General features: G+C 33.1%; 5 protein-coding genes, 1 long non-coding RNA gene, 1 other non-coding gene and 1 pseudogene across 18 annotated transcripts; 7 read left to right on the top strand and 1 right to left on the bottom strand.

Moving 5' to 3' along the window:
• Window positions 1-15,629: 15,629 nt before the first annotated feature.
• Window positions 15,630-19,254, top strand: LOC100241901 (trihelix transcription factor DF1). Its single transcript, XM_002266159.4, has 2 exons — window positions 15,630-16,763; window positions 17,319-19,254. The coding sequence occupies exons 1-2, from the start codon at window positions 16,480-16,482 to the stop codon at window positions 18,763-18,765; spliced, it is 1,731 nt and encodes a 576-aa protein (XP_002266195.1). The 5' UTR covers window positions 15,630-16,479; the 3' UTR covers window positions 18,766-19,254.
• Window positions 19,255-27,734: 8,480 nt separating this feature from the next.
• LOC100247036 (auxin-induced protein 5NG4-like) lies at window positions 27,735-30,592 on the top strand. 2 transcript variants are annotated; one of them, XM_002266112.4, is made up of 7 exons: window positions 27,735-28,251; window positions 28,370-28,432; window positions 28,590-28,706; window positions 28,798-29,047; window positions 29,138-29,296; window positions 29,830-29,981; window positions 30,225-30,592. In XM_002266112.4, the coding sequence occupies exons 1-7, from the start codon at window positions 28,049-28,051 to the stop codon at window positions 30,364-30,366; spliced, it is 1,086 nt and encodes a 361-aa protein (XP_002266148.1). In that variant the 5' UTR covers window positions 27,735-28,048; the 3' UTR covers window positions 30,367-30,592. The 2 variants fall into 2 exon arrangements, with proteins under 2 accessions (XP_002266148.1, XP_010665126.1); XM_010666824.3 differs by lacking the exon at window positions 29,830-29,981 and having other exon boundaries at window positions 27,981-28,251.
• LOC104882677 (uncharacterized) lies at window positions 28,467-35,722 on the bottom strand. Its single transcript, XR_788367.3, has 2 exons — window positions 35,361-35,722; window positions 28,467-29,330 (listed from the first exon to the last, which is right to left on the bottom strand). It is a non-coding gene; the product is annotated as an uncharacterized LOC104882677 (long non-coding RNA).
• Window positions 35,723-43,596: 7,874 nt separating this feature from the next.
• Window positions 43,597-49,590, top strand: LOC100246937 (tubby-like F-box protein 8). Of its 11 annotated transcripts, none has more exons than XM_010666825.3 (7): window positions 43,597-43,750; window positions 44,235-44,358; window positions 44,848-44,886; window positions 45,041-45,485; window positions 45,707-45,794; window positions 46,962-47,094; window positions 48,584-49,590. In XM_010666825.3, the coding sequence occupies exons 4-7, from the start codon at window positions 45,138-45,140 to the stop codon at window positions 49,290-49,292; spliced, it is 1,278 nt and encodes a 425-aa protein (XP_010665127.1). In that variant the 5' UTR covers window positions 43,597-43,750; window positions 44,235-44,358; window positions 44,848-44,886; window positions 45,041-45,137; the 3' UTR covers window positions 49,293-49,590. The 11 variants fall into 11 exon arrangements, with proteins under 11 accessions (XP_010665127.1, XP_010665129.1, XP_059591039.1 ...); XM_059735056.1 differs by having other exon boundaries at window positions 43,601-43,750; window positions 45,041-45,489; window positions 45,711-45,794; XM_019216712.2 differs by having other exon boundaries at window positions 43,623-43,750; window positions 45,086-45,485.
• Window positions 49,591-52,823: 3,233 nt separating this feature from the next.
• Window positions 52,824-52,895, top strand: LOC132253316 (small nucleolar RNA snoR118). Its single transcript, XR_009465191.1, has one exon. It is a non-coding gene; the product is annotated as a small nucleolar RNA snoR118 (small nucleolar RNA).
• A 54,937-nt stretch (window positions 52,896-107,832) lies between these two features.
• LOC104882691 (uncharacterized) lies at window positions 107,833-108,651 on the top strand. The gene has a single exon (XM_010666878.3). It carries the CDS (start codon window positions 107,924-107,926, stop codon window positions 108,635-108,637), a length of 714 nt encoding a protein of 237 aa, XP_010665180.1. The 5' UTR covers window positions 107,833-107,923; the 3' UTR covers window positions 108,638-108,651.
• LOC109121621 (uncharacterized) lies at window positions 108,641-109,357 on the top strand (annotated as a pseudogene).
• Window positions 109,358-114,992: 5,635 nt separating this feature from the next.
• Window positions 114,993-119,109, top strand: LOC100262400 (beta-amyrin 28-monooxygenase). Its single transcript, XM_002265988.5, has 3 exons — window positions 114,993-116,165; window positions 118,226-118,413; window positions 118,526-119,109. Exons 1-3 carry the CDS (start codon window positions 115,106-115,108, stop codon window positions 118,823-118,825), a joined length of 1,548 nt encoding a protein of 515 aa, XP_002266024.2. The 5' UTR covers window positions 114,993-115,105; the 3' UTR covers window positions 118,826-119,109.
• Window positions 119,110-124,895: the final 5,786 nt, after the last annotated feature.

The following is a 124,895-nucleotide window of genomic DNA, read 5'->3' as shown; positions in this document are numbered from 1 at the left end:
CTCAGGCCAATTCTTTTACACACACGCACCTCACTTTCTCTCTCTCTTTCTCACACTCATCTCACAAGTGCAGCTCTCCGGGTCACAGAGCAGATTTCAGTTGGGACTGACCCAGCTCATTTGGTGTTGGTTTGTCAGCCAACTACCAGATGGAGGTGGCAATGGGTGGCGGCATTTCGCAACCCAGGATCAGACACCCATTATTGTCCACTCTATACCTAGCGGTGCCTATCAAACAGAGCCAACAGCCTAGCTGCTTGCTTGAATGCATTGGATCCTAGGCGGATCTCATTGAAGCCCACTGCTCTGATCCAGGTTCTCCACTGAACTATTGTTTTGGGCATCAATTCAGTGACCTAGTCCAGGATAACTCGGTCATTGTGGTTGGCTACTTGCTCCACAATCATAAATATGTCCAGATACTTGCTCCAAGACATGCTTCAATCATATCCTACTTGCTCCATGTCCTCCAAGACATGCTTCAACCATGTCTTGGAGTTGAAGCATGGAAGCATCAAGATCCACCAAGCTGTTGGCCACAAGATCCTACTGTAGATGATCAATGTTGTCTGTGGATGGAACGCAAATTCCAGTTAAACGAAACAATGGTGGGCCACCAACCTGGAGAGCTAGGGTTGCATCAGCCAGTCACAGCATCCCCTTTTCATGCTGAAATCAATGCCATGAACATGCTTCTTGGCGTGGGCTGCTTGAAGGATGGCTTGATTGGCGATGAAGTGTGGGAATTTTAGGTGGGTGGAGTAGTGGCCGAAGGAATCCATAGGGTTTTCTGGGTGTGATCTCAGAAAACAGAATGAGTAGCTAAAAGGCGAAGCGGTAATATGGTATTGCCACTTGAAATGAAAAAGGATATTATAGCTTTGATGTAACACTAATGGGATCCACAGCGCTACATTTTCCATTACAGGCCTAAATTAATGCCCCAAAGCTTGACTAGCCCTTTTTGTTTTATCCTTTTTTGGGAGCTTTTGAGTGAAATGGAATCTGGGAAAAATGTATCACGAGTGTGGGACATCCACTCTTGTAGCAGGACTTTTCTAGTGATATAGATTGAAAGTCTTCTGTGGCTGCACTGGAATCTGGAGTTGTGAACAACCATCTAATGCATCCATCTTTGAATAAAATTGTTGAATTTTGTCCATGGAGACTGATTGTTCAAGGAAGGAGTTGATGAAAATGGAACCAAAACCCATGCAGCTTGGCCAATTCATTCAAACTGCTAATGTGGGCAGCCTTTGCTAAGTGATCTCACAATACTCAGGGACTGCAACACACAAGTTCCAATCCATAAACTGCCCATGTCGATTTGAATCAAGTGTAGCCTCAAGGCACAAGAGAAGCAGTGGATGAGGTCTTGCTCTCTTCATCAGTAAGAAGAAAGAAGCAGCGGTTCTGTTGGACTTGGAGCAGTTGGAGTAGACGACAAGAATAAGTTAATGGATGGTGTCGTCCAATTTGATTTCTCAAAGTAACAAAACTTGCCTGTAACGAACAACCTTTTTCTGTTCTGGGTAAGCTGCCAGTAATCTTAGTTGGAGTTTTGAATGATTGATGGGGAAACTTTGTTGAAATGATATATGGCCTGTCCCTTGCTGCATATATTGGGTAATTAAGCAGGGGTTTTGTTTGTTTTGCCTAGCACCAAATGGTATAGTGCCTGAGTGAAGACTAATGGCCAGAAAGGTTTTCTCCCTAGCTCCATCACTGGTTTTCATCCTTTCAAAAAGTTATTTTTTGATATTCAACAAAAAGTTAAATATTTTTATTTTTCCTATTCAATAAAAAAAATTAAAAAATAAGTAATAAATAAAAAAAAATTAAAAATAAATAATTCAAAGTCTGAAAACAAATTACATTCAAAATTAAGTTAAAAAGACAAACACCACCCACCCATGAGTGTTTGATTAAGTGGATGGAAACTATTAGATAGTAATTGCTTTTAACTCTTTCTATGGACAAAAGCGAGAAATGAAAAGACAGGATTTAGAACAAAGTTTTCAGGCCTATTTTCCTCTCAACCTTAGTGTGTATATTGATGAGTATTGTTGGTAGCCTATTTTGAGAAATAAAACCCTATTACCCTTCCAATGAGTGGTTTAAAGATGACATCTAACAATGTATTTCAGCCCTATCTTACTCGTTTCAATGGATCTAATTACACTGACTGGACAAGCAAATGAAGGTACCATTTGGTTTTCAAGATCTTTGGGAAGTTGCTGAGATTGGATATTTCAAGCCAAAGAATCAAGCGACCCTCACGTTGCAACATTCCAATGAATCCAAGAAGCTCTCCAACAACAATAGCCAAAGAAGCCCGGGACATTCTTGAGGCATCTCACAAGGGAGAAAAGAAAGTAAAAATAGTGAAACTTTAAGGTGTGGATGCTAAATTTGACAAATGAAGAATCAAAGATTTTAGAAAGTGTCTTAAATTCCATGTTCAATATAGATTCCTTAGGTAAAAGAATATTGTATAAAATATTTTATATATTCATATTTTTCTTGTAAAATTAAGGAAAGTAGTTAAAAAGATTTTATAAATATTATAGGTTATATAACTAATAAGGTGAAAAAATTTATGAGAAGGAGATTAGTATATAAAGCCTATACTATATAAATAGAAATGTAAGGAAGAATAGTAGACACTTTATGAAGTCAAATTTAGATTATGAAGAATAAAAAAACATGAGAAATTTTAGGATTCCATAGTTATATATATATATATATATTGGGAATGTCTGGATTAGTCCAATACCAACCCTGCCTCACTTAGGGTGTATGAATTCTATTCTTTGAGCTCTTTAAATCTAACTCATGGATGCATACAAGTATAAAAACCTTAAATTTTAAGGTTTAATGTATTATACCTAAGATCTAGATGTTCCCCAATTAAATTAAGTTGGTGAAGATGTGTTATACACATCATAAATTTCACAAACCTAAAAATCTTCCGCTACAATAACTCTTCCTCGAGTCCAAGCACTTGGAAAGAAGAAGGTCTCAAGAGGGGTAGTGGCTATGACTTTTTTTTCTCTAAAATGAATAGGAAGACTAGAGTGTTAAGAGTGAAGTTCTAAACACACTTAAGGGGTTTATATAGGCTTCCCAATAAGCTTATGTGACTTGAACTCATCTTGAACTTAGGTCACTTAATTTAGCCTACTTGGGTTTTAATTTATTAATTAGTCCAATCCAAAAAGATCATTCACAACACAATGTCTTTAAATCTCTCAAAAGCAAACTAGTTTTTCAATCAACCACACTTACCAGGCATCATTGAAACATCGTACTGGATGGTACAAACGGTAACGACTACTTGGGTTGCTTTTAGCTTCTCACTAGCTACATTAGAAACTAAATCCTTTGCCCTTGATTCAACTTAAAAGGTAGCTCTTGATTCATTTGATGCTTCAAAAGTTTTAAATATTTAAAAGCTTTCCTTCCTAACCAAGTTAAAAGACTCTCACCAAGGAACCCTCTTTCCGTGCACACTCTGTTGTTTCCAAAAACCATCCCATAGGAGATAAAGAAAGGGTGGTAAGCCATGAAAGTTCTAGCTAAAGTGCAATATTCGTTTTTTCTTTTGCGCTAAAGCAAGAGAAGTTTAAGTAGGAGTACATTAATTACTTCTTTTTTTAAGTGCTCTTGGGTGTAGTGGGCTATCATTCGCTAGATCTTTAAGTGTCTGTCGTACCACGTGGTTGGTGCACTAAGCTAATTGAGGCTCAACTTTTTAGATTTGGCACTTATGCCTAGCCTGGTCTACTAACTCTTAGTAACTTAACGTTCAATCATGCATGGTATATTCACCATTTGTACAAATGGAATGTGTCGCCAAGGAATACAAGCTCAAGTGAAGGCCATTAGGACCCGCAACAAAATACCAACTCCCTCAAAATCTAATTTTGAAATTAATTTAACATCCTATTACAGAAAGTCAACTATATTTCAGTATCCTATAATATTATAATAAGATACAAGAACTTGATTATGTGACCTACTATCTACTGTATGCAAACTTCTTCTAAATTGGCTATTAACCTATCAATATTACCTCTACAATCCATGAGCCTTAAATTCTCATCTTATGTGATAAGTTGACACACTCCAACACACTAAGAGCATGTGTCAAATTCGCTAAAGGAATTATCGCAACCACTAAATTACAGCATTGAAGTTTCCGCTTGTATAACAAGCAGCATAGCTTCCAATGGCACCAAAAAGAACTTAGTGGATGTTTGATGAAATTTAAAACTTATTACTTAGTGACTTAAGTTAACTTTAAGTTAAATCATTTTTAAGTTGTTAACTTAAAACTTATTACTTATTTTTTTACCTTAATATTAAAGTTCTTTGGTAAAGTTGATTCTAAATCATCAAATTAACATATTTACCCTAATTAATTTAATTAATATTTATATTTTCACTAATCTTAAATAATAAATTAATCTATGAAGTATTCATATTTAAAGTATTTTAAATATATAAGATAATTAAAAAATATATTTATTGTAAAAGATGAGTTATGAATATAGAGTCATAATTATAAAATATATTCTTTCTAAATTAAAGATGGGTAAATGAAATAAAAGATATTAGAGATTAAGAATAATTAAACTATTTTAATGGATGTTTGATAAATCAATTTAATAACTTAAAGTAACTTAATAACATAATTTAAGTCATTAAGTAAATTAAGTATGTTTAGTAAAATAACTTAATAGTGTAACTTAAAGTCAAAAACAATTTTAAATAACAAATAAAAATAATTAACTTATTCTTAACTCAATATTTTCATTTTACCTTTTTACTCTCATTTGCCCTAATTACCTCCCCAATTTCTTTTGCTACTCTTCTACCTCCATTTTTACTCAACCTTCTTTACCCAAATTGTAATTTATTAAGATAAATATGTTAATTTGTTAATTTAGAATCAATTTTAAGTTAATTTTATCAAATAACCTTAATTTTTAAAGTAAGAATTAAGTAATAAGTTTTAAGTCAACAACTTAACTCATTAAGTAATAAGTATTAAGTTTTACCAAGCATCCTCTTAATTTAAAGTTATTTTTTACTTTAAATTATGAAACTAAGTTATTTTACTATTCATATTGAAGGGGAAGCATTGGGAATTAGAATTGACAACAAATTCTTATCAATGCTAGAATGGAAACATTGGAAGTTGGCTTCTTGATTTTAGCATTATATCAGTCAAGAAAAACTATTCTCCATTGGTAAAAACTTTTCTATCAAAAAATCACTAGACATGCTTTTCACTCTGAAAAAATCTTTCCCAACAGGTTCTTAGAATCTTTGACGGGTCTGCAAAAATAAAAAGGAAAAACACACACACACAAACAAAATCTCAAGCACATGATCATACATCTAAAGAGACTAAATAAATTCCTACTCATTTTAAAGGTGCATTACAGAGAATTAATTATAGGGGATGGAGCACTGAGTCTAGGTTGATTAGTATGCAAGTCTTTAGAGCTCGGATATGATGTCCATGATATGCCTTATTGTCTGTTTCCACACCTAAAAAACTTGTTTCAAATTATCATGATAGCTTTTCTGATTCAATCTACTTCCAGAATTATGAATCCATCAGCCATATATCAGTTTCAACCACACTGCAATGCTGAATTCAACAAACAAATCATAGAAAATCACATTAGAAAAACAAAAACAAAAAAAACAAAGAGTTTACCGGATTGTGATGAGGAAGGATCACAGTCTACCAAAGTTTCACCAAAATTCTCACAACAATGACCCCGAAATTCTTGCGATGGCTCGAAGCCGAAAGACTGACTAAGCAAGTCCAACTTTAAGGGTGTTTTGTAAATTATTGATTATGAGTTGATTTGAAAAAGTATCAATTCCTTCAACCTCATGAACACACCTCTCTAAATCCAGCCCAATTATACTTTGGCCTTCTATAGCATAATTGGGTTCCATACAGCATCTGATTGTACAAGACTACTAGAAGGCTCTGGTAGTTCCTTCAATTACGATCACTTGTAGAAGTTAGAACAGGTAAGTACCAGAATTTTGTTTTCATGTCCATCTACTCTCTCTCAAAACAACTTAACTCAAGGAATGACTACCCTAAGACAACTTGAATATGACTGGGAAGGGTTAGTCCTTTGGCTTCTCTGATTCAAAGACAACTGAAGGTTTAGTTGTTTTTAATGATATGTAAGCTCTCTCATACACACCATTAATCTTCATCCATCAAGTCTTGCAGAGTACTTTCCCCATCATATATATGCACTTGGCCCTTAAATTGCAATTACTTCAATTAATTGATATTCAGGTGGGTTTGTACTCACATGTTGCAAAAACTATAGGAAACCTTCAACAGCCTTTTAAATTCTTACACATGCAGACACCTACATAAAGGACATGTAAATGAATTGTGGGCTGTAGTTACCCTTCAAGTGGATATGGCAATAATTAGCTTCATGCCCTTATTGAGCTTCCTGTATATCCAGTTCCATAAACTTTAGCCTTCTGTCAGTACTCTAAAGCCTGATTAATGGAGGATTAGTGTAAAATATTCCACTGTATGTGTTCCTTCAAACCTTGCTTTTCCACCCTCCTACTCTAGGTCAGTAGTACTCATGAATTGATCTGATGGTAATGTTACTAGATATTTACCCCCATAAAATAAAGTGTAAGTTGACTATAGTGTTTTTGGGGTTTAATATATTGACAAATACGACATTTTTGTTGATATGGCATCAGATGATTGGTGGCTGAAAAGCAAAGTCTTGCTGGTGGCTCATATATATGGAATTTATTCTGATTTGGAAAGGAGGTGATAGATAATAAGTATCAGTGGAATTAATATCTAGATATGTGGCTCATACACTCTCCATATACACTGTCACAAGCAGGATAACCCACTGTTCATTGGGTTCCACGAGGCCTGTTCACATTTATCTTCAAATCTCTGTGGCTCAACATGACACATACAGGTGAATAATTGTATGAAACAACTGGGTATGAGGTCAATGATAGTCCTTTACTGATAAAATTGCCTCCAATGATAAATATATGCAACCACATAAATGTTAATGTCTGTTTCTGTAGAAAATAATAACTGTTAAACATTTATTTCATGGATATCTAGCGGTCTAGGGGGGGGAGAATAGCCATGCAGTAAGGCCTTTAGACTTTCACTTCAAAACTAGCTTTGAGCTGTATGTCTATAGGTCTTAGGAGGTTGTATGGACTGAGTTTAAATGGAAATTAAGTTGTTGCTTTAAGTGAAACTGACTTCTTGAATTTTCTTCCCTTTGTTGGAATATTATCACCCGGGACTCTAATTTACCAGTAGCTATCATCGTTTAGTCTAATTAAATGGGGTCCTGACCCACCATTTATTTGGTTAACACTAGTGGTTTACTGTGTTTTCATGCCTTTATAAGGTTTGATTGATGCTGACCTTGGATTTTTTTCCTTTTTCTCATGCACCCAGATCATAACAGATTCTGATCATCCTTTGAAGTTGATCCGAATACCGCCTTTCATTAAGTATATTAATTCAGTTATGAGGAAACTACTAGTATTTGAATCCTCAATTCTTGTAAAAGTTGTTTCAGAATCCCCATCTTTGTCCAAGTCTTGGCTCTGATAAAACTGTTTCTAAATCCTCTTTTCAGCCATTCACACTTTAAAAAAGAAACAGTTGCCCAGAATTTCAGTGAGAGGGCTTAATTGTACAACTACCATTCTTAAAAAGATGATGGTACAACCACATGACCTTAAAAGCCCTTTTTGTTTGTTGTCTCTGCAATAACTCCACCAGCATGTAATTATCTGGGAGCCAATGATCAGCTGCTGCCATGTACAGTTTCAGAAAATAACTATTATTTCATCTGGGTCAACCACACAAATTTGATGCTGTGTCTTCCCTCAGATTTGTTTATCTACTTACATATATATATATAGCCATCGGGGAATAGTTGAAACAAGCCCCTGGTGACTACTGTGGAACTCTCTCTAGGTCTTCTGCATGTATTTATCCTGTGGTACTGACTGCATTCACTCTGAATTGGTTGCATGTGACTGCTATTTTTTACCTTTTTTTTTTTTTTTTTTTTTGTCTTGGAAGTTTGAGTTCTGAAGTCACTATTAAGGCATATTTGAAGGTGAGAGGTAGGGGGGGTCTCTCCATACTCATTGGGGGTGTATCCTGAAAAGCTTATGAGCTAATAATTTGAAGCTTTTAGGCCTTACATATTTTCAGCATTATCAGTTACCTGGGAACAAGGGCTTTAGCATGTCGGAATGGCAATGCAGGAGCTGTACATGTCGCTGACTCCAAATAGTATGGGGCCGGGAAGATCAACCAGTTGGATATCTAGGGCCATTGGTGGGTTCCACACGGAGATTATCATCAACCAAGTTCAGCTAATGATCCTGGAGAAAACTGAAAAAGCCCATGGAAATTAAGGGTGAACTCAAGGCAATCCTACTTGTATGATGAAGGGTGAAGCCAGAAACCTCCTGGATAAGTACTAGTTAAGAGACTGTTTGGGGGTGAAGGTGAGTTAGGATCATCTGATCAACCAGTTATGGGGCAACGTGGGCCAATGTCTTTGTGGCCCTGACTTCATGGGAATCTGATACTAGAACATAATCATATACTGGGGTATGGGGTTGCTTTGTTGCCTTTGGACCCATTAGCCTACAAAATGTGTTGCCAAACATAGCCTAATTAGAAGTGTTTTAAAGAAAGACTTATCTATTTGAATCTCAGTGTCATGGAAGTGGACAGGAGTAACAAAGGAAAAAACAGGAAAGTGGACGTGAGAGGAACCCCTTTTTTTGTTACTACTCTCTTTTTTTTCCTTCTCTTTCTCTCTCTCTCTCTCCCACCCACCATTGTAGGTTGTCATTTGTGGCACATGGGGGCCTCCACCCTCTTCTTGGACACTGTTCAATTTGGGCTTTTGAGTGCTTCTTTGGGCCACTATGACCCCCCTCCCCATCAATAGTGACAGCCCCTTGTACACTTGCCCCCTTTGGGTTGTCATGGTTCAGGTAGGGTTTCTGAAAAAAATAATAAATTACTTTAAATAAAAAAAATAAAAAAAAAAAGCCGACATACAAATAGTTCAAAAACTATTTCCCAACAGTGGCTCCATAAGGGAATGACTATTTAGGGATAATCAAGTCTATCAGTCAAAGAACGAAGTTCATACTCCATTCCTTTCGAAATAGTAACCTTCAAGGTAACAAGAAAAAAGTCTTTACCTTATTTTTTTCAAAATAGCGGATTTTGAGGAATGATGGGAAAGTTGTAGCAAATCAATAAAAAAATATTTTTTTAAAAATTAATTTGATTTTAAATACTGAAACAATTTGTTGCTTTGATTCCTCTTGAAAATATTTTTAAAATTGTCCCATTTTAAAATCTCCGATTATCTCCTTGGTAATCACATACGATAACAAAAACTTTTACAAAAAGCAATATAATCTAATAAATTATTTTAATAAAATTAATGAATAAAAACGTTTGAGAAAGGGGGATCACATGCTTTGGAATTTTCAATTTCAAAGAAGCATCTGAGATGCATTTTACCAAGGCAGCCCCCAGGTGAGATCCGTAATGATAATCATGGGATCTGGGCACATGGCTATGACAACTTGTGGCTTACGCTCCTCCAAGTTTTACCATTTTAACCTCATAATTTTAATTAGGAATCCATGAATGCAAGGACATTTAAGGAAAGTCATGGAGAACATGGTGAGACGTTATAGACTAGAATGTGGGGAGAGAATAACGGCTGGTGCCTTGAAAAATTTAAATTAAATTAATTAAATATAATAATGGGGATTTTAATCATTTTGATGATTATTAAATTGCTTCCTCCTACTGTCAGTGTCTGTCATTGGGATTAGTTTAGAGATAAAAACATTACAGCTATAAGCAAAAGTAGTAATAATAATAATTATTGTAATGAATAATCAAAGCGTACGGGTTCAATTTAAGCTTATTTTAAACCTTGTTGATGGGTCACTTTCAAGACTTTCATCTGCACCAAAAATCAATTCAATTGATCCCCCATCCCCCTATCTATGATCGTTGTTGTTGAATTTAAGAGTAATTCAATCATTGATTCGATTAACTTCTATAACAAATTTTCTCACCCGATTTGGGAGTGATGCCGTTAAAATGTTTTTAACATGAAGTGCTTTTGTCGAAAATAATTTTACAATGAGTAAATTATTTTTTGGATATAATTCAAATAAATATCTTAATATTTTCTTTTTTTAAGAAACATGGTCGCAACGATAATTCAAACGGTTACTTTTAATAATTTTTAGATTTTTAAAGATGATTTTTAAAATTTTATCAAATATTTAATTTTTATGATGCAAGTGCTTTCGAGGAGGCAAAAACGATTTTTCTAAGGTTGAATAAAAAATTTGTACTTATTTTTTAGCTATTTCTATAACGTTTCACATCAAATAAGGAATAAAATTTCTAACATTATATATATATATATCATTTTTAATCTCGTAAATGCGTTTTAAAATCATAAGGGTCCATTTATATATAGAGTGGACAATAATCACATAATTAAGTATAGGTTATTACAAATTGTATCAGAACTAATCTCGATCTTGATGTCCCATATAATTAAATTTGGCCCCAACATCCCATATGGTTGAGTTTGGTCCCGACCTTGATGTCCTAAATGGTTGAGTTTGGCCTCGCAATCCATGGAAGACAACAAAGATGTTTAAATGGGAGATGATTGTAATATCTCATATTAAATAAAGGTGAAAATTTCTAATTCTATATATATTAATAATTTTATGGACGCTTTTTAAAGTTTTGAAAAACTAAAAGATTCATAGTGAAAATACCTACATAGTAAATTTGAGTAATATTTTCATTAAAACTTTTATAATATTAATGTTATTTTTTTAAACTCATCAATTAAAGTGAAAAATAAAAAATTATTTAAAACGTGACGTAACTCATTAAGTATTTGAACAAAATATATATATATATATATATATACAAAAGGAAAAGCAAAAGAGGAGAAAGTAGAAAGAAGAACGTAATCTCCAATTATCAAGATGTTGAGACAATAAAGTTGCCTATCATCTCCTAATCCTCTACTAATCTGATTAAAAAACAAAAAGCCAAAGAAAATAAAAAATAAAAAATAAATATTCAAGAAAAAAAGAAAGGTGGGGAAAAAGAAGGGAGGGGGATGAGTTGGTCAGCAAGTGCGAGATAAAGAAAGGGATTAAACCACATGGAAGACACATGATGTAAGTGTAGATTCACATGGCAGCCATGTTGAGTAAACCTTTTGTCTACTTATAACTTTTTTCAACAAATACTTGTCATAACATTATAACCTTAATCACCATGCATGCATGCATCATCATCATCATCAATCATCATCATCATCATCCCTTCACTCTTTAGTGTGCCCATGTGTTTTTCCCTTTTCCATCTAACCATTTTCTTAATCCCTCTCTCTTTTCCTATTTTTAGAAACTTTTGTCCCTTCTCCCCTTTGACATTAATTTATTAGTTTATTACATCCCCTAAATTTATTTTTGGCACAATGGGTATACACTAGAAGATGAATAATAATAATAGCTCTTCACCCTTTTTTTTTCTTTTTCAATAATAAGTAAAATAATTATTTTATAATATAGAAATTTTTTACGGCCCGTTTGGTAATCATTTTCAAAAACAATTTTGAAAAACAGTTTTTAAATACTGTTTTCTAATTTTTGTAAAACAAAAGTTTATTTGAAAACGTAAAATGTTTTTAATATGTTTTTAATATATTTTAATTATTTTACATGTTTATGTAATTATTTTTTAAAACAACCTTCATAAAATAAATGAAAATGATATAGAATAATTAAAAAATATTATCTAAAAACAGAAAATAATTATTTGTTGTCAAACGTGTTTTTTTTTCTTTTTATTTTAAAGAATAGAAAACTGTTTTCGAAAACAGTTATAAAATAAATCCTTATACTTTATTTCTTTATAGGAAGTGTATCAGAACCCGAAAAAAGAACAACAAAAACAAAAACAAAATAACGATATGAATTCTAATGAATAAATCTACTATCAATCAAAAGAAATGGAATACGCATCAAATATTTTTCCTAAAATTCAAAGATGTCTAGACAATTACTTTATCAAAATAAATACAAATGAGAACCTCTAAATTAAGTCCATGCTATAAAAGGAAATAAAATTTGAAAATTTTAATTATTAATTTCAAAACAAATTGTTGACTTGAAATCCCTAAAATCAATCAAAACCATTTTTCTAAATCTATGAATTTTGTAATCAAACACAAAGATGAAAGAAAAAATTCCATCATTTGGATCTAATTGGAAGAATCATTAAAGAAGTTTGATTATTTTTTGTAAATGCATCATGGGACAATGATGAAGCCCATATATCACCACATTTTTCTTTGGAGTGGAATCTGCACTCTGCTCGTATCCTTTTTGATAAAGGGAATCTGCATGATTTGATGGTGGTTATGACTTATATCATATGACAAGGTGAATAGAAAATATTCACATTTCATTCACAAGTGGCTTGGCATATGCGATCACTTTCTTCCACACCTAGTAAATCTCTTTCCCCCACCCTTTGATTTTTTTATTTTTTTATTTTTTTATTTTTGTTTTAAGTATGTAATAAGTCTTAATTATTAGAAAATTGACAATACTGATCTCGATAATGATTTGGAAGCGGTTTAATATTTAATTATTTAAGTGTTAGTCTAGACATATTTCCTTCTATATAAAATATAATAATTCTTATATTAAAAGTATTCGATGAATCATATTAAAATTTATTTTTTAAATTTAACAAAGTAAATTTTTTTAATATTTTAAGTTTTCATAACTTTAAAGAGTTATTTTATTTTATATAAGAGTTATGGAATATTTGATAATTATTTTCGAAAACAATTTTGAAAAATAGTTTTAAAAATTTTTTTTTTATATGTATAGAGCAAAAGTCTGTTTAGAAAGTAAAATATTTTGAACTTGTTTTTAATGTTTTTAAATCTAATATTTTATTTTTAATCATTCTATATATTTATATAATTATTTATTAAAACAATCCTTAAAAAAATGAAAACGATATAAAACAACTAAAAAATGGTCTCTCTCGAAACATTCTATTTTTTATTTTTAAGAATATAAAATAGAAAATAGTTTTTATTTATCGTGTTTTCTATTCTGTGTTTTTTTTTTAATATAAAAAATTATTCTTAAAAATAGTTTCTAAACAAGTACTTACTATTATTTTTTATTTTTATATTAAAAAATCTTAGGTTTAAATTTGTGTTTTTTACTAATTATACGTAATAATTCTTATTATTATTGGATTTCATCCATATAATTGTTCTAATTTTATGAAATAACTTTTATCTTATCATTATTTCTTTTAATAAACGAGGACTTGCATGTAATAAAAAGCAATTAATAATTATCAATTATTTAGAAAAATTAAAATCCCATCATCATTTTTCCAAGTGAGAAAGTGATAAAAATGACCCCAAAAAAATTAATATTGCAATTAATAATTGAAAATAAATGATAAATTGCTAAATGCTTATCATGTTTAAAATGCTAAATTCATTTTTTTTTAATATTGGTGAAGGGGTACCCAAAAAAAAAAAAATTATCATCACTGCCACTAATTACAAATTTACGACCCAATAATGGGGGTAATGACTTGCCCTGTACCGCAGGCCACCGGATCAAAACTCATATTTAAGAGAGAGAGAGAGAGAGAGAGAGAGAGAGAGAGAGAGAGAGAGAGAGAGAGAGAGAGAGAGAGAGAGAGAGAGAGAGAGAGAGAGAGAGAGAGAGAGAGAGAGAGAGAGAGAGAGAGTTCTACGGTTCTACCCATGAGTGGTGGTGGGCATAGTGGCAAGGCATCTATCTCTCCAGCGAAGCACACACATTTTTGTAGACATAAAACCAATTCTATTCTTACTTTTGTTTTTTTTTTTTTTTCTAATTTTTTTTTTAATTTCTTAGTTCTTTGTATGACAAGCAAAATAACATATACAAAATGTGACTAGTCTTATCATCATCAATTACGTACCATTCACCTCTTCATAATAAAAAATTAAAAAAAATTAAAATTAAAAATTAAAAAACTTATGCCCCTTTGATGGTTGCCTAACTTACATATTACCTCTCTCTCCCCCTCTCCCCTTCTTCCCTCATTCCTAATATTCCCAACATACCCTTTTTCTTTTCTTGGCAAATTCCACTCCCCCTTTTTCTTCTCTTCTTCTTCCTTTACCAAAACACCCTTGTGCCTGCATGATTCTTCATGTTCTCTTGTTTTTTTATTTTTAGTTTTCCCCACCTAATGATGCAATACTTTCATATATATATATATATATATATATATATATATATATATATATATATATATATAATAAAGTTAATTTTGGATGATTTGTGCATTTAATGTCTTATTGATTGATGGGTCCCCATGTGTTACTAATTTTTTATTGTCAATAATTGAGTTCATTTCTCCCTTCTTTTCTTTTCTTTTTTTTTTTTAATGGCTGAAGCTCTTATCCATCTCCCTAGTCTCCTTAGTCTCCTTCCCCACACTTTGCGTTTGACCTAAGATACCTCCCTCTACCTCAAGGTTATCATATATATAAATATTGCAAGTAACTACCATATGTTTCTTTTTCTTTTTTCTTTATCAAAAACTATTAAAAATTTCAAATAAAAGATGGCAACCGACTAACTTTGGTTCAATGATAAGTATAATTTCTTATATCATATATAGAAAAAAAGTTTTTATCACTATATATGTATGGACTCGTTTTAATATTGTAAATACGCGTTTTAGAATCGTAAAAACCCTTTAAATTAACAACGAATAATATCTATATAATTAGATGACGATCGGATGCAAACCATTACAAATGATATCAGAATTGAGAAAAATGATGTTAAAGTCAACTATTACAAATGGTATTAAAGTTATGGATTATGGTATTAGAGCTTATCCCCAAACCCGACATGGAGGTTTGTTTCATCTCATGAAGGAGTGTCTATATGAAGGGTATGAAAGTTTGTTTAACCCTATGAAAAGGCGTCTACAAGGGGGTTTATACAATTGTAAATTTCTTTTAACCTTATAAACACATTTTAAAATCGAAAAATAATATTTACATGATTGGATACGAGTTATTATAATAAGAATCGATCATTATAATAAAAGTCATATCAATCAGACTCGATAAAATAAATGTATAGACAATATCTACGTGGTTTGATATGAATCGTTACAATAAAAGTTATATCAATTGAACTTAACAAAATAAATGTTACATTTGGCATATGGAGGTGTTGAAAATAAAATCAACAAAATTTGAGAGGCACACGATAACCCAAGAAGCCACCACGGCGAATGGTCCCCAGAGCCCAAATTTTTTATGGCCGGAAATAAGATCATAGCCATGGAAATATGAATAACATTTATGAGGGTAGGTCACAACCTAACTATATTGGACACTATTTATTTCAATTCATAAATAGCTTTGCCTAATAACATGACCTTCATCCAACAGGGTTTAATTGGAGAAAGGGGGGCATGGATCCCACACTTTCTACGGTCATTTTACGGCGAATTTTCTTTCACAATTATGATAACCTTGTCAAACTAGCAAACCAATCGTCGCCATCCATGAGCCATCCCCGTAGGCCCGTCTGGCCCGTCGTGGCGGTGCCACCACCACATTTCACCAGCAAGTTGCAGCAAAAACCCAAAACCAAAATCAATCTCATTAATATTTATTTTTATACCATGGGTATTTTGGGCACACAAAAAATGAAGAATCTGATATAATAATTAAGCCAATCTAACAAAAATAGTGGCAGGGGTGGAAGAGTAAATTCGCAGGCAAGGCAACGGCCACAGAAATCCAAAACGCACCCAAAAGCAAAGCTGACCTACATGGGCCGGCCTTTAACTATATTTAGCTGGACAGACAAAAACCAACTTATTATCACCATCGTCGCTATCTGCAGCTGTTCTTGCTCATCTTCGATTTCCAATTACTACATTTTAAAAAAAAAAAATTATTTTATTTTTTTCTTATGCTATTTTTATTATTACTGTGACAGCCCAAGTGACGCTTATTGTTGTTGAAAAAGTACTACTCAAGATTCCACAGCTAAAAGAGAAGAATTTTTTTTGAGGGGTTGATGGTTTATTTATTTTTATTTTTATTTTTATTTTTTATTTTTTATTTTTTTATTTTTGAGATTGACAGGCAGATCCCACCGAAATAAATTAATAAATTCACCATACAAACATCCTCATAAAACCCTCAGAATTCACCATCTTTTGTTGTTGTTGGTGTATATTTTTTTTTTCAGCTGTAATTGGGCTAAAGGAGTCCTATGCTGGGGGTCTCAGGCCTGTTGGGAAGCTCGGGCGATGGCGCGGCTGCTGCCGTAGAGCATGAAGGTGGTGGCGGAGGGGGTGGTGGGGGTGGGGGAGGTGGATCAAATTCAGGTGGTTACGGGGAGGAGGATAGGGGGAGAGGAGAAGAGGGTGACCGGGGTTCCGCCGGTAACCGGTGGCCGAGACAGGAGACGTTGGCCTTGTTGAAGATAAGGTCTGATATGGATGTTACTTTTCGTGACTCAAGTCTCAAAGGCCCATTATGGGAAGAGGTTTCCAGGTACTGAATTTTGCCTCTTTTTTTTTTTCTATGTTTTTTTTGTTTGGTTGGATGGGAATTTCAGCTGTTTGGGTTGTTGGGTGGAGATCTGTGAATCAGTTTTCAGTGAATTTTGTGTCTCTGATTCGAGGGGTAGTGTTTTGTTGTTCATCTCGAGGGAATTCAGCTTCAAGTGAGTGTTGGATTCCTGGCTTTTGGCTTCTTTTCTAGCATTTCTTTCCAGAGTTGGAAGAAAGCTGAATTGATCTCCTGGGAATTGGGTTTCCATAATTCCATCTTCAATTATCAGTTCCCAATCCATCTTGTAAATTCCAAATCAACAGAAAATGAATTCACATGAGGTGGTGTTCTTCCATCCATGTAAAAGCTGTCTGCATATTCTGATTTTCTGGGCCTCCTGCCTCGTCTTTCCCTGGTTTTCTTAGGTTTTCTTGTGGGAATTCTTGATACAGTTGAATTATATTTTATGTATCAATGGTTTTAGCTTTTGTTTTATTGGTTGATTTGAGATGAGATAGAAACGAAAACGGAGTGTTCTTCAACTGTTATTATCAGGAAACTGGCGGAGCTTGGCTATCATCGAAGCGCCAAGAAATGCAAGGAAAAATTCGAGAACGTCTTCAAGTACCACAGGAGAACCAAAGAAGGCCGAGCCTCCAAGGCCGACGGCAAAACTTATCGGTTTTTCGATCAGTTGGAAGCTTTGGAAACTCAACCCTCACTTGCCTCCCTCCCCCACTCTAAACCTCCAGCTCCGGCAGTGCTTGCCGCCACAATGCCGCTGGCTAACCTTCCAACCACTCTCCCTGAAATCACTGTTCCATCAACATTACCCAACCCTACAAATTCCACAGCAAACCCTACAATTCCCACCATCCCTTCCCCGACGCCACCCACGAGCCGGCATCCTCCACACAACAATGTTCCCACCGCCCATCCAGCCATGGCCGCCAATTTCCTCTCCAATTCCACCTCTTCCTCAACCTCCTCCGACGAAGAATTGGAGAGACGGGGTAAGAGAAAGAGGAAGTGGAAGGCCTTCTTCCAGAGGCTAATGAAGGATGTGATCGAGAGGCAAGAGGAGCTGCAGAAGAGATTCTTGGAAGCCATAGAGAAGCGAGAGCACGACCGAATGGTCCGTGAAGAAGCTTGGAAAATGCAGGAAATGGCGAGAATGAATAGAGAGCACGAGCTTTTAGTCCAGGAGAGATCAATAGCCGCCGCCAAAGACGCAGCGGTCATTGCATTCCTGCAGAAAATATCCGAGCAGCAAAACCCGGTGCAACTGCAAGACAGTACCCCGCCACTGCCGCAGCCCCAGGCGGGACCGCCACAACCGCCGCCACCGCAGCCTCAGCTGCAGCTGGTGAAGGTTTTGGAACCGAGGAAGATGGACAACGGAGGAGGAGCCGAGAATTTAGTTCCAACAAGCTCATCCCGATGGCCGAAAGCCGAAGTCCAAGCCCTGATTCGGCTCCGAACCAGCTTGGATGTCAAGTATCAGGAAAACGGACCCAAAGGGCCCTTATGGGAGGAGATCTCGGCGGGCATGAGAAAGCTGGGATACAACCGGAACGCCAAAAGATGCAAAGAGAAATGGGAGAACATCAACAAGTACTTCAAGAAAGTGAAGGAAAGCAACAAGAAAAGACCAGAAGATTCCAAGACGTGTCCATATTTCCACCAGCTTGAAGCGCTGTACAAAGAGAAGAACAAGATGGAGATAAACTCATTCAATCCCAGTTACCCCCTCTTGAAACCCGAAAACCCTATGGTCCCCATAATGGTGCAGCCAGAGCAACAATGGCCTCTACACCCCGAGATGAACAGATCGGAATCGGGAATGGAGGACATGGAAAGCGAAAACAACATGGAGCAGAACCAGGAGGACGACGAAGACGACGGAGAAGAAGAGCAAGAAGGAGATGAGGACGACGAAGATGATGGAGGTGGCTATGAGATAGTAACAAACAAAACATCTTCGATGGGCACGGCTGAGTGAGACAATACAGAGAAACCTTTTTTTTTTCTTTTTTTTTTCTTTATTTCTTTCTCTTTTTTTTAACTTATTTTTGTTGATGAGAGAGTTTGGCACTTGACTGGGAGAGCTGTGGCAAATGGCAATGGAAGTGGGTCAGATCGCAGAAGTTGTCGGAGAGAGGATGAGTGGGTCAGATTCCGGCTGGCAAGATGGGGTTGCAGCAAAAACTTCAAAAAAAAAAATTTATACTTCAGGGAGGAGGATGGAAAAAAAAACAAACACATGGGTTGTAGCCTATAGTGGGATTATATGTTTTTTTTTATAATTTATTTATTATTTTCTAAATAAATAATCTGAGAGGGGGAGGGCTGAAGGGGGTGGTTCCACAGAATAAAATATAGAGATCAGTGTTGTATTTTTCTGCATTTGATGGGGTGTAAATGTGAGCAATGGTTCAGTTCTGGGTCAATGATAACAATTAAGAAACTAGTTTCAGTACTTTTTCATCAATTTTGAGATTTTTTTTTTTTTTTTTTTTTTTTTTTTTTTTTTTGGTGTGTGTTATAGTAATGGCCTAATGGGTGAGGGGGCTGAAATGGGGGAGATGAAAGAACCATAACAGCTTAAAATGAAGGGGACAATGAGCAAAGCTCACTGGAACACCCACAACATGCCAACTTCACATGAATGAAAGCCTCCACATTGGACCCCACCCTCAAGGAATCTTCTTGGGTTTTTTAATTGAATTCACTTCCCTTCCCATTCAGTCTTCTCATTCTACCTCACTTTATAGATATAATTTTTTATTTTTTTTATTGTGTTATAAAAAATAATTTTAAAATATTTTGTGTCGTATATAAGTATAATAATTTGTGAATTAAAAGTTATTCTCAAAAACCGTTTTCAAAAATATTGTCAATCAGAAGCTAACATGTTGTCTTAATTTTCTCCGGGTCCATGTTATTATTATATTCATTGTGTAATAATATTTTCAAATGTCAAAATCTAGTAATAAAATTCAAAATTAACTTCATTTGAGAAAATTAAATTGTGGGCTTCTTTACATAAATGAAAAAAAAAATATGGTTAGAGTGAGAAAAGAAAATGGGGGTAGCTTTTAGGAGTCCAATCCCATAATAATAGCATATATTGATTATGTAATCTAATGTTTCCCAATGTGTTGACTTTCCACATAACCATGGTATTGATTGTAGTAGATCAATCATTCCATCATTGATTAAAAAGTTATAGAAGACACCTTATGGGTGTTGGGCACGGCATTAGAATTCAATCTCAAAGTGAGCATTTCTCCATCACCATGGTCCATTTTCTTTGACTTGTGCATGCTCTATGATTTTGTCCAGTTTGTGGGAAGTCTCCAAATATTGTCCATTAAACATGGGGTCCACATATTGAGTGGTCATGATCTGTTGATGGAGAATAGATATTCTGTTACACAGTTACAGTATAAGACATTAGAAACCTCCTGTTCACGTCATCTTCACTCCCAAAATTCTATCCATCCATCCATCTTCATATCTCTCTCCTCTTTGCTTGAACTTATCACCTTCTGGGAATGGTGAAATTCTATTTTCACTTCCTGGGTCTTGCTGCTTTCATTCTGACTGAGTTCATGGGTTGGATGGGAGAGTTTGGAGTCTTTGGACCCCATTGCCCACACCACAAGACATAAATTAGATTTATATTATATAATCTTTTGAGTTTAAGCTTATGGATGGGACTCACATATGGAGGCCTGAGACCAGGCTTTAAGGGGAGGAGTGGGACAAATCAGGAAAGTCAAAGGAGGGAGAGAACTCCAAAGAGAGGCCTTTTGAGCTATAAATCTTTTAATTTAATGCTCAAAACAAATACCAATTTAAGATCTTTTAGCAAGTTTGAAGATGATGGGTTTGTTTGGACTGAAGGGGTTCAAGTACTGTTGAAGATGAGTTAATGTACAGAATGATGAAAAGGCCAAAATTTATGAATGACAATGGAAGATTTTATTGGATGAATTTATCGTAGGTGTGAGATGGATAATGTTGGCCAAATTCTAGGGTAGTTATTGATGCATTTAACTGTTATTTACTTGTTTTTAGCATATTATATTTTCACTATTATTTCCTTTTTAAAGGAATATTTAAGAAGGGTAATGTGTAAATAAATTAGGTTAAATAGTTTTTGCATGCGGATGTTCAGCCTTTTGCATTTTGCCACTTTCAAATTCAAAATTCAATAATTTGCCCTTTAAATTCATTGCAGAATGTTTAAAGGTGGTTTTTTTTTTAACTTTTTTTTATTCAAAGTAATTTGTTTCCAAATTTTAAATTGTTTATTTTTCTATCTTTTTATGATTTGTTATAAATTTTTTACTAAATAAAAAAAAATCAATTTAATACTTAACACTATTAAACATTATTTAATTTGAAATTCTATTTACAATTAAGTAAAAAAAAAAACACTACCTTACTATTTTCTTTTTCTTTTTTTTTTCTAGAATATGATGATATTATAACTATAAAATGAAGATTAAAACCTAAAATATGAAGGTATAACAATCATTTACATATAAAGCATATGAATATCTTGTAATGAAAATAATTAAATAAATATTATAAAAATTGTGAAATGATGGTTTTTTTTTAATCAATTTGGATAGGCAAATTCTTGACTTTAAATAAAAAATAAATAGTGTTGTAATAATCATCCATACAACATTTGGAGTGATGTATACCCTACCTCACACTCTATTGAAAAAACTATTTCACGGTCTCACCAAATAAGAATTCTCTTTCGTCCAGGAGCACAATCATAGGCATCACCCGAAAAGTGAGCTTCAGACAGGAAAGCCATGGTCATGGCCTAAAATTGGAATCCCTAAAACAAAAATCGGAGTTGGGACTTGATCTGTTGTAGGCGTTGCTGAAGCCCGAGCTACAAATATCATGTTGCTAATCTTTCTTGGATTTTCTTGTTCACAAAAATTAGGTATTTGACAAAATTTAAGAAACACTTTTAAAAATATAAAAAATCATTTATAGTGTTGGTAATTCCTAAAAATACTTTTGAGTAAAAAAGCTCTTAAACACGCACGTAATCATCATAGATTTTATTACCCATTTTAATTATGATATTTATAATAAGAATAGTTGTATTGATTTTCTTTTTTTTAAAAAAAGCTATTTTTAAAATCATGTCCAAACTTTGTCACGAGGATCATAAAAATATCATTTAGAAATACTTTTTTTATTTAACCAAACCCAAAATAAATAAATAAAACAAAGAATACAAATCCTATTACCTCCACACACAAATCCAAGAGTCAAGACATGCTAGGTCATATTTTTATCATACAAAATCAGGTAGCAAACCTTTTTGGAACTAAAAATATTGCCTACTTTTGATAACCTGATTAATTTACATGATAATTCGTTAAATAATTATGGTGATGAGGACCTTATGCAAAATTTTATATCATTAGAGGATGTGGGGCAATACTCCAAAGATATTCCTAGTGTCCAAGTTTCAACTAGAAAAATGTATTTATTTATTAGGAGAGGAGTGTCATGTTCATTCACAAATTTAAATTCCCATTACCATTCTCGTAGGAAAAAAATTTGGGTTACTTCTAAAGATGGTCAAAAATCCCGATTTGATTGTTTTATTGGTAATTTTTTGTCTCAAATCATGAATAAAACTACAAATATGAAAACTCTGCTAGTTTTCAATGATTTTTCGTAATATAAGAGTTTTGACTTTTATTTTCATACAAAGAAAATCAAAAACTTAAAAAAAAAAAAAAAAAAAAAAAAAACCTTTTTCCATAAAACTTTTTTCCCAAAAAAAACTATTTTATAAAAAAAATATATTTAGAGTAGGAGAGATATAGTTTTTAAGAGACCGTTTAACAATGATTTTAAAAAGTGTTTTTAATTTTTTTAAACACTTGAAAATTTGTATCATTGAAATATTTGAAAGATTAAAAATGTTTTTTAAAATCATTGTGAAACACACTCTCAGTAGTTATAAAACTCAAATTGATCCTTACTTTTTAAATTATTGGGTTAGCCGAGTCGAGTCAAGTTAGGTTAGGTCAATCCATCTAGCCACGCAAGCCCATTTTCAACAATAATATTCAAGATTTTTTTTAATTATTTTTCGGTGAATTTATTAATAGTAAAAATAAGATAATACCAGGGTTGATGAGGTTCAAAGGTTTGAATGGAACCAAGAAATGGTGTCCAAGCAAGGGAAAGATGTGTCTACAAGTTAGGTTGAGATTCTATTGTTTGTCAAAATCTTCCACATCTTCTATAATAATAATAATAAAACCTCTCCAATGAAAACAACTACTTCCCTTTGGAACCTCACCAAATCATTGGCATCTCCATGGATTAAAAATATATCACCATTTTTAATTTAACAATCTCAATCAAATCTTTGAATGGTACAATATCTATTAGAAAAAAAAATTACTCTAATTAGATGACCAAAAATCATACTCAATTTCGTGCACTCAACGAATCCCTTGACTTAAAGGCAAATGCATATGTTTGACTAAATACTATTCTTTAAGCTAATTCTATCTTATTAATAAACCACCACAAATTACTTGTGACCCATATTTTAATTTTTCTTCCTTTTATTTTATTTTTGTTTTCTTGTCTTCGATTGCAAATTACAAGGCATTCTATTTACGACGTATTTATGAGCTTATAAATGAGGATGATTAGATCGACTCGACATACATTATCAGCGTATAGGGAAAAGAATAGTTTTACATTCCATTCCCTTTTTCTTTTCTTCTAAATTGATCACATGGTTGCTATCTTTGGATCGAGGATATGCTCATTGTTTCACGAGGACAAACAAACTTTTCTGGGTAAATTTTCCAATCACTTCCCTCTATTGGGAGTGACGTGATCTGAAATCGACTAGGGAGGGAGAAAAAAGATGAGGGGAAGAAGGCATTTTTCGTTACGTATAACTTATGTGCTAGAATAGCTTTTGGATGTGTGCTACATCTACCATTCTTTATAGGCCTTTCTTCGGCTTTTATGAAAGAAACTACAAGTGGGCTTGTGTACTATCAACCCAGCGCAAGCCCATGAAATTGGCAGTCATGAATTTTCCAATTTTGTGGTCCATGAAGTGGGCATTCCTCATTCAATTGAGTCCGCCGTGTATGAATGGCTTTTAAGTTTTAAGAACTGGAATTCAGCGTTGTCTTGGTGGGTCTTGTCGATCAACGCCCTAACCAATCAGGCCCTATTCATTGCTGATTCACTATGAAGTAAATGATCTTCTTAAAGGAGCAGCAGGACCGGACCACGGCAAGGGTAGGGGCTGGGAACTAGGGGCAAAATAAACTATTGGCCAGCCAACAACATTTATGTAGGTCCAGGTGCATGCACATGTATCAAACTCAAATTTGCCGTAAATCATGCTGCAGCAGTTGATCATCTAAGCATTGAACTACTCGGGTGTTGGGACTACAGCGTCACTGGGACCTGTTAGAATGTGTAAATTTTTCTGGGATTTTGCTGAGAAAAAGCTTGACGATAAGGCAATGATGGTGCAGGGGAAAGAAAGTCAAGATCGATATACGCCTTTTTGGAGTGGCTGCAAACATATCAAGACATCCACAATACTGAAAAGAGACATGAGATTATTCATCTACAGTTTTCATGATTCATTCTTGAAATTTTGGGTACCTAATTATTAATAAGAGTGATGAATGCTAGATTTCAACCAAAAAGAATACCATTTGCGACTCTTGTCAGCTTATGTGATGACGTAACAATCAACTTTTAGATATTATCTACTTTGAATCCGATAAATCTTCACGATTTTAAAACATGTTTACATGGTTAAGAGAAACTCATATCACAATCATGATTGTGATATTCCACATCAGATAAGGAAAAAAGTTTTTGACACTACATATGCATGTGTGAGTGCCCATCAAACCTAAAAACGTAGAAGGAATGAACCATAGAAATAAATGGGTCATTGCAAATTATATCAAAGTCAATTTCCAACCCCTGTGAACCTTTATTTGTTTGGCCCTTCAAAGGGTGTCATGTATTTGACCGACAATCCTGTAGAACACAATGAGAATGTCATGTTTGCATGTTCCTTTCCCTTACGATATGATAATGACACCCTTGTAGATTTTCATTTGGTTAAAACATGAAGTATCTCTTCCCCAAAAGCATACAAATGACTGAGGTTTTTATAACCAACCACAGGCTACAGTATAAGGTAACACTATGCATGGTGATCCCACAAATAAGCTGACAGCCACATTTCACAGCAATGTGACACTCTTGCAAAACACTCTATGAGGTCGTTATAAAACTCCTGTGGTTTTCCAGGAACACGTGCTCATTTCCAGGAAAAAGATCCTTGACAGAGACAGGACCTTGATCAAGCTCAGGCAAAAGAGAAAAGGCTGAGTAAACATACATGTGTAGATATTTGAATTCATGTAAACAGCAGAGGAGCATTACCAGTGTGACTTCATACTCATTAATAGGAATGCCAAAGGTGAGTGGTGAGTTGAACATGTGTGTATATATCATTGTAAGTTGCATGATTGCAAATGGAGTGATGGGTCAAGTGTGACTTCCATAACGGCGAAAAGAAGGATTGCACATGGAGTGATGGATCAAGAGTTACTTCCATAACAGTGAAAGAAAAGGAGCATATGTGAGTTCTGGTTTCACTTCTACAGTGCCAACCACAACAGGAGCAAAACAAGGGGAAAGGACAACAAACCAGCAACACAATGTATAGTATTAACTAAGATTGGCACCCTAAAAGCTTGACACATGGGTCCTGCATGGAGGACCATACAGATCCTCTGCTCTCTTCAACCCCCCCACCCCCCGCCCCGGCCACTTCTTCTTCCTCTTAATTCATGCTAATTGAAGTTTGGAACATCCTGATGTATTTTCAGCTTAATTGAATGGTTCCAAAGACTCAACCCAAAGCTGATCTAAAGAATCGTTTATCATGTTCAGCTTGGCCTAATTCTTATTTCTCTGTTCTTTCTCCTACATGGACAGTATGATTAGTTGACCTAGTTATAAACAAACAAAGATCCCCTTGCAATTTCTGATCCCATTTAGGGTATTTCATTCAGTTTTCTTAATAATTTTTTTCAGTTTATTAAATATTAAAACAAATACAAATATTTATAATAATGCATATCAAACTTGAGAATTAGGTTGGTATGTATTCAAACCTAATCCTAACTCAACCTTGATGCTGGTTCACACAGGCTCAAACTTGACTCAAACTCAAGTTTGAGATATCTTAGAAGGGTGATGTTACATCATTCAAACAGACTACACCAATAGACAATTTATAGAACCAACCTTTGATTCTGCAAAAATAATTTCATTTACAACTGAGGAAGATGATTCCTATGATCAAATAAAAAAATTAATCATATTTTCACACGAGACTTTTGAAAAACAAAAGTGAAAATAGAGCAGCCCAATTCCAGTGTCCTCTCGAACAGAGGAAATGTGAAGAAATGGTAGGACCCAAGTGGGTGTATGATTGGAAAGTAAGGGAGACACCGCATGGCTTAGCATTTAAAGCTAAGCTTGTACTGGTCAGGTTCAATATTGGCCCCCATGTGGTTGTTCTTATGAAGCTGCTCTGTTGCATCCAAGCAAGCACATGTTAATTTTGCAAAGATAGCCCAAAAATAGAAAGCTCCAAAGCCCCATTTTCACTCATGATCTGTTTCATTGACAAGATGCAGTGCTGCAACAGTATCCTGAACCACCAAGAAGATGTAGAACTGATGACTAAGACTGGGATAGTATGTATACTTATGGGACATGAGGATTACTAGTAACTTAATCAACTAACAAGGTTGCCTTATGGTTTTGGTCACCTTACATATTATGAATCACACTGTGTCACCAGAAAAGAATTCTCATTACAAGTACAACTAAGAAAAATCATGGCAGACTCTTACAATGCATATCGCATCAATTCTTCAAGTGTAGAAGCAGACAAAACAGATGAATAGGTACCCGATTAAAGATAATAAAAACCCAAAATTCTAATATCATGCTAGACTAGAAAGATAAAAAAACAACAGAAGACACTAAAAATCAGAGCTCTTATACTATGTTAAACCATGACAAATAATATTACTCATCCTAAATGCTTAACTTAGTATTGTAAAACATGTTAGTATTTTCAAGCTTGAAGGGGGATGCTAAGATTGCTTTTTCACTTCTTTACCTAAAGTTAATATTTCGTTATCCCTATAAACTTGAAGCTGATCCTAAGCATGCTTTAAGAGATATCCTTTTTGACAAATTTCCCTTTCACTCTGAACTTTTTCTTAAGGGGGGGAAGCATGCCCTACAACTATGGCCATAAAGCAAAGTTTGATCACCATGACTGTGTTAGCAAACTCCAAAAATTTTTTGTTCAAATTGACATATCCTTGCCACAAAAGTATCAAGCACAGAGATCTGTACCAAATGAATCCATCTCCATCTCACTTTCAACTATGATGGAATGTTTTACCACAAGTGATTCCATTCAGCTGACATCTCATATTAGTGCACACCCACTCAACCATATACCTTAGTGGTTTTCACTAGAACCAGAAATCATGCAAATATAAATTACGGATTCAATCATTTCATCCTCAGAGAAGTTGCACTTTTGACAATGTCTTCAACATTGCTCTCAGTTAGCCATGTTACAAAACAGTCTCACATTGGATTTAAAATGCTAACCAAATGCCCCTCTTAGTGCTTCAAGGTATTTCTAATTGGTGGTGATCCAAATTATCATGCGTGTATTAGTGCTCATGACCGAATTAGTGCTCATGGCTTATAGCCCCTATGCTGATAATGACATCTTTGGTTGCGATAAATGCAGGTTCGAAGTTGGTATGAGGGGATGGTCTATATTAGCACAGTTAATTGAAGCACTTGTTTCAATACCAAACTGAACATTGCCAGAAGACTATTTCCACCTTGTTGCCTTTAAGCTGTACAAAGTAGGGAAGAATCTGAAACTATTGGTCCTTTATGCCTTTTTTGAGGGACATGGTACAAGTGGTTGATATTACTGGATTTTCCATTGAGGAAGGGAGCTAAAAGGAATTCACCCCAGGACCACATTCCAGGCTAAATCAATAGGAAAAAGACACCATAAGTGTCCATGCAGGGGAGTGTTGAGTAGAACCCTAGGCTTCTCTATAAATTGAAGAGCTTCTCAATCTCAATATACTCTCAAAAGAGGCCAAAGATAGTGCAACATGAAGGGTTTAGTTGGCCATGTGATGGCTATGGAGAACCATAGGCCTTATGTTGCAATGCTCTTCATACAGTTTGTGTATGCAGGCATGGCCTTGTTCTCTAAGGCTGCAATTGCAAAAGGAATGAACCCTTATGTGTTTGTGGTTTATCGACAAGCTTGTGCCTCACTTGCCTTAGCTCCATTTGCTTTCTTCTTGGAGAGGTTGACTCAAACTCACTATATATACCTGACTCTGTTTTTCTCTGTCTTTCCTGCCCATATGCTCAAATAATGTTTTCTCTTTTTAAATTTTTGGATTTTTTTTCCCTTGAATCTGCAGGAAGAAAGATGCTCCCCTGTCTTACAGTACACTCTGCAAGATCTTCTTGGTTTCACTATGTGGGTGAGTAATTGGCTTAATTTTGATGCTATTTCCATGACTCAATTTCATATAAACCATTTCATAGATAAGTGAACAAATAATAAAAAAAATTAACAAACTTAATCTCTAAATATAAAATCCATACTAACAATCCCTCATATATATGAAAAATCTGCAGGCTGACCCTGAGTTTAAATCTCTATTATGTGGCAATTGGTTTCACCTCTGCAACATTTGCTGCGGCCACCACCAACACAATCCCTGCCATTACCTTTATCATGGCTGTTTTCATAGGGTAAATGAGAAGCTTTCCAAGTAAATATCAGTGTAAGGATTGATTTGCTATTACCTTCATTTTAAATAAAAAAGGGCTCTGAATATTTCAGGATGGAGAGCATTCCCATGAAACATTTCCATGGAATAGCCAAGGTGCTTGGTTCTGTTGTGGGTGTTTCTGGGGCTATGGTGTTTGCTTTTGTCAAGGGTCCTCCTCTGAAGTTCATGGACTGGTATCCAGAAATCAAGAAGGGAATTTCAGACTCGTCTGTAGAGCAAAACTCCAAAGGAGAGTGGATAAAAGGCTCCCTGATGATGCTTGCAGCCAACACAGCCTGGTCTCTCTGGCTTATTTTACAGGTTAATTCCTAGAACTTCTCCATTATTTCAGAAATTCTTGCTCGATCTGTTACACACAAAATGGATTTTTAGCTATTCTTGTTTCTATAGGGTCCAATTATCAAGCAGTATCCAGCAAAACTACGCCTCACTACTCTTCAGTGCTTCTTTAGCTGCATACAGTCAGTGGTTCTGGCTGCTGTGGTGGAGAGGAACCCATCATCATGGAAGCTAGCATGGGATCTTAATCTTCTTTCCATCGCCTATTGTGTACGTGTCTTCATCCATTAAGTAAAGCTGATATCTGCATATAACATAGAAACAAAATCAAAATGGATCATAAGATTCAGAAATTCCATTTCCTTGAGTTCAATCCAAAATAAACTGCATCTTCTTCCTAGAATTGTAAACCTTCATGTAGCTACTTTTACAATCCTTTATCCCCGACCCCAACAAAAAAGAAAATAAAAAATAAAAATAGAATAAAATCAACTTATCCCAATGGCCATGTGATCATTAGCTAAAGAAGATAATTTTACCCCCACTAGTGGAAGATCACTCCCTCCATATATCGATGCATTTCACTCCCAAGTGATTGGAGAAATGACTAGTCTAAATCCATCATTGTCATGCTAATCATGTTCCATAATACATAGATGAATATGCTGCTCCTGTTACATCAGAATCAACCATGACTAGAGCATAAGCACATGCATCTATATACTTAAATAAGCATGCATGTGCATGACGATACATAGATGCATATAGACATTTTGCTTCTAATAGACAAGTGAAAATGGCAGGGCATTGTTGTCACTGGGATTACTTATTGGTTGCAAGTTTGGACTATAGAGAAGAAAGGACCCGTCTTCACATCCATGTTCACTCCATTGGCACTAATCATAACAGCTGTCTTCTCAGCATTCTTATGGAAGGAGACCCTTTACTGGGGAAGGTTCATAACCTAAACTTTCTTCTAAAACAAACTATAAGAAGCATTTGCTTCCTAGGTTTTACCAGAGAAAAAAAGAGAGAGTTACATGACATATTATCAAATGTATCAAAGAATGAATTCAAAGGATCATGTGGAAAAACAAAACATTTTGCTTCATGACTCTCTGGAACATTATCCAGTTGTAATAGCATCTGACAACCAAGTACTGACAATAGATTCATTTCTCTTAACTCTTTGTGGCAGTGTTGGTGGGGCAGTATTGCTAGTGGTGGGGCTCTACAGCGTTTTGTGGGGGAAGAACAGAGAAGATGGGAAAAGTGTAACAAATGAACAAAGACAAGAATCAAAAGAAGAAATCGTGTTGGAGTGCATTACACATCACTGACATATAGGGTTGGAATTGTAGCAGATGCTATAATAATGGATAGTACCACTATAAGGGATTGTATAAATTCTGCATTCCATTTTTCTTTTTATTTTTAGTTTCTTCTTAGTTTGTACTTTTCAGGTAAAAAAACTATCTGTATATAGATAATATTTGTGAAACCATTCTTGAGCAGATGCAAAAATTAAATGGTAGAAGTGCATTGAAGGAATATCTTAGAACTGCTGATTACTATTTCGCAAATAGTTTCTTATAAATAAAAAGATAATGAAATTCACCAGTCTTCCAGGGAAAACATTATAATTTTTTCATAAACCTTCAAATAATTTCAGCTCCCATGTCACGCTAGGATTTTTGCCAGATGAAGTTTTGCTAGTGAGAAGCATGTGGTTTAAAGGGCAGGGCAGGGCAGATACAACAGGTGCAAGAAGACCATAGTACACTTATTGCCACCACTTTACACTTTTCATATTGGAACATTACAACACACCACCCAGACCCCTACCACACCACCTCTTATCTGTTTGGACCTTTGTGCCCTAAATTTTATTTATAAGGTTATTATGGAGTATAGAGTCCTAAAATATCCAAACAAACTTTCAATATAAATGTAATTCCACTGAAGCTGTTAGCTTTATCACAGATGAAGCTTTTCTGGATTACAACAGAAATTTGGGATTGAATCCATCTTCCTTAAAGTTGAGGAATTTACAAACATGCTATCATAACATGTCTACAACTTTGGATGAAAAATGGTGTAATCCATGTAGACATCAAAAAAAATTTAGTAGATTAAATTACCACTAAATTTGTCTTCAAAATTGTAATTTTGTGGTTCAACAAACTTTGGGCTCATTGGGCACATGGCATGCAACTTGGAAGGTAACACATGGCAAAATTTGGAAGACTATGAAATTAGGTCTTCTAATCAAAAGAGAATTAAAAAATAAATATTCTCTTATTGATAAGTTTCAAAAAAAAAAAGGGAAACAAATCTCCAACCAAAAAAAAGATGATAAAAGAAATAGTAAATATTATCTTTTTGGCAAAAAACAAAAAAAAAAAAACTTTTGAAAAAAGAGAAAAATTGCTAAATTTAAGGAACCAAATTCCTTGAATTAAGCAACCAAATATCGGGACTTCAAAATTCAACTCCATATCTTCACCTATAAATAAAGGTGACTTCCTTTAAGAAATGGAAAAAAAAAAAAATCAAAATCAGCAAAACAGGATCAAGAAAACGAGATCCGCAAAACGACTTCACACGGGAAAAGAGGCTTCACAAAGAAAGAAAAGGCTTCATAAAATCTCCTTACAAGTTTGATAAATGGCAGAAGTGTTAGACACGTGTTCTTCGTCATTCAACAAGTTCATTCGGGAAAAAGTCACTCTACACCCTCAATTGATCTTCAAATCCAAGCAAACACTTTCATCATCGTTTGTCGAATTGTGATCAAAACGAAAGAATCAAAGAGAAAATATTATTTTGTAAAGAATATTATAATTGATATTGTACCCCACAATTAATTAATTTTAAATACAAATTTTTGTTCGCATCATTTTTCTTATTGTTTTGCAGGACTTTCACGAAATTTGTGTGTACAATCCCATCTAAATGGATATCTTTTCCTTAAGGTAGTGCAATGACCATGCTGTCGGAACTTTCCTTGCAATTCACCACTTAAAGAGCCAAGGAATTAACTTAACCCGGAATTGGCTCACATTGATTTGGCCATGGACATATCTCTAGTCCTTGTCAAAGAGCATCATGTGTTGTCTCACATGTAGGAGATGCTAAAATGATAACTTTGCATGCAAAAAAATTCTAGCGATCATGTGAAAATTAATGGATGAATGATTAAATGAGTAGCCAGCAATATGGTTTTGCCATACAATATCAACTGCATGCAAATTTATCTCTGTCATCATCCAAACCGCTTTAACAGCAAACTTATGACCTTATGGATCACATTTAGATGTGACAAAATGCCTTAGCTTGTGTAGGGAAAAATGAGTTTTATATTTTCATTCAATCCAAGGCAGTTCCCAAGCACTGCCATACAACTTAGCTTGACATCAGACCATAACAAGTGCTTGGAGTGACACTCTTTATTGTCAACACTGAAAGATAATATGAAGAGAAAGTTGAGCTAGCAAAAGGAATAAGCTTGAAGAACTAAAGAACTGGATTAACAAATAGTGCTAATGTATGACCTTTTGCAGTCAATGGGAAACAGTGCCAAGTGGGTTTATAGTGACTGTCAAAAGTAGAACATACGAGTGTTTAGATTTAGCATCTACTGAAGAGATGGAGTCACAGAAGAAAAGAGCTATGAAGCAGAAGTGTTAAAGAGATGATAGAGCATATAGTGTTTTCCTCTTTGTTATAGGCGATAAGCAAGTGTTGTTTGGAAGCATGTTTTTCAATACAACAATTGGATTCTGCACATCCATTTAGAAAATTCTTTGAACTGAATCTAATCCACTTACAATTCAAAAAGTATGTCTTACAGTAACTAGACCTGACCTAGTGTCTATTTTTTGAGCATGTGCCCCTCATTTTTTAAAGATTAGAAAAAACAGTTATGACATGTAGTCAAATGCTCAGAACACTGTCTGTTCTATTGTCACCCATATTTTTTTCAACAGTATACAGTAAGGAACACACTTTACTTCATAATGGAGGAGCTGCATTGCCAAGGATCGAAGGATAAATCAGCTAGATCATTATAATAATTAACTAATAGCAATGTAATTGTGCAGAAATTACATTCCCATCACATGAGAAGAATATGCTTCACAAAGATGCCAAACAAATGAACATCAGAAGAATGGAAGAAAATGTCATCACGTAATGGTTCCACTTAAATCAACCATGGAAATCTGATAACAACACTGAAAACAAGGTGTGATAAACAATTAACCATAAAAAGGAGCAAAGATCAGAAGGAAGTCATGGTGTAATCCCAATACAGAAGTGTCAGAAAATTGAATAGGCTCACTGCATCACCACCGCCAACAAGACATTCTTCAAATCCTTTGTTAAAAAAAACTGACTCATTCAATTTCTAAAGGACATCCAAACATCTCAATACAGAATGCAACATACATAAACACAACAAAACTGTTTTTTCCCATAGGTCACTGAACAAATCAAAACCTCTATCCCTCCACTCCACGACAAACTTCCCTTTTATAGGTGACTTAACAAAGCAAAACCTGTATCCCTCACCATTAAGGGCAAGACATACAAATCCTCCAGCATTCAAAATATATAGCCGTTTAATTTCAGCAATTATGGGCATTACCTAAAAGACAAGTAATATGAACTCACCAATTCATATCAGACTAGACATGTAAACACCAGATTAGTTCTAAGATAGTTAGATCCTAACCCTAAAACTGAAACCAATCCCCAAGAACACAAGATTATCTATGACGAACATTTAGATTTCTAACAAAGTTGAAAAGTGATGAGATACGCATAAAGTGGCTTAATGCAAATGACCGTCAACTTTCAGCACACTCATGGTAGTGAAACATGGGAATAATACTATCTATGATCCCATCAATATATCGTCCTGTACTTATTTTTCCTTTAGTTTCTTTTTGCACACATCCAATTTTTTCTACACAAGGCAGAATGAAAGAAACTTACAATGGTAAGCCAGACAGAATCCCTACCCTCTACTTCCAATACAGAATCCAATAAGGAATTGCAAAGCATGCACTTGGGTGAATAGAACTCAATAACCATAGCATATTCTTCCTTACCAGTGCAGAAGCCAGTGCTTTATGCTCCATCTCTCCCTCTTCTTCAGGAACCAACATCCTTTCTTTTTTCCATCTTGAAACTACTACTTTGACGTATTTCAACATCCAATTGGAAGGGTTCTTATAGGACAGGTATGAGGATTTTGAAATTCAGTTGGAATTTGAGAGTGAGTGATCCAAAATTTGTTGAGATTTTAATGCCCAAGGAGCTTCAAGGATGAAAATGTCACAATTTTGGTGAACGTCTCAAAGCCATTTTAAGCAACACAAAGGATCTTTTGGGAGCAGAACCATGTTCTTCTCGGATTATTGTTTCCTAGCTTGGATTGAACAACCCTAGATCTGGGGTATGCAAATAAGGGAGGACAGAGCAAGGCTGATACAGATGGTTCATTGGGTATGCAAAGTTCATACATATCGTCATTGCAAGAAAAAATAACAAAAATAAAACATGACAAAAAGTACATCCCGGTGTTCAGTCCCATAGAAATTGAAGATAAAACAAAATAGATAAATGAATATCAGATGGCTCAAACTCAAACCTAAGAGACACAAAGCAAACAGGCAAATCAACCCAATGATACAAATCTCTATTAAGCACTGATTAACACAGGAAACAACCACAGTTTTTTCTAGTTTGTGTCATTTGATTTCAGGACCCACATAACGTTCATAAACCCTAACCTAATTCAAGACTACTCTTGATTGTTGATTCTCAACATTACAAACAAAAACATAAAGAAAAATGCAACAGAAGTTTTATATGGAGGGATGAAGAATATCATCCAAATTACACCCTTTTGCCCAAATATAAACTGCACCCAAATCCTTCCAATTCCTTTCCATCACTAATTTCCCCCCACCCCCAAACAGCAGAATTCAAATTGCTTTTAAGTAGCAACAATTTTCCCTCTCCCCACAAACTCCTTCATTTCCACAAACATTCTTACAAATGCATTTTAAATCACAAGAAACTACTTATAAATGTGTATTCATTCCCGTAAGCAACCAATCAAACAATGTAATCAACATAACATATGAATATACATTAGAAAACTTAGAAAGTAAATCCATACAATCAAAATCACAAATTCAAAACAACATGTAATTGCAGAATAGGCTAAACCCGTCATTTATGGGGCAGAAAATTTCACTTAAACATATTCAATTTCCAAAATTTTCTAATAAAAAAAAAGTGAAATAAGTGTGCTTGAGAGTACCTTGGGCATCCATTTTCCATTTGCAGAAAACCCACAAGGGTTTTGATCATTTTTGTTGTACACATCAAACAATTGGCTGCAGACTCACCAGTTCCAAGTTTGTGTAGTCTATTGGGTGAAATGGGTGTTGGTTTATGGGTGGGCACTGAAGCCCGACCCAGCCCAACATTTTATGGGCCTTCCTTTTGCACTTCGCATTCTAAACCTACTAACTCCTCACGATTTAAAACATACCTATCTAATTAATAATTTTTTCTCATACACTATCAGAAAGACAGAAACTTCTTTTCCTATGCAATATGAAATATAGGATTTTCTCAAGCCAGACGTGGCATAATATTTGATCTCCTTTTATTTCCCATTCTGCAGTCCACTCTCCACCTTCCTTCCTGCCTGATTGGGTTAGGTGTCATCTTGTGTTTGTATTTGTTTGAGGCAAAGTCAAAGACTAGGATGGTTGCCCAAACATTTTTCTAGTTATAAACTAAGTAATTTTTTGATGGGGGAGGTGGAAAAATGATGTCAATGGTGTGGTTTTGCCCTTTAACAAGCAGACAAGTGGATCCTAGCCTGTTATTTTGAGACCCTATGACTTCATTCACCCTGTATTACTTTTAATTCTCTATTCATTTTCATCATTTCATGGGATCTTTCATATCTACTAGCTTACCTAACAAGCAAAAGAAGGAAAACCAGCATACAGGAAAGCCAAGGAACCTAAGAGATGGTGCATTGCATGTTGAAAATCATTTAGGTGGATTCCAATTTTTTTACCAATTTCAAAAAGTGGGATTTCATTTTGGTTTATTTGATGAAAGTGCCCTGGTACTCAGGCATGAGATGGTGTCACGTTATTGTCTTTCTTAAGGGATTTTTTTATATTTATGCGGGTTTTTAAATAAAATATCTATAAGAAGTAGTAGATGTATTTTAAAAATTATGATATTAATTGAAATATTAATATGAAAATTGTCTTTTGAAAATATGACTTTCATATAATTACAATATATAAAGTTGTTTTAAAAAAAAATGATTTGATATGAATTGCAGAATTTAAAGATATTTTTTTGAAATAAAACTTTAAAATTCAATGTAAGTATATTAGAATTTCACTTGATTTTTTTTAAAACAATCTCTAATATTTATATTATATCGAGAGTTCACTTGTCATCTTCTAATTGTCTTGACCGATATCTACTCATAACAAAAGAATATTCATTAACTTATGTGGTCATATTAACAGTAACACAGTTATTACGAGCAAATAGATGGTTCATTATATGATGTCAGCACGACTTTCAGGTAGTTTATATAAGCATCTAATTATAGTATCTATGTCGTCAATACAAAGGTTGTTTCATTAATACTTTTTTAAAATGTTTTTGTTTTGTCAAAATCAGTTTTCTTAAAGTGTAGGTTATCTTCGAACTATTTCTTTTTTTTAATTTGTATATGATATTTATCTCTTAATTGCTTAATTATTCTGGTCATGATAAAATTAGTATAGAGATATGGAAAAATAAAAATTACTTGATGAGTAAAGAAAAATAATGAATACTTAAGATTAAAAAAGGCATGACATTAACTTAATATTTCATAAAAATAAAAAAGTAGGTTACAAAGGAAATATAGAGAGTAAAAAAATAAATAAGATATCTGTCCCACATTGAATGATTATTTAATAAATATAAAACCTCGAGATTTCCAATATCTGTTTTGATTCATCTAATTACCTAATCACGACATATAACATGTTACTTTCTTTTCAAGTTATTTTCTTGAAAAGACAAAAATAATCACTCGATTACATAGGCCATAATTTAAAAATAATATAAGCATATCTAAGACATATAAAAAAAATAGTTTAATATTCGTAAAATCTTCCTTTTCACCTAACGTGCTAATCCAATTCATAATCATCAAATTACACCTTAATCTAGCATTATATGTCTTCAAAGAGTAGGTAGAAAGCATGATTCACGCAAAGGAACCTTTCCAAGCTTTTGTGCCACAAAAAAAATGTATTGCCAACAACTTGTATTATTTCTAATTACCCATCATTTTATTTTGCCTTAAATTACATTATTATCCTTAAAAAGATGCTCCAAATACATCATTCACGTTATATAATCAACATTCCACCTATGGGGTTGTGACATTTTTTATACAATTAATCATGGTTGAGTGATTCCATATCATATCAACTATGATTAATTAATACAATGTCTTCCCTTAATTTTCAAACCAATGATCTCGTATCAAATCTCCACTTGTCCTTTTTTGTTTTCCTTATTGACATGTGACACCCTTCAAGTGAATGAACATTCTTTTTTCTCAAAATTTAAAAATTATTTTCATATTTAGAATAATTTGTATAGACTAAACCATTTCAATTTAAATATTGAAGTTGGTATTTTTTTATATTTTTTTTTAAGAAAGAGATAATTTTTTATTTAGTATTTTACAAATTATTATAAAATTTTAAAAAAATTATTTGTTATATTCAAATTATTTACGTGATAATTTTTTGGACAGATATAAAAAGTTAAAATATTTGGTTATTTTATTTAATATTTTTTATAACAAGTTTATTTTAATTATATTAATTGATATAAAATTATTTTTAATAGTATGTTTTTTATTTTTTTATATAGTAAAAAAGCAAACGGGACCTTATGCATATATCACTTTTTACTATTATTTTATATATATATATAAAATAAAAATAAAAACACAAATCCCATGTGAGGAAGATTTTGAATGGAGGAAAGAGAGGGCACCATACGTATCTGATCTTGATGACAAGTTGTGGCAGGGTAGATTTGCATCACACTCAAAAGGTCAAACATTTTTCTCTCCTCTGACTTTATTTAATTTGAGCTAATGGGGTGGGTGACACGTGGCATGTATAGTACCGTTATACTATTCAAAGTTGTGAAAATTGATTTTTTCTTTGACTTGTAATTTTATGGTCCGTGACACTATTTAATGGCGATTCCTGAAATGGTGGTAGATGTAGCTCTCTCTGGTTGAGAATTCAGAATTGAGAATTGACTTGGATAATTTAGTCAAAATTTTATTTATATGGACTATGGATAAATAAATGCTTGTGAGGATTCATGCTTTGGTATACCTTTCACATGTCAATACACACAAAAATATAAATCTCATGGATACCTAATCATCAATTTTCGTACCACGTATTATTTGAAAGAGTCACTACCAAAAAGATACTTATCGAAAAATGCGATCGATGAAATTATATTGTATATGTATTTAGTTCTCGTTATTTTATGTTTATTGTATTATATTTTAATGATATTTATTTGTATCTTAATCTTTTTTTTTTTTTTTTTTGTATATAGTTCATTATTTGTACTTTCATTTAATTGTGGAAACTTTTTTGTTCATTTCATTGATGGAGATTGAGAATTTGTTGGATACCGATACAATGCTTTAGCTTTTTCCTATTTGATTTTTTTTTTTAAAAATTATTAAGGGGATGTTTGGTAAAACTTAATATTTATTCCTTAATAATTTAAGTTAAATTTAGGTTAAATTATACTGATTTAAAATTTATTATTTAATTTTTATTTTAAGTATTAAGGTTATTTGATAAAATTAATTTAAAATTTATTTTGAATCATTAAATTGACATATTTATCCTTATAAATTATAATTAGAGCAAAAAAAATCGAATAATAATGAAGGTTATAGAGTAACAAAAGAGATCGTAAAGGTAATAAGGACAAATATGGGTAAAACTATAAAATAAAGATGTGAAATTATTAATAAATTAATTGTTTTTATTTATTACTTAAAGTTGTTTTTTTATTTGAAGTCAAATTTAAAATATATAAAAAACAATAATGATTATAAAAATTGTATATATATATTTTTTGTTTAACTTCAATTCTAACATAATTTTAATAAAATAACATCTCTGATAAAGACACAGGAGTATTACAATATCATATAAAACCTATACTTACAAATATGCTAAATTAGGATAGTCATTATTTTTTTCTTTATATTTTTATAAATGAGTATCAAAATTGCTAAATTACCAATTACCTTTGGTGGTATTTGGTTTTTGATTGAATAAAAAAAAAGTTAAAATATTTGATTTTTTTATTAAATTAAAAATAACTTCTCTATATCAACCAACAAATTAAAGTAAACTTGTTATTATTAGGTTCAGTTTGATTATGTTGGTCGATACCAATATGTTACTTTGAATTTAATAAAAAAAAGACCAAAAAATAAACATCACATTAGAGTAAATAATTCATTTAAAAATTTATATATATATATTTCTTCCACCAAATATGATTATTTAGAATGAATGTTGGAAATTTTGTTCTTTTATCATCATCAAAAGTTTGTAAATTAAATCAAAATGTATAAGCAAAATTATAATGATGATTTCATTTCTCAAATTGTCCCCAACTTTCATCAAACATGAAATAATATATAAAAATTATATCAAAATTTAAAACATTTCTATTATGTTTTAATTTGAAGAAGCGGATCAAAAAATACAACATCATCTATGATATTAACATTATAGTTATCATGAAATTGGGTTATTCGATTAAAAAGGTTCAATGGAAACCCAATTTTGAAAATCTGATCCTTTATCATTTTTTGGCATCGTTTTGACAAAAATATCATTATTATTTTATTGTAAAAACAATATTTTATTTTAAAACATATTATGAATACTTAAAATAATTAAGGGCATTTATATAAAAAAATAAATTACTCATCAAATAAAAACACGAGAGAAGATAAATTCACAAATATGGTAAGTATTTCATCCCATTTAACCGATTATTTCTATAAATTTTAAGTGTAAGTTCACTTGCAAATTGGCTAGATATTTTGTAGCATAATCAACTAAAAAATTTATGAACATATATGCTTTTCAACAAGATTAATGACTTTGGCTAAGAGTGCTTTCAATGTAGTTAAATGGGATGGTTGAGAATTGACCATATAATTAATTTCAAAATTTATTGATATATTTATAATTAACATTTGCTATTTTATAAAGAGGGGTGATTATTTGGTATACGTCAACACGTGAACATGCCCAAATTTATAAATCACGTTCACACCAAGTCTTCCATTTTTTTGGAAACCCCTTTTGAGTTTCACATGTCAAATTTGTCATTTGCGTTGAAACTTCTTCCACTTGCTTCAATCAAATGTGCTCATTGAATGGACGCGTTGAATTTATTTTAGTTGATAAATATATTATAAATGTGTAACATGTTTTCTATGGTTGTATTTTTAGTCGTCTTAAAATTTGATCGCAAGTTCATTAATTAATAAACATGTTAAATTTCATAATATTTTGCACAAAATTTCATTTTCAACTTCTTATTCTATGATCTATCAAACCATTATTTGGTTTGGGCTAGACTTTGACTTAATGGAGAGTTGAATTGATTATGAATTAGTTAATTCAATGTCCATTTTAATATATATTTTATTTTTTATTTTTGAAATAAGAAAATAGCACTATGTTTTATACAAGATACCAATCTTTTTTAGATGTTTATGTTGCGAAAATAAATATTTTAAATATTATTTTTTTAAAAAAAATTGGCATATGGACAACAACAGGTTTTAGAATCATTTGCTAGATTTTAAAATTTGGAATTTTTGTAAACTTTTAGAATAAACCAAGTAATGGCGAAGATATTATCAGTTTTTTTATAATCAAATCAATGTATTATTTTTAAAATTTTAGGTTTTTATTACTTTTAATATATGTTTTTAAATGAGATAATTGTGTGTTTAGTGAAGATATGAAGTTGCCCCCCTCTTTGAGATTGGAAGTGAAATTCAATTTTGACATGACTCCATTTTCTCGCTATAAAATCAGTGAAGTTTAATTAGAGTGAAAAGTAGTTAGTTTAGGTAGTATGAACAATAACAATTTTTCCCAATAAGGGAAGAGAGATTCACTTTAAGAGCAATATTTTCAATTTAGGTATTTTTTATCTGCTTCTTGTCCTGACTTGATTTTCATACTTAACAACTTGATCGATGGAGTGAACAGAGTTGTCTTGTTTTGAGGCTATCTTATTGAATGTTCGATGAATAGTATATAACTGATTGTCTAACTAATTTTGGCACAACATATAATAGGTCCAAATGAATACAAAATGTATAATTAGCATGAAATATTTGATATATACATGGACAAAAAGATTCTTTTTATTTAATAGATCATGTAGCTAAGTAAAAATAAAATAAAAGTGTTTACAAAATGATAAATATTTTATTTTATTGGAGAAAAAAAATTGAAAAAGATATAAACTCTTTGTGTTTAGATTTCAATCTTGTAGTAGTGATTATAAGAGAAGGTTAGGTTAATATTGATTTTTGTCCTTGTTTATTTAAAAGAAAAAATTGAGAATTTTAGGGTTTGTTTAGTAACTGTTTTTAAAAATAGTTTTATGTTGTTTAAAGTAAAAAAAAAAAAAAAAAACTTAGTTTAATGACAAAAAATTGTCTTCTATTTTCTGTTTTTAAGAATAGAAAATATGGTGTTTTGAGATAATATTTTTTAATTGTTTTAATATGTTTTCTAAAGGTTATTTAAAAAAATAATTATACAAACATGTAGAATGATTAAAAATAAAACATGTGATAAAAAAATTATTTTTAAAATATATTTAAAAATATATTAAAATATTTTAGATTTTCAAACAAACTTTTATTCTATAAAACATCATAAAATAACTTTAAAAAACCCTTCTTAAAAATTATTTTTTAAAACTATTTTCGAAAATAGTTACTAGATCGACTTAGATTTTTTTAATGTTTTATTTTTTTTTATTTTATAAAACTTATCTTCTATCCATTAATGATATTTAATGATTAACTCGATGAAAACATGGTTTTCAACCTATCTGGATTTAGGAAAAAAAATCATAATATTGTTTTAAAAATTTAAAACAATAAATTTTTTTTAAAAAAATCTATTTTACATGCCTATTCCTAGATAAACTTCTCAAATAGAGCTTAATAAGAAATAAGGTATGAAATGAGAAAAGAGTACCAAGTGGTGAAATTTTAATTAGTAAGGGAGAGTATAGTTTTAAAGGTGTAAAGGCTTGATGATGAGAGCATGCACGAAGTCATTATAAACATCACATGAACCCACCTCATTGCATTAAACAAATCGAACCCCTTCACTCTTCCCTAAGATTAAAATATGTAAAAAATATGAAATAATATATAAAAATAGTTTTTTATTCTAAATTTATTTATTTCCTTATACTTTCGCTTTTGTTTTTCTTCATATTTTTTTTTAAACTTTTTGAAACCAAACCAAAAATTTTGTTTGATTAAGAAAACATAAAAAAATTTACAAAATAAGAATCTGAATTTATAAAATATAAATTTTAAATAATTATATAAAAATAATTAATGTTCTATATACTTTTTCGTCGTAAGTAATACCTCTTATATTTCGGTATTATACTAGGTACTATTTTATTTCATGTATAAAATTTGAATTATTTTTGATTGTGAGTAAATAAAATTTAAAAATTTTTTATTTTATAATTATTTTTATACGAGTGCTTCCAAATTTGTTTTTTCAAATAATTAATAATTAATGTAAGAAAAGTAAAATAAATTTAATTTGTGCAGGCGAGTGATGGGATAAAGGACGGCGAAGTTGAGAGAAAGAAGATAATATCAAAAAGACTAAAAAGGCCTCCTTATTTGACTCTTTTAAAAAATTATTTACATTTTATAAAATAAAATATACCTCCGAAAATTACTCCCGTGTTTCCCAGACAAATCCCTTCCTCTGATTGCTCACCAACCCCATAATTATTAACAACTAGCCAAAAATAAAAATTAAATTACAGCAAAAAGTAAAAGGCAAGTTTCAAATGGGGGTCAACGGGGAGGGTGAAATGGTAATTGAGTAAAGGAGTTCTGGTTTGCGAGGGTGAATTAAAATTAAGAGATAATTACACTCAAATAAATAGAAAAAAAAAAAACAATAGCTTTGTTTCCAGCAAGAATCCTAGAGTCACGGCGACAGCAGTGACTGTGTCAATAGCCATGAAGTAGCTCGGTAAAACAGCCGATCCACTACGTTGACTCGCCAAAATCTGACGGTGAGAGAGCGTGCTGTGAGGTGCACGTTGACGCCACGTGTATCACCGCTATCCAAAAACCAGATTTGATAAGAAGTTGAAGTCCGTGGCTTCACAAAAAGGAAAACTCCACTCTAGAGAGAGAGAGAGACTGTGTGTCGTCTGTAGAGAAAGAGAGATGAGAGAGAAACCGTGTGGTGATGATATGTGTGGAGCCCTAGGGGCATGAAGGCGTGAATTTTGCAGCTTCTGGTTTTTATGGTATTCACTCTACCAGATCTTCTTCATTTCTCTCTCTTTCTCTGTATATGTTTCTTTCTTCTCTCAGCTCTCTTTCTCACCCTCTCTTTTTTTGGGTGATGGTTGGATGTTAAGGTTCGTTTTCTGGATTCTTCGACTGTTTCTGGAAAAAAAAAATGTTTTTCATGCAGTTTTATTGGTGTTGTAAGCACCACATTTTGATCACAAGCTCCTATTTATTTATTTATTTTTTCCTTTTTCCTTTTTCTTGTCTGGAAAGAAATGGTTTTGTTCTCATTTTCCTTGATTTTTCTTTTCCGGGAAAAAAATGAGGGAAAGTATTTTTTCTTTTTTTAATTTTATTTCGGGTTTTGGTATCTGTTTTTTTTTTTTTTTTTCCTTTTCTTTTCCATGATAATAATTATAGAGGAAAAAAGGGCTTGGCTTATTTTGGAAATTTCATGGGGTTTGCATGGCTTCTGAGGCTAAGTTTCTGTTCGTGCAGGGTTTTTGTAGAAAAATTTAATCTTTGCATGATTGATCTGTTGTATGTATGGATCTATGGTTTCCAAGTGAAAGAATCGATCTTTGATAGTGGTGTATTGGTATTCCGACCTTGTGATGCTCAGGTGAGTTTTCAAACCTGGATTTTCCAGCTCCACGTGTTAATTCTCCATCTCCACCACTAAGATTTGCAGGAAAACGTTTATATTTAGGGTTAGTTGGGATATATTATATTGTGTGAAACTTCATGGCAATAATAAACATGAAGTGAGTGAAAATCAAGATATCTTCAAATGTGTGTTTTTTTTCCCTCCATTTAAATTATCTCGTGTACTTTTTACTTGGCTAATTGATTTGTTGTTTTTCCTGGGAAAAGGGGGAAAAAAAAATCCTATTTTGTGTTTATGATGTCTCTTTGATGGCTTTGCTTCCGAGAATTCTAAAATCCGGAAAATGTATAGTTTGACTCAGTTATTTAATTTATTTATTTAGTTTTTTTTTGAATTTCGGGACTTCTTTTGGATTTTCCTTTGATTATGTTTTGGACTTTGTATTGTTCATTTGAATTAGTTTGTAAAACTATCGAATCATTCACATTTGGGTTCAAAAATCAGGTTTCAAAAAACTGTGAAGAAGTTCCTGATAAAAGTCAGGTATTTTGAGCTGCTTTAAGTCCATGCTAGGCTTTCTTTTCTGGGAATCTCCTTTTCTTGCTTTGTGCTTTTCTTCTTCTATCTTCTCTCTCTTCTCTTTTTTGGTTGTTAAGCTTTCTAACTGGAATTTGAATAAACTTTGCTTGATTTGCAGTTGTATGCAAGTGTAACTGTTTGTGGTCATTATTTTACTCAAGAGGAATATAATTTATGTGACAAGATTGGCAGAAATATCAGCCATATTGGAGTGAATGTCGTTTCGCAGCATTGTTCGTGATGTGAGGGATGGGTTTGGGAGCTTATCAAGGCGGAGTTTTGATGTTAGGCTTCCTGGCCATCATAGAGGGAAATCCCATGGCTCAGTCCATGAGTTGCAGGACCAGCCTCTTGTGGTCCAAAACAGTCGTTGGGCTGGCCTTCCACCTGAGCTACTTCGTGATGTGATTAAGAGGTTGGAGGCAAGCGAGAGTACATGGCCATCTCGCAAGCATGTTGTTGCATGCGCTGCTGTTTGCAGATCCTGGAGAGAAATGTGTAAAGAAATTGTCAAAAGTCCAGAGTTCTCTGGGAAGCTTACTTTCCCCATCTCTCTGAAACAGGCATGTTTTTTTATGGTCTTTGTTTTGCTTTAAGTTGGTTTCTCCCAAGTTGTTACGTAAGTTTTGATTCCTTAAACGGTTACTTGATTTCTTTATCCGTAGTATAATCTATGTGAGCAAATTTACTTAAAGGCTCATGTGTTTGTTGAAAAGAAAGAATTTCCCATTATATTGGGGATGGGCTATGATTGACCTAGTTCTGGTTTGTTTGTTGTTTACAGCCAGGGCCTCGGGATGGAACCATTCAGTGCTTCATTAAGAGGGACAAGTCCAACTTGACTTACCACCTTTTCCTTTGCCTTAGCCCTGGTAAGATTCTCTCTCAACGGTTTGTTTGCCGCTGATTCCTTTTACGGATTTTATGGGACATGACTTTTGTTGGGCTGATGTGGATCACAAATTAATATAACCAGCTGTCACTTGTGGCGCTAGCATGTTTCTTGATTTTATTAGCAGACTTTGAGTCAGAAGGCCCAGTGGCACAATGAAGGGATACTTATGATTTCAGGCTTTAGTTGTGATTTTTATGTTGGATTGCTAATTGTGCTGCCCTTAATCTTTATGGCTCATATTACACATGTGGCTGAGCTTCCAGTTTTGATCGTTAATTTATCAGCCCTTATAATGTTGTGTTAGCCACCTGAAATTTGTTATTTCTAAGACCTTCCTTCTGAGAGTGAAGGCTCAGAAGCCAATTTCTTATATGCTCTCCTTCAGCCTCTTATGCGATTCCATCTGTCTACTAGTAAAGCTAGTACCTTTTTAGCATTAGTAGACACTGAAGGCCTAATCTTAATTCCATGGTTTTGATGGTACCCTAAGGGTTTTAATTTTTTGGAAACTCATAATTAATGTCAATCTGTTGAATTTCTGTTTCATACATGTATATATAAAAGCAAGGGGTACAGTAATCCCTTGAAAATCCTGCTTGACAAGTGTGTGCATTGCTTCCAATTGTATAGGCTTCCCAAATTGCCCCTTGATGAACAATCATGACCTTGTCTTAAACTTGGCCTCTTTTGCTGAATGTGATAGATTTATGCTCCTATGATTTTAGACCATTTTCCTTGAGTGGTTGAATCAACCAAATCTTTTCTGCAATTGGTTTTGTACTTGTGCTGCATGGAATGGAATTTCAGCTCCTATGCTTTCAACTAATTTTAGTTTAGTGTTCTTATAAGCCTTATTACCTCTGACATCATAGTCACAGTAGGGTAGTATTTTCCTCTTTTTACAGAAAAAATATCTCTTTTTATAATTTAATTTCAGTCATCCCATTTTTCTGCAAATGGCTAGATAATAAGTTATGTTTTCACGCACAAATCAAATTGTTTTAGTGTTCTAGCTTACTTTTAAGCTGTATAAGATAATGCTTTACTAAATACTTATATATATAAAAAAAAGATAATGCTTTACTAAATGCTTTTCCTAATGTCCATTATTTGTGATATGTGATTTATTGTTCCATATTTGCAGCTTTGCTTGTTGAAAATGGGAAATTTCTTCTGTCTGCAAAACGAAACAGGAGAACTACTTGCACAGAATATGTAATCTCCATGGATGCCGATAACATATCAAGATCAAGCAGCACTTATATTGGGAAGCTGAGGTAGATGAATACACCATTTTTCTTACCATTCTTTTACATTCAGTAAATGCCCATCAACTTTATCATGGCATGTGAACTATGCCATATTTTTGTGTGTCCCTCCTATTTATGATTCTAAGATATGATTCTTAAGCATAAAATAGGATTCCTAATGCTTAAGAACATGTAAATCACTCTGTTCTACATGACGTATTTGGACGGTGTAGCTGGAATTAGTCCTCTTTAATCCACCTCCAATATCATTCTAGGGATCCAGGTTCTGATTTGAAAATTTTCTGTCCACTTTCCTTATCTCTAAAGATTCTGATTTATTTGGGTTTGGGCATAAGAAAGCTTGAGGTGAAAGACTGTCAGCATAGGTCTCAATTTCAGTCCATGTATGGGAAACTCCTAAATCAACTGTTATACCTGAGAATCTTTAAGGAAACAGTTAGGTCTTTTTTTATTATATAAATCATTGTTCTTGTAATTCCATACTTGTCTGTAGTATTCATCATATTGTTGGTGCACAAAGTATACTGATATCCTATACCTGTCATTTATGTTATACAGAATTGAAGTGGTGTTAATTGTATAGTAAGATTTATGTTTCCTTTTTTAGTTTTATTATATTTGAACTACAAATTTGTTTGAATATGTTGATTAAATTTCAAACATCTGGTGTTCCTAATATGAAAATTATTGAGGTGTGAACTTGTTTTAGGGCTTCAATATTTCTCGAGGTAATCATGTGTCTTTTGATATTTATATAGCATTTAATAACAAATGCACAAAATAACAATTTTTTTAGCTAAATGGAGACTTAGTCCTAGCTGCTTATAGTTGGCTACATGAATTTTTTTCTACTTACCTGTTCTATCCAAGGCCGTAAATCATTGTTATCCTTGTAAGATACATGAATGCTTATGGTCCTAGCTGTTAAATCATTGTCGTGTCTTTTCTCATGGCTGTCTCTTATCCTAGCAATGCTGCCATTGAACCAAATTACTAAACATGCAGATGTAATTAATTACCTCTGTGCATTACTATTCATGTACCAAAAAATCCCAAGTTAGAAGGAATGGATTTACTTATAAACCAAGAACTCTTGTATAGGTTATAACTAGGGACCCTTTCAGAATAATTTCTTATACATTTACACAAAATATCGATGATAAGTTCTACTAATCAAGAATAGTAATTATGTAATGAACATAAGATACTTTCTACTAAGATTATTGGTCATTAAGGACCATGCTATAGTGGGGAAAGAAGATCTGTCTGCTGGTACAGTATATCCTGAGTATATAACCATAACCCAGTGAGGGCTTTCAAGTCTATAATCTAGTTTGTATCTAGGACTCACTGCATTTCCGTCTTATTAATTGAATGAAATGCACTTCTTTTCCTTATTTCAGGTCAATTTTTGTTTTAAGCCTATAATCTAGTTTGTGTTCATAAATTACTCTCTATCTGTCTCAAAATTTGTTTGTCCTCCCCCTTGTTTCAGGTCAAATTTCCTTGGCACAAAGTTCATAATTTATGATACACAGCCACCATACAATGGTTCTCAACTCTCCCCACCTGGCCGAACGAGCCGGAGGTTCTACTCGAAAAAGGTTTCTCCTAAAGTCCCAACTGGCAGCTACAACATTGCCCAGGTCACATATGAGCTGAATGTCTTAGGCACCAGGGGGCCACGAAGGATGCACTGCACTATGCATTCAATCCCTGCTTCATCCCTTGAGCCGGGTGGCACTGTGCCTGGCCAGGCTGAGCTCCTCCCTCGCAACCTTGAAGATTCGTTCCGTAGCATCTCCTTCTCAAAATCAATTGATAACTCAACCGAGTTCAGCAGCTCCCGGTTCTCAGACATTATTGGGCCTCGTGATGAAGAGGATGAGGGAAAGGACAGACCACTGGTTCTCCGAAACAAGCCGCCCAGATGGCATGAGCAGCTGCAATGTTGGTGCCTTAACTTCCGGGGGAGGGTAACTGTTGCCTCAGTCAAGAATTTCCAGCTGATTGCTGCCACACAGCCGGCCGCTGGTGCGCCAACACCATCACAGCCTCCAGCCTCTGATCATGACAAGATTATTCTGCAGTTTGGCAAAGTTGGCAAGGATATGTTTACCATGGATTATCGATATCCTCTGTCTGCTTTTCAGGCTTTCGCTATCTGCTTGAGCAGCTTCGACACTAAGTTGGCATGTGAATAGAAGTAAAACAGAAAAAGAAAAAAAAAAAAAAAGGAGATCATGGTAAGGAATAGAACACTTAGCTGGTAATGAATTTTCTTTTCTAGAGTTCCATAGGATGGGGTTTCTTGAATGCATCTATATCTCATTGTAGGCTGAAGAGTGCAGAACATTGTCTGTGCGCATTGGAGGGGGAAAGGGATCTTTTCCTTTTTTCTTGGGCTAGCTTGCTTTGGCCATTGTGAATGCCTTCAGATGTTGAACTTCAATTTCCCTTTTTTAAAATATGCCTATAAAGAATCTGTTTAGACTTCCAAAACATTCAGTCTGGTAGCATAAGAAAAGATTGATATGATGATGATGATGACATATCCGGCTTCTTATGTTTGGAAGCTGATAGGCTAATTGTTTGTCTTGAATCTGTGCCCATTGCCATGAAAGACAAAGAGGCTTATTGTTTAACAGGGTTCAAATCTACAAGTGGAAGTATAGAGAGACGGTTGGCCCAGTGTGCAGCTAGACAATGTCTCCAAGTTCTGCTCAAGCCCCACATTTAGAACCTGCCCCAGCATGGTCTGCCTTTCATATAACATGGTTTACTGGCTCGAATGTTTGTTTTGATTCATATTCTCATCCTGATGGCGAAGCAATTATTTATGCCTGTTGTTGATTATGACTTATGAGTTCTATTATTGTCCCGAGGAATGTATCTACTGGTCAATTATTTGTCATAGGTGAAAAATACTTAGTACCGGGGTGCCGTAGAGTGGATGCCAAACGGTGTGAAGGTTAACCTGCTTTTGTGCTTATTCTGATTTTGGTCGACAAGCCCGCCTGCGATAGGGCCTCTAGCACTTATTCTTTCATCATGATACAAATACATTAGGGCCCAATACAACGTGCGAGGCAGAGGTCATTTGGCTCTTTACACAGCTCTTGGTTTTCTCCTTCCATCCTTTTCAACCTTTGCCTCAAATATTTATCATCTTGCCTTTGTGACGTCCGTGTTAGATCAATCTGAAATAAACTTTGGAAAAGGTTGAACCTGCGGGTGATATATGGACGATGGCATGATGTACGAACTTTGAAAACATCTCATAAAGAGGGAAAGCGTAGAGAAAGATAAACTACACTACGGGTTTGGAGGCCTACCCAATTTTGGGTAAGAGGACCTGAAATCTTTACCTTCTCCATTAAGGTGGTTTATCAAATGAGTATATTTAAGTTAGAGTACTAGGAAAGAGGGCAGCCATATATATGGCTGAGTCTGGAATTTAGGCATTTCCCGGCTAGCATTTAAGCATTTCCTTGTTAGAAATTTGACTGCCAATTGTTGTAGCTGATCCCTATGGTCTATGAAAGTGAGTTGGTTGATAAATACCAGGGCCAGATGATTTATATTTATAGATAGCACAAAAGTAGGCAGCCATGCCACACACACAAGAATAGGGTCCCTGTTTTTGTATCCACAGCGTCTTGTGGTGGACAATCGTTCTCACCACCTACCTACATGTAACAACAAATTCTTGACACAAAAGGACCCCTCAAACACCATACTTTCATAACTTGAAAAGCCATATATACAAACTTCAGCTGCATAGATGGTTTGGACCAGAATGCTACATAACTTGAAACAGACCTGAGAAACCAGGCCGATCGCGATCCTTATGAGCACATCTGGCTTGGTTTTCTCACAAGGCATGGTAGTGCCCGGCAGGCAGCTGACTGAGCCATGGGGCTCAACCTCAATGACAGACTTTCGAGTAGTGAGCACAGCTTGGCAGCCTAATTGAAGTGCCCTGAGTGCACCTCAGAAGATTTCTTTCTTGGCTTCTCATGGTGGCTCATACAGACGCCCATCCTCTCTGTAGCATAGGTGGTGGCTCAGCCCAACAATGGCCATGGTGAGAGAGGACTGATGAGGGTGATCACAGCCTCTAAATACTGAGCTTACCTAAAAACAGAACTTGACATTTATGCAAAACCATCACCAAATCAAACAACTTAAAACAAAACAAGATACTCAATGGGATTCCCTGAACAAAGTTTTCATTATCCTTTTCTTGGTAGTGTGCATGTGTGACAAGAATCAGCAGTGGGACATGGGAGATCACATTAAACTAGTGTGACCTGATGTGGGATTATGGATCCACCTGGTCTCCATGGAATCCACCCAAGTAACCATGAACTCACCCTTTGTTCATATGGGCCATGGGACCACCACCTTTTGCACCCAACAAGTTGCCTCTGTTATCAGCCTAATGGATGCAAATATTATGAAATGCAGAGCAAGAAGAGATGGAAATGGTTGGTGGCGCACTACACTAGGAGGAGTGATGCTAGGAAAATCAATAGTGTTTTGTAAAATAATGGATTGCAAATGGACTGGTAGGGTGGGCAGTGGCCACTAAAGTGGCTTTTTAGGAGATAACACACTGCCACTGTGGATCTTAAGATGGATTCATTAGTGGGTTGCGCATTCTCATCAGCACATCACTACCCTACTGAAATGAAGTTTGAAAAGGGAATTTGTTCATAAACCTTTGATTTTTTAATAGCTTGATATTTAAAAATGAATACAATTATTTAATTGTAAGGATGAAATTAATCTTGATAGAAATGAAAATAAATCTATACCCAAAAATAGCAAGGAAAAGCTAATGAAAGTTCTTTTACCCCTTAATTATTGCACACACACAACCAAAAATTAAGAAAAATACGAGATTTTGATGTGATTCGATGATCAATGTAATCTCTATGTCTACGGAGTACACCAACACTAAACAATCCATTAATAAAATGAAAAATGTGTAGTACAATGATAAAACTCTCAAAAATTCTTTTGATTGTGGTTGCATTCACTAAAAAAAAAAAATCCTAAAAATATAACATGATTAAATATGTAATGGAGACAAAATCGTCATTTATCATATAAAAAAGCTGAAAAAAAAAGGAAAAAAAAGGATTAAGGTTTTCTTTTTTTAAATAAAAATGGTTTTGTTTCATGGGCTTTAGTTTGGGCTTGTTAACCATCAACCTCAAACCCATGCAATCCTTTAAACATAATACAACCCACGAAAGCTTAGCCTGGCCCATCACTTTCGATATATCAAATAAGCCCAAACCCAAAGAAAAGCCCAGATCGGGTGAACCTAGATATTTACGACTAAATCCAGGGTTCTTTTAGGAATTCAACTCTGCCTATAAATGGGCGATAAAACCCTACGTACGTCATTCTATACCTCTTCCCATGATCCCATCTACCTCTGCTCGCACTCCGGGCTGACGACTCCTGCGACGGTGGCTGCGGAGCTGTCGGATGGCTACGTTGTTTGTTAGTTTTTATTATGAATTACTGTGTTATATAGAAAAGGGTTTTGATGAATGCGATTGAGTACAAAACCCTAGATTGTTTGTTCAAAGGCATGAGATCTGAGGATTTTCATCAAATGCGGTGTCGATTTTATGGATCTTGCAGTTGCAAGATTTTTCTTGAATAATAGAGTTTTATTCAATGGACATTTTTATCCTTTCTTTTGTTGATTTTTTAGAACGAATGATGATATGCACTGGGCTCTGAGTAATATTGATGGAAATGCTAGCCTAGAAAGCTGTATCTGACCACCCTTCTCATATCATTTGCCTTTAAATGTTGCAATTACTTTTTTGGTATGGAGTTTTTGTTGGTTTTGTCAACATATTTGAATATTAACCAAGAAAACAAATCTTGATGTCTTGTTTCATTTATCTTCAGATAGGGAGAATATTGTGGTCTTCAATTTGTTTTGATCATTATGTTTTCTTTTATGATATATATATATTTTAATTTTTTAATTAATCTTTTAAACTTATAATTGTTTCTTACAAGCATTCATGGCTGGTGTTCTGATTATTAGTTATTATTTCAATTCATCTGCCCAATGATGGAAAACTCATTCTATGGAGGGGGTTGCAGTCGTTTTTGTTAGGAGCCTTGACTATCATCCTCGCCATATTCTTCTTAATCTGTCTTCTCTCTCTCTCTCTCTCGCTTTCTCTCTCTCTCTCTCTCTCTCTCTATCTCTCCTCTTCCTCCCTCAATCTTTCACATTCTCTTTAGTATGGATAAAGATGTGGAAAGGCTCTTAATAAAAACCGGTTTGTTTTACTAACAATGACTTATGATAGCTATGAGATCTGAGGGCTTTTTTAGTATATTTTTGTCTATGTTTTTTTTTTTTTTTTGCGATTTTCTATCCATTGCGTCCTTTCTTTTTTGTTTCATTTGATCAAGTGTTTTGGTTTTTGAATCGGGTTTAGGTATAACTATTGAAATGTTTTCTTCTATCATTGCTACTGCCTCAGAATGGATTTCGATTGGTTTAAATATCAGACAACTATCACATTGTTATTTTGGTGTCATTAGGTTACTGGTGGAGTTTCAATTACATGAATTAAGTTGCTGACTTTTTGAATGATTGGAAATATACCCTTACGACCTGAGTTAAGACTAGTGAAATTACTTGGTGCAACGGATTTTCATCCTATGGGTCACACACGTGATGGGTGCTTTATTTTGTTATCCTGCTATTATTTGAGATCAATTTAACTATGTGCATGTTTTGACCTTTTTATTCACAGAATTATATAATTAAGATAGCCTTTTGAGAGGTCAGTGTGGTTCATTAAAAAACGCACTAGTCGGAACCTCAGTCTCACCATTTTTCAACAAATTTGAGGGGCCAAGTTGCGTTATCAAGTTTGTCTACACTGTTTTAAGTGCTTTGTTGTACCTATGATCACCTTTTTTTTTCCCCTAAAAGTCAGGCAAGTCCTTAACATGGGTTGCTTCTTGATCTTTTCTTTGATCCCATAATGCACAACGTGTGTTATTATTGTCTTTTAAACAAATGAGAACTTCTGTTACAATTACTATTGATTGTGAAATCTGCTTCCTTGTAATTCTGAATGTGTTTTTCCGAAGCAGCTTTGTTTATGGTTTCTGCGGGAGTCTTTATGCTCGTTTCTTCTTTGGCTCTTCTGACCTCTTCTTACCATTCCTTCCTTTGTGATTATGCTCTCTTTTATGTTCTTATTATCTGGACTATTTCATTCTATAAACCATGGATGACAAAGCTTTTGAATCTTGGCCATCTGCCCTATGATGGAATTCTCATATTTGGTGTGGTTGCTGTGGTTTTCACTAGGAGCCTCCCTCATCATCATCATCATCATCTTCTTCTTCTTCTTCTTCTTCTTCTTCTTCTTACTACTGCTGTTAGCATTCTTATTATTATCAAGTTGTGGATTGGCTTCTAATGAAAATTACAAGCTTTACCTTCTATGAATATTGGTAGCTATGAGATCTGAGGGCTTTACTTGTTTATATATTGTAATATGGCATCTAAGACATTGAACTGTTGACAATCTTTTTAGGTTAATGAGAACCATGTAAATGTACTCTTCATATCTATGTTTTTCGAATGGAAACTTGATTTGCAAAAAAAAAAAAAAAACCCATTTTGTCTCATATGAAGTTTGAGCTTTTCTAGTATTTTGAATGGCTCTTAATCTTGGGAATGAAGTTCTCACTGATACTCGCCCAGTTGAGACTTGTTTTGGAGACTATTGTTATATCCAATGGTTTTGTCTTGTTATTTTCTGAGATTTCGATGCCTATGGGGGTGATGTTGAAGTTAGCACTGTGTATTATTTTTCTATGGTACTAGTGCTGGAAGCTTATGTGAATGGAGTGTTTCTTATCTCATATGGGTACAGTGCTGGTTGGTTTAAGTCTTGAAGATCAGCAGGTGAACTGTACTAACTGCCTTTTGCATATTTGAATAAGTTGATGTTATGATTAAACAACATTATGTAGTAGAATAAAGTTATTTTGGTGGTGTGTATATCTTATAGATGTGCTCAGCTATGACAAGATATAGACCAATTGTAAGCTATTTGCTTTTGTGGTATTTACAGGTGTCCATTTCTTGAGGATATTGCATCCATTTAATCCTATCCATTATTTATTCCTTGGATTTTTCTAGTATTCTGTTGATGTTCTTCTTGGCATTATTACTTCTATAGCTTAATTTAGATTGATGGTTTGAGATTTGAAAATTTATTTATTTGGGATTTGCCCTTGTTTATTTCTTTTGGTTATTGGTGGGCAGATACTGCATAATTTTTCATATGGTCCTATTTCATTTAATCATTGAAACATTATTTAGCTGAACACATCTGACCCACCCAAACTGATTATAGGTTTAAGCTGCTGTTGTATTTTTCCTGTTGTACTTCTGCTTTAAGCTCAAATTGTTTTAGTATAATTACACATTTTGTTTGTTTATGAATTGGTTTTCTTATTTCATCTTTTATCTTTCTTTCTGTTTTTTTATTTTTATTTTTTATAAATGAACTGTTTTCTTGCATGCAGTCCTCTCTTATTATAGGTGTATCCTGATTTTTCAGTCGACAATAATATCAATATGAACATCTGCCCGATGATGGAAAACTTATTTTGTGGAGGGTTTAAATTGATTTTTATTAGGAGCCTTTACTCTCATCCTCACCATCAGCCTCACCACCACCACCTCTCTCTTTCTCTCTCTCTCTCTCTCTCTATCTCTCTTTTCTACTGTGGTTGAAGATGTGGAGGCTCTTAATAAGAATCAGTTTGTTATAACTGACGATGACTAATAATAGCTATGAGATCTGAGGGCTATCAATAGATGTTATTGTCTGGTTCTTTCTTTTTTTTGTCCTTCACTTCTCTTACATTTCCTTTTAGATCAACCCAGTTTTAGCATGTGATGAAAGTTATGGTTTTAAATTTTCATATGCCATTACCACTCCCACTGAATTTTTACTTCTTTGTTTTTTAATATTGCCTTTTGAGAAAGATCTATGTTTGCTTTTTTGAAGAGCATGAGTTTATATGCAAGTTGGAACTTCAGACAATCTGCTAAGCAAGAAGCTTTTTGCCTCAGCTTGTTGCCTTTCAAGAAATCGAATCATCGAATGGGTTTATTTAAAAAGGTCAATTGGTATAGATTGATGAACTCATTATATCACTAGTGAATCACAGGTGGATATCCGAAATTGTGGTTATCTTTTTCATTGTGGTGAGCAAATGCCCAATGATGGAAAACTCATGTGTGGTTATATGGTTTTCATTAATAGCCTCCCCCTTCTCCTCCTTCTTCATCAGCCTCTGTGTTATGACAATTATTATTATTATTATTATTATTTTGAAGGTGTGGACTGGCCTTTAATGAAAACCATGAGCCTTACCGTGTATGAGATCTGAGGGCTTCTTGCGTATTAACATTTTGGGATCTAGCATCTAACCATGAACCAAATAAAAACTTGATTTTCAAATGGTGACTCCTTAATCCATTAGGTAAAACTATAGACTTGATTCTTGCTTGTATTATAAACTTTGTTTCTCTTGTTAACAGAAAAAGAGTTGGGCAATGAGATCGCTGAATAAGTGATTTTTCATTTTCACAAAGAAAGTTAAGTTAAAAGAGTTGGTGGGATGAGAATATGGTTGTAGCATATGATTTGAAAGTTTGGAATCCTATATTATTATTTGATGTGGGATATTTTGTAAAAATATCAAAAATTGTGAACACCAGTCTTGATGAAATGAAAATTTTAGGAAATGCTGGAAAAATCTATAAGAAGTTATATGTATATAGTATTAAAATTGTTACTTGATATGATTGGTTTCATGATAATAAAAAGTACTAATTTTTATATAAAATATAAGAATTTTTAATAGCATATATGGAAAATGTTTTAAAATCTAATTAAAATGTGGTAATAAAAAAAATTTAATAACTTAAATTTTATAGAATGTGATTTTTAGAAATATAAGAAATCTATATTTTAATTTATAAGTTTCAATATTTTTTTATATTAATATTGTTATTTTCACAGATGTAAGAATTATATTAAAACATTGTCTTGATTAATAATTAATATCTTTGGGATGTCATAAGATGGAATCTACCGTTGAGATTCTCATATAGAAATCTAAATGGGCCGTCCTCACCTAGAAGTGTAGTGTCTGTATCATCTTCTACTCATTGACCATGAGAAGAAACATCTTATGCATGTTCCAACTCTCCTATTGGGCCTTCCTTGACTAGTTTATCACTTGCGTGTGATTTCTACTCATTGGCCAAATTTTGGCATGGATTAGTATAGTTTATCACTTGCGTGTCTTGTTGCATTCTCCCATTTAGTTTATTGAATTAAGCATGTTTCATCTATTTTAAAAATGCTTCAAAATCTTGTTTTAAGAAGTATTCTCACCTTTATATTACAATACCTTATGTGAAATATAAGTCGCCGATGATGAGCATAACACTAGGATGTGATAATAGATGGTCTTCTTTTTGTCTCGTGCCTTTGAACTTTGAGGTAGTGTTTTTTCAATGGCGTCCTTTTACTTTGTATCAAATCATAATCATAAATATCATATTAGAATAACATACACAAAACCTTTACTAGGGTATAAAATGTGATCATAATGATTTATAAAAACCGATGCGATAAATAAGGATATATTCATTCACGTCTTATTTGATGGCTAAGCACATGTTGAAAGAAATACATGATACAATGGAGCTCTTAAAAAAAGAAAATGAGTGTATGTTATATCTCAAAGTGCTTGAAATGAGTTCTCTACATGCTTGTTGATTCAACTGTCATGTCAAGTTCCTGTATTTGGTTCAAACATTGGTTAAGTGCCATGTCAAGTGTATTTGGTTCCTGTATTTTTTTAATTGGTATTGTAATAGACTTCATCTTAGACATAGTTCACGACATGGAATTTTCCTTTGAGGGTGCAACCACCATATGAAAGAATTTAAAATTGAGAGGATTCTATAAAGAGGTAGATGGCATGGTGAGACTTTGAGAGGAGGAGATTTTAGATTGAGGTGGGATTTCTTGAGGACGGCTACCATGGAGAGTTTGATACTGTGGACATTCTTTAGATCACTATTTTAGAAACTTTAGATTAAGAGGGCTACCATGAATTATTGATGGAAATTATTCACGGTTTTGGAGACTTTAAAATCAAGAGGACTCTCTTTGGAAGGTGGCTGCCATAAGACTTTCTTTGAATTTAAAGACACATAAGGGAAGTAGAGAAATGATACACAAATTTTAGGAAGAGAAGGGTTGCCATAGAACAAAAAGGGATTCACACACATAGGATCTTAGAAGGAGTCTATGGGCTGCATATATAGAGATTGCGAGTTTAAGGAAAGATGAAGTAGTTTTAAGGAAGGTGGTAGGCCTCCATTTATTGCAGGAGAGCGTCCACAACTAAGAGGACTTTTGGATAGGGAGGATGATTTGAGATTGAGGATCACAACTTGGAAAATTTGAGAAGGAAATGAAAGAGTTTTTTTTGGGAGGAATTCTCATTAAGAAAGGAAGATAGACATGATTAGGATTTTTGGAGGAGTCTACACAATTTTGGAGGGGATAAAGGGGTGAGGATAGAAAAATCGGCATTCATTACTCCACAAGGGTTGTATTATTACAAAGTCATGCCATTTGGGTTGAAGAATGCTTGTGCTACCTATCAATGGTTGATGACTCGCATTTTTAAGCCTTTAATAGGTCTCATAGTGGAAGTCTATATTGATGACATTGTCATCAAAAGTAAAAATTGTTTCGAGCACCTTCATCACTTGGAAGAAGCATTCAAATTAATGCACAAGCATGACATGAAACTCAGTTCGCTCAAATGCGTATTCAGAGTAAGTTCCTCGAATTTATAGCAACGTAGAAGGGCATAGAAGTGAATCCAACCCAAGTCAAAGCAGTGCTAGAATCCCTTACTCTTAACATCAAGAAGGAGGTGTAGCGCTAGATCGACCATTTAACTGCCTTGGGATGATTCATAGCATGCTTCATTGATAAACTTTGCCATTTTTTCAACATTATGTGGGGAACAAAAGTGTTTGGTTGGACAAGTGAATGTGCACTTGCCTTTGAAGCCATAAAATAGTATCACTTAGAACCACCAATTTTGAGCATCCTTGAGGCCAAATAAGAGTTGTACATGTACTCAAGGAAGAAAATGTCGCGATATTTTGGCGATATATCGCCGAAATATCGTGTATCGAAGGGTTTCGACATGATATTTCATGGAGAAATATCGGTTCGACGATATTTCGGAATTTATCGCGAGAAATAACCTATTTCTCGCGATATATCGGTGATTTGTCGATAAATCGACGATTTTTCCCCGATATATCGCATGGTCAACGTGGGTCAACGAAAGTCATATGCGCTACAGTGCACTCCCATTTGCTTGCTGCCGAGAGGATTTGAACCCCAAACCAAAAGGTTTGGGGTTCACCCGCTTACCACTTGGGCTAACATATAATATGCAGCAAATATATATATACTTAAACTCATTATATAAAGAAAATATAAGAATATTTTAAAGAGCAAATTAATTATAATTATTTTATAATTAAATGCAAAGTCTTTTAATTAATTACCAAAAATATAAAAATTATATAATTTTCTTTATAATGTTTTTAATATCATTAATAATTAATTAAATATTAAAAAATTATATATATTATTTTATATTGTTTAATACAATTGAATTAAATGGATCATATTTTAATACTAATATATATTTTAAAATTAGATATATTATAATCAAATATGATAATATTAGGTGTAATTTAATAATAAATGTACACTTATAAAATTCATATTTTTATCAATGTATACAATATTATTATTAAATATGATAAATCATGTTATACATATATAAAAAATTTCAATAAAATAACTTTAAAATGTCTATTATATTTTTAATTATATTATTATGAGATTTTTCTTACATTTTCATGAGTTTTTAACAATTTTAAGCTTACCGATATTTATTTCCAAAATATCCGTCGATATATCTCCGAAATATTCGATATATTCGTAAAATCAAAGTACCGATATATCCGTAATTATCGATATTTTCATCATTGCATGTATTTAGTCGTATCAAACTTCGTTGTTAGCGTTGTTCTATTCTAGCACAATCAACACAGTGAGCAAAATCCCATCTACTACGTGAGCAAAGCTTTGGTAGACGTAGAGACACTATATTCCCAAGGAACAAATGACCCTTACATTGCGGATCATCCCAAAAAGCTTCGTCCATATTTTCAAGCTCACCAAATAACGGTTTTGACAAATCTATCATTACGAGTCATTTTGCATAAGTCGGATCTATCTGGATGAATGATAAAATGGACAATTGAGTTAAGTGAATACGACATATGGTACAAACCTTGGTTGTCCTTAAAGGGACAAGTACTTGATGATTTCATAGCTGAACTACCCTAAGAATGGATGAAGCCTGGAAGTGAAACTCAATGGTGGATTTTCCATGTAGACGATTAATCATCAAGAACATTAGGGGCCGGGGTGGGAACAATGTTGCAATCTCCCATGGGAGAACAAATTGAGCAAGCTGTGTGGCTTGACTTTTCAATGTCTAATAATGAGGCGAAATACGAAGTAATCCTAATTGGACTTAATCTAGCATTGGCTCTTATCGCCACAAAAGTAGAACGTAGAAGTGATTCACAAATAGTGGTTGGACAGATTCAAAGAGAATATGAAGTAAGAGACGAGTGCATGGCTCGGTATCTTGCCCTAGTGGATGCTCAAATGAAAAAGGTGGAAGGATGGTTGATTTGACGTGTACCTTGAGAGAAGAATGGATGAGTGGATGCACTAGCCGAGGTTGCTACCGCCTTGCCAATACAAGAAACCACGATGTTGCCAATCTATCACCAAGTCTCTTTCTCAATTTCTCATGAATAAGTAAATGATATTGTCTAAATGGATATGGGGTAGATGGAAGACATTGTGAAATATCTACACATGGGAGAAGTCATTAAGGATAGGAGGGAAACTCATAAAATCCGAGTACAAGCCGCACAATATACTCTGATAAACGAACAACTGTATAGATGATCATTTAGGGGACCTTATCTCAAATGCCTAAATGATATGGAGGTGCAATATATCCTAGCAAAATTACACGAGGGTACATGTAGAAATCATCGGGCAAACAAACTCTGGCACATCGAGCCTATTCCCAAAGTTACTATTGGCACACCATGAAAAAAGATGCAGAAAGCTACGTCAAGAAGTATGACCAATGTCAAAGATATGCTCCCATACTCGAAATACTGTTTTGAGTACCTTAATTGGTTACAAGTCCTTGATCGTTTGTGTAAGGGGCAATAGATATAGTTGGTCCGCTCCCAATTGGTGCGACACAAAAAAAAAAAAAAAAAATAAAAAATTGTTGCTTGTAGCAACAAATTATTTCAGCAAGTGGGTGGAAGCCGAATCCTATGCCAGCATCAAGGATAAATATGTTTTTAAATTCGTTTGAAAGAATATTGTGTGCCAATTTGGAATTCCCCAAGCAATTGTCATAGATAATGGGTCGCAATTCGATAGCAATGTCTTCTAGACATTTTGTTTAGAACTAAAGATAAAAAATCTTTGTTCAACTCCTAGATATCCTCAAAGTAACGGATAGGCAGAGGTAATCAACAAGAAGTCGCTAAATTCATTAAAGAAAAGGCTCGAAGGAGTAAAAGGAAAATGGGTAGACAAGCTATTAGGCGTTTTATGCGCTTATCGAACCAAGAATAAGAAATCCATAGGGGCTACTGTTGGGCTTTGTGGAGCCTAGTTTTGTTTGATCCGGTTTGACGACCCAACCCGAATAATATTGCATGACTTTTTAATAAGAGATTTACTGAGGCCTGTTGGGCCCGTTTAGCCCATTGTGGAACCACCTTTTGTAATTAGGGTTTTTTAGTGTGATGTTGTTGCCATGTTATATATAGAGAGAAAATATTGTAGTCGCTGTGGTTGAACTTTGTATTCTTTCCTGATAATAGTGATATCCCTGTAACTTCGTGGACGTAGGTAAATTACCGAACCATGTAAATACTGTCTTGTGTGTGTGATTGTTTTTCTTTGGCGTGTGTTTTTTCTATTTTTTTTTGTTTCTCACGGGTTGGGAATTCGGTTTAATTCCCTTCAACTGGTATCAGAGCCTAGGGTTAGGTTTGAGTGGGAGCAATGACAGAGAAAATAGGAAAGACGTCTGGAATAGAAAAGTTTGATGACACAGACTTTGCGTATTGGATGATGCAGATTGAAGATTATCTCTATGGGAGGAAATTGCATCTGCCTCTTTTAGGGACAAAACCTGAGAGTATGAAGGCTGAGGAATGGGCGCTTCTTGACAGACAGGTTCTAGGAGTTATTAGGTTAACTTTGTCTAGGTCTGTTGCACATAATGTTGTGAAGGAGAAGACCATAGCAAATTTGATGAAGGCTTTGTTCGGTATGTATGAAAAGCCATCCGCAAACAATAAGGTGCATCTGATGAAGAAATTGTTCAATTTGAAGATGACAGAGAATGCATCAGTAGCACAACATCTGAATGAATTTAATACAATCACAAATCAATTGTCGTCTGTAGAAATTGATTTTGATGATGAGATTCGTGCTCTGATCGTCTTGGCTTCTTTGCCAAACAGTTGGGAGGCAATGAGGATGGCAGTAAGCAATTCTACGGGAAAGGAAAAGCTTAAGTACAATGATATACGAGATTTAATTATGGCTGAGGAGATTCATCGAAGAGATGTAGGTGAAATCTCAGGATCTGGTTTTGCCCTAAACCTTGAGACAAAAGGCAAAGGTAATGACAGAAATTCAAATCGGGGTAGATCAAATTCCAGAAATTCTAATCGGAACAGAAGCAAATCTAGATCAGGTCACTCTAAAAGGCAATGTAAAAGCTTTAAGAAGAAGAATAAAGATATTTTGCTAATGCTGTAACAAAAGAGGTACAGGATGCATTACTTCTTGCAGTAGACAATCCACTTGATGATTGGGTTTTGAATTCAAGAGCTTCGTTTCATACCACTCCACACCGAGAAATCATACAAAATTATGTTGCAGGTGATTTTGGTAAGGTGTATTTGGCTGATGGTTTAGCCTTGGATGTTGTGGGTTTGGGAGACGTCCGAATATCGTTGCCCAATGGGTCTATTTGGTTACTGGAGAAGGTTCGACATATTCCTGACCTGAGGAGGAATCTGATTTCTATTAGACAACTTGATGATAAAGGACATGCAATACTATTTATTGATGGTACTTGGAAGGTTACAAAGGGAGCTAGGGTATTGGCTCGTGGAAAGAAGATTGGTACTCTATATATGACCTCATGTCCAAGAGACATAATTGCAGTTGTTGATGCAAGTACTGATACAAGCCTATGGCACCGTAGACTTGGTCACATGAGCGAGAAAGGGATGAAGATGTTGCTGTCAAAAGGAAAACTACCAGAATTGAAGTCCATTGATTTTGACATGTGTGAAAGTTGCATCTTAGGAAATCAAAAAAAGGTGAGCTTCTTGAAAACTAGCAGGACACCAAAGGCTGAAAAATTAGAACTAGTACACACTGATTTGTGGGGGCCTTTTCCAGTTGCATCCATAGGAGGTTCAAGATACTACATCACTTTTATTGATGATTCAAGTAGAAAGGTATGAGTTTATTTTCTGAAAAATAAATCTGATGTATTTGAAACTTTTAAGAAATGGAAGACCATGGTTGAGACAGAAATAAGTTTGAAAGTAAAATGTTTGAGATCAGATAATGGAGGAGAGTACATAGATGGAGGGTTCAGTGAGTATTGTGCTGCACAGGGAATTAGGATGGAGAAGACCATTCTTAGGACACCACAATAGAATGGTGTGGCTGAGCGCATGAACAGAACTCTCAATGAGCGTGCTATAAGTATGAGGTTGCATGCTGGACTACCAAAAACTTTTTGGGCTAATGCTGTTAGCACTGCAGCTAACTTGATAAACCGAGGACCATCAGTTCCCATGGAGTTCAGACTTCTTGAGGAGGTTTGGAGCGGTAAAGAGGTGAAGTTTTCACATTTAAAAGTTTTTGGTTGTGTTTCTTATGTTCATATTGATTCTGATGCTCGTAGTAAACTTGATGCAAAGTCAAAAATATGTTTTTTCATTAGCTATGGTGATGAGAAATTTGGCTATAGGTTTTGGGATGAACAAAACAGGAAAATCATCAAAAGTAGAAATTTGATATTTAATGAACATGTTATGTACAAGGACAGGTCAACTGTAGTGTCAGATGTTACAGAGATAGATCAAAAGAAATTTGAGTTTGTCAACTTAGATGAATTGACTGAAAGTACTGTCCAAAAAGGGGGTGAAGAAGATGAGGAGAATGTAAATTCATAGGTAGATTTGAGTACACCTGTAGCTGAAGTTTGCAGATCTTCTAAGAACATTAGACCTCCGCAGCGTTATTCACCTGTTTTAAATTATCTCCTATTAACTGATGGTGGTGAGCCAGAGTGTTATGATGAAGCCTTGCAAGATGAAAATTCAAGCAAGTGGGAGTTAGCCATGAAGGATGAGATGGATTCCCTATTAGGGAATCAGACATGGGAACTGACTGAATTGCCAATAGGAAAGAAGGCTTTGCACAACAAGTGGGTATACAGAATAAAGAACGAGCATGATGGTAGCAAATGTTACAAAACTAGATTAGTTGTTAAAAGGTTCCAGCAGAAGGAGGGCATTGACTACACAGATATTTTCTCCAGTTGTGAAGATGTCAACAATTAGACTTGTACTTGGAATGGTGGCTGCAGAAAACTTACATCTTGAGCAATTAGATGTGAAGACAACATTCCTTCATGGTGACTTGGAGGAAGACCTTTACATGATTCAGCCAGAAGGGTTCATTGTTCAGGGATAAGAGAATCTAGTATGTAAACTGAGAAAGAGCTTGTATGACCTTAAACAAGCTCCTAGACAGTGGTATAAGAAGTTTGACAATTTTATGCATAGAATTGGGTTCAAGAGATGTGAAGCTGATCACTGTTGCTATGTTAAGTCTTTTGATAATTCTTACATCATATTATTGTTGTATGTGGATGATATGCTTATTGCAAGGCCTGACATTGAGAAAATTAATAATCTGAAGAAGCAATTGTCCAAACAGTTTGCAATAAAGGATTTGGGAGCTGCAAAACAAATCCTTGGTATGAGAATCATTAGAGACAAGGCTAATGGTACATTGAAGCTTTCACAGTTAGAGTATGTGAAGAAAGTTCTTAGCAGGTTCAACATGAATGAAGCTAATCCAGTGAGCACACCCTTGGGTAGTCATTTCAAACTAAGTAAAGAACATTCACCAAAGACAGAAGAAGAAAGGGACCATATGAGCAAGGTGCCCTATGTTTCAGCTATTGGCAGCTTGATGTATGTTATGGTGTGTACAAGGCCAGACATTGCACATGCAGTGGGAGTTGTGAGTAGATTCATGAGTAGGCTTGGAAAGCAGCATTGAGAGGCAGTCAAGTGGATTCTAAGATATCTGAAGGGTTCATTAGATACATGTCTTTGCTTCACAGGTGCAAATTTGAAACTGCGGGGTTATGTAGATGCTGATTTTGCTGGTGATATTGATAGTAGAAAGAGTACTACTGGGTTTGTTTTTACTCTAGGTGGTACAACTATATCATGGACTTCAAATCTACAGAAGATCGTTACTTTGTCTACTACAGAAGTTGAGTATGTTGTAGCAACTGAAGTTGAAAAAGAGATGATTTGGCTATATGGTTTCTTAGATGAATTGGGTAAGAAGCAGGAGATGGACATTCTACACAGTGATAGTCAGAGTGCAATTTTTCTTGCCAAAAATTCGGCTTTTCATTCAAAGTTGAAGCATATACAAACAAAATATCACTTTATCCGTTATCTTGTTGAAAATAAACTGGTAATATGAGAAGATTTGTGGATCTAAGAACCCGACAGACATGTTGACTAAGGGTGTTACTATTGAGAAGTTGAAGCTGTGTGCAGCTTCAATTAGTCTTCTAGCTTGAGGATAGGAGAATGAGTTACAGGGACGAGTGATTGTTTCTTGGAGGATAGCGGTTTGATGTTGGTGATTGAGCTAGTCTCCAAGTGGGAGATTTGTTGGTGTGGACCCGCATTTTTCACGTGCGTCCCCACTCAATTGGCGAGACTCGCTTTTTATTTATTTGTGAAAATTTGATTTTTTGAAAAAAAGTTGGAGTCGCCACTTATTTTATTTTTATTTTTGAAGGGAAAATAAAACAAGAAATAAAACCCTAAAAAAAATGACTCCATAATTTTTGGAAAAGTGTGTCTTTGAAAACCCAAGTCTTGGTCCGGGGATCAGGTTACTTATTGGGAAGGTACCTCTAGGAGGTAGCACCCCTCTAAGCCCTAAAGAGGTCTCTACTAATTAAGTTAAGGGGAATATGGCAATTAATCGGTTAATTATGGATACCTAAGTAGGCTAGGTGATTTCAAAAAATTTGCATGCTAAACAAGATCAAATTGCCATAAAAGAAAGGTTAGGATGCGTACCCGGACCGCTTCTCAAGCGCTATCATAAAACATCAGAGTTAGTATAGAAGTATAACACACAACATGTATTTAATCATAGTGAATCAAACATACATCTAAACACCTAAGGATTATCAAACATATGCATACTTCATAGTGACACGATTGTTTACAAAATTTAGAAAGTAGGCGATAGGGGGGGGGGGGGGGGGGCGTACCTGGATAGCATAAATAACTTACAATGCGCTCCCATAAGACATGAGGGATTAGATAATAATAAAATAAAGAAACCCTAGCATGCTTGTTATCTAATTAGCATAACAAAAATTATCAAAGTATATGAAAACATTAATTATCACACACATCTTATATACAATTCCTAAAAAAGATAGACATAATTTCAACAAGTGACAAAAATGGCAACAAAAATAATTTTTGAAAAGATTTTCTTATGTAGGGGTTTCACCAATTCCCCAATTGATATACACGAATTTAGCCCAGAATCATCCCATTATTTGGGACCACAAGCTTTGATTCGTGTTTTTGTTCAAAACCAAAATTTTTGTTGAAAACCGAGAAGGATGCAAACCGAACAAGATATGGTTGCATATTATTTTTAAATAAATAAAAAAAAAAGATTTTGATCCTGAGGACTCTAAATGAGTTTTTGAAATAGATTTTTAAAATGATTTTTTTGAGAAAAGTATTTTATTTTAAAATAAAAGGAATTAATTTGGAAAAAATAAAATATAAGAAATAAAATACCCAACAAAACAAAAATGAAACCTCAAAGTAAAATTTTTTTAGTAATTAACAAAAATGATAATGGTGATGGTAGAGGTCAATCTTCATGATTTTCCAATGGCCTTTGAACAAAAAGGAAACTATCAAAGCAATAAATTATTAATATTTAGATCAAGTAAGCTAATGAAATATCCATCAAGAATTAGCAACAAGGATTCAAGAAGCGCATAAATTGAGAATAACAATCCATAATTAACATAAGATTAACTAAACACATAAATGCCTCTAGACTAAAAAAATAAATTAAATCAAGATTAAACTTTATCTAACGGGATTAATTAAACTAATGTATTCAAATCACAAACACATACAAGTGAAGAACAAATTAAAACTAAATTAAATTGTAATTAAAAACATGAACTTTATTTAATAAGATTAATTAAACTACTAAATTACAATTACAAACACATCCAAATTAAAAATAAATAAAAGCTAAACTAAATCGGAATTTCAAATATGAGCTTTATCTAACAAGATTATTTAAACTAATGAATTAAAATCACAAATATACTTAAACTAAAAGATAGGTTAAAACTGAACTAATTTAGAATTAAAAAAATATAAACTTTATCTAACATGATTATTTAAACTAATAAATTAAAATCACATACATATTTAAACTAACAAATAAATTAAAAATAAACTATTTTGGGATTAAAAACATGAACTTTATCTAACATAATTATTTAAACTTAAGAATTAAGATCAACTAATGCATTTAAACTAAAAACGAATTGAAATCAAACTAATTGAGATTAAAAACACAAACTTTATTTAACGTGATTATTTAAAGTAAAGAATTAAAATCAACAAAATACATTTAAACTAAAAACAAATTAAAATCAAATTAATTGGGATTAAAAATACAAAATTTATTCGATATGATTATTTAAACTGATTATTAAAAGTCAAGAATTAAGATCAACAAAATATATTTAAACTAAAAACGAATTGAAATCAAACTAATTGGGATTAAAAATACAAACTTTATTTAACGTGATTATTTAAAACAAAGAATTAAGATCAACTAATGCATTTAAATTAAAAATGAATTGAAATCAAACTAATTGGGATTAAAAATACAAACTTTATTCAATACAATTATTTAAACTTAAGAATTAAAATCGACTAATGCATTTAGATTAAAAATGAATTGAAATCAAACTAATTGGGATTAAAAATACAAACTTTATTCAATACAATTATTTAAACTTAAGAATTAAAATCAACAAAATACATTTAAACTAAAAAACAAGTTAAAATCAAACTAATTGGGATTAAAAATACAAACTTTATTCGATATGATTATTTAAACTTAAGAATTAAGATCAATAAAATACATTTAAACTAAAAAACAAGTTAAAATCAAACTAATTGGGATTAAAAATACAAACTTTATTCGATATGATTATTTAAACTTAAGAATTAAGATCAATAAAATGTATTTAAACTAAAAACGAATTGGAATCAAACTAATTGAGATTAAAAACATAAACTTTATTTAACGTGATTATTTAAAGTCAAGAATTAAGATCAACAAAATACATTTAAACTAAAAAAACAAATTAAAATGAAACTAATTGAGATTAAAAATACAAACTTTATTCGATATGATTATTTAAACTAAAGAATTAAGATCAACAAAATACATTTAAACTAAAAAACGAATTGAAATCGAATTAATTGGGATTAAAAATACAAACTTTATTTAACGTGATTATTTAAAACAAAGAATTAAGATCAACTAATGCATTTAAATTAAAAACGAATTGAAATCAAACTAATTGGGATTAAAAATACAAACTTTATTCAATATGATTATTTAAACTTAAGAATTAAAATCATTAACAAACTTAAACTAAAAGATAGATTAGAATTAAACTAATTGGGGATTTAAAAAGAAAAAAATATAAACTTTAACACAAAGAATTAATCAAAAACTAAAATTTCCAAAAAAAAAAAAAAAAAAAAAAAAAATCTAGGCTAAATAAAAGTACTATATAGAAAACTAACCTTTGAAGTGAAAGAGAAAATCCTCTCTTGATGATTAAATGACAGCCCAATCTCCGTTCGAAGTCCCTTGCTTTTTTCCAAAATTCCGTGTGCTCTGCCCCCCAAGAAAAATCTCTCTTCTTTTCCTTTTCTCACCTATATATATCACCCCTCAAGACTTAAATTTGTTTCCAAAAAGGAAAATTCTCCTCCTTCCTTTCTTCTTCTCTTCTTTTTTTAAATCCTCCAATCAAAAGCAATCTTCCCAATTTCAAATTCCCCTCCAAAACCTTCCAATGAGAGTCCCATCTTCCTTAAACTCCAATGGTAAGTTTCCTTGCAAAAACATGAAATTTTTGAAGTTAAATAATTGCATGTATAGATAAATAAGTAAATAAATTAAAAAATGGTAAAAATAATAAATAAATAAATAAGTTAAGGAAAATAATATAAAGAGGAAGATAACCAATAAAAAGTGAATGATAATCATAAAATTAAAATTAAAAACAAAATAAATAAATAAATAAATAAAATAAAATAAAATAAAATAAAATAAAATAAAATAAAATAAAATAAAAGTCTTCGTAGGCCTAGTGTGCCTAAACGGGCCTAAGGTGAGACTAAGTGGGCCTAGGGTAGTGCCTAATGGGCCAAGTGTATCTAAAAGCTATCCTAAAAAAACAAGAAAAGCCTAAGTCTAAGTTAGGGCTGCCAAGGGTCACAATAAGGGATCAAATAATCCCTCAACCAAAATCTCCGAGGTGACTCAGAAAAAGGTAAGTGGTATGAGTAGCCATGGGCCACCAAGGAACTATTGTGGAGCATTGAAAATGAATTTTAAAGACATGTGCTAAAGGGACAAAATTGAGGGTCTACAGTTGGGCTTTGTGGAGTCTAGTTTTGTTTGATCCGGTTTGATGACCCGACCCGAATAATATTGTATGGCTTTTTAATGGGAGATTTACTGAGGCCTGTTGGGCCCGTTTAGCCCATTGTGGAACCACCTTTTGTAATTAGGGTTTTTTAGTGTGGTGTTGTTGCCATGTTATATATAGAGAGAAAATATTGTAGCCGTTGTGGTTGTACTCTGTATTCTTCCCTGATAATAGTGATATCCCTGCAACTCCGTGAACGTAGGCAAATTATCGAACCACGTAAATACTGTCTTGTGTGTGTGATTGTTTTTCTTTGGCGTGTGTTTTCTTTATTTTTTTTTGTTTCTCACGGGTTAGGAATTCGATTTAATTCCCTACAGCTACCCCATTTGACCTGACATACAAGATGGAAGCAATTATCTCGATTGAAGTCAGAATGCCTATAGCAAAAACATTTGTTTGGGAGGTAGGGAAGGATAATAGTGATTTGGAAAGACATTTGAATTGGGTGGATGGAGAATGGGAAGTAGCCACAATTAAAAAAACATCATATCACTAGAGGGTGATCGCTCAGTATAACAATAGAGCATGACGAGTCTTCCATCCAGGAGATTTGGTATTGAGACGAGTCTTCAAAAATACGGTAGAAATAGGAGTTGACAAACATTAGGCTAATTAGGAAGGCCTATATATGTAACTAAAGCGGAAGGTTCTAGGGCATATCATCTATAAACTATAGATAGAACACAACTACTACGACCATGAAATGTAGCAAATCTAAAGAAATATTATTAATAAAGCATGATATTTTGAAAATATATGTTCAAAATAAGCTAAAAGTTGAAGTACAACCCTTCATAGGGTAAGCTAAGTGGCAACTCTAAACAGCATAAACCATAAAACCAAACGACATGATCTTAATGTTAAGAAGCCGCTGACAAGTTGCCTTAATGATGTGACCCCTCGTGATGTGTATAGTGAACGCATGTCTCCTTAGCGCCAAAAATTCAAACTGTAACAATAACAAAATTCTTCTTCATGGCCATCTAGAACCTAGCTGAACCAGGTTCCAAGAATTAGGGGGCATTGTGGGATGCTTGCCTTTGTCTAATGTGGCTTCTATTTTGCGCTTGCTGTATAATATTGTTTGTCCTCCCTAGGTATAGACAGACACAAATTATGCAGGCACTATGCATTCTTGCTTGACAAGTATTACATAAGACAAACATTAAGTACATTGAATGTCACAACCGTTACTAAGCATAAACACTAAACTTCAAGACTCAAACGCCATTATGAGCCGATAATCATTGGCGTTAAATGTACAATCAAAGACACAATAAAAACACAGAAAAGGCGTTACTTTTGGGCAAGGATAAATAGCCATGAATCACTAAAAGGAAAGTAGGCTACCATTTTTTCAGTGATCTTTTGCTCAAGTCTTCCTCGCCTAACTTAAGTTTCAGAGGGGTGCGCCCAAAAAACCCATCTGGACACTCCTTTTTACAAGCGCATTCGTCGTCTATGTTAATCAAAGGCTAGCCAGATACTCAGATTGTTAGTCATGCACCAACACAAGCCATGATCCTTAATCTCAAAGAATCTTGCTTATCCAAAAGTCCTTTAAGCCGTGGACTCTATCTTCTAATAAGTGGCAACCCACCTTTCTTATAACTTCCTTTTCTTTCCTTAAACTTCTAATATCTTTATATGCAACGCGTGGACTCCTTCCAAGATCCTATGCATGTGAATCCCTTTCTTTCCTATGGCAGCCTTTCTTTTCCTAAAATTCGTGTATCCTCTATCTACTTCCCTTATGCATCTTCCAAATCAAAGAAATTCCTATGATGGTTGGTCACCTTTAAAAAAAAGTCATCTTGATTTTAAAGTCTCCAAAACGATGAATAATTTCCCTCAATAATACGTGGCAACCATTTTAATATAAAGTTTTCAAAATAGTAATATCAAGAATCCCTACAATATCAAACTCTTAATGGTAGTCGTCCTCAAAGAATCTCACCTTAATTTAAAATCTCTAAAAGAGTCCTATTTCCTCTCAAAGTCTCATGATGTCATTTATCGTCTTAGAGAATCCTCTCAATTTTAAATTCTTCAATATGGTGGCTGCACTTTCAAAGGAAAATCCCATGTCGTGTACCAAGGAAGTCCCACTTCCAAAAGGATCCTCTCCATACTCAACCTTCCTTGTTGTGATGCTCTTATCTTCCAAATCTTTCCAAAAAAAATCTTTGCTTTCCTAATCCACTTCTCCATGTGGCCGTCTATATCAATCCAACTCAATATACCATGATCTCCCTTATTTCCAAGAGTGTACCTTCCATAACCTCTCAACCATGCATACTAAAGAGCCTTAAACTCAATCTCATGAAAAAAAACAAATCTTTCCTTATCCCCTTCTCCATGTGGTTGTGCATACACTAAAAAAATCCTTCCATATCTTAAACTTTCTAAGCCAATGCCATGTATATCTTACAAGAGTGTTATCAAAATCTCAAAAACCAATCTCAATCTCCATGTACATGCCATGCAAGGTGACACGAAACTATCTTAAAGTGCACCTATAAGACTTTCTAAAATGCATTTAGATGAATTATCCTAAAGTGCACCTAAATAGAATGAACTAAATATGCATTTAGATGAACTATCCTAAAGTAAACTCAAACTAAAATACAACTAAGAATTTTCTTAAAATGCAACTTAGTGAATTAGAGTAAGTGAACTAAACCTAAGGTGTAACTACGTGAATTAAGCTAAAGTGTAATTAAGTGAGCTAAACTAAAGTGGCACTCAATGAACTAAGTTTAGGTGTCACTAAGTGAATTGAACTTGAGGTGCAACTACGTGAGTTGAACTTGAGGTGCAAATAAGTAAGTTAAGTAAATGTGCAACTAATTGAGCTAAGTTAAGGTGTAACTAAGTAAACTAAAGCTAAGGTTTAACTAAGTGAGCTGAACTTAAGTTAAAGTGTAACTAAGTGAGCTGAATCTAAGGTGCAACTAAGTGATCTAGACTTAAGATGTAACTATGTGAGTTGAAACTGAGCTAAAGTGTAATTCAGTGAATTGGACTTAAGGTGTAACTAAGTGAACTAGACTTAAGATGTAACTATGTGAGTTGAAACTGAGTTAAAGTGTAACTAAGTGAACTGGACTTAAGGTGCCACTAAGTGAGCTAGACTTAAGGTGCAACTAAGTGAGTTGAACTTGAGATAAAGTGTAACAAAGTGATCTAAAATCAATAATGTAATAAGATTTGAAAAAACAGTTAGGACTTCAAAAATTAAGTGTACAGCAAGGGATTGTAAGATGAAGGAAGACAAATACTAGATAACATGTGCCAAGAGGACAAAATGGAGTGTCTATAAATATGCCCCTTTTCATTAATGACCATGAGTGTAAGGCATATGAGTGGAAACATAAGTAATGAGATGAACGAAATGAATTATAATGAAGAACTAAGAAGGACAAAATTTTTTGTCCTAGCACATGATGTGATAAACTTAAAAATTTGGATGATATACTAGGGGTAGAAATAACTCTGCTTAAGAAGGTCGACAATGTACGAGAATGTATATGCAATGAACAACTTAGGGCTATAGATGCAATGAACAACTTTGGGTTGTGGACTTTGAACACTAAATTGAAAAATAATGGCTTTGAAGGCCAAATCTATGGAAAAGGAGATGCGATCCGCAACTCCGAATCAAACCTCTCATGCGTTGAAAAGACCCATAGATGCCAATCTTTGGTGGTGAAACTCTCAAATGCCCATTGTTGAAAATCTATGGTGGTGATGATCTCAAAGGCCCATAGATGAAAATCCATGGTGATAATTTGGAAGACTTATAGGTGATAATCTGGAAGACTTATAGATGAAAATCTATAGTGGTGATAATTTCAAAGACCCATAGATGAAAATTTATGATGTTGATAATTTCAAAGGTCCATAGATGAAAATCTATGGTGGTGATAATTTCAAAGGCTCATGGATGTCAATCTATGGTGGTGAAATTCTCAAAGGCCTATAAATGAACATCTATTGTGGTGATAATCTCAAATGCCCATAGATGGAAATCTATGGTGATGAAAACTCTCAAAGGCTTATAGATGAAAATCCATGGAGGTGATAATCTTTAAGAAAAGGGATGCCACAAACAATCTCAAGGAAGAAGAATGCCTTACCAAACTCAAAGAAGCCGGAATGCACTGAAAAAAACTCAAGGAAGGTGGGGTACCCTAAACAAGCTCAAGAATGAGGGAATACCCTAAACAAACTCAAGAAAGAGGAGAAAGTATTGCGATTTGCAATAAAAAACACCTAAAGCAAAAACAGGAATCAAGAAAAGTGGTCTACAACCAAAAACACCCAAAAGAACCACAAAAAGGGTGAGTGGGATAATGAACTCAATGAAAAATGGGGTATGCCCTAGTATAACGACTCACAAGTATTAGTAAGCGGATCGAGTGGCCATATAATCAACAGAAGATCTAATAAACTCAAAAAGAGGTTATACCCCAATATGCAATAGTGACCAACATGAGACATAGAATGTCAAAACATGGGACACTCTAGGATATGCTCAACAATCATATAATGAAAATATCTAGACTTAATCAACGAATGTCCAAATAAGACCATGTATCTTAGAAACTATGCTGACAAAGCAAAACTGCAATAGTGGACAAAACAAAAGTTGACTAGGATAAGTCTAAAATGCAAGCAAGACAAGACACGACATGTCAATTATAATGATAAACATCATCATAAATGCATCGACAATTTAACAGGCCTCGTCATCATGGAAGATACTGAACCTAATGTTTAAGAGCATGTGGAATCTTGACCAAAAAACTTAAAACTTGTCTACATCCTCCTCTGATCAAGAGAGCATGATAAAGTTATGTTGAATGTCGAAATAGGTAGGCTCAATATTGGTCAGACTTTGACACGATGGATGTGGGTGTAATGGTATCAAAAGTGGGATGTCTAGGTGTGTAACATAGGTAAATGGGTATCCAAATAGAACCAGATATGTTGAGAAAATTGAACTAAAGTATCATCATCTCTATAACCCATCAAAAATAGCAATCATGAACAAAAGATCAAGTCTTAATGTCGAAAACTAGTAAGGTGGCTATGCCCTAGTGTGAATACATCCTCTCAAAATAGGTAAGCTCTGAATAGAACAAACACCTCCAAAATCAATCCCTGATGAGAGAAACATGACCTAACACAAGTGAAAATACAAAATGACCATGTCCCATATAAGATAACCTTTATGAAGTATATGTCTGATATAAACTATCATATAAAACATTCATCACTAATGAGCGGGCTATGCCTGAGTATAAGCTGTTATCTCCAAATCAAGCCATTAATGAGAGGAATACAACCCATCATATATCATCTAGTTAAAATACATTTCTATTCCTAAAAAAAGTCTCATTATACTGTAACATGAAAAATGTATTTGATCTTTTCCAAGGAATAAGCATGTCCTAATGTAGGAAAATCAATCAAGATGGTATGTCTCAACAAAAAATGCTCTCCTAATATAAGTTGATGTCTATAAGATCAATCGTTGATGAGAGGGTTATGCCCTAATGTAGGGCAATCTTTGAAATGACTAGAATCCATTATAAGCTCTTACAAGTGTCTATTCCATGATTAAATCATCTAAAAAAAATCAATCAATACCAATAAAAGTGCTATGCTCCTATATAATCACATCAAAGGAAATTACCTAACCATATCTTATACTTCAATGTGAAAGGAAAATTTGATCATTGAGAGAATGACCATAAATGAGAAGTCCACCATTGATTGAGAGGGGTATGTCCCTATGTAAAATAATGTCTCCAAATTGTCCATTGTTGAAAGAGCTATGCCCCAGTGTAATGGTCATCGAAAAATTCAACTGCCAATCGAGAGAGGTATGCTCCAATGTAGTGCATCAATCAGAGTAACTATATATCCAATAAAAGCTCTCTAAGGTGGCTATGCCCCAGTGTAGTGTATCAAACAAAGTGGCTTTATATCCAATAAAATCTCTCTAAGGTGGCTATGCCCTAATGTAAGGTCATAACACAACTACTGGTCCATCATACTCTAATTGATCTTCAATTGATCTAAAGTATCTTTCATGTGTGAGCTATCAAATATAATACATGAAATCATGACCTTAGGGTGGTCTTAAGACATAGGATGTAACGTAGGTTAGGGTAATAGGATAAAAGAAATGAAAGGAAACTAGGCTTAAATACCCAATGATGAAAATCCCTTACCCTCGTGTATAAAATTCAATATGTACAGAAAATCTCATAAGATATGAACCTAAAGATGTCCAACATGAGCATACTAGCGAGAATAAGGTAATGGAAAAACATCAAATGGTCAACAAGATGTATAAGAATGATGCGAATAAGATATTAAACATGAATGTAAATCAATATGAACGAAGAATAATGAAGATAAGGCAGATGAGATAGAATGAGAAAAACAATGAGATCAAAAGGAAGCAAATGAGCATTGATCCACTCAAATCAAGACATAGAAAAGAATCAAATCACCAATGTATGAAATGATAGAGAGGAAAAAAGTCGGGAGTCCTTGGGAAATGGCCACTCGTCTTTCACACACAAAATACATAACAAGATGGGCATAAGGAAATGAAGACCTTAGAAAGCTCACATGTGAACTCTCTTCAATAAATGGACTTAATAGGGTAACTCTCAATAACCATATATATACTCAAAGGAGGACATTGCATACATACATATATATGCACCTTTTTTTTTTGAACTGTTCATACTTTAAATATCAACAAATGGGCTCTAATGAAGATACACAATTAAATGAATAAACTCTCAAACAATGATGTAAGGACTAATTCTCACTAACAAGATGACCCTCTCAACTAAGGATCTCTGAACCAATATCCATGAGAATGGAGGTAGTGATATGACTGTCCTTTATGCATTTGAAATGTGAAAGATCATCACTTAAGGCATGGAAGGAAATGTGACAACAAAGACATAAGATGGAATGAAGGACACAAACAATGAGATAGGATGAAGCATGATGAATGCCTATTGGTCTAAAACTCATGAGACTCCTAAATAAAGTATGTATACACTAAAGGGCCCTTGTTTCGGTGTAAAAGGTAGGCAAGACAATGTAAGGAAAGGGTTATAATGCTCGTTTGAGGCTTAAAGGGCTAACAATGGCTAACTCTATGTATAAGGCTAATCGGGTAAAAAGGCTTATGAAATGATGACAACCCATTCTTCGACCACAACTTCAAACATCATGCTTTCAAACCATCACATGATCAACACTAAAGATTGATATCTATCCAATATAACCAAGTCAACTCCTCTGGAATCACATGAAAATCCATTCCAAATACATCGTGTAATCTCTTTGTCTATCTCCAAATACAACACCACACTAAAAAACCCTAATTACAAAAGGTGGTTCCACAATGGGCTAAACGGGCCCAACAAGCGTCAGTAAATCTCTCATTAAAAAGCCATGCAATATTATTCGGGTTGGGTCATCAAACCGGATCAAACAAAACTAAGCTCCACAAAGCCCAATAGTAGCCCTTATGGATTTCTTGTTCTTGGTTCGATAAGTCCATAAAACGCCTAATAGCTCGTCTACCCATTTTCCTTTTGCTCATTCGAGCCTTTTCTTTAGCGAATTTAGCGACGTCTTGTTGGTTGCCTATGCCTATCCGTTACTTTGAGGATATCTAGGAGTTGAACAAAGATTTTTTATCTTTAGTTCTAAACAAAATGTCTAGAAGACATTGCTATAGAATTGCGACCCGTTATCTATGATAATTGCTTGGGGAATTCCAAATTGGCACACAATATTCTTTTAAACGAATTTAAAAACATATTTATCCTTGATGCTGACATAGGCTTCGGCTTCCACCCACTTGCTGAAATAATTTGTTGCTACAAGCAACAATTTTTTTTTTTTGTGTCGCACCAATTGGGAGCGGACCAACTATATCTATTGCCCCTTACACAAACGATCAAGGACTTATAACCAATTAAGGTACTCAAAACAGTATTTCGGGTATGGGAGGATATCTTTGACATTGGTCATACTTTTTGACGTAGCTTTCTGCATCTTTTTTCATGGTGTGCCAATAGTAACTTTGGGAATAGGCTCGATGTGCCAGAGTTCGTTTGCCCGATGATTTCTACATATACCCTCGTGTAATTTTGCTAGGATATATTGCACCTCCATATCATTTAGGCATTTGAGATAAGGTCCCCTAAATGATCATCTATACAGTTGTTCGTTTATCAGAGTATATTGTGCGGCTTGTACTCGGATTTTATGAGTTTCCCTCCTATCCTTAATGACTTCTCCCATGTGTAGATATTTCACAATGTCTTCCATCCACCCTATATCCATTTAGACAACATCATTTACTTATTCATGAGAAATTGAGAAAGAGACTTGGAGATAGATTGGCAACATCGTGGTTTCTTGTATTGGCAAGGCGGTAGCAACCTCGGCTAGTGCATCCACTCATTCGTTCTTCTCTCAAGGTACACGTCAAATCAACCATCCTTCCACCTTTTTCATTTGAGCATCCACTAGGGCAAGATAGCGAGCCATGTACTCGTCTATTACTTCATATTCTCTTTGAATCTGTCCAACCACTATTTGTGAATCACTTCTACCTTCTACTTTTGTGGCGATAAGAGCCAATGCTAGATTAAGTCCAACTAGGATTACTTCGTATTTCGACGAGCTTGCATGCTCTCTCAATGAGGGAAAAATTGTATTAATCATGCACTTTTCAGGTTCGTCACCATGTTTATATTGAACTAACATGTGATTGGGTGTATTTATCATATCCTCATTTGTTGAGTTCTCATCACCATCTCCAACCCGTAGTAGAAAATCACTAAATGTGGTATCTAATTGAGCTCTCATGTTTCTAGTCAACCTTAATTTTTCCATTTTAGGCCAAAGGTATGACATGATTAAACTCGCATTCATGGTTTCTGCCTTTGTAGCATGAGGAACCACTGGGAGTACTTGTTTAAAATCTCCTCCAAATACAATAATTTTTCCTCCAAACACCAATTAGTTATCCATAATGTCCCTTAAATTTCTATCAACCACTTTAATAACCTAAAAAAATGCCATGGGTGCTTCATCCCATACTATTAGACTTGCATTTCTGAGTAGCTCAGTAGTGCCGTTTTGCTTAGTTATGTTACATAAACTTTATTCATTAAGATTAATTGGTATTTTCAATCTTGAACGCGATGTTCAACCACCAGGCATAACGGAGGAAGCTATGCTTGAAACTTTTTTTGCAATAGCAATCATTCTTCTTGATCTAATCGTCACCAACAATGCTCGATATAGATATGTTTTTCCTGTCCATCCTAGACCATCAATGAAAAAGACTTCACCCAAACCAGAACTTACTCGATCAAGGATAATTGAATAAGCGTGTTGTTGTTCTGGATGAAATCTCATTGATGCATTCAAATCTTCAAAACTAATATTTATCTTGATTTCATCATAAATTTCTCTACTATGAGTGATTGGTAAATCAGAAAAACTCAAATCTAGCATGGGTAAGTCATAATCAACACAACTTTTTCCCATACTTTAAAGGAAAAAGTTTACATTTTTCAATGTGTTCAACATTTGAGATTCAACTGATTGCGAATCAAGGGTGCAAAAATCCTCTAACATTGCTTCAAAATGAGTATTCCACAACTTTCTTACATCAGTTGGTTGACAATACACCAAGATTGTTGAAAAAACACGTTTCACTAGTAATGCCATTTGAAATGTTGTAGCTTCATGTAAACATTTGAAAATAGAGTCATCTAATTCCAACAAACCTATTTTTTGGGCAGCCTCCTTAAATGATGGATATTGATGACCATTGTAACTTAATAAATCTTCTAAAGATTCGAGCCCTTTATTATGATTAAGTAAAGAAGTCTCAGATAATATCTCTTACCTTTTGATGGATTAGCTGCATTTACTTGATCGATAACTTTTCTAGCATTTCGTTTAGTCCAGAATTTACTTTGCCTATTCCATACATAATGCTCTGGAAATTGTTTATACAAAAAAATTCTTGTTTTATTGTCTTATGAGCACAAAGTGAGAAATTCCGTGAGCATAGTCTTTGATGCGAGATTAGAATAAATCACATGTTCTAAATTTTGGTTTTCCTAATAGAAAATTGATTGTTTATGAGGAAGATACAGTTGCAAATTGATGATTGCCAGATGAATCTCGTTTAACTCAAACTAAAAAAATTCTCCATACAACTTCTTGTGTTGAAACCCATCGAGTATCTTGAAACTCCATAATTTCATCAACTATACTACCATTTTTTTTAGCAATGTGAACAACTACTTAGTCATGTCTTTTGTATATGTATTTGTAAAGATATTTAATTGCTTTAATGCTGGAACAAATCTCGACATTAATATGATAGTTATATCTTGTTAAAAGATAGGGATTGCAGGAGATAACCTAACGATTATCCAAAGTAGCATTACACACAAATACTTGTCGTTTTTCATCTCTTCTTCTATAAATTGGATAAGAATCTTGACTTTGCATTGTTTTCAAATAGAAGGAATGATGATACCTATTTTTGCATTTCCCATCACGCATGCATGAATTATTAATCCTTAAAGGTCCACAAGGGCCATGCATCATATGCTTAACAACCTTATCATGTAAATGTAGATATCTTATAGGATTTGGGATTTCAACACTGACAAATTGATCATATTGGTCGGGAGTGAGAATCTCATATTTTGGCTTTAAGATTATCAATATATGTGCATGAGGTAAGCATTTTTTCTGGAACTTTATTACGTGAACATGTGCTACAACATTTCTAAATATATATTTTTTAAACAATTGCTCCTTTAGATCCTGTATCTTTGCTTGGAAAACACACAAACATAAATCAGGTCTATCCTGTGGTATTTGGTTTATGTTCAATTCATTTTGATTTTCCTTCTACTCCAAGTTGCATGTCATCGTTATAAAAAGGTCTGGCTTTCCAAACCGTTAGACCAAAGACAAAGGATACAGATATCTACGACACATGTCTCTAGGGCCTCCTACAAATGATGTTGGTAGCACGATTTTTTTCCCAACTTGACTTGCCCTACTCTCTCCAGCTAGCATACTATCAACGATGCTTTGGTATAACTCTACTTTAATTTTTTATTGCTGCCTTCTATAGTAGTCCAACCTTGTTTTCTCAAGCTTGATATACATGTTGACCACATATTGTTGCAAAAGTCTACCATAAAGTAATAGAATTGAGCCATCATCTCTAATTTGCAACTTATAGCAATAATATTGTCAACAAGACACTTTTCTCTTTCCTCCATAAATACGATCTATAAGGAAAATGAATAAGTTGAAGGCTAGTTGCTATTAGATAGATTATTGGGTCTATCTAAATAAAATATGAGATTTAAAGTGCTACCTTGTTGTTCTCGATGTAAAACATCTTCAACTGATGAAAAATTTTGTATGCTTAAATCTTCGAATGTATGTGCATTATCATTACTATGGTCTAATATATCTCTTTTTAGAATATTTTGATGCCATCCAACATCTCCTTTAGGAAACAATAGAGGGTATTGTAAAGGATTATAACAACCATAGTAGTGTTTAACTCTATGTTTGTCACTGGATTGGGCATGAACTATAATTTCACATTCATGAGCTAGATTAGAATTATTCTTTTCAATCCATATGAAAACCACTTGATCAATTAATGGAGAATCGTAAACCTTTTGATCCAACAAAATGTCATTTCTAATTCGGATTTCATAAACATCTAATGGAGCACGCTCTAGAGTGAGGAATAATTGATCATATGAATTTTGTAGTAGTATATTCATCAACTTTAGAACAATTGTCTCATTAAGGGGCATATTTTGTAGTATGCATAATCTATTCTGGATTTCATTATCAGTGTCATAGAATTATAGTTGGAAGAAGACAGGAGAGTTGTGAGATGGTTATAGAGCTGGAAGTTGGTGGTATATCTGACCTTGAGCTTGAAAAGTGCAAACTTCATTTCTTGAGCTTGCAAGCTCTTTGTCTAATTTAACCCCAAATGACGTAAAGGAGAAAATACTATTGTAAGCTCGAATATGCCATTGAAATTCTATAGTTTCTTCACTTTGAGAAGAATATAAAATATAAAAATCTTCTAGAATTTGAGGTACAAAAAGAACTACTTTGCCATTGTAGCAATAAAAGGTAGGAGGTTCATGTTGCAATCATTTTGCACCACAAAATGGACAAGGACGTGTTTTACTCAATTCATATAATGGTGAGTAAACAATGTGATTTCGTATCTCACCTATTAAAACATTGTTGTTAGGTTTATAGCGAAAAAACACAAGTGCGTATAAAAATCCAATATTTTTTTCGCTAGTATAACATACCTTTATATTGCCCTATAGATGGATATTCTTCATTTCCAAAAGTTGCGATTAGGACACTTATATTTTCATGCATTGAGGAATTGCAAATGAAAGTTTCACGCCTCTTTTTTTATTTATTTTGCATCACATGTTGTACATGCTTTTCTCTTTGTTCATTTGTTAACCTAGCATACCTTCTCGTTGCATAATTATGTTTTGGAGCTTGTTCTTGATCTATAAACATGTCTATCATTTTTAGTAATGTAGATTCCATATAACTTTGAAAATGATAAGATATTATCAATGTAAAAATTGTAGGGACATGCAAAAAGATAAACATATCCATACCTTGTGTTGATGCCATTGTTATTTTGAGTAGAAAAAATAGATCTTGTAAATAGTGTGTAACCTAGTTCATATAAAGTGAATTAGTTAATGTTTTTAATGCCAACTTATTACCAGAATGGTCATAGATCTTTTATCTAGAAAATTTATAAGAATTAATATAAAATTCAAAATTGATTTTCAATTATTTCTAGAACATAGCAATTTACAGAAATAATACTATCCATGAAAAACTCAAAATTATGCTCTAAAACAAATTAGCATGAACCAAACAATTTTAAAAAGGATTGTGGCCCAATTTCCAGAACATGGATATTAAAGGGCCATTTTTTTTTTCATGTTGTAAGAAAAAAAACAATTTAAAGCAAAAAAGACAAAGTGACAAAAGAAAAACGGGGAATGCTACAAATAGGTGCGGTTTCTAAATACGAATTCCCAATTAATTATTAAATTATACAATACAGAGGAAATAAATATCACAATTTGGTAAGCAAAATTGCAATTATTTTTTAATGTATAATAGTAATAACACTAAGAAAAAAATATAATGAAACAATAATTATTATTATTATCTAAAAAAATTGTTATTATATGAACTACATTTAAAATAAAGATTGACAAGCAACTATATTTTTTTGAAGCAACAAATTAGTGAAGCATCATGTCAATCGAAATTTCAAAGAAAGAAATAGATTTACATAGTATTTTTTTATAGAAAGAAACATGTAGTAGAAAACTACCACATTACTGTTAAAGACAAAATGTTTGATCAATTATTTTGTTTCAACCCATTTGAGTAAATGATAGATAACAAAAAGTGTAGAAAATAAAAAAAATAAAAAAATCTCATTTTCAAACTATCAATTGTTTAAACATTGTGTGGTTAAAATGACAACATATAAAACTATAAAGATTTGCAATACAAGTCATTATTTTGAACTCTTTATTTCACTTTGTATTCTCTGAGATCTCCAATGGAAAACACCATTTGTTCTCGGACTTCTCTAAGGCTGATCTTTCCCAACCACAATCCTTTCTCTCATGAACAATGACCCATGTGTTTTGCACTACGAAGATTTGGATGTATTGATAACTCAACAATTCGTTTTGTACACATCAAAAGACGTCGTTTCTCTAATAATTCAAGCTCACAAGCTACATCAAAAAAGTTCTTCATAGATCCAACTTTTGTTTTATCTCTCATGTCAAATCTTGCATAATCCTAATGGTCAGATAGAGATTGCATATTTGTGTCATAAAACTATTTTTCCACTTCCACTAATTAGTACACCTGGTAGTCTTTCCTCAATGCTTGGGCCACTAAGAAATATCTCTCATGTCAAAAAAAATAATTACATATTTTGAATGCCACTTTTCGGTCCTATGGTTGACAAATGGAGTACCTAAGGCTAACAAAGGAACTACCTAATGTTCACAAATGGAGTAACTACAATTCACAAATGAAGTTTCAAAGGTGTATTTGGTAGTACTCAAGTTTCACTAAGGTAGTACCTAAGGTGTACTAAGGTAGTATCTAAGGTTGATTAAGGTAGTACCTAATGTTTACTAAGGTAATATCTAAGGTTAATTAAGATAGTGCCTAAGGTTCGGTAAGCACTTAAAGTGAACAAATTGACTAACATAGTACAATATAATGTCAAAGAAAGTACCTAAGGTTCACAGAGGTAGTAAATTAAGGTTTAGTATGGTAGTACCTAAGGTTGACTAATGTAGTACCTAAGGTTGATTAAGGTAGTATCTAAGTTTAGTAACCACTATACGTAAGGTGAACCAACAAACCACGCTAACAAAATATAATGTCATGCTTAGTTCTATATGCAATTAAAAACAAAATTTTAAATTGAATATTGGAGATATTGGAAATCAGTTTCAAAATTGAAAATAGAGAAGAGATGATAGGTGATTAAATTACAAGAAAAGTACCTTACTTGATCTTCAATGCACATGGTAAAAGAAAAATTTACCATCCTTATTGCCCCAAACTTCAATCCTGCCCTAAGTTTATTTTTCCCTTAAGAAATTCATCAATCTCTTTGCAAATTTTCCAGTTGGGTAATTGGTAAATCCCAATTTCACCTTTGGGTATGAATATCAACCAAATCTATGAAAGGATTGAAAATGATTTTCTTACCTTGTTTCCCTTGTTGCTCATGATTAACCCATAGAGCAGTTACAAAATAACATAATGGATCAATAATGAATATGCTTGATATGTGATCACTTGAAGAATAGGCTTGATATTTGATTGGTACCACAAAAATGTTTATTTAACAAAAAGTTGTTTTAATCAGTTCTTAGATATTAACAATGGACCAAACAATAAGAAGGAAGTTCGAGTAGTGCATTTTTTGTTTTCTAATCTTTTACCTTCCTCTAAAGGAAGTGCTTGACATAAGTATGAATAAAGAATGCCTTCTTCTCTAGATCCTTATTTACATATTTCTTCCTGCTTAAATGCCATGGATGTATGTCATTTGAAATTTTATCTCTTTCCACTTCTCTATTTATTCTCCAACTTTGTATTCTATAAAGTATCAAATATTGAAATCCATACTATGAGATTGATCCTTGAGCTCATGTAGTCACATACACAATGGAACATAGTTAGGGACTTGTAACAAATTCCATGGCTTTGAGTTGGATGAATCATGAACCCTAGATAGGACAAATGGGAATACATGTTTCAATGGTTTGATGATGGTTGGCCCTACCACTATGGTATGGAGCATTTCTAGTGAATCATGCTTAGAATTGACAATTTCGGTTACAAAACATTGATTTGCTCTTCAATGTTTCTTTGAATTGAATTCAAATATGTGAACAATAGTATATAGAGCAATTTCAAGGTTTAACTAAAAAAAAAAAAAAAAAATTCTTAAATACATCTTGTAAATTTAATTTTATTATTTTATTATCTTAAAATTTTGATTCGTTTTGTTTATTATTTACATTTTGGTATATATATATATATATATATATATATTTAAACCATTATAGATGAATTTTAAATCATACAACCCTACCAACCTAAGTATGATCCAGCTAATCCAAGTTTAACTAATCATATTTTAGAAAATAAAGGGCTAATCTAAACAAATAAAAACACCTAAGAGGGGACGTGAATTGGAGTTAAAAAAAAATTTCTTTTTAAACCCAAAAAATTAAGCATAAGAATCACAAATATAAAGAGATAAGGTTATAGAAAGCAAACTCAAATTTATAGTGGTTCAACACTTCTTTGCCTACATGAACTCTCCTCAAGCTCCTAACCAAGTGAGAGTTCCACTTATACTTGAAGCTTTAACCAAGTTTCTAATCAATTTTTACACTTGGATTTTGGCTCCAATGGGCTCTTACACAATCTCTTCAAGTTTCTACTCACTTAAAGGTTTTGACACTCAATTAATAAGTTTGAATTTCTCAACCTAGCTCAACAATGGTTCAAATACAACTCAAGGCTACGATGAATCACAAAGGTGCACATATGCAAATGGAGATTTAATGCACCAAGAAAAGAATGAGAGCTTTTATGGTAAGAACAAGTAGGTAAACAAATAAATGCGGGTGTTTTCTTACTCATAAATGAAGTGAAGCTCTCAATTTATAGGTTTTTAACCTTGGGAGCCAAAAAACCAAAAAACAACCTCGACCTGTTGAGCTGGGGGTCGACCAGTTCACTAGCTGTTGGAACATTAAATGCTTGGCAGGTGACTGTTACCCTCGACCGGACCTCGATCGAGAAGACATATCTCTCGACTAGGAAAGAAAGGCTACTGGAATAGAGAGAAGGTTTTTTGCATCTCTCGATTGGACCTCGATTAGGAAGGAGTAATCGGTCAATCAGTACCTTAGCTGGTTGAGCCGGTTGGCTAATGCCTCGATCGGTTCACAATTTTTAGCCCAAAAACCTATCTTTTTTTAGTCTTTTTGCTTCTAGCACTTAGAGTCTTTAGGTAAAATAATATGCCAATTTTGAAACGTTTTGCCTAAGGTTCATTTGATAGAACTCGGATTTTGATGAAAATGTAACTTTAATGCATAAACTGAGTTTTTAAAGATACATGAAATGATATGAAAATCCTAAGTACACCCATGCATTTATCTTACATATGTTTCCTATGATTAAAAGGTTTTTCAAATGTCTTGATCTTACATCCATTAGGTCCTTTGATAAATTTCCAAAATAACACCTGAAATTCTTTATAATTTAAACCAATTAGTAACTTAACCATGATTTGTTATCATCAAAACACGATTAGGAGAACCCTTGGGCTAACAATATTAAAAGAGAAACAATTTAGTAGATTATGAAAATTAGGGTTATAGCTCAAGAAGTTGTCTCGTGTTGTCAAAGCCTAATAAATTAAGAAAAATTTAACCAAAGTGTAGTCTAATATGAGGTACTCAACCTAAGTCTAAACCAACCTTATTATTCCAACTTCGAGTTAGTTGGATTGATTGAGTTAGCAACGAGTTAAGTATGGTAGAGTTAGGTTGAAACCAATTACCATAATGCTTAATTGAAACTTGTTTTTATTTTTGTATCGAAATTTAATGGAGATAACATTTCATAATGATAATAATAAAAAATATATATTTTGAGGAAAAATAAATAAAATATTATTATATATGATAATAAATATTATATCAAGTTTGACATGATTGGCTCCATGGATACACTACCCAAAATGGATTTTAGATTGAAAAAGATAAACTTAGCTTAATCTTAACTTAAATATTAAAAATAATTGCACAAACTCACTAAAAATTATTTTAATTATTGATTTTTTTAAATAAAACCAGAAAACTAAGTTTTAATTCTAAGTAAATCAAAATTTGATTTTCTAGTTTTAATTATAAAACTAAAAATAGTTTTTACCAAAAAAAAAAAAATGATAAAATGAACTTTTAATTGACAAGGCATGGGAACAACATATTTATAATTTTTTTCCTTATATAAAACCCTCGGCAAAGGAGGAAATGAATGCGATTGCTTCAACAATTATGCCAATTGACAACTACCGATAAAAAATAATGATAGACCAACAATTCTGCACTAGGACCAGTAAGTATTTCCAAACCAGTTACTCTGAAACAACTGTGGATGGTGATGAATCTCAAAAGAACCAAAATTCTAGTTCATGCTAGTTGTTTTTTTTACTAATATTTTATTTTATATAAATAATTAAATAAATCAAAGTTTTCAAGAACTTCAAAACCAATCATCAAATTTTGTCAAATAGTACTGTGAATTGATTCAAAGAAAAATCTTCAGACCCTGAAAGAAGTAGAGATTTATAACTTATGCTTGTAACTTTGTTTAGAAATTGGAAGGCCTTATCAGAAACTGGTATTGTGTCTCAAGGTATATTTGGTCTGATGGTCTACTTTTTATGTTTTTGGACAATTGTTGCTATTTTTGCATTGCTTCTTATGGATATGTTAAAAATAACCATGATTTGGATAATCTACATATTGTTTAAGACTCCACCAATGTTACTTTTAGGATAACATGGACTTTGCATTGTTTTGTTTTCAACACGTAGATTTCCCATTATAAGTAAAATAAATTAATAGAAGGGTCATTATTTTTGCTGTCCTTTCTTTTGTCCTTCCTATATTACCATGGGTTTTTTAGAAAGTGACTTTTTGACTTTCAAACGATACTTATTTTGGGGAAAATAACCCTCAAAACATGTATTCAAATAGTGAAAATTATCAATATTCCAAAATTGCCCTCTAAGCCTCCTTGCATAAGCTGGCAACTACCATAAGTTTCTTTTTTTTTTTTACTTTGACATGACAAGTCAAAGAGCTTGTCATTATTATTGTTTTTTTTTTTTAAATTTGATACTTGGCAATCAATCATACATATCATTTTTTTTTTTACTTTTTCCTTTCCATAATATCTCTATCTTCTTTTTGTTTTTATTTATTTTTTATTTTTTTAAATGTGTTGTCTTTAGGTTGCCTTTTCAATTTTTTAGTATTTGAGTTTTCATATTTAGGATTTAATTATTTGTGAACATTTTAAACATAAAATAATAATATATAATAAATATTTAGTGAGAACAAATTTAATATAAAATTAAATATATGATGAACAAATATAGAGATTTAGGACCCCGGTTTTAATTTTTTTTCTTTGCTAAAATGTTTAATATTTTTAATTAAAGAAAAAAAAAACTTTTCGCCAGCTTTAGCTTAATGCCCTTATTATTAGAGAAAGGGGCGCGCTAGCGCTTTACTAATAACATAGAAAGGTTAGGGGGTTGAGAAGCTGTTGCTTGCTGTCTACTTCGCGAGCCTTCACTGCCTTGTTCACAGGTCGACCCCATGACAACAAGAAAAGGTGATCTTGTGCTATACTCCGGTGATCTCTTTCCTACCGAGGCACGCAAACTCCCATCGTGTCCCAGATCACATTCTGTGAACCGAAAAGGGAAGCCTACTCATCCATCAGCTTCTCTCGTAGATCGGTGCGGTTTTATGCCGCGTTATTGAATGAGCTCCCTTTACGTAGATAGATCAATAGAACCTCCCCTGCTTGTGATCGAGTCTGGCGATATGGTAAAGCTCGGCCTACTACGGCAAATTTCCTGGTGTTTTACCTGCGGGAAAGAGTGGAAGCAGCGCCGTTTTCTCTTTCGGAATCCTGCTTTTTTTTTCCTCCTTGGGCTTTTCTCTCTTGCTCATGCTTCCTATCTCGATCCATATCGGGCTCTCAATCTCGATCTTGACTAGTATTCGCACCCCGAATCCTCCACCATTCCTGGAGCTGGAACTCCTAAGGATTGACTGTTAGCTCATTTTTCTCATTTTGCTCGATAGGTTCCTCAGAAAGAATTACTGAGACTTTTGGTTTGATACTAGCTTGACTAGCTGTTACTCTAATGCTGGTTGGAAAAGGAACGAAGTCAACTCTATTGTAAATAGGAGGAAAGAAGCCAAGTGAGAAAATGATCAAGCACCTCTCCATCACTGTGCACATGGACGGTTGCCCAATTTCAAGAGTGCTTGTGGATAAAGGTGCTGCCCTTAATGTGATGCCCATCACCCTGCTAAAGTATTGGGTAATAATGAGGAAGATGGTATACCAACAGATGTCTAGTTTCACAAGAGGCTAACATTTTGTTGTATTAAATTTTTTAATTTTTTAATTTATATAAAGTAACAAATAAAATATATTTTTCATAAAAAATTGTATATAATCATTCATATTAATTTTATTAAAAATTAAAATATTTGTATACTAAAATTGCACATTGATCAATACAACCATAAGAAAAAATGGTATAAAAAAGTACCATTTTTTATGAAAAAAGTAACACTAAAGTGTGTTAAAAGTACTACTCATAAAAAATTATATATAATCATTTATATTAATTTTATTAAAAATTAAAATATTTGCATATTGAAATTGCACATTGATCAACACAACCATAAGAAAAAAAGGGTATAAAAAAAATTATTACTCTTTATGAAAAAAGTAATACTAAAGTGTGTTAAAAGTATTACTCTTAATCGAATAGTCTTATGGTATTAAATAAATGAGCGGGGGGTATTTTAGGAAGAAAAAGAAGTGCAAGATACTTTTCCTTTTATGGACAAAGTCTATACAAGTAACTATTGTGATGGGAGAAAGAAAAAATATTTTCATACTTAATGAAATTTTGTTTAATATAAATGGAAATTACTTTTTTTAGAAAAGACTTTTTAGGTAAAAAAGTTTTACAATTTGTTCCTAATTTTAATATAGTATATATGTTAAAAATTAATTAAAATAATATATAAATATATAAAAATGACATGAATAACTTTCTATCTAATTATCTTCCCAACTTCTTATCTTTATCTCTCTATCATATATATATATATATATATATATATATATATTTATCATTTATAGGTGTGTGTATCATAAATCATAGAAGATTCTAAATGTATATATATATATATATATATATATATATATATATATATATATATATATATATATATATATATATATATATATATATATATATATATATATATTTTAAAATTGATAGAGTAAAACTTAGAATTAAATGAAAGGAGAAAAAGTATTAACATAAAAGAAAAGGCAACATAAAAGAAAACATATTTATCTTTATCATAAATTTATCACGAAGGAAACTAGAAAAGAAAAAGTTAGAATCTTCTTCTACAATTTATCTTTATCATAAAATTATCAATAAGGAAACCAAAAGGAAAAAGTTGAAATCTTTTTCTACAATTTAACATAACCTTAATAAATTTTGAGTGAAAATAATTTATTTGAAGTAATGATAGGTAGAAAATTTTGGATGACTATAAATAATTTTTTAGTGAAAATAATGATAGGTAAAAAATATTGAATGACTATAAATAAATTTTAAGCTAAAAGAATTTATTTGAAGTAATGATAGATGAAAAATTCTAGATTATTATAAATAAATTTTGAGTTAAAAGAATTTATTTGCAGTAATGATGGTAGAAAATTCTAGATGATTATAAATAAATTTTGACTTACAAGAATTTATTTTGAAATAATGATAGGTAGAAAATATTGGAGGATTATAAATAAATTTTGATTTAAAAGAATTTATTTGAAGTAATGATAGGTAAAAATTTCTGAATGGCTATAAAAATAAATTTATACGTAAGTTTCAATTTTATCCAATATAATAAATTCAAAAGGAAAAATAATTTTTTAAAAAAAATATTAAATTAATAATATTTAATGAATTTGATTAAAAAAAATTATTTATATAATTATAAAAAAAATGGAAGTAGCATGTTAATAAGAGATTAATAAATTATGAAATCAACATTACTCAAACAATGCTCACGTGCAGTGCACATGTTGTACTACTAATGTAATATAAAAATAGTGAATGTAAATATCATATTTAAACAAAGAATTCAAAGAAAAAAACATAAAAAAATAAATAAAATTTAATTTATTCCAATAACATTTAACTTATAAAGAATATATGAACATACATATTTGAATCAACACACTCTATTCCTCAAATATCCACACTTGCTTGCACGTATTGAATTAATAAAAGCATGTAAACTCTAGCTAACTATTACAGGCCTTAATATATGACTCACATCATCCTTATTTCATGCACAAACACTAAGCCTCTACTTTTATAACCATATTCCCAAGTTCTTTAGAGTCATCATCCCATCCAAAAAAAAGTGGGAAAAAAAAAAAACTATTCTAGGTAGCATCACAAGCTAAAAGACACACATTGTTATAAATAAATACTGATGATGCCAAAATTTAACATGAACTTGAAATTGGAGTAAAGTGAGAACATCTAATTTCTAGTTTGAGGGACACAAAGATTTCAAAAAATAGGTAAGAACCACAAAATCAACAAACAAATGGACCATGGCTTGTAGATGTCTATTTCTTTGTGATGCAAATGAAAACAAAGAAACTTAAACAATTGTGATATTATGAAGTCTATAAGGTCAACCAAAAAACAAACTTTAACCCGTAATTGAAAACAAAAAATAAAAATATCTTAATGACTGATGACTAAAAATATACTCCTAGAAAAATGAAACAAAAACAAAAGAGTTATTTAAGTAACACAACCTAAGAGTTGTTTTAGAAAATATCTTACCTGTATATCCAAGATTCATTTTAGGAAATATGTATAAGTTTCTCTTACAAAAAGCTTGTACGTACTTTATATGCTTTCAATGTGCAAAGAGTATTAGCCTCATAACTTAAATCCCATGAATTGGCTTAATATATTGTGGTTTTCGTCATTCATATACCATAATTAAATAGTTCAATAGTTACTTTGGGGTGAGCACATAAATAAAGACTAACTAAGATGGTGTTTGTTTTTTTGGCTAAATAGAAAAATTCAAAATATTTGACTTTTTTTTATTCAACTAAAAGTAACCTATTGATATCAACCAATATAATTAAACTCCACCATTGATAATAAGTTCACTTTAGTTATATTAGTTGGTATCAATATGTTACTTTTAGTTGAATAGAAAAAGCCAAATATTTTGACTTTTCTATTCAACAAAAAAACAAACACCACCTAAATCACCACTTTCAATTTTCTCTTAACACCGACTTGTTGGGATTTTAATTTCTCCTGCATCTTCGGTAATAAACCGAAGACGTGATTCGGAATTTGGTCCACATCATTCCATCAATTTAGGAACGAGGATTCATACTCCAAACCATGTTCGCATCACTACCCCATGTTCTGTGCATGTTCCAGGTAGACTTAGTGATGAAGTAAGTCTTTTAAAACGAGGCAGAACACTAACGGGAGGGTACCCTAAGCCTACAATCTCTTTTCAATTTTCAAAACACCATCTAAGTGGAGATTGTGAAGGTTTAGAAACACCTGAAACCTGAAAAATAGCAAAACCCATTTTAATATGTAGAATGGCAATGGCGGGAGGTATATTTTCCGATCAGTTTATAATTCCGTTTATGATCTAATTGCTATTTAATGTTTTTTTTATAGCATGTTTAGATATAAAGATTACAGTTGGTATCAGAGCCTTGTATGCCTTTGTCTTGTTCATTTTACAATATGCATTTTTCAATCAAGTGAGTTTTGGTATTTTGGAGGTTTTGGTTTTAGAAGTTTTTGATGAAAAATATTGTTAGAAATCATTAGGAGATGAGATTTCTAATATTTCGGTGTTTTAAATCATCAATTTGGTGTCTGGAATGCCTGGAAACCGTCGGGTTTCATTTCGGGTTGCAGATGGGTCAAACAGACCCGGTTGAAGGTAGGGGACGACTACAGGGGGTTATTGTTTTGACTATCAATAACACTTAAATAAGTAAACAAGTAATAAAAAAATGGGCACTAGCCCAGTTGGTCATAGCCTTGTCTACCTTCATTGATTGCACAAGTTCGAGTCCTCCTGGCAGCAACCTATAAACTTATTCTTTTTTTATAAAGAGGTTGATTTAGTTGGTATTTCTTTCCTTCAACAAAGCCTTTGCCTCAAGACTTGTATGACACGAATTTCCTTGTCCCGCATCTGGATTTAGTGAATTGTAATAATAATAAAAAAAAATCATAAAATTTAGTGTTTTTAAAATATGTTAATTTATGGATATTTTATGTGATAGATTATTTATTTTTGCTAGTTGAATGCATATTTTTTATTTTTAATGGTTTATTGTGCATACTACATTAAATTAAATAATTTGCACATTAAATTCATTCTTAAAGGCTTTTATGGTTTTAATTTTAGATATTAATGTGCTTATAATTTATACAATTTCAAAAATTTTGCACATTGATATTGAGTTTTGTGTAAAAATTGTTTATGGTTTCATGCAATTTATATAATTTTTCTTGTGAATTAATTAAATGTCAAGTGATCCATATAATTTTAATTAATTAAGGAGTAGCCACAACATCTTTAATTATGCAAAATTATATATTAATTATTTTAGGATCACATATAGGAAAATGACATTATGGGTAATTAATTATATTTGATATAATAAAATTTTATCCCACATGAATTTTTTATTAAATTTGTATAATTAATTAGGGTGGAATATCAAATTATATTTCTTAATTACCCACAGGAATTAGGAAATGAAACATAATTTGATAGTTTTATCATAAGGTTTTACATGGATCTAATTGAATTAGAACTTTAGCCCACAGGTAAGTTTTATGTCACTAGATTCATAATTTTTGAACATGAGTTACATTGGTAAAACATGATATTTGTTTATTAGTCTCAAATTTGAATTATAAGCGTGTATGTTTAATTTTTGTGCAGTCATGCAACCTACGGATTTCTCTAATATAAAAATGTGACATTCCCGAATTGAAAGGTGATAACTATAAGGTTTGGAAGGAGAGAATTCTCCTTCATTTGGGGTGCATGGACATTGATTATGCTATTAGGAAAGAAAAACCAACCATTATTGACACCAACACTACAGCAGAAAAGGCTCTTTATGAACAATGAGAGCGATCAAATCGCCTTAGTCTGATGTTCATAAAGACCAAAATCTCTAATGGTATTCGTGGTTCTGTGGATCAGCATGACAATGTCAAGGCATTACTGAAGGCTATTAATGAACAATTTGTGACTTCAGATAAGGCACTTGCCAGCACCCTGATAATGAAGTTTTCATCTTTAAGGCTCACCAATGTGAGTGGTGTGCGAGAGCACATAATGCAAATGAGGGATATTGCAGCACAATTGAAAACACTTAAGGTTGAAATGTCTGACTCCTTCCTTGTGCACTTCATTTTAAACACTCTTCCACAACAATATGGACACTTCAAAATCTCCTACAACACACACAAAGATAAGTGGTCAATTAATGAGCTTCTGACCATGTGTGTTCAAGGGGAGGGAAGGTTGAAAATGGAATTGGGTGAGAATGCATTAATGACAATGGAATGAAAGGATCAGAATCATGCCAAAAAGAAAGGGAAAGGTAAAATACCGCCCCAAGGTGGAATAAAGAAGGTCAATAGGTGCACCAAATTCCAGAAATGGCTTGAGAAGAAAGGTAAACCAATCTCATTTATTTGTTATGAATCTAATATGGTTGATGTTAATTATAACACATGGTGGATTGATTCTGGTTCTACAATCCATGTTTCGAATACCTTGCAGGGTATACAAAACCTAAGGAAGCCAATGCCAAGTGAGCAATGCATTTATTCAGGAAACAAGATGCGTTCACATGTGGAGGCTGTTGGAACATGCAGTTTAGTTTTAAGTAGTGGTTTTATTTTAAATTTAGAAAAGACATTTTATGTTCCAAGTTTCTCTAGGAATTTGATTTCAGTTTCAAGAATTGTACCTTTGGGTTATTCCTTTAGTTTTTATGAGACATCTTTCAGTTTGTTTTATAAATCTAATCTTGTTGGAAATGGTACATTGTCTAATGGTCTTTTCTCTATCAATTTGCAATATGATACCACTAATAATACTATGCATGTTCACATTGGCACAAAACGATGTGTTATGAATGAAGATTCCTCTATATTGTGGCATCGAAGATTGGGACATATCTCCATACAGAGAATTAAGAGATTAGTAAATGACGGAGTACTAAGTACTTTAGATTTTATTGATTTTCACACTTGTGTGGACTACATTAAGGGAAAGTAGACCAACAAGTCTAAGAAGGGTGCCAAGAAGAGCACAGACATATTAGAGATCATACATTCAGATATTTGTTGTCCAGACATGGACGCGTATGGTTCGAAATACTTCATCTCCTTCATAGACGATTACTCATGATACATGTATATCTACTTGCTTTATAACAAGAATGAAGCATTGGGTGCCTTTAAAGTTTTTAAGGCTGAAGTAGAAAAACAATGCGAAAAGTAAATAAAGATTGTGAGAATGGATAGAGGTGGAGAATATTATGGTAGATACACCGAGGATGGACAAACACCTGGTCCCTTTGCGAAGTTTCTTCAAGAGCATGGGATAGTTGCTCAATACACCATGCTTGGTTCCCCAGACCAGAACGGTGTGGCTAAAAGAAGAAACCGAACATTAATGGACATGGTTAGGAGTATGTGTAGCAACTCCAAGCTTCCTGAATCCTTGTGGACTGAAGCTCTTAAAACGACAGTGTATATATTGAACCGAGTTCCAACAAAGGTTATCCCCAAGACGCCATTTGAATTATGGAAAGGTTGGAAACCGAGTTTGCGACATATACGCGTTTGGGGATGCCCGTTTGGAGTAAGAGTTTACAACCCATAAGAGAAGAAACTAGACCCAAGGACCATTAGTGCATATTTCATTGGATATGCCGAAAGGTCTAACGGGTATAGATTTTACTGTCCATCTCATAGCACTAGAATTGTGGAGTCAAGAAATGCTAAGTTTCTTGAAAATGACTTGATTAGTGGGAGCAATCGATTTCAGGACATTTTTTCTGAAAAAGATCATATAGATGCTCAACTATCCACTTCAAGTGATAGATTGATTGTCATTCAGAATGCCCCTCAAGTTCAAACGGGTGATAGAAAACCAATCATTGAAGCTCCACAAATTGCTAATGTCAATCCAGTAGATCAAGTTGTTCAAGATTTGCCAAAAATTGTTGAACAGCCCATTGAGCAACGTGATCCTCAGGAAAATGTTGATTCAATATTAAGGAGATCTACAAGAGTGAGAAAACCAGCAATAGCTAGTGATTATGTTGTGTATCTGCAAGAATTGGACTATGACATTGGAGCTGAAAATGATCCTGAAATGTTTTCATAAGCCATAGGTTGCAAAGAGTCTAATTTATGGTATGATGCTATGAAAGATGAGATGAATTCTATGGCATCTAATGGAGTTTGGAATCTTGTTGAGTTGCCTGATGGTGCAAAAGCCATTGAATGTAAATGGGTCTTCAAGACAAAGAAAGATTCATTGGGCAACATTGAAAGATATAAAGCGAGACTCATTGCTAAAGGATTCACTCAAAATGAAGGAATTGACTACAAGGAGACTTTTTCTCCTGTATCTAAGAAAGATTCTCTTCGTGTCATTATAACATTAGTTGCACGTTTTGACTTAGAGTTGCAACAAATGGATGTGAAAACGACATTTCTCAATGGAAATCTAGAGGAAGAGGTTTACATGAAACAACCAAAAGGATTTTCCTCTAGTGGTGGTGAGCATTTGGTATGCAAGCTTAAGAAATCCATATATGGATTGAAACAAGCATCCCGTCAGTGGTATTTGAAGTTTCATGATGTTATCACTTCATTTGGTTTCGTGGAGAACATTATGGATCAATGTATATATCAGAAAGTCAGTGGGAGTAAGATATGTTTCCTTGTTCTGTATGTGGATGACATTTTACTTGCAACCAATGATAAGAGTTTGCTACATGAGGTGAAACAGTTTCTATCTAAAAACTTTGATATGAAGGATATGGGTGATGCGACTTATGTCATTAGCATTAAGATATAGAGAGACAGATTTCGAGGCCTTTTAGGTTTGTCTCAAGAGACCTATATCAACAAGGTTTTAGAAAGATTTTGGATGAAAGATTGTTCACCAAGTATAGCTCCTATTGTGAAGGGCGATAGGTTCAATTTGGACCAGTGCCCGAAGAATGATCTTGAGCGGCAACAAATGAAGAACATTCCTTATGCTTATGCAGTTGGAAGCTTGATGTATGTTCAGGTCTGCACAAGACCTGACATTACATTTGCTGTTGGGATGTTAAGGAGATATTAGAGTAATCCAGGTATGGACCATTGGAAAGCTGCAAAGAAGGTGATGAGATACCTTCAGGGGACCAAAGACTACATGCTTATGTATAGACAAACTGATAATTTGGAAGTGATTGGCTACTCTAATTCAAACTACGCTGGCTGCATTGATTCGCGAAAATCAACTTCAGGATATGTCTTTATGCTAGTCAGTGGAGTTGTTTCTTGGAGAAGTGCAAAGCAAACTTTGATTGCAACTTTCACTATGAAGGCTGAGTTCGTGTCTTGTTTTGAGGCTACCTCGCATGGTGTATGGTTAAAGAGTTTTATTTCTAGGCTTAGAGTTGTGGATTCAATTTCTAGGTCATTGAAGATATATTGTGACAATTCAATTGCAGTTTTTATGGCTAAGAACAATAAAAGTAGCAGTCGAAACAAGCACATCGACATCAAGTATTTAGCCCTAAGAGAACGTGTTAAAGAGAAAACAATGGTTATTGAACACGTTAACACTGAATTGATGATTGCTGATCCTTTGACTAAAGACATGCTATCGTTGAAATTTAAGGATCATGTAGATAGATTGGGACTTGGTTCCTTTGTGTGATTTTCATTGTAAGAACGAATTTTATTTTCAATGAAACTCTATTTGTGATGTTTTCTCATTTGATTTTCTTTGTGTACACTTTTATTCATTTATTGAGAAATATCATTAATGTTTGGACCTAGAATAAACATAGGGTTTATTCATTAAGCCATATGGGCTAGTGTTTAAGAAACATGATGCATTGTGATACATGGAAGATAATACTCGATATTAAAGGACCTATTGCCATGATTCATGTGTTTTGTTTCTTGCTATGATGAATGATGGAATATATGGACCAAGTGGGAGAATGTTGGGATTTTAATTTCTCTTGCATCTTCGGTAATAAACCAAAGGCGTGATTCGGAATGTGGTCCACATCATTCCATCAATTTAGGAATGAGGATTCATGCTCCAAACCACGTTTGCATCACTACCCCATGTTTTGTGCACGTTCCAAGTAGACTCAGTGATGGAGAGAGTCTTTTAAAACGAGGCAGAACACTAACGGGAGGGTACCCTAAGCCTGCAATCTCTTTTTAGTTTTCAAAACACCATCTAAGTGGAGATTGTGAAGGTTTAGAAGCACCTGAAACCCGAAAATAACAAAACCCATTTTAACCTATAGAAAGGCAATGGCGGGAGGTATGTTTTCCGATCAGTTTATAATTCCGTTTATGATCTAATTGCTATTTAATGTTTTTTTTTAATAGCATGTTTAGATATAAATATTACACGACTATATTTCATCAAATTTCCTATAGTCTGAAACTTCTCTCAAGGCCTGCCATCTAGTCTTGCATTTGAAAGCCTAGATGACATATTACTTATGTAGCTTGTATCCTTACCCGGAAATTGGTAGTAAAACCCTCACATATTTTGGATCATTATGCTTGATACTAAAGTTGTATGAATTTGGGTTGTTGCTTCCCAAGGGCAGTAATGAGAGTTTCTATCTTCAATATTGGTACCATAGGGAGTGTTGTTCTCTAGGGAACTTTGATTAATGAAATGTTTTCAACTAGACCTGACTCAAGAACTGATCTTGTTGATCTATCTTAATATAAGATGGTTTTTCATGTCTAGGGAAGAATATTGATTCCGACCCTCAAAGGTGTAAATCAATCTAAATCAATTTATTCCATAATTTAGACTCCGTGGTTTTTTATCTCCATAATTAGTGTGGGGTTTTTCACATAAAAAATTCCTTGTGTTTGTTACATATTGATTTGATTTTGGATATTTTATTTATCTCTAATATCTCATGTATTAATTATGGTAAATAACTCTTCAATTTTTATATTATAATTTTTCCCTTCACCCCTTATGGGTGTTATTCTACTAGACAACGATGTTTCATAATGTTTATAAAATAAAGGTGCTGCCCTTTTTTCGTTTCAGTAAAATATTTTTGGGAACAAGATTCTATTAAGCTTGTTAAAATTTAGAAATCATAATTATATGGCAAAAATTGGAGTTGAAATATGATTAGAGCTCTTATACTTGATGGATGCTTATTATTGTAAGAGTCAACAAGCAAGTTGTTTAGTCAATTTTATGATAATAGTTCTTACATGTCTACTTGCTATTTTTTTTCCCTAAAGAATTCCAAGAAAAAGAAAAAAAATAAAAAAAAAACAAAAAATTGTAACAATTGATCATGAGGATTCTGTTCTCTTTTTATAAGGAGTATGAAATATATTATAACTCTTTTTATTTTTTTCCTTTTTTTATATGGTGATTCTTTTACAATATTTTTAACTTTTTCTACTAAAATTCTATAATGAAAATTATTGAAATTATTAAATTAATTACATGATGGAATAAAAATCACTAAATGTTTGCAAAATAAATTTTTCGACATTGAAAATAGAATTATTTAAATATAAAGATAATAGAGTTTATTGATAAATTTTTAAATTGACAGAATTATGTGATAGATAGGGTGAATAAAAGTGATTGCAACAAATTTATATAATAGTAGCCCCACAATGGTAACCAGATGAAATGAGGCAAGTTTAGGGTATTGGAACGTGAGCATTAACTTTCTTTTTATTTGGCCTACCATTTCAAAGAAAATAATTTTGAGTTGTGGACGCAGTGGATATTGAAAAAATCTACAACCATGATGTTGTTGGGGTTTTGGGCATGCCCTCAAACAGAAAAGAAAATTTTGGATAATTTCGATGAAATTTTAGTAAAATTTTGTGTATTGGTGACTGGCGAAATGAAACGGGTAAACGAAAAATTGAAAGGGCGATTTTTCAGAAAAAATCAACGAGTTTCAAATATCTCCGATTGTTGCCATTTTTTCGGTGAAATTTCCCCCGAAAAACGCTGCATGTGCCTGTAGGCTGACTGCAACACAAGTTTGCTAGGCGCGGGCTGCACACGGGTTGGGCAGTCAACAATCAACTCAAAATTACCTTAATTTTGTGCAGTTGAAAGGACTTGAACCCCAAACAGAAAGTTTGAAATAAACCTTGCCAGCCACTTAGGCAAGCTTTCCCTTAATAAATATATTGCATCATTAAATGAAAAAATTTTCATTTAATTAATTACTAGAAATATAAAAATTATCATGATAACTTTTTGGGAGAATTGTGTTTTGGACCCAGCTGATCTCAAAAATTAACATTTGATCCATATATCATGCATATTTAAGCCCAAAACCCAAACAAAGTATGAAAATTAAGATGAAGGATATTGTATTTCATTAATCTCTAAAATACCCTTAACCCTTATATAGACATAAGTGAGTGTGAATTTCAATTTTTTTTTTTTGTGTTTTTCTCCATTTTCTATTCCCTATTAAGTATTACTCATTTTTAACTTTTTTTTTTCTTTTTCTTTCAATCTATATTTCTATTTTATGTCAAATAAAAAGCAATAATGTTTTTTTGTTTTTCATTTTTAAAGATATTGAATCTTTTTGCTCTTATTATAAGCAATGATAAAAATTTTGGGATTTTTCATCCAAATATTTTTTATCTTTTTGTATTTATCTTTTAGTTTAATTTTCATTTTTATTTTAAATTTATATTACCCTTTCATTTATATTTTTCTCTTATTTTTAATTATTTTTTTATATTTTCTACATTAACCATATTTTAAAAAATTTAAAAATTGACTATCACTTCACTTTATTATATATATATATATATCCTTTTAGCTTTTTAATTTTAATGTTTTTATTTTAAAATTTTTAAAAAGATAAATTTATTGAAAAAAATAACTAAGATATAAGTTCTAAGATTATATTAATAATTTTTATTATCTGGATAGACTAATGCAAAGTATTTTAACTCACAACAAGAAAAATGTTAATACAATATTTTAGTTAAACTTTAGAAATTAAATTTCAAATAAAATATATTATATAAAATTTTTATATAAAAATTATTGAAAGTGACATTTAATTTTTTTATTGACTTTCAAACTTATCTAATTTTTTACTTGAAAGGTAATAGAACATGTTTAAAAATAAAAATAAAAATTAGTTTTTCATTTTTTAAATAAATGAGTATAAATATATTAAAAGAATTAAAGATAATCTTAGTAAAAAAAATTGATAAATATGATTATAATTTTAAATATAGATTCATTTGGATAAAATTTCACAAAAAAAAAAAAAAAAAAATGGAAAGAAAGAACATTGCTAAAACCATAAAAACAAAATATGCAATTACAAAATTTTGATAATGAAATTTAAAAATAAAATTTGAAACAATTCTTGAGTGAGAGAATTTGAGTGGGGAAAAAAATCTTTGAGTGGAAAAAAATGGGAAAGTTTTTCAAAATCACTTGAAATCCTTAACAAAAAATAGTATTGTACACCCTTGTACAATTAGTAAAGTTGTATTGTACAGTTAGTGTAATACCCTTGTACAATAACTCAAATTTCATACATCATCTCATGAATATCTGACAATAGGTCGATTAACCATGTTTGCATTGGTTTAGTTTTAAAAAAGAAGAAAAATTGTTGTATAATTTTGTTTTACAATCATCATAAGTGAGGTACCTATTCAAATGACTATATACAAGTTAGATAAAGTACATGAGATGAATGTATGCTTAACCAATGTGTGTAAGGAATGTCATTTATCATCGATTAAGGAAAATAAACAAACAAATTTTTGAGAATCACTTACCCTTCACAAATAATAGTCTTGTACACCCTTGTACAGTTAATATATTTGTCATGTACACTTAATGTAAATACCTTGTATAGTGGCTCAAATTCTATATACCCCCTACTCAATGTGTAACCATAGGTAGGTTAACTATGTTTTCATTGGCTTGTTTCAAAAAATAGTGGAAGATGGAAAAACAAAATTTTTTCTCAAACATCATTAGGAGGATAAGTATTCGAATTATCATGTGAGAGTTAAATAAAGTGTATAAAATGAGTGTGTAATAGAGTAATGTGTACCTTAAGAGTGTGCAGTACTTAGATGGCAAGACAAAAAAAAAGTTGTCCAAAATTAATTAAAATCTTTCACAAAGAATAGCCTTGTATACCCCTTGTATAGTTAGACTGTTTGTCTTGTACAGTTAGAATATTTGTCTTGTCCAATTGAATATTTACCTTGTACAGTTAGTATAACACCCTTGTACAATGGTGCAAATTTTATTCATATGCATACATTATGTGCCACATATGATGTATGAACCATGTTTCTAATGGTTTGATTTAAAAAATGATATAAAACGTAAAAACAAATTTTTTGTCTAAATATCATTATTAAGGTAAGTATTTGAATTGTTACATGCGAGTTAAATAAAGTACATGAAATAAAAGAATTTGTGGTAGGAGAACATATAATCCTTAGATGACAAGAAAGAAAAAAAAAAAATTGTTCAAAATGTACAGTTTTGTACACCCCTTGTATAATTAGTGTAATAACATTGTATAATAGTATAAATTTTCATATATATGTATAAATTATATCTACACGAGTGTGTAAACTATGTTCCCAATAGTTTGACATTTAAAATAATTAAAACAAATAAAACGTTATTTTATTTTATTTTCAATGCAAAATGTAATTAAAAATAAGACAAAAAATTACTTAAAAGCTATTATTTAAGCCAAGTTTATTTATTTATTTCCTTTTATTTTTTGAAATAAAGAAAAAAGAATAAAATCTTTATTTAACCATAAGAAATATGAATATAAGATCAGTTAGAAAATACCAAATTTATTTATTTATTTCATTTTATTTTTGGAATTAAAGAAAAAAAATTTATTTAACCATAAAAAATATTAATATAAGATATGTTAAAAAATAGAAATAACCCAAATTTATTTACTTATTTGATTTTATTTATTTAAATTAGAAAGTAATTTATTTTAATAGATTAAAATGTGCACAATTGATTTATTACTTTGTTAATTATGGATATATTAAATTTTTATATTAGACAAAAAATAAATAAAGAAAATAAACTTAAAAAGAGTAATAAATATATATAATTTAGTTATTTAATTATTTTTCATGTAAAAGATAGTCCCACAAAAAACACATAATTGATCAATTTCTTTGTTTAATTGTAAACATACTATATTTTTTATTTTATTATTAAAATAACTAATGGAAAAAAATTAAAATGGATAATCAATGAATGAAATTTAATTATTTTTATTATTTTCATATAAAAAATAGTACTAAACAAGGTTTTCAATTTTTATTTTTAAAAATAGTTTTTATTTTTTAATTAAATGTTTTTTCAAAAAGAAATATATATAAAATATAAATCATATTACCATTTTTTTACAAAGTATTTTTTAAAATAGTTTTTGAACATAATTTTTCTTTATTTATAATTTAAAATAGAAAATAATGCTTATTTTCAATTATTTATAAAAAAATAAAAACAATGAAAAATCCAAATTGTTAAAATATAATTATTATGGTTGCATGAATAGTGGTGCAATAAAGACAAAAAAAGCTTATGTGAAAGGTTATCGGGTATTTTAGTCCATCACTATTTTATATCCTTAAAATGTAATATATAGAAATTTGAAGGATATATTTGTCTTTTAACATCTTATATCATTTCCATCAATTATGGAAGTTATATGGACCAAATGTTAATTTTTGGACCCAATTTGGCCCTAAACACAATTCTCCCTAACTTTTTTCATAGTGTTTTTAATATTATTAATATATTAATTAAATATTAAAAAATTATACGTATATCATCATTTATTTTATATCATTTAATATAACTGAATTAAATGTATCATATTTTTAATATTAAATATATTTTAAAATTAAACATATTATAATCAAATATCATAATATTATTATTGGATAATATTTGATGTAATTTAATAATGAATGTACACTTATAAAATTTATATATTTTTTATCGATGCATACAATATTATTATCAAATATGATAAATTAAATTATATATATATATATCAAATTATTCAACAAAACAACTTTAAAATGTTAATTATCCTCTAATTACATTTTTATGAGATTTTTCTTACATTTCCATGAGTTTTGATGAATTTTAGGTTTTTTGAAATTTTTTCCAAACTATGCATCGACATATCTCCGATATAACCATAAAATTGAAGTACCGATATCTCCGTGTGTAGACCCTCTATTTTGTCATCTTGGTACATGATGCTCAAGTCAACCATCATTCATCCTCTATTACTTGTTTGTGATCTTAGGGTCCTAGTTTGAGTTATTTTTGAGTCCTCACTAGTGGCCCATAGTGATTTTTTCGGTCACTACCTTTGGATTTTCTTTAGAGATACATTGGGGGACTTTTTGGAGATCCTTAGCGTGATGATTAGTTATCTCTAGTTTTTTTAGCATAGGGCTTTGTTTGGCTTGACTTCGATTGATTTCTAATGCATTTAGGTTTAGGTTTGTTTTTCTATTGCATGGTTCTAGGATTTGATATTGATTTGCATGAAATTGACATTTTTTTATGTTTGATTGCATGTGGCTAATATTTTGATTTTTAGTTTCATGAATTTGAACTTTAATTTTTGGTTGACGTAAGATTATTTTATTTGTTCATTTATTTATTTTTTTATAGTTCTTTTTAATTTTGTATTGTTGGTGCATATGGTCAAAAGAATTTGGAGACTAGTCAGTTAGAGGTGGGGAGATCACATGGAGGAGAATTGGAAAGAAGAAATGCTTCAGTTTCTATCTTGGGAGAAGAGACCTTTTGGAGGGGACATTTTGGCGGGAAAAGAAAGAAATAGAGAGGTGAGTTTTGGGTTTTGCAAAGAGAAGATCATCTGGATTTTTGGAGGGGAAGATTACAACACTGACCTGAAAAAAGAAAAAAAAAAGGGGAAGAATCATCATGATCAATTCTAAGAGACCGCATCAGATCATGTTGCAGTGGAATAGGAGGCAAGTCGTGAGTAGCAAAAAGGAGGAGAAAAGCTTACCGATCTTAGGAGGAATAAAAGAAGCATGACAGAGGAATGTTTTAGGATTTTTGAGGGTTTCATTTTTGGTTAGGGAGATGATAACAATCGAGCACTTTTCTTCTGGAGTTAGGGAAGATAGAGAGGATTCTGGAGTCTTCTTTCTATTCACGATTATCATGCTCAGAAGATTTGGGGATCCTCTCATGGAAATCAGTGTTCGTCATCTTCATCTCCAGATCGACACTACATCACAGCAACCTGCAATACGTGCCAATAGTCTTTCTCTTCATCAGCGCATCACACGCATATAGTTCTGGTATCTTTGTCAATTTCATTAGCATCCCGTCTCTACGACTACAATAAGAGCACCGGTTTCATCACTTCGACGGAGTTCTCTGCACCTTCAGACCGATGTTGACATCTTCTCCATTGTCGCTTTGCATCCTCATCAGTGAATCAATGCACAGTTAGTTTGGGAAGCTTCGTAACTCCATTATCGTACCGCCCCTTCATCTCTGGACTAGCGCACGGACAGTTTAGAAGCTCTGCATCTCATTTGGTGCATCACATCTTCACTTTAAGATAAATGTGCATCTCTATCAAACCACCACTTGCCAGCTCCGGCACGATCATTATGCATTACCATCAGCTTTTCTCAGACGTAATGGAAGAGTTTCTCATCTCGTTTATGCATTAGTTCTTAAAGATCTGAGGAAGTTACAGATTTGCTGAATTTTTTATGAAAGTCTAATGGTATATTCAGTGTGGATTTAATGGAGAAGGCATGCTGAAATTCTAATGAATTTTGTGGCTGAACTGTTCAATTGAAATAAGTGAATAAAGTGGCCGTTTAATGGAGATTTTTGGTGGCTGAATTTCAATGCATTCATGTGGGTTTCGGTGGTATGTAATGAGTTGAATTTACAGTTGAATTAGAAAGTGAAATGATGCATGACAATGGCAGCCATGGATGTTGAATGAGTGAGAATGAATTGGTATCTTAAAGAGCGCTATGAGTTAGTAGATAGAAAAGTGATTCCCATGATTGAATAAATCGAGATAATGATTCATGGTAGAATGAGGCATCCGTGAGGAGAATCATGTGGCTGTCAATGGAGAATTAATATGTTGCAGCCCTGAATAATGCAATTCGATGGAGATGCAGCAGCGTATTGAAGATATAGTAGCTGCATGCTGGAGTTTCACACCAAGAACTTGAAGAGCTTGAAGATAACATCAGATTCGGAGAAGTTTTAGAGGTAATGTTAGAATTTGAGAATTTTATAGATACTTAAAGAAGTCTTTTGTATCTTTTGTTAACAGTAGGATTAATTGTGGTGTGTGTGTTCACATGGTATCAGAGCCCCAAAAAGATCTTAATAGGACCTGTGAGTGAAAAAAAAAAAAACCACCAGCAAGGCTTTCTCAAAAAACTCTCATGGCTTCCAGCAATACGTCTACTCTTTCAACCCCAGTTTTCAATGGTGAAAACTATCAAGTTTGGGCTGTTAAGATGAAAGCTTACTTGAGAGGTCTTGGTTTGTGGCAGTGGGTTGAAACTGAAAGGCAAGTACAACCTTTGGGAAACAATCCAACCCTCAATCAAATCAGGGCTCATGAAGAAGAAGAAGCTAAAGCTCCAAGAGCTTTATCTTACATCCATGCTGCTGTCTCAGAACCAATTTTCACAAGGATTATGGCTTGCGAAACACCAAAAGAGGCGTGGGACAAGCTTAAGGAGATGTATTTGGGGAGTGACAGAACTAGGCAAATGCAGATTCTGAATCTGAAGAGGCAATTTGAAGTTTTGAGGATGAAAGACAATGAGTTCATCAAAGAATATGTAGACAGGCTCATGGAAGTTGTTAACAAAATCTGGCTTCTTGGTGAGGATCTAACAGACCAAAGGGTTGTAGAGAAAGTTCTAGTGAGCTTGCCTGAAAGATTTGAGTCCAAGATCTCTTCACTTGAAGACTCAAAGGATTTAACCAAAATTTCCTTGGCTGAGCTTGTTCATGCTTTTCAAGCTCAAGAACAGAGGAGATTAATGAGACAGGAAGAAAGCAATGAAGAAGCTTTTCTTGCACTGCAAAAAAGAAAAGCTTCTCAAGGCAGAGAGAAAAAGCAATCTGGTGAGAAGAAAGATAAATAAAAGAATGAGGGCCAAGGAAGGAAAAGTGGTGGCAAGAAGAGATATCCTCCATGTCCTCACTGCAAGAAACAGAGTCATTCATAGAATTTTTGTTGGTATAGGCCAAGTGTATAATGCAGATCATGCAAGCAATTTGGTCATGTAGAGAAGGTATGCAAGAATAAAAATGATCAGCAAGGGGAGCAAGGACAACAAGCACAAATGGCTGAAAATCAGCAGCAACAAGAGCAATTGTTTATTGTTACAAGTCATGCAACGAGCAGTTGTACAGAAACTTGGCTTATTAACAGTGGTTGTACAAACCACATGACTCCTGAGTTGAGTTGTTTCAAGGAGTTGGATCAGTCATATAAGTCGAAAGTGAAGATTGGAAATGGAGATTTGGTTGATGTCAAGGGCAAGGGAGTTGTTGCTGTTGAGACTCCAACAGGTATTAAATATATCTCAGATGTGTTGTTTGTGCTTGAAATTAGTCAAAGCTTATTAAGTGTGGGTCAAATGCTAGAGAAGAATTATTCTTTGCATTTTCAAAAAATGTCCTGCACCATTGTTGATAATGTTGGTTGTAAGTTGATGACTGTAAAAATGAGAGACAAAAGCTTTCCAATTAAGTGGAAAGAGACTAATTTGCATGCCTATACCACTGTTGTTGATGAGTCTGTGTTGTGGCATAAGAGATTTGGCCATTTTCATTATGCTGCACTTAAACACTTGCATTAGAAAGGCTTAACACAAGGCCTACCCGTCATTTGTGATGAAAAAAAAGTGTGTCAAGTCTGTCAATTTGGGAAGCAAAGTAGATTGTTGTTTCCTGTAAACAAGGCCTGGAGAGCTTCAGAAAGGTTGCAATTGATCCATACTGATGTGTGTGGACCAATGAAGACACCCTCGTTGAATAGAAACATGTATTTCATCCTGTTCATAGATGATAAAACAAGGATGTGTTGGGTTTTCTTTATGAAGCAAAAATCAGAAGTGGCTGGTGTGTTTCAGAATTTCAAGGCCTTGGTAGAAAATCAAGCAAATTGCAGCATTAAGGTAATAAGATCGGATAATGGGACTGAATATACATCAGACAAGTTTGACAGGTTTTGTGTTGAAGCTGGAATTGTACATCAGTTGACTGTCACTTACTCCCCTCAACAAAATGGAGTGAGTGAGAGGAAGAATAGAACCATTATGGAGATGACAAGGTGTCTGCTATTTGAAAAGAAAATGCCCAAGTGTTTCTGGGCAGAAGCTGTTAACACAGCTATGTATTTGTTGAACAGACTTCCAACCAAAGCTGTGAAGAATGAAACTTCATTTGAGGCTTGGTATGGAGTTAAACCAGCTGTGGAGCACTTGAAAGTATTTGGGAGTTTGTGTTACACTCATGTGCCAGATGTGAAAAGAGACAAGTTGGACTACAAAGCTGAAATGGGAATCTTCCTGGGATATAGCTCAACCTCTAAGGGCTATAGAGTTTTCAATTTGAAAACAAAAAAAATAATGGTTAGCAGGGACATCAAAGTTGATGAAGCAGTAGTATGGAACTGGGAGAAAAATGAGATAGAAGTAGAAGATGTTGATCAAATTGGGGTAACCATTCCCCAAATTCCAGAAGAAACTGAAGATGAAGTTGGTGCTGATAACTTAGATGATGTTCCAGTAAGAGGAAGAAGGTTACTTGATGAAATATATGAGAGATGTGATGTAGCATTTCAAGAGCCTACATGTTATGATGAAGCTGCTAAAGAAAATGGTGGAAAGTTGCAATGGAGGAGGAGCTAAAAATGATAAAGAAAAATGGAACTTGGGAGCTGGTTGATAGACCCAAAAATCAAAAGATAATTGGAGTTAAGTGGGTTTTCAGAATCAAATATAACTCAGATGGTTCTGTAAACAAACTTAAGGCCAGATTGGTTGTAAAGGGCTATTCTCAAGAGTATGGTGTTGATTTTTCAAATACTTTTGCTCCAGTGGCTAGGCATGATACTATAAGGCTTCTGGTGGCTTTAGCAGCAAAGATGGGCTGGAAAATTCATCATCTTGATGTGAAGTCTGCCTTTCTAAATGGTGTGCTTGAAGAAGATATTTATGTTGAGCAACCAGAAGGATTTCAAGTTTCAGGTTGTGAAGATAAAGTTTACAAGCTCCACAAAGCTCTCTATGGCTTGAAACAAGCACTAAGAGCTTGGTATAGTAGAATTGATGCCTATCTGCTGCAGCAAGGATTTAAAAGAAGTGAAAGTGAAGCCACTCTATATGTGTTGAAGGTTCAAGAAGAAGTTCAGCTTATTGTCTCTTTGTATGTAGATGACCTGCTGGTTACAGGTTGTAATTCAAAAATCTTGAAGCAATTCATGGTGCAGATGGAAAGTGAGTTTGAAATGTCCAATTTGGGTGAGATGAAATATTTTTTGGGCATGGAAATTCACCAATGTGAAGCTGGAATCTTCATCTCACAACAGAAGTATGCTCTGAAGGTTTTGAAGAAGTTTCATATGGAAAGATCCAAATCTGTAGCAACTCCTTTGGTTGTGAATGAGAAATTATCAAAGAATGAAGTTAACATCAAAGCAGATGCCTCTATTTACAGAAGCCTAATAGGTAGTCTGCTCTACTTATCTGCTACAAGGCTAGATTTAATGTTCTCAGCAAGCCTACTCTCAAGGTTTATGAACTCACCTAGTAAAATTCATTTTGGGGTAGCTAAGAGAGTTCTAAGGTACATTAAAGGTACTTTTGACTATGGTTTGTGGTTTGTTAAGAAAGAAAGTAAAGAACTCCAAGGATATGCAGACAGTGACTGGGCAGGAAGTTTAGATGATTCCAAAAGCACTTCTGGTTATGCTTTCTCATTTGGTAGTGGAGTTTTTTCATGGAATTAAAAAAATCAAGAGGTTGTGGCTCAATCCTCAGCAGAAGCTGAGTATATTTCTGCAGTAGCAGCTGCAAACCAAGCTATTTGGCTAAGGAAACTGCTGACTGATCTGGGGCAAAACCAAGCAGATGCTACTGTAATTTGGTTTGACAACAAGTCAGCCATTGCTATTGCAAAAAACCCTGTGCAGCATGGAAGAACCAAACACATAAATGTGAAGTTTCATGCAATTAGAGAAGCTGAGAAGAATGGTGAAGTCAATATGGTGCATTGTTGCTCAGAAAATCAGATTGCTGACATATTAACTAAGGCACTTTCCAAAGCCAAGTTCGAAGAGCTAAGATCAAGGCTTGGAGTCTCTAAGAAAATTCTCAAGGAGGAGTGTTAGAATTTGAGAATTTTATAGATACTTAAAGAAGTCTTTTGTATCTTTTGTTAACAGTAGGATTAATTGTGGTGTGTGTGTTCACAGGTAAGCTGCCGAAAATTTTCTTTAGTTCTTGATTCTATTATTATCTTCTCCATCTTTATTATCTTCTTTATCATTATTTGAGTTTCACCTTGCACATTTGTTCAGTCACTGCTACAAAGAAGGGTGTGGTGACTGGTGAGAGAGTGAGAGTGAGGGAGTGGGGTCGAGTAAGGGTTCAGAGTAACAGAGTGTGGGGGTGAGGTGGGATGATGATGGCGATTGCCAAAATTCAAATCATTTAATTTTGTTTGGGAACACACATGTGGCTGTCCACCGCTGCATTTAATGGGCTTCCTTGTCGGACCTTCCTCTTCCCACTTCCCACTTCCCACTTCCCTTTATCCAATCTTACCCTCTCCACCACATCATTAGCAATATTCATCCTATCCTATCTACAACAACGTTAAGCAATAAAATCTATATATGAACTTTTATTTATGAAACTAAATTAATTTGATATTTCAAAATATTTGTTTGAATTATTAATTTGATTGTAAAGCTCTTGAATTTGTGTACATGGAGAGACAAATTAATCAATTATTTATGAATTATTTGTAATGTTTTTAAAATTATTTTTCAAAAATAGTTTTTGAGAACAGTTTTATAATATTTTTTAAAATAAAAATATGTTTGAAATTTTAAAATATTTTCAACTTATTTTCTATATTTCTAATTTTTAAAAATAAAATTCTTGTGTACAATCTTAATTTTAATTATTTTCATATTTGTTCCATTATTTTTAAAACAATTATAAAAAATTAAAACATACTTTCTAAAAATACCACATTTGAAGTGGACATGACAAGATCGTGCATTGAGTAACACAAACATTCGTGTAAAATACTATACGAACTATCCATGTTGAAGGAAATGCGGGACAAATGTGTTAGTGCTAACATAGGATAGATGTGTTAGCACTAACATGGAATAGATGTGGCGTTAACATGGGGTTTGCTTATACTTAGTGGAAATATTTTCGGTTATGAATTTAACTTATAAAAAAATGAACTTAAAAAGAAATGACAAGTGAAAAGTGTGTCAGTTGTATATACGAGGAAGCAAACTTGAAATGGGTAATTTTAAAATTTTTCCCTTAATCTAGACTTCTTAAATTTAACTTTTGACATATAAAATATTCATAAAAAATTCCAAAAATGAGAGTTATAATATTTTCGTCTTGCACCCATTGTACAAGTGCTCTCCTGGAGCTGAGAGAGGTTTATTTATTTTTAAATATGTTATGAATGTGATATTGCCCGGTGATTATTTTTCATTTAAAATAGACATATTGAGCTAGGTTTTTCAATTTTTATTTTATTTTATGGTTTTAGGATATCTCTAAGTTAATGAAAAAAATCAATTGTTGAATACCTTAAAAAGATGCCCTGTTCTGGATCTATTAATATCATTACGAAATTTGGTTCTAAATATGGACTAGTTAATTAATTTGATCACTTGAATGATAAACTAGACATATAGGAGATGTTTTTTTATTTATTTAAATTCTCATGATAAAATTTAACTTCTAGATATTTTTTTTAGATTTTTTTTGTAAAGTCCTCTGTTCTGGTCATTTGCCGATTTTTCTGTGATGTAATCCAGAATAAATTTAACATTAGTTAGAATAAAATTAATTAATTTGACCTATTGGATATTAATCTAGACATGTTAAAGATGCTACCTAATTTTTATTTTTATGAGATAACACTTTTTGATATTTATTTATAGTTTACTTTATGAATCAATATTATACCCTATTAATGATAATTCATTTGCTTTTAATAGTTTATTTACTTTTGAACATGCTTGTGAACCTTCCTTGATTTGAGACTTGCTATGTATATGTATATAGACTTAGTTTTTTTTATTCCTTTTTAAACTCATTATTATTATTTGTGAATTAATCTCATTTTTATGAAAGCACTTTAAAATATTGAACCATGTACGCAAACCTTTTCTTCACCATTTATTTAAATTAAAGTTTGTGGTTGAACATTATCTATTAACGTTTGCTTGTTGTGTTGAGATTGTATGACATTAAATTCAACTTGTTACGGAATATATGATTGCTTAGAATACAATGTGATGCTATTACTTGTTATTTAACTTTTATGTTTTTTGGAAGTGCTTGGAATGTAAATCAGATACGTCTTTCTTTATTAAATTGATGAATTGTGTTGATGTGTTTATTTAGTTCATAGTATCTATGAATTAATCAGTTAATCATCATAATTATCTCGACTTACTTAGTAAAGACCTACCTTTTAGGGCTTAGAGGAGTGCTACGGTTCTTCACCGTATCTTCCTAATAAGTAACCTGACTTTGGACCTAATTTGGTTTTCACATGCTTGTCTTTTCTTTCAGGAGTCACATTTAATGTTTTTCTTTCTTATTTTGTTTTCTCCTTTAAAAAATAAAACAAAAGTAAGTGGCAACTCCATTATTTAAAAAAAATTAGTTTTCACAAATAAAAAGCAAGTCTCACTATCGAGTGAGAATGCATGTGAAAATGCGGGATCACACCGTGATTACCGATATTTTCATCCTTACCCTCAAATGGACAAAAGCTTTGGGTAAAAATGGGAAAACAAACCTGAGTGTGTTTGTTCTCGGTTAGTTTATTTGTCATCATTAATGACACAGCTAGGATTTGGTTGAGGCTACAAGATATCTCAGCGCATTAGGTCTTATTAACAGCTTTGAGATTGGCCAGGGCTGTTTTAGAAACGTTAAACACGCAATACGCAGATGATACCACCTTTAATAGGCCAACTTAGCTTCTTCGACTTGTTTTTTTTTTTCTTTTTGTGATGCCATCCCCCACTTCTTTATAAAATGCCATCCCACCTAGCCCATTTCTCTTCAAACAAGGTCTCTCTTCTCTTGTTTTCTCTTGTTTGTTCTCGGTTAGTTTATTTGTCATCATTAATGACACAGCTAGGAGTTGGTTGAGGCTACAAGATATCTCAGCGCATTAGGTCTTATTAACAGCTTTGAGATTGGCCAGGGCTGTTTTAGAAACGTTAAACACGCAATACGCAGATGATACCACCTTTAATAGGCCAACTTAGCTTCTTCGACTTGTTTTTTTTTTTCTTTTTGTGATGCCATCCCCCACTTCTTTATAAAATGCCATCCCACCTAGCCCATTTCTCTTCAAACAAGGTCTCTCTTCTCTTGTTTTCTTTTGTTTCTCTACGGTTTTGGGAGAGGCTGTGGGCAATATCATCAACAATGGAGGTGTTCTTCCTCTCCCTGCTCCTCATCTGTGTGCTCTCAGTCTCCATCGGACTTCAGTTCCTCTTCTACAAGCACAGATCCCACTTCACTGGCCCCAACCTCCCCCCTGGCAGGATTGGTTGGCCTATGGTTGGTGAAAGCCTTGAATTCCTCTCCACCGGCTGGAAAGGCCACCCGGAAAAATTCATCTTCGATCGCATCTCCAAATACTCCTCTGAAGTCTTCAAGACCTCCCTCCTCGGAGAGCCTGCTGCCGTCTTTGCTGGCGCTGCGGGCAACAAGTTTTTGTTCTCCAACGAAAACAAGCTTGTTCATGCGTGGTGGCCTAGCTCCGTGGACAAGGTCTTCCCCTCCTCCACCCAAACCTCATCCAAAGAGGAGGCCAAGAAGATGAGGAAGTTGCTCCCTCGGTTCCTTAAGCCTGAAGCCTTGCAACGTTACATCGGCATCATGGATCACATTGCGCAGAGGCACTTTGCTGATAGCTGGGACAACAGAGATGAAGTCATTGTGTTTCCACTGTCCAAGAGGTTCACTTTCTGGCTAGCTTGCCGCCTCTTTATGAGCATAGAAGATCCTGACCACATCGCTAAATTTGAAAAGCCCTTCCATGTCTTGGCCTCAGGACTCATCACCGTCCCGATTGACTTGCCTGGGACACCTTTCCACCGCGCTATCAAGGCCTCCAACTTCATCAGAAAGGAGCTTAGAGCCATCATCAAGCAAAGGAAGATCGATCTGGCCGAGGGAAAAGCCTCACCAACTCAAGATATATTGTCCGACCTGCTTCTGGCCACAGATGAAGATGGACGCCACATGAACGAAATTAATATTGCTGATAAAATCCTTGGCTTGTTGATTGGTGGCCATGATACGGCCAGTTCTGCCATTACATTCATTGTTAAGTACATGGCTGAGCTGCCTCATATGTACGAGAAAGTCTACGAAGGTAAATCTCTTTTACGCATGGACCTGCAATATTTTCTCTTTATATTATTTTATTTAATGTTCTCTTTTACGCATGCAACATGCAATATTTTTCATGTATATAACAAATAATAATAACAGTAATAAAATTATTTACAAAAGTATTTTCTCCATGACTAACTTTTCCAATTAGTTTGCTTTCTATTTGTTAAGAAATAAAAAGGTGATAGTGATCGCTGTGGGAGAACAATCCTCATCGTGACACTTCAACAAATACGCTTTAAATTATTTTGCTATAAATTAAATTTTGTAGGAAAATGTCACTTTCAGCTATAAATTAAATTATTTTGCTATGACATTTTATCACGAACTCATCTTTTTACTATAAAATTATTCATGGTAAAATATTACTTATTGCTATGAAATTACTTTTTTGTTGCTAAAAATATGGAGGAAATAATTCAACTTTTTGTCTCAAAATTATTTACAGTAAAATATCACTTTTGGCCATGAATTTACATTTCGTCTTTAAAACTATGGTAAAAATAATTACCACATAGTATGTGACATTGTGCTACAAACTTTTCTCTTTTAGTATGAAATTATTTATAATAAAAAAATATATAAGGAATGACTTACAAATTTCAATTTTTTTCCACAAACTAATTTATGGTATATAATAAATTAAATATTAAATAGAACTATTAAATTAATAATATATTATATTTAATATTTCAAAATCATATTATATTTAATATTTCATAAAAATATCATACAAAATAGTTATTTATTATAAAATAGGTTTTTTTTATTAAAGCACAAAAAGTTTGATGTTAATAAAAAGTGAAAGAAAAAAACAATCATTTGATATTTTTATCTGAGTTTAACAATTATAATTTTGAATCTATAAATGAAATTTCTAAATATTTAATAAAAGTATATAATTTTAAAGCCATAATTTTATTTTAAAATTTTAATGGAAATTTTTTTACTTATTAATTAAAAATATAATGAATCAAATAAAATTATATTAAGAAAATAAAAAATTAGATTCTCAGCCTTAATAAAGACAATTTCTTTTTGGCTTTTATTTATTTTTATTTACATAACTATTATATACATATTTTTTTTTCAACGATTCCTTTACTAAGAGTCTTGGTTTCTATTATATTTTAGTTTAAATAACTATGTAATTTTTTAAATTTTTTTATTTTTTATTTATTTAATTTTCAATTTTCTTTTATTTATTTTTAAAAAAAATTCTATATTTGAATTTTTTTTTTAAGAATAATTATGCAAATAATTATTGATAATTCATAAATTTTGTTTTGAAAATTATTATTTTCTTTTTCAAGTTTTTGCAAGTTCATTGATAAGAGTATGAAAAATAATCGTAATTTGAGACAAGTATAAAGATAGAAATAACATTGAACCTAATAAGAAGTCGATTATTACGTTTTACACATCAATTGATTTATAGAAGATATGGTGAAAGTCTCTTTAAAGAGTGGTGATAAAGTAAAGGGTCATGAGTAAAATAAAAAATGAAAAATGAAAAATAAAATATTATCATAATATTTTTACCACAAACATAAATTTGTCACTAAAGATATTATATTGTCACAAAATAACATTCATTGTTAAAAGAGTCTTTTTGCCACAAAATAACATTCGTCGTTAAAAGAGACATTTTGCCACAAAACTGTCCTCATGAGAGTTTTTTTTTTTTTTGCCATGAATAGTTTATTTTTTTCACAAATATTATTCATCGCTAAAAGTTACTTTTAGAAATAAATTTTTTTATTCGTTGGTAAAACTTTTTAGTGACGGACTTGTTGTGACAATCTTGTGACGGATGTTTTTTGTGGCAAAAACATATTTGCTATGAAAATCTAACTTTTTGCCACAAAAACAATTGTTGCAAAACATCATATTTGTTGTAATGTCATCAAGTAAATTCCAATAGCCACACCCGTTGATTATTCCATTATTTAGCCTTATTTTACTTTTTGGCTATCCTAGTCACCGACCAAAAGAACATTAGTTTCTAACTTTTTTCTTTGGGTCCATGTTTGTGAATAGAGCAAATGGAAATTGCCAATTCAAAAGCACCAGGTGAATTATTGAACTGGGATGATGTTCAAAAGATGAGATATTCATGGAATGTTGCTTGTGAAGTGATGAGACTTGCACCCCCACTCCAAGGAGCTTTCCGAGAAGCAATCACTGACTTCGTGTTCAATGGTTTCTCCATTCCTAAGGGTTGGAAGGTATAATATTATATTATTCCATAACTCATATAACTTATATTTTTTATTCCAACACACTGTCATCAACCACATGCAAGTTAATTAACAGGAGTTTTTTTTTAATTATTTGTAGTTGTACTGGAGCACAAGCTCAACCCACAAAAGCCCAAAATGCTTCCCTGAACCTGAAAAATTTGACCCTACAAGATTTGAAGGAGCTGGGCCTGCTCCTTACACATTCGTTCCCTTTGGTGGTGGACCTAGGATGTGCCCTGGTAAAGAGTACGCCCGCTTGGAAATACTTGTCTTCATGCATAACGTGGTTAAAAGGTTCAAATGGGATAAATTGCTTCCTGATGAGAAGATAATAATTGACCCCATGCGCATGCCTGCTAAGGGACTTCCAGTTCGCCTCCGTCTTCACAAACCATAATTCTATTTGGTCAACAATCACCCCACTTTCCAAATTTATCTACCATAGCCTTGTACTTGGTTTTTTCTTTTATTTGTTTTTGTTGTCACTAGTTGAGTCATTCACATGTGCACCTTCAATGCTACTTTAATTGGGTTATCAAAGACATGGATGCAAAATGAATATATATGTATAAGAAAATAGTATTTAGGCAACCACTGTATCCAGATGGCTAGCTAATCATGTGATGTGTATGTATAACTACTAGACCAATTGCATTTATCTCAATCACGGATGTTGTCACACCCCTGGTTATCTCACTTAATTTTTCACGAGTGTGCGGTGCTAAGGATCCTTCCTTAGCCAATCTTCCCTTCCCAGCGTTTAGAAGAACAGAGTAGAATACAGAAATAACAAAGCAATAGGGACACACGAGGTTACGGGAATCTTTTCCCAACTTGTATTAATCACTCTTACAAGACAAAATTGCTTTTTGAACCAGAGTACAATGCACTCACCCAAGGCATATGAGAAGGAACCCTTTCCCCAAACTCTCATACTCTGTTTCAAGGCTGCAGGAGCCCTTTTTAAATGACTCAATCTGCAGTTACAAATTTGAATTCCCTAATTCAAATCTTGGAGCAAACTTTGGTGGTCATGCAATTGGCCAGAACTGTCCTGCATAACCACCCACCACCCAGATAGTGACCTGCACATGCCACCCACTTGCACCAACCATCATCCTTCAGCCAACTGTAGGTCAATGACGGCTTGACTTGGTCACTGGTTGTCTGAGCTAGCTGCCACTAGCTAGCTGCACTGCCATCTCCTCAGGTCTTGCTCGCCAAGCTGCTGGTAAGTCCCCCTAACAAGCCGACCCCTCCCCGTAAGGTGCCTCTTGTGACCGGGTGCCCATCAGCATGTCTTTGATCAAGACCCTCTAAGCCAGGCAGCGTGCACCACCCATCTGACCAAGCGTCTGGTGCATCAGTATGCCTTCCTCACACTGGTGTATGAGCCCGTGCCATGTCTAGGTGCCCATGGCGTGGGCTTGTTGCTTGCTTCCTAGCTTCCCAGCAACGAGCCATGGCATTGCGCCTATGGCTAGTCCTTCTTGGTGCACAGGGCATTGCGCCCCTGTGTTGTGCGTAGGCATCTCGGTGTGAGTCAGCTATTGGAGCCATCAGACCATGGCATTGCACCCATGGTTTCATCAACCGGCTCACCGCACAAGGCTTAGGCGCCCTCGTGCCTAAGCGGGGAGGGGGTAGGCCGCACCAAGCCCTGTGCCGTTGCGGCCACGGGGTGCACAACACACATGTCGTGGAGCCCATGTGTGCGTGCTCGAGTCGCGTCGTGTGTCTTTAGCACACCCAAGGCCGTGCCATGGTGCCCCCTTGGTGCAGTCAAGGCTTCTCTTGGTGGCTCCTCCCTTTGAGTCACTTACTCCCCCCCTTAAAGAGCAATACGAGTCGTTTTTATTGTTTCTTGAGGAGACATCAATATGTCTGAGGAGGCATAATGGAATATAATTTTAATTATAAATTAAAATTCCAAGTCAGCCTTCATTTGCACCGCTTAAGTCAGGTGCGTGCGCAATGCCCATCTAGTGCACACGCGGTGCGTGTCTAGCCCGCTTGCGGTGCGTGTCTAGCCCGCTCGCGGTGTGCGTCTGGCTCGCCCATGGTGCTCGCGCGGTGCGAGTCTGGCTCGAGCGTGGTGCACGTTTGGCTCGCCCACGATGTGCGCACAGTGCGTGTCTGGCTCACCCGCGACCTCTTCATATGGCTCTTGGAGCTTGAACCACCAAACTTCTAGGATTTCCCTGCTTTCATCCTAGGCTTTCATGGGTGCAAGGCCTACCCATGAGGCCTATTCCTCCATGGTTAAGTCAAGGGTCTAAGGGGCTAACACTTGTGGCCCTCAATTGATCTTTGAAATCAAGAAAACATCACCATCGTCTTCCAAATTGTGATCAAGGCAAAAAAAATTAGAGGGAAGATGTTATTTTGTAAAGAATATTATATTTGAGATTGTACCCCACAATATTTTAATTTTAATAAATATTTTGTTTGCATTATTTTCCTATTATTTTGCTTAAATTCTAGGACTTCATGAAATTTGTGCGTACAAATTTTTGGCACACCCGATGGGACCTTTCTGCCTCTCATTTCTTTCATTAGAAGATTGATCATTATTACGTTGATGGCATCCAAAAGAACTCAAGTTGTGCATGTCAACAAGGGCAGTGAAAAGATCATCATTGCGTAATCGACACATAACATCGCTACAACCCCCATGACTTGTAGCAAAGTGAAATCAACATCTTCAGTTTCAACAAAACAAACAAGTGAACCTATTTATTTGTTAAAACCAATAAAGACACGTGATGAGCACCAACCATTCATTACTTTGGCCTTTTCAAGGGTAATCCTCATAGCAGGGGAAAACTCCCTTCAGCACTAAAGGACTTTAGGGATAAGTCTCCTTACTCTGTTATCGATGCATTCCAGCATCGACTCACACTCCAAATCACTAAATGGAATGTCAAAGAAGGAAAACTACTTCAATTGTTTCGACTATTTTACTTCTCCCTTCTCGATGACCATGCCGATAATGGCAACAGGCACTACGTCTGTAGAGGGACAATTGGCAGAGACGACTCTCGTCATCGCCAAACTTACCACGACGGTTGAGGAAAAGGATATGCAAATAGTCTCCCTCATAAACAAGGTCGAGACACAAGTACAAAATACAAATGAGTCAATCCAAGGACTCAACCACTTTTCGAATGTTACATCTCCTCTTAACGATGCACCGCGTTCATCTAGGATAATGCAAGTTGGGAAACAAATGATAGAATCTGCCTCGGTGGCGTCATTATCTGTCCAGGAACTTTAAGACATGATAACTAACACCATTAAAGCGTAGTATGGTGGACCCTCACAGAGTACACTCATGTACTCTAAACCTTACACTAAGAGGATTGATAACCTATGTATGCCTATAGGTTATCAACCTTCAAAGTTTCAATCATTTGATGGGAAGGGAAATCCAAAACAACATGTTGCCTATTTCATTGAAACTTGTAACAATGCAAGTACAAATGGTGACTTGTTAATCCAACAATTCGTCTGCTACCTCTAAGGGAATGCTTTCAATTGGTATATAAACCTTATGCGTGAGTGTATCGATAGTTGGGACCAAATGGAACACGAATTCCTTAACCGTTTCTATAGTATCGAACGAACTATAAGCATGATGGAGCTTACTAATACTAAGCAATGGAAAAATGAGTTGGTTGTAGACTACATCAATTGTTGGTGTTCCTTAAGCTTTGACACCCCATTCTGGACAATAAAGTTGTAGCTTCAACTAAGATTAGTTTGGTTATGTTAGTAATTATAGTATAAATTCAAAACTTAATATTTGAATATTATGTGTAAGATGTAATACTTTGTTATTAGTCATTAATGATAAATGTCCTTTTATTACATGAAAACCAATTTGGAAATTGGAAATGTTGAAGCGAAGTATAAATAAATAGAAAGATGATTGTAATTTATTATGTTGAACATAGATGACATGGCGAGAGGCTTAAGTAGATAAACTCAAACAATACAATAAGAATTCCAACATTAGTTATTATAAAATATTTTCTATCATTTTCTATCTCTTGATTCTAAACATAAGTGAAATAGATAAGTTTATTACCCGAGATGAAATCGTATTTTTTTGTGGTGGGTTATCGCATGACAAAATTATTTAAATTATATGTTATTTTGTTGACAAAAGCTAATTTCATTAAATATTTACTATTTCATTGAATTGTTTTATTCAATTATTTTGTATTGGGTTTTTTAAATGTTTATATTTCTAGGGTTTCATACACAGATATCTAGTTATACATGTGCATGTTCTTATGTAAAATGTTTGATTTTCAATTATTAGTTTATAATTATTTTCGTGAAATAATCTTTAAAAATTAAATAAAAATAGAATAAAATAAAAATACTTTATCAAAAAACATATTATTTTATATTTCTAAGAACTATAGAAACTATCCTTTATTTCCTATTGTTAAAGTTGCTTCCAAACATAGCCTCACTTTCCCAAATTTCTTACACCACACAAGATTGTAAAAAGCAAAGGGAGCATGGTTTAGTTTAGTTGGTGTAGACACATGGTTTGTTGGAGGTCATGAACTTGAATATCCTCAAGTTTTGACAACTGTTAAATTTAAATTAACTTTTTAATATATATAGAAGTCAACATTGTGAAAGATAATGCTATTGTTGTAAATTTTTTATTGAATATTAAAAAAATATCATGTAGTTTGAAAATTTTAAAAGAAAAGTAGTTTAATAAAAATCTTTGTGTACATGTATAAATTATTTCAAAAAATGCACCATTTCATTATATTTTAATATTAATTTTAACACTTCTAAGAGAGACGTTATTTAAATAAATTCTTAGATTTAATTTGGAAAAAGAAAAATATAAGTTGAATGAATCAAATAAAATAGTTATAGGATGCAAGTGTATTTAAGCAAGATGGGAACACAATTCTATAGGAAAAAGTAAACAACTACTTCAATCTTTTATATATAGTAACGATAATTGTAGTAATATTTATTTATATATATATATATATATATATAAAATCAAACTCTTAAAAGTTTGTTTTATATGTTGTCCAAAATTTTAAAATTATAGATAGGCAAGAAAAAAAAAAGCATGCACGACTTGTATCCTAAAATAATTTTTTAACATTATCATATTTTTAATTTAATATAATCCACAAAACTGGTTTTATCTTAGATCAAAGTTATTATATTAAAATAGGCTTACATATCATAATAATAATAATAATAATAATAATAATAATAATAGAAGAATCAACTAGTAAAAGATAAAAGAAAAATTGATTACAAAATGCTTATTTATAATCTCTTTGAAAAGCAAAATACTTGATAAGTAAATAAAAAAATCTATTAATTTAAATTTAGTTTTTTAAGAAGATTTTATCTTGGCAGTATAGATACACTCATTTTATCCAAAGAGAAGTTAAGTATATATTTTACAATTTCTTCGCCTCAAAATTGAAGATTTTGATTTTATCGAATGATTTGATTCCAGAAAAGTTTTTGAATTTAAAATATTTTTTAATCGAATTTGGCCAATTTTATTAAGATTATATTTTGAATAATTGTTTTCATTTTCATGAAAGACAATATTATGAAAGATAATACTATCATTGTAAATTTTTTATTAAATATTAAAAAATTATCATGTAGTTTGAATTTTTTTTTTTAAAAAATCATAGTTTAATAAAAATATATGTGTACATGTATAAGTAATATTCTTAAGGTAATTTATAACTTTAAAAAAATATATTATTTAAAAACTAATCTAATGATACTAACAAATAATCAATGAATTATCCAAAATAATTAAAAAAAATGAAAAACTAACATTTTGTTTGTTAATTATCAATCAGAAGTCATGAAAGTAATACATAATAAAAGAATAGATATTATCAACAAATAAATACTTTGATATGTTTAAAATGAGCGAAAAATAATTTTTTTAACCAGAATGGGTCATCATTTTTTATCTTTGAAATATGAAAATAGAAACATAAATAAGGTAAAAACCAATATATGATAAAAAAACTTGAGAATAAGAAAATGAAAAATGATAAATATTATCAAATAAGTTCATTACCCTAGATGAAATGGCAATTTAGTATCAAATTTCATGGGAAGTTGTTTTGAAATATATATGTAAGAATTTTATGCGGCCCATGTGTAAATTATTATGTGATATTTATTTAAATATCAAATTAAATAAGGTTTAATAAATAATAAAGATAAAATCCTATTGGTCAGTTTTCAAGAAGTTAGTTTCCTAAATTAAAGGCACTTTGATGGAAAGTGCACTTCTAATTCTATAAGAAAACCGGTCCTCTCTCTACCCTATAAATATGTGTTATATTCCATCAATAATACGCATAAGAGAAAACCTAAGGGTGAAGGGGTTAAGGAAGAGAAACACAGTTTCTATTATGCCCATTGTTTGGTCTCTTCAA

This window comes from Vitis vinifera, chromosome 18, assembly GCF_030704535.1.
Source record: "Vitis vinifera cultivar Pinot Noir 40024 chromosome 18, ASM3070453v1".
NCBI lineage: Eukaryota > Viridiplantae > Streptophyta > Magnoliopsida > Vitales > Vitaceae > Vitis > Vitis vinifera.
Note: the sequence above shows the minus strand (reverse complement) of the source record. Positions and strands in the feature narration are given on the sequence as shown.

Coding starts and splice junctions, on each gene's coding strand:
- LOC100241901 (XM_002266159.4), top strand. CDS start 16,480: ATGCTGGGGGTCTCAGGCCTGTTGGGAAGCTCGGGCGATGGCGCGGCT. Junction 16,764..17,318: donor TTATGGGAAGAGGTTTCCAG/GTACTGAATTTT, acceptor TGTTATTATCAG/GAAACTGGCGGAGCTTGGCT.
- LOC100246937 (XM_010666827.3), top strand. CDS start 45,138: ATGTCGTTTCGCAGCATTGTTCGTGATGTGAGGGATGGGTTTGGGAGC. Junction 45,795..46,961: donor TTTCCTTTGCCTTAGCCCTG/GTAAGATTCTCT, acceptor CCATATTTGCAG/CTTTGCTTGTTGAAAATGGG. Junction 47,095..48,583: donor ACTTATATTGGGAAGCTGAG/GTAGATGAATAC, acceptor CCCTTGTTTCAG/GTCAAATTTCCTTGGCACAA.
- LOC104882691 (XM_010666878.3), top strand. CDS start 107,924: ATGGCTTCCAGCAATACGTCTACTCTTTCAACCCCAGTTTTCAATGGT.
- LOC100247036 (XM_002266112.4), top strand. CDS start 28,049: ATGAAGGGTTTAGTTGGCCATGTGATGGCTATGGAGAACCATAGGCCT. Junction 28,252..28,369: donor TTTGCTTTCTTCTTGGAGAG/GTTGACTCAAAC, acceptor TTGAATCTGCAG/GAAGAAAGATGCTCCCCTGT. Junction 28,707..28,797: donor ATCATGGCTGTTTTCATAGG/GTAAATGAGAAG, acceptor TGAATATTTCAG/GATGGAGAGCATTCCCATGA.
- LOC100262400 (XM_002265988.5), top strand. CDS start 115,106: ATGCCATCCCACCTAGCCCATTTCTCTTCAAACAAGGTCTCTCTTCTC. Junction 116,166..118,225: donor GTACGAGAAAGTCTACGAAG/GTAAATCTCTTT, acceptor GTTTGTGAATAG/AGCAAATGGAAATTGCCAAT. Junction 118,414..118,525: donor CCATTCCTAAGGGTTGGAAG/GTATAATATTAT, acceptor AATTATTTGTAG/TTGTACTGGAGCACAAGCTC.